Here is a 144,179-nt window from a genome sequence, read left to right on the forward strand (position 1 = left end):
AAAAAAAAAAAAACAACCAACTACAAAGCCTGTAATGAGAGGGGTCTCAAGACATTTTTATTTGTGTGTTTGTTTTGTATTGTCCCATTTATTTAAGAATCATGCTGGAAACTAGAAAGAGACTGGCTGTAATAATATCTGTCTCAAGAATTTAATTCTCTGGGTGTTTTCAACTCAGTTTAATGGGGTTGAACGGTTGTTCTCACTGTCATGTTTCAATGTCCTGATCAGGAATGTTACCATGACCTGTGCTCCTTAACTATGTCCATTATCTCTGAAACTTGCTAGGCATCTAAACACAAATTTTTTATTTTTGTTAATGTTTGTCTCACAAAACAAATGTGATATGAACAATTTATACATTACCTTCATTCATTGTCTTTTTTTTTTTTTTTTTTTTTTTTTTTTTTTTTTTTTTTTTGGTTTTTTGAGACAGGGTTTCTCTGTGTAGCCCTGGCTCTCCTGGAACTCACTCAGTAGACCAGGCTGGCCTCGAACTCAGAAATCCACCTTCCTCTGCCTCCCAAGTGCTGGGATTAAAGGCTTGGGCCACCACCACCCAGCCATTCATTGTCTTTATGTCTTAAAAGTCTTTTACTTTTATCATACATTCCAAGGTACTACATCAAAATCTTCAGTGATTTTATCCTAAAGTAGGATAACCATTCTACAATTATGTCTGTTGCAATTAGATACAAGAATGAATGAAAGTGCAACTTTTTACATATGTTCTTAGGAGCCAAACTGAGAAAATGATTTTCTAGTTCCCAAAGTATTTGTTATCTGGTTGGATAAGGTATTATATAACTTCCTCTGCAGGACATTTCATTCATGGTCCTCCTTACTTCTCTCCTATTGCGAATAGCAGTACTTGGCTTTATGATAGTTTTCATGGCATGTCTATTATCTGTTCTTTTGAGAGAAATCATCAGAGCTTTTACAGATGTTAAAGCAGAGTTACATAAATTCAAAGTCCAATGTCTTCCATAGCAAAAGTTGGTAGGCAATGATGGGTAAGATAATCTTGAAAACTTTCTCAACCTAAAACAGGCTATAAATACAAGATTGTTTGTGTGGAAATGACAGCTAAGAGCTGTGTTTGTGGATAGTACCCTAAGATAGGCATAACTTTCTGCTCTGTGACTGATAAAGTATCTTTCAGAGGTAGAGAGACTGTCATAGCCTGAAGGAAAGGGCCTTAGTTAAACATACTGTAACATAAACTTGCCATGTTAGCATTTGTGGTCATTGTTTTTCTTCCTGGAATTGCTCCTGCTTTATGTTGCTTGTCTTTAAACCATACTGAGAAAGCAAACATGCTTAATGGCATGGTATTAACCTGAAGCCCTCCCATATCTGTCTCTTGCATCTTCTTTTTGCCTTTTTGATAATCATCCTCACTCACCCAGCCATAGTTTACACATTGTCTAACCAGCTTGTTCTAGCAAGTTCTTATAGACATGGCAAATTAGGGTAGAAAAGTTTTATGTATACGTAGGTATCCTTTTCTTTCCATTCTGGGTTCTTCCTGGCTACAGCAAGGGACCTCGTCAGGTTCCACATCCCTACTACTGTGTGAATCAGCTAAGGTCACCCTCATTGACTCCTGGAACTCTCCCCACCCCAGGTTTTAAGCAAGTCCCTGAGCTTCCCCCATTCCCTCACTCACCAGCCATAGATCTGCATTCTATCTTCTGGCATTGTGGCTCTCTCTCCTGTCCTTCACTATACCTGACCCTGCCCCCTCCACTCATTCTGCTCCTTATCCCCTCCTCCATCAAGTTCCCTGGCTCCAACTGTCCCCTATGACTAGGATACTCCCCCTACTAAGCATCTACATCGAGACTAATCTCATACTATCTACAAGAACAGCAAGCGCTTTAACCCTTGACCTTAGATATAGTTCTGAAATCTTCATTTAAGAAAGCTAAAAACAAGGAAAGCCCAAGAAAGGATGTTCAGAATAACTTCAGTACATAGAGTGTCAGGAATCCCAAGCTTCGATTACTATATAAAAAATACTGTGAGTGAGATGCCTGCTGTGGTTTGCTTGAATTTGAATACTTGGGGCCTATTAATTTGCTTTGTTCAGAATTAGGAGGTGAGGCCTTGTTTGAAGAAGCATGTCTCAGGGGTCAGACTTTGAAGTCTCTGAAGACTTAGATCATTTTGGATGCTCTGTCTTAACTTTGAGCATTTTATTTGAGAGAAAACTTCCAGCTGTTCCTGCCACTATGTTTATTACTTGCTCCCATGCTACCTTCTATGACATTGATGGATGTCTATCACTCTGGAATCATAAGCTCTAAATAAACTCTTATTTCTATAAGTTTCCATGGCCATTGAATTTTGTCATAGCTATAGCAATACTCTGCAGAAATTCTGCTAAATTCAGTTAATTTCCCACCACAAATTTAATATATATACAAGCATGCCACAGCATGTGTATAGAGATTAGAATGACACTTGCCAGAGGTGTTTTGTCCTACCATGATTGGACTATGGACACTGAACTCAGATTGACAGGCAGGCATTATGAGGCCTTATACTTAGAATCATACACAGATTCATACACATATTCAGAGAAGTTGTGTTTACAAGATAGGAAATGAGGAAAGCTAGAAAACTGACAGGTAAAATTTTCTGGGGAACCATGGGGCCACAAAAGGACAAGGAAAGAGACAGAATACATACAATAAAAACATATATGAAATTACATCATGTTTACTAAACTTATGTTTACTAAACTTTAAACTAAAACTTTCACATGTATATTATACTATAGTATAGACTATATATAATATATATTAGACTATTTATAAACATATATAAACACATATAGTATTAGATTATATATATAAACTATGTAAATATATTTATACATATATACTTATATAAACATATCTAGACATACATATATACATATATATAAGTATATGTATATACATATATATGTGTGTGTATGTGTGTAAACACACACATACATGTGTGAGTACTTAAATTTTCAGTTGCAATAGTTGAGATAAAAATACTCCACTCCAAGAGAACATAGACCATCAACCAAAGCTCCTATGCCAAGCATAAGAAACTTTATTTTAGGTTGTGAATTAAAGAACTTCAAGAGAACACAAAAAAGTAGGTTATTCCTGTTTCTTTGTGGTTCTAGAAAAGGAAAATAATATCATATTGCTGAAGACACTATACACTTTGGAGAAAGGACTCATAGAAATTCTTTTGGATTTGACCTAGAAGGCTTCTCATTAAGAGCTAGCAGTCACAGTATCAGAAGCAACTATGTAACTATTAAGGATATGGAAGTAGTCAAGTGTCCTACCCAGCTGCATCCAGTCCTACCTACTGACTATATCAGTAACCAAAATATCAGTAAATAAACATAAGGACAAAAGCTTGATTTGATATTATGTGCTGAAATTGTAATACTTTGGAAACTGAAATCAGATATGCTCCAATTTAAAGTAAATCTGCACTACATAAATATGATCTTGTCATTTAAAACACACATGTGTTAAAAATAGACAATGCACATGAATATATAAGTAGATTCATAGATAGATCATATATATGATGTACATATCTATGTATATATACATATATAGATAGAGATATGTATATATGTATACATATCTATATGTATACATATATCTATATATACATGTATCTATAGATATAAATGTGTATATACACACACACACACACACACACACACACACATATATATATATATATATATATATATATATATATATTAGGATATCAACTATTTTTGGAATTGCTTAGGTCTTGTTTATGCAGCCATATTATTAATATTTCATAGGTATATACGAAGAAGACACACTCTTACAGTAAACTTCATAGGCTTCAGGCTCTTACAATCCTTGATCTATTTTTTTCTAAATTAGGCTTGTATCCTAGATACAGAAGTTGTGTTTCAGGCATGTAAGTAACGTTTTGCCTTTCTACTAGGTACAGATTTTGGAATGGTCCCCTATTGCTGCAAAGAAAAACTGCCCTTATGAGTTATGCAAGGTCTACTTATCTATGTTTGCAGGGAGAAGTATATCAAATGCAGATTGGTATTATGCTGGTTTGGGGACATTGCAGTAGTAGGTTCTTCTTTGAGATCTTTATTTTCACTAGCCATATGTTTGATTGGTTAGTGTGGTTGGATAGGTATAAAGATCAGAGTTTCTGTTCTGTTAAGTTGGCTTTAAATCCATTTATACAGCTAAAATTTACTCACTAGGAAGCACACATACTGGGGGATCCCTTGGTAGGGTACCATTCCCCCTTTTTAATTTTTTCAAATTGACATTTAATGGTTTGGTGTGCCCTTTCTACTATACCTTGGCCCTGTGGATTATATGGAATACCCGTTTTATGTAGTATTCCCAATTTTTCACAAAATTGGTGGGAACTGGAGCTTGTATAACTTGGGCCATTGTCAGTTTTTATCTGTTTAGGCACACCCAATACAGCGATTGTAGCAAGCATATGAGCAATCACATGCTTGCTTGCTTCTCCAGTTTGTAATGTTGCATAAATGAAACTACTGTATGTGTCTACACATACATGTATATATTTTTGCTTGCCAAATTCATTATAATGAGTAACATCCATTTGCCAGATACTGTTTGGTATCAGTCCCTTTGGATTTACACCCAAATGAGGAACTGGTAAAAGTTTAACACATGATTGACATTGTTTGACAATTTGTCTAGCTTGTTCTCTGGTAATTTTAAGCATACCTTTTTAAGTTTTAGAATTAAGGTGATGTAACTCATGAGCCTTTATGGCCTTATCTAAGTTAGATTGCGAATCTGATAAAGTAACTGCAGCTATTCGAGTAGCTAGGTCTGCCTTGGTATTTCCTTCAGAGAGAGGACCTGGTAGCCCAGTGTGGGCTCTCAGGTGTCCTATAAAGAATTTACACTTTCTCCTCAGAATTAATTGTTGGCACTGTAAAAACAAATCAGCTGCTTCTGAGGAATGCTTTATTTGTGCAGCAGTTTCTAGCAGAGGGATAGACTGAGCTATATATGAGCTATCTGTATAAATATTAATAGTTTGATTTGGAAATGCTTGAAACACCGCAATAACAGCATGTAATTCAACCAATTGAGCTGATACAGATGATGTAGTAAAAGAGATTACTTGATCTTTAAAGGCATAAGCAGCTGTTCCTGATGAGGAACCATCAGTGAAAACTAGCAATGCTGCCTTGATAGGTTCATGTGCAGTACGAGATGGAAAAACAAATTCATGATGATTACAAAACTGAACCAATTTATCTGGTGGATAATGGTTATCTATCTGACCAGCAAATGAAGCACATGCAATAGGCCAGACTTCAGAATTCTGCATAAGCCAATCAACCTGATGCCTTGTATAGGGCTGTACTATGATATCAGGATCTTTTCCAAAATATTTTTGACTGTTATCTCTGCCTAACATAATTATATCTGCTATAGCTACATAGTATGGATTAAGAACTTTCTTGGGGGATGAGGGAAGATGAACCCATAATATGGGTGCAGTTTGCCAAAAAACTGCAGTAGGAGTTAATTTTGTGTTAAAAATAAGAAAATATAAAGGCTTAGAATAATTAATATGAGTTACAAATTGAGATGAAATAGCATCCTCTACCTTCTGTAAGGCTTTTCTACCCTCCTCTGTTAGAGCCCTGCCAGATTTAGGGTCAGGATCTCCCTTGAGAATATCAAATAGAGGCTTCAATTCTCCTGTTGTAAGTTTTAAATATGGTCTTAGCCAATTAATGTCTCCCAGTAGTTTTTGAAAATCATTAAGTGTCTTAAGGGAATCAGTCCTCAGTGTGGCTTTACTATTAATAATACGTGGACCATTAATCTGAAATCCTAAATAGGTATATGGGTCTTGTAATTGCACCTTTTCTGGTGCTATTTGTAACCCTGCAGTCTGTAAAGCTGTTCTAAGATCATCAAAGCACTGGAGTACCTGTTTTCCATCTTTTCCAGCTATCAAAATATCATCCATGAAATGAATCATGTAAATTTGCTTCCACATGTTTCTAACACCCTCTATGGCAGAAGCCACAAACTTTTGGCACAAGGTAGGACTGTTAGCCATACCCTGAGGCAAGACCTTCCATTTATATCTTTTCATAGGTTCCCTAAAGTTTATAGAGGGAACACTGAAAGCAAAACGTTTTCTATCATTAGGATGCAAGGGGATAGTAAAAAAAACAGTCTTTTAAATCTATAACTATTTTATAATAACCTAAAGATATGGCCACCGGTGTGGGCAGCCCAGGTTGTAAGGCTCCCATTTTAATCATGGTTGCATTAACAGCCCTCAAGTCTTGCAACAATCTCCACTTTCCTGACTTTTTCCTAATGACAAATATTGGGGTGTTCCAGGGAGAGTTACTCTCTTCTAAATGTCCTGCCTGTAATTGCTCCTGTACTAGCAACTGGGCAGCTTGTAATTTTTCGGTGTTTAGGGACCACTGATCCACCCAGACGGGCGAGTCCCCTTTCCAGGTGATGGGATCTGCACAATGTCCTAGGGGTGCAGCTGAATCAGTAGCCCCCATCAAAAATACCCCAAGCCTTTTCTTTCATTGTTACCATAAACCTCAGTAGGGTGAATAATTTCATCTTCACCTTTTCCTAATCCTTTGTCTGGGGAAAGCTCAGAGTTTAACATTTGAGCCATGATTATTTCATTAGGGCTGCACATAATCAATCCCAACTGGGATAACAGATCTCTGCCCCAGAGATTAATGGGAAGGCCTGAGATGACATAGGGTTGTATATTTCCTGTATTTCCTTCTTTAATCTTTCCACGTTAGCACCTTAGAGCTTTGTAGTGGATTTTGACTTTGGCCAATACCCCTTAAATTGGTTAAGGTTGGGGTCAGAGGCCAGGTAGCAGGCCAATCACCTTGTTTTAGGATAGTCACATCAGCTCCTGTGTCAACCAAGCCTTGAAATGCCTTTCCATCTAGCCAAATTGTCATCATAGGTTTTTGTTTAACTATAGGCTGTACCCAGTATGCATCAGAGGAACCAAAACCTTGATCCCCTCTTTAGGATTCTTATATTTGTGATTAGTAGGGTACAATGGAAGTAACAATAGTTGAGCTATCCTCTTTCCTGTAGGAATGGTGACTATGTTCTGAATTACCTGTGCCATTACCTTAATCTCACCCTGATAATCATTATCTATAACTCCAGGAAAAATTTGTAGTCCCTGCATAGTAGTACTGCTTCTTCCCACTATCAGGCCAAACACATTTGGGTAAAGCGGTCCAAACAGTCCAGTGGGTAAGGCCTGAGGTCCCATTTCTGGGGTTAATACTGTGTGGGTGGCAGAACTGAGGTCTAGTCCTGCGCTTCCTGGTGTTGCTCGACTAAGTTCAGAAAGGGATTGGTGTTCGCTGGTAGGACACTGACTGCTCCATAAGCCTGTTTTGGCTTGCGTCGGTTCGGGGCCTGGAGCTGGCCCCTGTTCCTGTTTCCCTGATTATGGGAAAGGGTATTACCTTGTGCGTCTTGTTTAGACCTACAATCAATAGCCCAATGCCTTCCATGTTTGCAAATTGGGCAGAGCCCAGGCTATTTTCTGGGCTGTCTCTGGCTTAACTCATTTTCTACTTTGCAATCTCTTGCAAAGTGTCCAGGCTTACCACATTTAAAACATGCCTTTCTGTCTTTACTTGCCAAAAAATCTCTTACTGATTTTCCTTGCATAGCAGCCATCATAGCTAAGCCCTGTTGGTAAGAGGGACCTATGTCAGAACAAAGTCTGATGTACCCCGTAAGGTCTGTCTTTTTCCTATAAGGTCTAATGGCTGCTTGGCAGGCAGGATTAGCATTTTCATATGCAAGTTGTTTCACATAATCTACACCTGCCTCTGCATTACCAAAAATCCTTCCTTCTGTTGTCATTAATCTATGAACAAAGTCAGAAAGTCGCTCATCAGGCCCTTGCCTGACTGTTTTTAAAGATACACCAGGGTCTCCCTTTACTGGAAGTTTATGCCAAGCCTTCATGGCTGCATTTTGAATTTGAGCAAATAAACCTGGGTCATATTGCATCTGGTTATCACTAGAAGCAAATTGCCCTTCTCCTACTAAGGCATCAAAGGACCAACCATTACCTGCCTGAATATTTCTCCTAGCTGTTTCTTTGCAATTCTCATGATACTCTGATTTCCAAATTAAATAGTCTCCACCAGTAAGAACTGCTCTCGCTAACGTATTCCAATCACTAGGAGTTAGCCACTTCTCTGCGGCAGAGTCTAAAATTGCAAGAGTAAAAGGAGCAGTGGCAACCATATTGAGATACTGCATTTTTTAATTCCTTAATAATTTGAAAATTAAAACCTGTGTGATGTCTCCAAGCAACTCCTTGATTGTCTCTAGTCTCAGATACAGGGAAAGCCTCAGCCTTTCTCCCCTCTGGCTGATCTGTGGCTAATCTTAAACTAGGTGATAGGGACTGCCTTTGGATTCCTGGTTGAGGAATGCAAGGAGCCAGGGGATTTTTACAGTTTACCTCTTGAGACATCTTTCCTGTCTTTAATTTTTGTAGCTGATTAATTAAGTCCTGATACTCTTTTTCTAGCTCTATTTGTTGTTTAAGAACAGATATTTTTTCCTGTAACTCCCTTATGGGATCTATAACCACCATCTCCATTGGGGGAGCACTTGGAGGTGGAGGTGCATAGGGAGGGGGCATTTCAGCGTCATAAAATTTGACTTCCTCTTCCTCAGCACAATCTGGCTCTGACAAATTGTCATCAACCTTTGGTTGTATTTTGGATTCTAACTTACGCTTCCTTTTATTTTGAACAAAAAAGACAGCATTCAAGAACAAAAGCAGAAAATTAACACATGTGAGCAGCAAACAACAAAACCAAAACAGAGAGCTGAATTCAGGCTGACTAATTTCTTGTCCCATTTTCATTACCTTTCTCGAAGCAAACCAAAACAGAGAGTTGGATTCAGGTTGACTAATTTCTTGTCCCATTTCCTTACCTTTCTAGACGAGGCAGATTCCTGCGACAATCAACAGATCCTTCTTCCAGTAAGGTCCTTCACTGGGTCTCTCGTTCTTGCTGCCCCACGTTCAGGCACCAAAATAATGTTGGGGACCACACTAGCCCCAAGTTAGGGCAGCCAAAATAAATGTTGCAGCCCAGGCAAAATGTTGAGGCCCGGGCGGACCCACGTTAGGGCGGCCACTGTATCCTGGCCCAAGCTGCTGCTCAGGTCTGCAGGTTGGGGTTCAGCAAGAGCGAGGGTGAGGGCAGATTCTACCTAATGTCTGATGTGTATGAATCTCTCTCTCTCTGCTCTGATGTCTGGTTCTGTCTTCTATAGTCTGATTCTAAGCCACGCCTCTAAGTTACACCTTTAATCATGCCCTTAGGTCTTGTCTCTAACTCTGATCTCTATACTTCTAAGTCACACACCTTTAATCTCACACACCTTTAATCTTACACACCTTTAATCTCAAGGTATCTAAACCAAGATTATCGGAGTGTTCTCATCTGTTGTAGGCTATTGTAATTCAAGTCTCATGTCAGGATATATGGCTCAAGATAGCTGCAAAGCTGATAGCCGCTTTCTGCTAAAAGTCGGCCCCCAACATTTATTCCTCCAAGTCCAGTATCCGAATAATGTGTTTTGCAATAGAGCCTTAATTGCAAGTTTCTGAAGGCAAACAATGGCAATAGTGACATCTTACATTGTCTTGATAATCTCTTGGAACACCTGATAAACAGCTGGATGAGAAGCTTCCCATGCCTGTCACTATTTTGTTACAAAGTTTTGGGTATTCTAGAGAGTACTTTCACCCAGGTGGTACTACTCCACTAAACTGCACTAAATTTTCCTTTTCCTCACTTTTGACCCTATCTCTCTTTCTGTCTCTCTCCCTCTTTCTATCTCCATCTCTGTCACACACTCTCTCTCACACACACACATACAAACATAAACATACAGTCATACACACCCAATGTACTTTTTAAGAATATTTATAAAATAAAATAAATTAAATAAAAATGTTTATAAGGCATTATAAAATTTCCTTAGTTTTATCTTAGTATTATTTATCCCTTTATCCTCTATATATCATTCTTCCTCCCTATTCCATAGTTAAGACCCCAGTATTATATTATTAACTTTGCTCCCTTTAAGCATCCTTTCTCTCTCTCTCTGTCTCTCTGTCTCTCTGTCTCTCTCTCTCTCTATATATATATATATATATATATATATGTATATATATACATATATACATATATATATATATAGAGAGAGAGAGAGACATATATATACATATATATATACATACATATATATATGTATATATATATATATATATATATATATATAGAGAGAGAGAGAGATAGAGAGAGAGAGAGAGAAAGAGAGAGAGAGAGACAGAGAAAGAAAGAGGGATAGATGAAATACCATGGGACTCTATCAAAAAAAAATCCATGGGCAAGTAAAGACTGATGAGAGAGGTAGAAATCGTTTTTCCCAGTGATAATCCACATAAATGGTTATCTAACTTTGCGTAATCAACATTTAAAAATGTGTACTCACAACCACCACCGAATAGACAAGCTGGTTGTATTTATATATTTATGCTCATATATATGTATATGTATATAAAAATAGTAATTAAAGAGAAAGGCCAAGAATGTGAAAAAGAGGGAAGGGTCACTCTATAAAGGTAAATTATGTAATTATAATTAAATAAATAAGAAAGACAAACATTAAGTATTATAAACAATTTAGAAATTAATTGAAAAAGTACTTAATTAGAAGAAACTTAAATTGTGATGTAAATGTTATTTAAGATACATAATTGTCTACATTTATGATGAGTTATATTTTTGAAGTTCACAGGCATGTGCTCTCAGTTGACACGAGAACATTCATAGTATTGAGTTTTGTAGTGAAGGTATAAGCTAGAACTGGGAGAATTGGAGACTGAATATGAGCAAGATAATTCTGTTGAATCTAAAATAATAAAATTATTTAAAAAGATATTCATGTAAACAAACTGATACATGATCTAAAGCTTTAGAATGTTATGAAAATATTTTATCATAAAGACTATCTTTCAGAGGGTTTGTGGCCCCCATGGGGAGAGCAAAAATACCAACCAACCATAGCTCCCAGGGTCTAAATCACCAGCCTGATAGCACAAAGGGAGGGACCCATGGCTCCAGATGTATAAGTAGGTGAGGATGGCCTTGTCAGGCAAAGGAGGGAGAGGAGGTGCTTGGTCCCATGAAGACTGGATGCCCCAGTGTGGAGGCATTCCAGGGTGGGGAGGTGGGAGTGGGTGGATGGGTGGGGGCATATCTTCATAGATGCAAAAGGAGGGGTATGGGATGGGGTTCTTGGGGGGGATGGGGAAAGGGGATAACATCTGAAATTTAAATAAAATATCCAGTAAAAAAAAAGACCATCTTTCAGAAACTCATTATTTGCCAGATTTTTCTAGCAAATATATAATCATTTAATCTCTGGTTATAAGTTTAGTCTTTCCTTGACATATTTTCTTTACCATACTACCATTTTTTTTATGTCTAGAAAAATCTTTTCTAATTTCTGTTATCCTTAATGACACAATACTCCAAATTTAAATTAGTATATTCCTTTGAGTAAGACCTTATAACAATTCTCTTTAAACTATTCCACAAAATAGAAACAGAAGGAATAGTACCCAATTTGTCCTATGAAGCTACAATCACACTCATACCTAAACCTCACAAAGACCCAACAAAGAAAGAGAACTTCAGACAAATCTCCCTTATGGATATCAATGCAAAAATACTCAATAAAATTTTTGCAGAAAGAATCCAAGAACACATCAAAACAATCATCTATCATGATTAAGTAGGCATTATCCCAGGAAATCAGGGATGGTTCAATATTCAGAAATCCACCAATGTAATCCACTATATAAACAAACTCAAAGAAAAAAAAAAAACACATGTTCATCTCACTAGATGCTGAGAAAGCATTTTACAAAATACAACATGTCTTCATGTTAAAAGTCTTGCAAAGATAAGGAATTCAAGGCCCATACCTAAACATAGTAAAAGCAATATACAGCAAGCCAGTAGCCAACATCAAACTAGATGGAGAGAAACTTGAAGCCATCCCACTAAAATCAGGGACTAGACAAGGCTGCCCACTCTCTCTCTACCTATTCAATATAGTACTGGAGGTCCCAGCCAGAGCAATTAGACAACAAAAAGAAGTCAAAGAATACAAATAGGAAAAGAAGAAGTCAAAATATCACTATTTTCAGATGATATGATAGTATGCTTAAGTGACCCCAAACTTCCACCAGAGAACTCCTAAATCTGATAAAAACAAAAACAACAACAACAACAAAAAAAACAACCTTCAGTAAAGTGGCTGGTTATAAAATCAACTCAAACAAATCAGTAGCCTTCCTCTACTTGAAAGATAAACAGGTTGAGAATAAAATTAGGGAAATGACACCCTTCACAATAGTCACAGACAATGTAAACTATCTTGGTGTGACTCTATCCAAGCAAGGGAAAGATCTTTATGTCAAGAACTTCCAGTCTCTGAAGAAAGAAATTGAAGAAGGTCTCAGAAGATGCAAAGATTCCCCATGCTCATGGATTGGCAGGTTAATATAGTAAAAATGGCCATCTTGCCAAAAGCAATCTACAGATTCAATGCAATCCCCATCAAAATTCCAACACAATTCTTCAGAGTTAGAAAAAGAAATTCTCAAATTCACTTGAAATAACAAAATACCCAGGATAGCAAAAACTGTCTTAAAAAATAAAAGAACTTCTGGAGGAATCACCATACTGACCTCAAGCTGTACTACAGAGCAATAGTGATGAAAACTGCATGGTGTTGGTTCAAAGACAGGGAGAAAGATCAATGAAATAGAATTGAAGAAGCAGAAATGAACCCACATACTTATGGTCACTTGATCTTTGACAAAGGAGCTAAAACTGTCCACTGGAAAAAGGATAGCATTTTCAACAAATGGTGCTGGTTCAACTGGAGGACAACATGTAGAAGAATGCAAATAGATCCATTCTTTTCTCCTTGTACAAAGTTCAAGTCCCTGAGGATAAAGGACCTCCACATAAAAACAGATACCCTGAAACAAATACAAGAGAAGGTGGGAAAGAACCTGGAATACTTGGGCACAGGGGAAAAGTTCCTGAACAGAACACCAATGACTTATGCTCTAAGATCAAGAATTGACAAATGGGACCTCATAAAATTGCAAAGTTTCTGTAAGGCAAATGACACTGTTAATAGGACCAAATGGGAACCAATAGATTGGGAAAAGATCTTTACCAATCTCACATTTGATAGAGGGCTAATATCCAATATATACAAAGAACTCAAGAAATTAAACTCCAGACAACCAAATAACCCTAATTAAAAATGGGGTAGAGAGCTAAACAAAAAATTCTCAACTGAGGAAACTCGAATGGCCGAGAAGCACCTAAAAAATTGTTCCCCATTCTTAGTCATCAGAGAAATGCAAATCAAAACAATTCTGAGATTCCACCTTATTCCAGTCAGAATGGCTAAGATCAAAAACTCAGGTGATAGTAGATGCTGGCAAGGATGTGGAGAAAGAGGAACACTTCTCCATTGTTGGTGGGATGCAAGATGGTGCAACCACTTTGGAAATCAGTTCTGGCAGTTCCTCAGAAAATTGGACATAGCATTATCTGAGGACCCTGCTATACCACTTCTGGGCATATACCCAAAAGATGTTTTAACATATAACAAGGACATATGCTCCACTAAGTTCATAGCAGCTTTTTATATATAATGGCCAGAAGCTTGAAAGAACCCAGATGTCCTTCAACAGAGGAATGGATACAAAAAATGTGGTATATTTACACAATGGAGTATTACTCAGCTATTAAAAACAATGAATTTGAGAAAATCTTAGGTAAATGGATGGAACGAGAAACTCTCATCCTGAGTTAGGTAACCCAATCACAAAAGAACACTCATTGTATTTACTTACTCATAAGCAGATATTAGCCCAGAAGCTTGAAATACCTAAGATTCATTTTACAGGCCACATGAAGCTCATGAAGAAGGAAGACCAAGCGTGGGTGCTTCAGTCCTTAGAAGGAGTAACAAAATACTCAAGGAAGGAAATATGGAGACATAGTATAGGACAGAAACTGAAGGATAGTCCAACTGGTGTCTATTCTACCTGGGTATCCATCCCATGTGCAGTCATCAATGGTAAAAGCTGATTTGGAAGTCAGAAAGTGCATGCTGACAGGAGCCTAATATAGCTGTTTCCTTAGAGGTCTGCCAGAGTGTGACATATTAAGAAGCAGATGCTCACAGCTAACCATTGAATTTATAAAGGGGTTCCCAATGGAAGATTTAAAGTGAAGACTGAAGGAGCTGAAAGCGTTTGTGGCCTCATGAGGAGAGCAACAATACCAACCAACCAGAGCTCCCAGAGTCTAAACCACCAGCCTGGGAGCACTTAGGGAGAGACCCATGGCTCCAGCTGCATATGTAAGGGAGTATGGCCCTGTTGGGCATATGTGTGAGAGGAGATCCTTGATCCCATGAAGGCTGGAAGTAGTGTGTGTGGAATTCAAGGATGGGGAAGTGGGAGTGTCGGGGTAGGTAGTGGCACATGTTCATTGAAGCAGGAGGAGGGGCAATGGAATAGGGGGTCCTTGGGCAAGGGGGCATGGGGAAAGTGGATAAGATCTGAATTGTAAATAAAATATCCAATAAAAAATAAATTAATTAAAATAGTGTTAAAAAAGTAAATCAATTAGTATATTACTTGTATTACAAGACTGTAGTCTGTCTTTTTGCTTCTTATTTCTAGGTCAGATTATAAGCATAAATGCATTAATATTTTAGTTCAAGTATATCATCCTTAAAACATTCTATAACTTCATTCTTGTTGTGATGAAATACACTCTTAAAAGCAATATGGGAGAGAGGACCCTGACCTGTGCTTTAGAGCAAGGTGTGCTTTCAGGGAAGATGCAATTCTGACTCCTATCACCCACCATCAGAAAGTACCCAGCTGCTTATAACTTCAGCTATGAGAGATCTGGTATCTTCTAGATTCTGCTAGCACTTTTACTCCCACATACTCATATCACTGCACATACACATAATTAAAAATAATATGTCATTTAAAACATAAAAAAGAAACATCAAAAATTAGTTAATTCAACTTGTAATTACAAATTACAGTCTATCATTGAATAGAAGTCAATACGAGAACTTAAAGGTCTAATCATGACTCATCTACAGTCAAGAGAAGAGAGAGTGAGCACCCATGTTCCCTGTTATCTTTGTTATCAGTAGCTACCTTTGTTTGCTTATGCAGTTCAAGAACACTTGTACAGGGCTTGGTGTGACCCACATTGTGTTAGGACTTTCCACATCAAATAGACCAAGACCAGGCCACACAGACATAACCAGAGACCAACTTTATTTTCATAAATTTTATTAGTCATTTTATTTTATTTATTTATATTTGAAAGGTTATCCTTCTTCCCCCTTTCCCTCAGCAAACACCCTATCTCATCCTACCTACCACCTCAATGAGGTTGTTCCCCCACCCACTCATTCCACCTTTCCGCACTAACATTCCTTTACACTGGAGCATTGAGCCTTCACTGGACCAAGGGTCTCTCCTCCCACTGATGCCAGATAAGACAATTATCTGCTACAGTTGCAGCTGGAGCCATGGGTCCCTCCATGTGTACTCTTTGGTTGGTGGTTTAGACCCTGGTAGCTCTGGGGATTGGGGATGAGTTGGTTGATTGGTATTGCTGTTCTTCTTATGGGATTGCAAACTCCTTCAGCTCCTGCAGTCTTTCCCCTAACTCCTCCACTGGGGTCCCCATTCCCCATGATGGTTGGCTGTGAACCTCTTCATCATTTATTGGTCAGGCTCTGGTGGAGCCAGTCAGAGGACAGGATACTCTCAGTGTTTCTTGGCATAAGCAATAGTGTCTGGGTTTAGTGATATTCTTTCAATTGGGGATCTTTCCATGACTTCCTGGGCGTGGCAAGTTGAAATTTAAAACTATTCACCAGAGGTGGCTTCTCACTGAGATGACAATTATAGCTGGAAAGACTAGAAAACAGTGAGGATTGGTTGATGACTGTGATGTGAGTTTAATCTTTGGCATTTATTGGCTGACTCATTTGTTAACTCACTGCTTTGAGGATATAATGTTATGACTTTTTATGCCTTTCAATCTCATAGAAAAACTATAAGGCTCAGAGTTCCTTCCTCTAAAAGCAAATTAAGAATTGATAAATTGATGTTATATTTATATGCATACTTGCTGATATATCAATAGCAAATTATATTTGACAAAGAGCTTTAATATATACATACACATTAAGACCTGCTTTTATATATAAGATATTAAAGTATTAAATATTCTACATTTTTATTAAAACTGGCTAAATTTAATTATCTATGATACCATAAACTATAATAATAATTAGATCTTATTATTTGAATGGTATATTATCATTAGAAATAACTCAGTCTCTAATACCTTTAGAATACTTTTATGAGAAGGCAAACAGTTGTTTGAACATAACATTTACTTGCATGCTTGTTGTCTAGTATGTTAGTGCAAGCAAATTGTAAATGAAGCTAAAATAGAAAATTCTAGTATTAATGTAAGAAATCTATGGTATAGCCTCTATTTAGTCATTTGCAAGACATAAGTTAAGTTTGTTACAGTTGCCCTTATCTGTCTGTCTCTGTAGAGAGATTCTCTCAAAAGAATGAAGAAACAACTTACCTTTGGGTATTTTCTGTTCTAAATTCCACGTGATCTTGACCAAACATCTTTCATTGTCCATGTGATAGCAACAGTTATCAAAATATGGCCAGATTTTTTTTTCTGAAAGATTTTGCTTAGTTTGTTGTAAAATGTGTGTTTGTAGCTCAGGATAGTTACATGTCTATCCAAACATCAGTAATAATGGAAAGTTAGCAGAATGACAGCAAACATCAGTTTTGTATTTTTAAGGCTACTGTCAGTAACTTTATTACAAAGAGACTTCTTGAATGACCGAGTCTGATTTTGTCCCCCAAGCAGCCAGTCTTTTCTGTAATAAGTTAATATGTATTTTGCAACCTTTTATGAGTTTGAGAAATAACAATTCATTAATGACAGATAAAACCTAAAGAGTAAGTCACTTGGCCTCTCTTATATGAATTATATCTTCAATAGAATTGTTGAAAAGATTACTATAGCCACGGTCCCTTAAAGGCTGAAAGTGAATTCTCTATAAATCTTTTTTCAGAGTTTCTATTTCATTGCTGCTGCACATACTTGAAGAAAATATTTATGTTCAGGTCTGCAAGTGTTTTCCTACTTTTAGCTTATGCCATAAATCCCAACTTGTACATCTGGCTTTATCAGTTAGTGACATAAAGCAATATTCATTGTAACTTCAGGAATTTGCCCTTCTCCCCCAGAACTTCATATTTACTTTCATATCGAAACATATTGAACTTTGCTCATAGTACTTCAGGTTTCTTGATAGATGGATATTTCTGTGAAGCTTAACATGAAAGGTGGCTTAGTTAAATCAAGACCCATACTATTTTCTTCAAAATATCTAACACATCACTTGTCCAATAAATATTGGCCTGACTTCAAAGTCTAGAGTTGCTGATCTACTTCCATTTTATCATTGATGCTTTTTGTCACACTCAAAACTTAAGATATTTCCTTGCTTCACTGAGCAGCTTGAATACTTTCAGTTGGATTGCTGTGTGGCCTTGCTTATTTTAGAGATCAGTAAGTGTGCTAATGGAAAGCTTACCTTATTGCTTTTAGTAAATTTTTAAAACTTCTTTTAAAAAAGAGAGATTTAAAAATTGCAGGGGCTGTTATTTCTAAAGAAGAAAATAGTATCAGAGTGAGAATAAATATAAATTGTGAACACCCAGTTACTATCATGATACTCTGACTGCTGGTTGCCACATTTAGTCTCTAGAGAAGACACCAAAGGAAATCTTCATTAACTTGATACAAATTTAAGCAAAAATAATCTCTTTTGTTCAAAGTAGACAGCATATTTTCTACATGTATCTCTAAAGAAAAATGAGAGGAATGCACAAGCCCTCAATATGATGAAATGTTATAGAAATGTAAAATTCACTTAATTGTAAAATTATTAGCAAAAAATTAGACACTGTAATTTATTCACTATGAATGTAAAATTTGGAGAATATAAGAAAAGGCATGGTATGAATTTTAAAGATGCATTGCCTTTAGACTTTGGGACCACATGGTGCATAAGCATCCCTCCTCCATAAAAATACATCATATATATTTCTAGATTGATCTTTTTTCTCTTTATTCTCTAAATAATTATTTTTTATTCACTTTACACCTGGATCACAGCCCTCTCCCACCTATCTTCCAACTCTACAGATCTCTCTGCCTATTGATCCCCCTCTTTCTTCTCAAAGAAGGGGATCCCCGCCTTGGCTAGCCCCCATGTAGTCCCAGCAGGACTAAGCACATCATCTCCTACTGAGGACAGACCAGGTAGTTCAGGTTGTGGCAAGTGAATCCAATGGCAAAGAACAGAAATCAAGACAGCCCCTCTTCCACTTTAAGGGCACCCACCTAAAGATTAAGTTGTATATTTGCCACAAATCTGTTGCGTGTCTAGATCCGTCATGCTCCTTGGTTGGTAGCCTAGGCTGTGTGAGCCCCCAACCTGGTTGGTTGATTCTGTAAGCTTTCTTGTGCTGTCCTTGACACCTCTGGCTTGCTCACCTCTATCATCAATGCATCTATAAGACTCTTGAGCTCTGTCTGATGTTTGACTATGCATCTCTGCCTCTGTTTCAACCTGATTCTAGATAAAGCATCTCTAGGATTCTCTCTCCAAGTATAACAGAGTATAGTATCATTAATAGTGTTAGTGATTGGCTTTCTCACATGTGATGGGTCTCAATTTAGGGTAGTCACTGGTTGGCTGTTTCCTTTAGTCTCTGCTCCATCTTTATCTGTGCACATCTTTTGTGCAAGACAAATTTTGGGCTGAGGGTTTTTTAGGTGGAATATCCCCTTTCCTCCTTTGAAAGTCCTACTTGGCTACAGGAGGTAGCTTACTCAGTCTCTATATTCTAGTTGTTAGGAGTTGTTGAGTATATTCTTCTTTTAAAATACAATATATGACAAAATAAAAACTAACACATCAGAAGAGAACAAAATACATAAACACAAGAAAACTCATTTAACAGAAGGCATTAGAAGCAGAGACCCACTTGTTCACATAATATGATAATCCCACAAAAACATTAAACTGGAAGTTATAATTTGCATTCAAAAACACAAGAGTTAAAAAAGAATCTTAAGTCAAATCATACACTGATTAGTTACTTCCACAATCTTTGTGCCATCATATTTTCAAGCAAGATAAATGGAAGGTCAAAGGTTTCATGGCCAAGTAGGTATTTATTCTTCTCTTTGGTAGCCTGCAAAATACACTTCCTTACCCAAAGACACTTGAATACTATCCTGAAGGTTCTATGCAAACATCAGTTCACTCTTTCCACATTTAATGAGTTGTGATTGTTTCATCCTCAGCAATGGGATTGTGCAGTCAGTTTGTGAATAACAACATGGTATCTTAACAATTTGAGACTTTTGTTTGGGACTTCTCATGGGACCCTCTCTGGCAAGAAACTCAATTAGATATAACCAAAATCTAGAATAGGAGGTTTCACTTGATGAGAAGAGATGGCCTGTTCTGGTTCTATCTTTTCAAATATTTGATGATTTTACTTTTTGCCTACAAATATGTTTATATTTTAGGAAATTTCTTCTGCAATAACTTATTATTCCTCAAATGACTCTTAGTTTTACCTATCTCTCAAAGTACTTGCTCCATAATTCCATTTGTCCTTCCTCTCTCCTTGATCATTCCATTCTAGTTCTCTATCGTTGATCAATTTATACCTTTTTTCCTTCTATTTCTTTAATTGGAGTTTTTCTTTTACTTAATTCCTTTTTTATTGGAATATTATCTTATATTTTATTAATTATTAAATTAATTATTATTAAATATTAAATATTATTAAATATTAAATATTAAATATTATTCCCTTTCCCAGTTTCCTTTTCAGAAACCCTCATCTCTTCCCCCCTCCCCCTGCTTCTATGAGGGTGTTTCCCCACCCACTCACTTGTACCTCCCCACCCTGGCATTCACCTACATTGGGGCATTGAAACTTCACAGGACCAAAGGTCTCTCATACCACTGATGTCTGACAAGGCAATCCTCTGCTACATATGCAGCACCAACCATGGGTCACTCCATGTATACTCTTTGATGTTTATTTTTTACTTTTTGGATATTTTATTTATTTGCATTTCAGATGCCATCTCCTTTCACCATTTTCCATCTACAGAAACCCCCTATGTCATCCCCTGTTTTGCTTTTATACCATATTAATTACATGTAAGTATTAAGGTCAGTTCTAATTTGAGGAACTGGCAAGACAATAAATGCAAATCGTCAAGAAACAAGCAAGACAATAAAAAAAATCCATGAACACTTTTATGATCACCATTTCTAAGGTTTATCAGGATAACCAAAATATCCTGCCTGAAATTCCTTCTTTGTTCTAGCCTAATGTCAGATTCCTGCCTGAAGCCCACTTCCTTGTCCTTCACTCATGTCAGATTCATGCCAAGCATCCCCCAAAGCTCTTCACCTCACCCCCTTTTTCATTTCATAAACAAGACTGAGCCTGTCTTAGGTCATTTTGACAAGAATGCTTTCCTTACCCATTATGGAATATGCATTAGCAAAAGCAATGCACTTCTGGCTTAGATTGGTAAGGTTCTATACAAAATCTTACCTGTCCTTGGCCCTGGTTTCTACTCTGAAACTACCTATCCCATCCCCCCTTACCATGCTTCTGAGGGTGTTCTGCCACCTACCTACCCACTTCTACCTCACCACTCTAGCATTCCTCTACACTGGGATATCAAGACTTAACAAGAACAAGGGCCACCCTTCCCGTTGATACCAGATAGGGACCCATCAGCTCCTTTACTTCTTCCCCTAAATCCTGCATTGGGGCCCCTGTGCTCAGTCCCATGGATGGCTGTGAGCATCTGCATTTGTGTTGGTCAGTATCTTATAGAGCCTCTTAGGAGACTCTTATATCAGACTCCTGTCAGCAAGCACTTCTTGGCATCCACAATACTGTGTGGGTTTGGTGTCTGCATGTGGGATGGATCTCCAAGTAAGGCAGTCTTTGGATGGCCTTATCATCATTCTCTGCTCCACTTTTCATCTATTTCCTTTAGACAGGAGCATTTCTGGGTTAAAATATTGGAGATGGGTAGGTAGTCCCATCCCTGACTTGGGGGGTGGGGGGCATGCCTAACATCTGGATAAGTCTTGACAGGGATCTCCCTCTTATTTGCAGGATATTCCAACTAATGTCATCCCCATGGGGTCCTGGGAGAGTCTTGTTGTCCTGGCATCTGGGACTTTCTGTTTGCTATGCCAGTTGCTCGACCCTCATTGTAACAAATCTCTGTTCAGTTTTCTGACCTTCTGTATGTCTCCTCCATTTCCTTCCATATCTGATTCTTCCCTTCTTTTCCCCCTCCCCTTTTTCTCCCTTCCACGTTCCTCCCACCCTCTACTTCCCTTGACAATTTTGTTTCCCCTTCTAAGTAAGACTGAATCATTCACTCTTTAGTCTTCTTTCCTCTTGAGCTTTAGAGGGTCTATGAGTTGTATTGTGGGTATTCTACATTCTTTGCTTAATATCGACTTATCAGTGAGTATGTACCATGTATATTCTTTTGTGAATGAGGTATTTAGCTTTGTTCCTCATTTTTAATAGGATTATTTGGTTCTCTGAGGTCTAACTTCTTGAGTTCTTTGTATATATTGGCTATTAGCCCTCTATTGGTTGTAGGATTGGTAAAGATCTTTCTCTAATCTGTGGGTTGCTGTTTTGTCCTATTGACAATGTCCTTTGCCTTATAGAAGCTTTGCAATTTTATGAGGTTCCATTTGTTAATTTTTGATTTTAGAGCATAAGCCATTGTTATTCTGTTCAGGAAACTTTCCCCTATGCAAGTGTGTTTTAGGCTTTCCCCACTTTCTTTTCTAATAGATTCAGTGTATCTGGTTTGTATGGTGGTCCTTGATTTCTTGGACTTGCTCTTTGTACAAGGAGATAAGAATTGGTTGATTTATATTCTACTATATGCTGACCTCCAGTTGAACTAGCTCCATTTGTTGAAAATGTTGTCTTTTTTTCCACTGGATGGTTTTAGCTTCTTTATCAAATATCAAGTGACCACATCTGTGTGTGTTTATTTCTGGATCATCAATTCTATTCTGTTGCTCTACCTGCATGTCACTTTACAAATACCATGAAGCTTGGAAAGATCAGCTTCTAAAGCCCATACCTAAACATAGTAAAAACAATATACAGAAAACCAGTAGACAACATCAAATTAAATGGAAAGATACTTGAAGCAATCACACTAAAATCAGGGACTAGACAAGGCTGCCCACTCTCTCCCTAGCTAGTCAATATAGTAGTTGAAGTTCTAGCTAGAGCAATTAGACAATAAAAGGAGGTTAAAAGGTTGCAGATTGGAAAGGAAGAGGTCAAAATTTCACTATTTGCAGATGATAGGATAGTATACCTAAGTGACCTCAAAAATTCTACCAGAGAACTTCTAAACCTAATAATCAACTTCAGAAAAGTAGCACTGGATGTAAAATTAACTCAAACATATCAGTAGCCTTTCTCTACTCAAGGGATAAACAGTCTGAAGAAAGAAATTAGGAAAGCAAAAGCCTTCACAACGTCACAAATAGTATATAACAACTTAGTATGAATTGAACCAAGCAAGTAAAAAATCTGTATGACAAGAAGTTCAAGTCTCTGAAGAAAGAAATTGAAGAAGACTTAAAAAGATAGAAAGATCTCCCATGCTCATGGATTGGTAGGATTAATATAGTAAAAAAGGTCATCTTGCTGAAAGCAATTATAGATTCAATGCCATCTCCACCAAAATTCCAACTCAATTCTTCATAGATTTAGAAAAAAGCAATTCTCCAATTCATTTGGAATAACAAAGAACCCAGTGTAGCAAAATTCTCAACAATAAAGAAACATCTGGGGGAATCACCAACCATGACCACAAGATGTACTACAAAGCAATAGTGATAAAAACTATATGGTACACTTTCTGTTTCTATTTCTTATGGAGGTCTATCTGCTGCCATGGCACTCATATCCTAGCTCTATAGCTAACCTTTTATTCTAGGGATTATATTTTAGATATCATTGAATTAACAGCTAAAATCCACAAATAACCCAATGCACACTGTATTTTTCTTCCTCTGTCTCACTCATCTCACTCTGAATTATATTTTCTACTGTTTTCAACTTATCTCAAAATTTCATCATTTTATTTATTAAGTGGCTGAGTAAAATTCCATTGAGTAAATGTGTCACATTTTTGTTATCCATTCTTCTGTTGAGGGGTATTTTGAGACTTTTTTTTTCTAAATTTCAGGTTCTTATAAATAGCACATCACTGAAAATAATTAAGGAATTATCTCAGATATGTAATGAAGCATTCTTTTGTTATATGCCTAAAATTGGTATAACTAGTCTCTAACATAGATTGATTTTCATTTTAAGGCACTACCCCACTCCCTATAGATATGGAATATCCAAATGAACAAAGTTAAATATGGGAAGTGGACATAACAAGAGACAGAGAGGAAATAAAGAGAATATAAGAACTTATTTTAAAAACATGTACTCTACCATATTGGAAAATCTTAAAGAAATGAGGAAAAATTATTAACACCTATTAATTAACAATGTTAATTGAGATCAGATTAACCACGTAAACAGACTTGTAATCCCTAGTGAAATAGAAGCAGTGACTAAACCATTTCCCAATCAACAAAACAATGGGCTTGATGGTTTTAATGCAAAATTCTGCCAGAGTTTCAAAGAAGAGTTAATGTCTATTTACCTCAACTTATTCCATACATAGAAAACTAGAAGGAACAATTCATTTTATGAGGCCCCAGGTACAATGATTCCCAAACCACATAAGAACTCAGTAAAGATAAAGAAATATAGATCAATTTCTTTTATAAATATAGATACAAACATTCTCAATCAAAACAAATCCAAGAACACACCCAAAAGACAATTCAATGAGATATAGAAGAATTCATCTCAGAGATTTTTGTTTGGTTAAAAATAAATAAATTGAGCATGTTTATCTACTATATAAACAAACTGAAAAAAAAAAAAAAAAACATGGTCATCTCATTAGGTGCATAAAATGCCCTGAAAAATCCAACATCATGTCATGATTAAAGTTCTGAAAATATTAAGGATGTAATAGACATACCTAAATATAACAACAGCAAGTTAACAGCAAACCCTAACCAATATCAACTTTAATGGAGAGAAGTACAAGACAATTTCACTAAAATCAGAAACAGGACAAGGAAGTCTAATTGTTCCTTTCTTATTTAATATAGTTCTTGAATTTTTAACTAGCACAGCAAGACAACTGAAATAAAATACAAATTAGAAAGGGAAAAGTTAAAATATTTCTAGCTTCAGATAATGTTAGTATATATGTGACCCTAAAGGTCCACTGGGAACCACTTACAGCTGATAAATAATTTTAGCAAACAAGCTGCTACAAGATTAGTTTCATGAAACTCAGCATCTCAAATCATATTATATACAAATGACAGACTGAAAGAACTCAGGGATCCAACACATTTTGCAATATCAAATAAAATAATATGTATAATTTTCAGTTAACTGTAATCAAGCAAATGAAAATGTATTTTTCAAACTGTAGAGCTTCAAACTGAAGAGTTCTTAAATGTCTTAACCTCTTTTGGTTACCACCAAACATAGGTAGTGAAAAGCAATGGTCAAGAGGGCAAAGAAAGATATGGTTCTGTTTAGAAATAATTCTCTGTAGTGAATCTAATCTGCATTGTCAGGATATAGGTAGTTCAATCATATGAATCAACAGCAACATTTCAATCTACTCACAAACACCATTTATAAATCAACAATGGCAGTTGATCCAGAAGAAACTGTGAGGCTCTGTCAATCAACCAGCAAAAGCCTCAGAAATCCATTGAAATACCAGCAGAAGTTCTTTGGTGCATTTCTCTGTATGAAGTTACAACAAACAATAAACAGCAAAGAATGGCACGGTGAATGAATACCATACAGCCTTGTCAGTAAAGACCAGTGTCAGCAAAGTACAATGATGACTAAAAAATAATCGTGGTGTGTACTAATATCACAGAGAATCATCCATAGCCTGTAGGGTTATATTTATACTCTTTCGAACCTTCACATGTTCTCTCAAGAGTCTACTCTACCAAAAATTTCATGCCTTTTTTTCTTGGCTGCTTCGAAAAACACGTTGTGTGTTTTTTCTCAGCAAAACATCTCCTATGTGTCTACTTCAGCAAAAACATCCTGTCAGAAGACATTTTCTAGAACAAATATCACATGATATAACCGAGTCCCCAAAGAAACGAGAAATTTACACTTTGGGAAAGACTTTAGGGCATTAAAAAAATTGAAGAAGATATAAGATAGAAAAACCTTTAATGATCATGGATTCAATTAAATTTTATTGATTCAATTAAATCAATAAAAATGACCATGATATCTGAAACAATCTAAAGATTCAATGTAATCCACATCAAAATTGCAGCCAATTCTTCAAAAATCCTGAAAGGACAATGTGCAGCTTCATATGGAAACACATAAAACCCAGGATAAATAAAATAATCTTGAATAGCAAGACAACTGCACTAAGAATGACCACCCATATCTCAAATTGTGCTATAGAGTTATAAAAATATAAACAGCATGGTGTTATCACAAAACAATAAGCAAATAAACAAAAACAATAAACAAACAGCCACCCAAATCAATGGCATAAAATTGAAAACTAGACCTGAATCTACACATCTGAATTTTGATAACGAACAAGAAACAGCTTTAACAAAAGTTGTTGGCAAAATTTGCAGTTGCATGTAAAAGAAAAACAAATCTATCCATCCTAATAACTCTGCACAGAACATAGATCGTATATACTGAATTTCAGTGTAGTAACACATGTCTTTAATCCTAGCACTCAGAATGCCGAGACAGATGGATCTCTGAGTTCCAGGACAGACTGGTCTATTGATGAAGGGCCAGGACAGCCAGGGCTGCATAGAAAAACTATATGTCAAAACAAATACAAAAGCATAACAGGAGTAAAACAATTAAAAAAAAAAAAACAAAGAAAAAAACCCTGATACACTGAACTTGATAGAAAGGTGGGAAATATTTTGAACACTGTGGAAAAGAAGACTTTAGAACAGCGTTAGCACAGGCACTAAGATAAAAAACAAATAAATGTGACCTTATGAAGTTGAAAAGCTTATGCATTCCAAAGGATACTCTATATAGGACAAAGCATCATCAGCTCACAGAATGAAAAAACATTTTTTCCAAGTATATATCTAATGGAGGGATACTATTTAAAATATATAAAGAACAGAAACTGGATATCAAGATAAAATAACACAATTAAAAATAGGATAGAGAGTGAGCAAAGAATTCCCAAGAGAGAAAACTCAAATGATAAACACTTAAAGAAATGTTCAATATCCTTAGTCATCAGGCATATACAAACTAAAACTGCTTTGAGATTTCATCTTATACCTTTCAGAATCACTAAAATTGAAAACAAAACAAAACAAAAAAGAATTAGTCATGCGGTCAAGAATGCAGAATAATATGAATACTCCTCTTAATTCAAATGTTATATATTTTTATTATGGTTCAAGGAGCTTGTTTTCCATTCATTTGTATCTACCTTTCTGGCTGTCTATTTTTTTGTTAGTCTACCTTATCTATCATCTATCTAAAATGTATGTGTGTGTATGTATGTATGTATTATGTATGTATCTATCTATCTATCTATCTATCTATCTATCTATCTATCTATCTATCTATCTATCCATCAATCTATTCTCTGTTCATCTAGATTGTCATCTATTTCCCTATTACCATCAATCAATTTACCAACTACCATCTATCTATCTATCTATCTATCTATCTATCTATCTACTTATTATCTATCTACCTATCACCATCTATTTATTATCAATCAATTTACCTCTCTATATATAGAAAGAGATTATATATATACATATATGTATACTACTCTCGTGTGTGTGTGTTTGTGTGTGTGTGTGTGTGTATTCAATTGAATTTTATACATATATATTCAATTTAATGCAACTCATATGTAAATATGTTTAAGGGTGAGGTTACTACTTGGGATCATATAACCTATTAGGGGGCTCAATTCCAAGAACTCTAATTTCCCCTCACTTTGTAACTATTAATCATCTATAGGTCTAGTTCTGGTGGTAAGGCCCTTTGAGGATTCTCCATGCACATTGACACATCAACTGGTTTGCCATTCTGAAAGTCTTGTGAGATTTACAGATTTTTGGGACTTCATAAGTGTATGTGTAGAAGACAGAATATCTTCTGGTTCTCTGCCTCCCTCGATCAATCTGCCCCACCTTCCATATGTTGCCAGAGACTTAGACATAGTGTATTAGTTATAGATCTATCAATTGGGATGGAAAACCTCAGTGATTTGTTTTCTGTATTTGAAACAGTCTAGTGTGGATTTCTTTAGCAGTCTTGTCTGCTACAGAAAGAACCTTTCTTGATATTGGATGAGAGCTACACATCTTTGTGAATAATCATGTTTTTTTTTTTTTTTTTTTTTTTTTTTTTTTTTTTTTTTTTTTTTTTTTTTTTTAGAATTGAGTCAAGAAAATAAAATAGGAGCTTTTCTTTAAGGTCTATGACCTCATTATACACGAGTAGCAGGTTAGGATTTTAGCACAAAGTGTCAATTTACTCCTATTGATCATGTGTTAAGTCTTATTTGACAGCAGTGATTATTTCCAAGATATAAATGCCACTGTTTACCCATAAGAGATATCTTGGCAGCCTGGCTATCAGTATGCTACACCGGCTTTAATGTTGAGCAGAATAAAAACTTTTATATAGAACTTACATGTTATCTTATTTTGAATGTTTGTTGTTACTTCTTTGGTTTTGATTGCTTGTTTATTTTAGGTAAGTGGTTTCACTTTGTAGTCATGATTGGATGGGAACTGACTGTGCAACCAGGATTGGAGATGAAATCATTCCAGTCATTTTGTCTCACCCTTATGAATGGAGTAACAACATACTGCACCATTTCAGATCATGTTTTATTTCAACACTTTTGGCAGTGACTGTGTGTCTTTCATGGTAAAATATACTTAGAGACTACCTCTGGATAAATTTTCCCATACATACTTTTCCTATTTGTCATGATTAAAATCACCAAGTAATGCCATTTTTTTTAAGGCTGGCAGTACATTGAATGAAGCTTTGTTTTCAGAAACAGATAAAGGAAGAAAGAAAAGGAAGGCTATACCATGTCATACCTGTCAATGAACATATTGTTAGTAGAATTATAAAAAAGCAGAACACGGCAGAAGTATAGTAGGTGATACAAAGGCTTTATGCAAGAAATTAGATACTAAGAGATAATGCATATAAACAAAGTCTAGAGTCATTTATTAATGTTAAAATTCATGAATTTTGGCATTACTAGCACCAAGGTATATCAATTCATGAAGATGTCAATTTATCAAATTTTCATAATTTCTTAAAATATTGATTTCAAAATGTTTCAAGTTCCGGTTTAAGAAAAGGAAATGTTGTTGCTGTTTTTTGTCTCTCTCCTTTTCTTTTTGATGTTTTTAAACAATCTTGATTCTTTTATATGTGAGGACTATATTTATAGTTTTTCATTTCATACACATTTAATTCCTCTTATGTCTGATCCATTGCTTCTTGCTTTTGTCTTTAATAATGACTGCTGTATAAACACACACACACACACACACACACAGAGAGAGAGAGAGAGAGAGAGAGGTATATGTATATGTAGTGTAGTACCTGAGTATATTTAGTGTTGTAGATATATGTATGTGCTTAAGGCTGACACCTTTGTACCAAATATTCTAAAATAGAGCTTATCCCTTGAGACTACTGATTGTTCCCATCTCATAATGATTGACTGATTATAATTTTAATGTAGGGTTGAGGCCTTGTGAAATTTTCACCATCTATATATTGGTATGTTGGTCAGTGCTGTCATTCTGAAGGAATTGTTTAGAAAACATATTGCTGATATTTCATGGCTGCAGCTTCCCTGTCATGCCTAGGAGATATTGGCTAACAGCAGGCAGCTTGGTCATCTGTCTCATGCAGTCTTTCTGTTTCATCTTTTGTATTGTTCCCTAAATTTTAGGTTCAGAGGTTTGGTTTCACATGTAAAAATTAAGCTTGTTTTCCACAGTGAATTATTTTCTGAGTTTTGACCAGTTACATTTTTATATGATGGTTTGTATCTGACATATAATGAAGATTCTTTGATGATGGGAAAGAGCAGCATGTATGTTGGTAAATGTTTACTATATACCAGAAATTACATTGGTTTAGGAAAATGGTAGTAGTAGGTTTTCCTTTAGAATGGACTTCCTTTCCAGCTTTACAGTTTCATGGGTTAAAGCATCAGGTATGAGTTACCTCACATGGAATGGGGTTTAGTTAATTCCAGTTAGATAGCTGTTGGTTGACCCCAGTGTACACATGTCACTATTGTACCATTAGGGATACATTACCAGGCCATTCATTGATGTGATTCATAGGCTTTATAGATGGGCATAATTGATAGTTTTTTTTTTACTTTGACACCTTGCATAGCATCTTCTGATACTATGAGAACTAGTTCTCAACAAGAGACTTCTAGGTCTTGTCCAATTTGGTTCCTTCAAGTCCAGGGTCTCAGGTGTATAATTTATTTAGCATTAAAGTATTATCTTCAAATTTTGGAATGCAACCAAGGTCAACTATGAAACCCTATATAGGTTTGAGAGTCTTTTGGAATACCTGATAAAAACATTGAATTGAGGCCACCATGTATGGTGGATCTTAGGAATAGTTGTATCACCCATATGGTCTAATACTCATATGGTCTAAATTCATGCACATGCCTGCTTCACACACACACACACACACACACACACACACACACACACACAAACACAAACACAATTTATTTAAGTTAGCTTATAAAATATTTTCCTTTATTTTTAAACATTCTAAGTATTATTTATCTCTTCTTTTTCTATAACATTATGTATTAGCTCCACTATCCCTATTCTAATTAAAGCTTCCTACTCATTTATTCAGTTTCCTCCTTCAGTTCTTGTATGTCCTATTTTTAGGTGTCAGTGTGTGTGTGTGTGTGTGTATGTTTCTGTGTATGTATGTGCATATGTATATATATGTGTGTGTGTGTGTTTGTGTGTATGTATGTGCATATGTGTGCATATGTGTGTATGTATGCATGTGTGAGTGCCTGTGTGTATGTTTGTGCATATGTAATGCCTCTGGCTCCAAACACATGAGATTATAAGCACATGACTCACATTCTGCTATTGTCCTAAAGTTGGTTGATTAAAAAATGACTACATTCTCATTGACTAATTACTTGAATAATAAATTAAGCAAATATTTATATTGGCTTAATTAATAATTGCATGAATTACATCAGTATAAATCAATCATGTGTGATCTCTATTATTGTGATCACAGAAATTCAATATATACATATACCAAGTAAGATTACACCATAATTGGGAAAAACTGGCATTTTCTACTTGCAATACAATCATGGCAATGATTATTTTGTATATAATTGTATTCCTAGATAGAATAGCAGTAACTCCCAAAGAAGATTAATCATAAAACAAACAATATTTGAGTAACATTCACTTATGTTTTTTTATTGTAAGTATTTTCCTAATTCTTTCCACATGTAAAATTTCTTCAAGTGTTTGAGACATGTGAATGTCTTAATATCATTCTCAAACCTCTCATATTTTTCAATTTTTAACTCAGTATCTTTCTTTACTCAGTATACCCTAATGCATATAGTGCTCAGTTGAACGCCAGGCCTATAATGCCAGCATTTGTGGGGTTGAGACTAAAGATTGCCTTGAGTTTGAAATCAGCCTTAGTTACACTGTACTACATTTTGTATTATAAAGAACATATTGGAAATATTTGTTTTTATCATTTCAAAAAATTTTGTTGATTAATTCTGAATTTTAGTGATTATGGAGCAAAAATTCCTTTGAGTTGTAAAGCCTAATTAAGGCAAAATCAAATTTGAATATTTATATTTTATAATTGCAGATTAAAGCATTTCAAGTATATTTATCTAGTATAAAAATGTACATCTATTATAAAACTCGAGATTTGATTTTTGAATAGCTCATTCTGTTCTAGTGATTAATGAAAAATCTAATAGTTCTTGATGAAGATATCAAGTGAATTATTCAGAGCACAGCATTAATTAAATTTTGGTATTTTGTAAACTCAGAATATTGAGTTTCATAGAATGTGTTTTCACTGAAAATATTAACTATTTTTATCAATATAACAAACATTATTTAATACAGGAACTTAGAGATTGGGACAAAAATGATCAAGACATAGGCTTAGCAAGTAGGCTAAAACATTTTATATTAAGCATAAAGCACCACATTAAGTGGTAAGGGAAATAATAAGAAGCCCAAAAGAATTTTCAACCTAGATGTAAAAAGAAATGTGAAAGTGTTTTACTTGATGCAGATGATAAAGGAATGTGTACAATATAGAAGGCAAAAAAGGAATAAAGAAATCTGTGAGAGCAAAAAAAGTAAGGTTTTAATCCCCACACAGTTTCATATATTCCAGGGTATATCCTGAGAACAGATTAATTTTTTTTCTCCTTCAAAGCATTTTGGAGGAACAATGACTTTATGATAGATAAGCCTTTCCCCAGATCTACTACATTCCAGGAGACTGACAAGAAACATTACATCAAAGATAGGAACTCTGATTTTTTTCCCCACCATAAAGAAAAGTATTATTACCTCAAAGTACAGAGAGCTCTAGTGAGCTCTAAATCTCTATAGTTGATTTCTCTTAAATATATAAAAATGTTTTATTTATTTAAAATTTTTATATATTCCTTTACTTTTTAAGTAGGGTCTCAAGTTTTATTTCAGACTGTACTGAACTTCACAATACATTTCTGACTGATTTCAAAATCATAACAATCCTCCTGTCTCAGCTACAGATGTGTTGTATTTAGAGGCATGAATCACCACACACTAGGTTCAAAGCACATTTTCAAACTACTTCAAACTCTAGCCACTTAATTTTATTTTTTCAAAGCTTTATGTCTTTGTCCATCCACAAAGTTACTTTTGTTTTCAATCCAAAACCATAAATTTTGAACAATTATTTTCTCAACTTTCTTTTCTTTCATAATTATACATTGATACTTTACGTTCATTCTTTCAAAGTCCTCTAATGGAATTCCTTTTATGAATATATTGCACTACTTTCAACTCTACTGTTTGTATAAACTTGAATGAGTCATTCTATTAGCCTTAGTATTTTTCTTAATATTTTATTTGAATTAAAATGTTTACCTTCATATCTTTTCCCTTTCAAACTCCTAACCCAGTCCTCCCTCTCCATACCCTGACCTGGTCCTGTTCTAGATATATATCACTGTCTGAGTAATTATTTTAAAACAGCCCCCAGTCAATCTGACTGTCTAGGCTGTGGAGGCTCTGGCTAAATCAGATGCAATGTTCAGTGGCCGGAGGCCACGTGGGTGCTGTAGCTAAAAACAGCCAGTCAGAAACACCAGCCCTGCCACCCATGAGATGCCAGCATGGGAGATGGCTCTTCCAATCTTCGACGCTGTCTCTGAAAGGCTGGACATTGCCCAGACCATCCCTCCATCCATGCCGGCCTTGTAGAAAAATGAGACTATAATGCTTAAAGATTAATCAAAGGCTTATATATTTGGTAATGATCAATAACAAGATGCCCTCACAATTAGAAGTGTGACCCAATACCCAACCTACATATATCAACTACCTTTGACTGACGGAGTCACTTGAACATCCACTTCCATGTTTGCCTCTCTATCCTCTCCACCTTAGCTCCTCCTCCTCTCTTTTCTCCTCCTCTTCCTCTCCTTACTCCTCCCACCTTAGCTCCTCCTACATATCACCTTATATAAATATATCACCTTTATCACCATTACTCAGTCTCAAATGGATAACATTTTTCTTATTATTGTTATAAATACTTATATATGTATAAATATGAAAATATATTTAACCAGTTGTTTCAAGTTAGCATAGCTTATATGTATATGATTTGGGGGTTAACTACCAGATATTATATAATTCATTAATTTGTTCACCTATGGAGAATGCTAATTCTCTCATTCTAGGCTGCCAATTATAGCCTGTTGTTCTTTATCTAAAGGTGTGTCCTCTTGAGATGAACATGTCTATTAGTATTATCATTGTCTGGGAATTGTCTAAGCTGATGTAGTGACAAGATACTTTGATTATAGGCTCCCTGTCATTTCTAGAAGATGTGATCTCACATTAGACTTCCTGGATATCTGACATTTAAAATCTTTCTAACTTGTCTGAAACCTATGTACCACAATAATGAGTCGAAGGTCTAGATAGTACTAAAGGTACAGTAGTGGGTCTCATATTTTTGGATTAACCAACAATTGTCTAACTGAGAATGAGATCATTCAACAGGATGAAACTCATGCTTTTTACTAGGCACCTTAGCAGAGACCTAGGTCTAATGAGGTCATGGATTTTGTAGAAGAACCTACTACCTTCACTTTACTAAAACACCACAATTGTGGGTTATATGTTCAATGTTTACCTTAACAGATAAATGTATCTGGGACCTTTTATTTATAGCAGATGGAGACAGTCAAAGAAAATCACAACTGTTTAAAATACACAGAACAATTATTCATGTAATCAATATAGTGTTATACTTATTTGAATGAAGTATTTGAAGAACTATGACATCACTCTTTTCTAAAATACTTTATAAATGTGAAACTGTTTTGTAATTATATGGAGTCATGAGCATACTACTATTACATTTCACTTGCATGTTTGTCTCATGGTAGCACCAAATTTGGAAAGTTCCTCACTCAATTTATCCACAATTTATACCTACAGTTGCAGTATTGGATTAAATTAGAAGATCAGACATGTATACATCAATATCATTTTTCTATTGTAGGAAATTACGTGAAATATTTCAAAATTTCTGATCATAATACTATGAGGCCACTTGATTTTTAAACATAACTTGAACATACCAAATTTTTTTTGGCAATTACAAATCAAAGAAACAAATATATAATTCATATGCAAATATTATGGCATATTGGTCCATGATACTTCTTAAAGGTCTCATAAATTTCTACCTTTATTTATACACATCATTTACTCTATTTTAATAACAGCATGAATTAATTTTCATATCTTGATGTTATACTTATCTGATGATTGTTTTTATCATAATGCATTTAGTATTTATTTTTGTTTATTTGGGTCAGTACTGGTGATTTATCTAAGTGCATTGTGCTTCCTATGTAATACTCTATAAGAAAGTTGTATTCCCAACCCAAAATGTTTATGTGAAAATTTGAGTAATGTAATATACATTAAGTTTCTCATTTAAAGTATAAAACATTATCTTAACAGAACAATAATATAATATAAATAAATGTATATTTCTTTTATTGAAATACATAACAAATAACATGTAAGCTTTTTCCACTTTATCTAGTTTTTATATCTATATTAACTGTATTTAAAATTATGCCCATTGTACTAAATACACTTGATACATTATTCTCCATATATAGGTATAACAAAACGATATATATCAAAATTGCTCTATCTAAAAAATTAATAGGATGCAGATTTAAAGAAGGAAAATCAAGTGTACTTATTTGAGAGAAATTATTTTTCAAAACTGAAAACAAAATTTAAACTTAAAATATGTATTTTCATTCATAAACAAGGTAATTTCTAACACAAGTTTTTTTCTTCATCCTTGGATAGAAAGAGAATTTATGTAGAAAGAGAATTTATGTAGCTAACCTTCACATTTGTGACAGGTGTTCACATTGTCATGTCACTAATCTGTGAATATAAGGATTAATCATTTCTTCCAGTGTCACAGTATGTTTCTGTCAAGTCGAATTCTCTTTAAAAGAAAATCCACTAGCCTGAACAGTCAAGATAACAAGAAAATCAACATGAATTTGTTAAATTTTCTAATACCACAGGTAAATATATCTTATTGATATGTTTTAAATTATTTAAACCTGATGTAAAATGGAATAAAATGTGGCCTGAAATTATGTATGGTCTGTAATACTAATAATTAACTTATGCAAGTTTTTAAACAGTTTGAACCCCTTAATCTAATATGATATTATGCAACCAATTATCTGAATTAAAATGGTATCTTGGTATAACTGACAGATAATTAAATGGCTCTGATTTTGACACATATAATAATCATTCTTTTTTTTTTTTGGAAAATATCTCCTGGAAAAATAACAATTTACACCAAGTTTTATTGCTAGGCCTTACAGATCCACTTCTATTTACCTAGATTTGGAACTTTACTTTTATATATGAAATAGTAAATATGAGTTTTTTAGATTATATTGAATAAAGGATCTTACTGTTCATTAAATCTTTTATGTAGCATGCTTGTGACTGATATGTATTCTCTGTCATGCTGGATAAAGTGAGGATACTTTGAATTTAAAAAAAAATCAATCTCCCCTCAGTTATTAGGTATGAATATGTTAGTAATAGAAAGAAAGTATTAGTCTTGGTAATAATTTTTGGTATAAATTGTTATTTTTTCAGAAATATTTTACAGTCAAATATTTGAATGATTATTACATGAGTCAAAATAAGAGTCATTTAGCTATTCTGTTATACTAATATAGCATTTTAATTCCCATGATTGTTTGTACAGTATAAGATTAAGGTGTTCCATTTAGAAAGATGCAAATGGTAATTATTTGTGTTACAAACCATATAGAATTTAGGACCACACTTCATTTCATTTTACATCAGGCTTAAATAATTTAAAACATGTCAGTAAGGCATAATTACCTTCAGTATTAGAAGAATTGTGCTATCAAAATTTTAATCCAGAGCAATGCCATTCATAAGCTTTGCATATGTTTGTAACATATCATAATTTTCTCTTTAATTTAATTGTAGACTTAAGAGCATAGTAATAGTGACCATGGAGAATTTATAGTAGAGACCATTATATTTGAAAGTCATCTAATATAAATGAAAACAGTTTAAAATATGTGATTTTCATGAATTAAAGCTGTGCATACTTTCTTTCACATAAGCATTTGATCACCAACATATGTCCATGCTATATAAACCATATGTTTTCATTTTCTGTAAAACATATGGAATAATTTTATAGTAAGTACATCATTACGAACATGATAGGATGAAAAAAAATGTTTTTCAATAAATAAGAAATCACCCTGAGGAGGACCTGTATAACAGATAAGAATGTAAAATATGTAGAAATTCTGGATGGCTCAAATTAATTAAATGTTTAAGAAGGATTGAGGGTGTCATTGTTGATATGTCAAAACATTTGAGATTGTGTATACACATATGCATGTTAAGGTATGAGCATGTATGGAATGTGGTAAGCTAGTGGGCTGTCTGTAAAATTCTAGTCATTAAGTGTACAGCTTTGCTCTAGGTCTATAGACTATCTACTTTGGGGATTTTGATTACCTAAGCAGGGTCAGGTGATTTTTGTTTCTGTTCAATCACTTGCATAGGTGTGGTGACAGGCAATGGGGACCTAGTGTCATTTTATGGAGAGCAGCCTACTTTCTTAGCAATAGCATGGTCTTTTGGGGTATTTCTTTGAGATACACTTGGATAACAACTTAATTAAATGCAACCCAGTTCCAGTATTGGAAGCCTCATTTGGTGACTAGAGGTGGCCATTTAGAACTATATCTTCCATTATTAGTGGAACTCATTAAGATTACCTCCATATATAGGCCCTTATGCCCATGTGTTTGAGCCTTTTCCCCACTTTCTCGTCAATTCGTTTCTGTGTATCTGGTTTTCTATGAGGGTCCTTGATCCACATGGACTTGAGCTTTGTACAAGGAGATAAGAATCAATCAATTTACATTCTTCTACATGCTGACCTCCAGTTGAACCAGCACCATTTGTTGAAAATGCTGTCTTTTTTTTCATTGAATGGTTTTAGGTCCTTTGTCAAAGATCAAGTGACCATAAGTGTGTGGGTTCATTTTTGTGTCTTCAGTTCTATTCCATTGATCTACCTGTCTGTCACTGTACCAATACCATGAAGTTTTTTATCACTATTGCCCTGTAATACAGCTTGAGGTCATAGATGGGGATTCCCGCCAAAGTTCTTTTATTGTTGAGAATAGTTTTCACAATCCTGGGGTTTTTTTTTTATTCCAAATGAATTTGAGAATTGCTCTTTTTAACTCTATGAAGAATTGATTTGGAATTTTGATGGGGATTGCATTGAAACTGTAGATTGCTTTCAGCAAAATGGCCATTTTCACTATATTAATCCTGCCAATACACAAGCATGAAAGATCTTTCTACCTTCTGAAATCTTCTTCAATTACTTTCTTCAGAGACTTGAAGTTTTTGTCATACAGATCTCTCACTTGTTTGGTTAGAGTCACACCGAGATAGTTTACATTGTCTGTGACTATTGTGAAGGGTGTCATTTACCTAATTTCTTTGTCGGCCAGTTTATCCTTTGAGTATAGAAAGGCTACTGATTTTTTTGAGTTAATTATTTTTCAATTTTATTATTTGTAGTAGGAGTGAGACAAAGAAGAGAGATCTTCTTTACCTGTGCCTTGGGCAGATACTTTAAGCACTGTTAAAGTACATATTAGTATTAATTTACACTCAGTGTTAATGCTTTATGTTCTTATTATAAGCATTTTTAAAGTTTGTTTTCTTGTAAAAAGAAAAAGACAATGGGAAATCAATATTTGACTCAATTATCAGCTTTTGAAATCTGCTTTGCTGTTCTGTTTGCCTTGAGCCCAAGGATGCTCAAATGCTAGCTAATCATTTCACCAAAACCAACTATCAGAAAAATCCTACGGTGTCCCTGAGAAAACACTAGCATGGCTAGAGCTGGTAGCCTAACCCCTGAAGATGCAGCCAAACTCAGATCTACTTTATTTATTTTTGTTGTATATTTTATTTATTTACATTTCAAGTATCTTCCATCTCAATTTACTCTCTGCAAACCCTATTCCATCCCCCCTCCTCCCTGCTTCTGTGAGAGTGCTCATCCACCTACCCACTCCCGCTTCACCACCCTTGCATTTTTCTATCCTGGGAATCAAGACTCCACATTACCAAGGACCTCCCCTCCCACTGATTCAAGAGAAGACAATCCTCTGAAACATATGCAGTCGGAGCCATGAGTCCCTCCTTGTGTACTTTTAGGTTGGTGGTTTAGTCCCTGGGAGCTCTGGGATGTCTGGTTGGTTAATATTATTGTTTTCAGATTCTTCTGTCCTTCCCCTAACTCATCCATTAGAGTCCCCAAGCTCAGTCTGATGGTTCTCTGCAAGCATCCACATCTGTATTGGTCAGGCTCTGACATAGCCTCTTAGAAGACAGCTATATCAGGTTCTTGTCAGCAAGCGTTTCTTGGCATCAGCAATAGCATCTGGGTTTAGTGTCTGTAGATGGGATGGATCCTTAGGTGTGGAAGTCTCTGGATGGCCTTTCCTTCAGTCTCTGCTCTACTCTTTGTCCCTGCATCCTACAATTGCTTATGGGAGCAATTCTGGTTGAATATTTTTAATACAGGTGGGTGTCCCCATCCTTCAACCAGGGGCCATGCCTAACCACTGGATTTGGTCTCTACAGGTTTTATTTCCCCTTTGTTGGGCATTTCTCTGCTAATTTTATTCCTATTAGGTACTGGGAACCTTATGCTTTCCTGGTATCTGTGACATTCAAGTAGCTACCCACAGTTCACTGAGGAATTTTGAATGGGCAAGAAGCACCTCGAGAAATGTTCAACATCCTTAGTTATCAGGAAAATGCAAATTAAATCAGCCTTGGGATTCCACCTCACACCAGTCAAAATGGATAAAATAAAAGCTCAGGAGACAGCAGATACTGGTGAGGATGTGAAGAAAGCAGAATACTCCTCTATTGCTGGTGCATTGCAAGCTGATACAACTACTCTGGAAATCAGTTTGGTAGTTTTTCAGATAATTGGAGATAGTTCTACCTTAGGATCCAGTTATCCCACTCCTGAGCATATACCCAAATGAAACTCCAGCTCTACTTTATGAAGGTTAAAACCAATATTTATTATGAAAGAACTAGAGGTGAACCTCAAGCAATTTTTAACTTGTCCACATGGTAAAACCCTTGTCATAGATTAACAGCCAACCTTCAAGGCTGATGAAGAGGTAAGGCTATGATTGGTCCAAACACAAGGCTCCACTGCTATTACTTTTGCTAAAGATACAGGTATTAGTAGTTCAAGACACCAATTTTATTGGCTGCAATTAGTTCAAAATAGATGACCATGATTGGTTCAAACATTCTTTTTTAGATTGAGCAGTATGGCTGTGAGATACCACCCTTTGCAGTGTTAGGCCCAATTAATGGTTCTACCAGTCAGTTGCAACACAGGTAAGTTAAAGGTCAGATAGCAAACTGATGGTAATTTTAGATTATGATTTAATTATAGTAAGATGTTTTCTATATTAGTCAAATAGTAAATAGCTAAGAGTAGTCAAAGTTTAACAGTTCTGATATAGCTTTTGACAGTATCTCCATCCTACTTCAAGGAAGATATTGAGCACCATTACCTCCAATTGGAGTCATTTCAATTGTGACAAGCTAGTCACTGGGTAAGAAATACCTTAATTTCATTCTGCAGACAATTACTGTCCAAAAAAGGAAACATGAATGTGGGATAGTTGACTGCTAAGCAATCCCAAGTAAGTGTAAGCTAGTCCATCATAATTATTGTTTCACTTAAGGTCTGTTAGATACTTCTCGGCCAGAAGACTAAAGACAAATGCTATAAGAATATTAGGAAGTGCCTAGGCAGTCAGCTGTATCTATAAATTATACAAGAAGCTGTGTCTTTGTTCTTCTTATATATTCAGGTAATATTTAATTCCTTCTCAGATCTCTGATGGGATTGAAGACTAGTTAGAATCTCATAATTTAACTTTTGTTTAGCATTGAAGATGATATCTAGAATTAAAAAGATGGTTTCCAGTCGGTAATACAAGTTAATATTGAACCTAATTGAGGTACAGAATTGTGAACTCTTTAAGTTAGGTTAGATGATAGAATACTTTATCTAAATTGTCAAATATGATGGACTGGGTATTATAAATGTAAACATACCTTACAATTTACATATTTGTTATAACTATGTTCAATGTATATCTGAGAGAAAAGAGCCTTGTTAATTGGACAAAAAAGGGGGAAATGTAGCTGCTGGTTTTACAAATGCTAATCAAGCTCCCCAAAAACTCTTTTTATGACAGTGCAGGCACATATCTTCTAGGAACCTGCCCCCCACTTGTTTCTGATTGGTAAATAAAGATGCTAGCATCCAATGACTGGGCAGAGCAGATAGAGGCAGAACTTGAGAATTTCTGGGCTTGGGACAGAGAGAGAGGAGGAAGAAGGAGGTTTACCATGTTCAGAGAAGAAGAAAAAGACACCATGCTTGAAAAGAGTGCAGAAGCAGGAAAGGTATGGCTGCCAAGTAATGGAGCCAGGAATTTGCAGCCTAGATGATGGCTTAGTTAGACAATCCTCTGGGTCCAGAGCATCCTAAATAGTTTACACAGTTTAGTAGGTAATAACTCAGGATTATCATTGGGAGGTGTATTAAATGTGTGGAGGTTAGGAAGTGGCCCAGCTACTGATAAACACATATCGAAATATAAACACTGTGTGTTTTGTCAACCATTTGGAAACATAATAACAAGATCACTTGCTGCCAGGATTTATTTAATTCAACATATCTACTGTGAAGGAAGGAATCCTGGGACAAGATAGATAACTCAACAGGTAGAAGCACTTGCTTCTCTTATAGATGATATAGGTTAGTATTTTTTAGTATTCATATTAAATCTCACAATTTTCTCTGAATGCAGGTTATATTATATGATAGCATCTGAGAGTACAATGAATATAAATGATCCACATATATTCATTCTGACAAGATACTTGTACACACAATATAAAAATAAAATAATAAGTATTTTTAATTAAATAGGGCACCCCAGTTTCTTTGGCTTAGCCAAAAGCTTTATAATCCTGATACCCATTTTCCCTGGAAGGTGCAGGCATTGGTTAAGGGTTTCAGCTTCATAGGTCTAAACATATACACACACAGGCTTGCATGCATACACACACACACACACACACACACACACAAACACACAACTTCTAAGTGCAGTGTTTCTACATCAAAAACAGGTAAGAGCCCTGTAACAATATAAGGAACCAGTTGAGGATGCAACTAGCTCAAACTCCCATCTCACCTAATGCCTGGTTCACAGCTGTCAAGCTCTCAGGTAGATAAAAGTTTTCAGACCATGGCACTCAAAAACATAGACTTTGCTACTGAGCACTTGCTTATCCATATAGAAAAAGAACTCTCCTGTTGAGCCAACTCTTGATAATAAGAGGAACATGATACTATCTAATTCATAAAATGTGTGTTAAATATGACAAAATTATGTGTAAGAATTAAAAATAATGTTTGGCTCATGGCAAGTGTTTAAGATGTTTGTATGAATTTGTCTTATTCAGACATTAATATATGCTTACATAAATCAAATAAAGTAAATTTTTCTGTTATATTTGAATATGAATATATTTGTCTTTATAAGTTTGACATATAAAAATGATTATTCTTGTCATTTTAATTGTATACAACTTTTGTTCAAGTGTTAGTGTATGGCTATTCCCTGAGAAGTTCTCCCAGTACCTGACCAATATAGATGCAGATACTCACAGCCAATCATCTGACTGAGCCTAGGAACCTCAATACAAGAGCTAGGGGAAGGATTGAAGGTCCTGAGGGGATTGCAACATCATAGGAATAACAGTATCAACTAAATGGACCACCCAGAACTCTCAGAGACTAATCCCCCAACCAAAGAATATACATGGAGGGATCCATGGCACAAGATACATATGTAGCAGAAGATAGACTTGTCTGGCTTCAATGAGAGGGGAGGCCCTTGGTCCTGTGGAGGCTCCGTTTCCCCAGCATAAGAGAGATGCTAGAACAGTGAAGTAGAAATAGGTTAGTGGGTGGAGGAGCTCCCTTATAGAATCAATGGGGAGAGTGGAGAGGGAATTGGGGTGGGAGGTTTGTGGACAGATAACTGAGTAGAGGAATATCATTTGAAATTTAAATGAATAAAATGATTAATAAAAAACAAGTTATTGTGTTTTCATTTGAAAACTTCTATTTGTATTTATCAGTGAGATTGTTCATTGTCATATCTCAGACCCTTTTATTAAAATTTTAATAAATATTAATCATTCCAATTATGACCATAGTGACAGCAAACTATAAAGTATCATTTTATACACAGAATATTATTCTATCAAATTACGAATTTCTCAGAATTCAAAAAGAACTACACAGTTTTATCCCTCAGTTGTCTCATCCCAAATTTCAAAACATATTTTCTCTTATATAATTTCAGCCTATAAATGTTTTATACAAACATAATCACAAACTATGGCAATTTAAATTGTTTTAATGCTGTATTATCATTAGCACTGTATAATAATAATACTGTATTATCATTAGAATGTCCTGAAAATTTTTGAGAATTTGAGGCTACACTTAATAGTCTTACACAGAATCTATTTTTCTATCTATGAATGAGAAAACCAGAATATAAATGGTGTCTTTAGAGATCAATTAGCCAAATAAAATTTCTGTGCTTTGGAGAGATTCAAATGATTCAGTTCTAACATTCTAATTACATTATCTTGGGCTAGCCCTCTATAAAAGCCATCTTTGAGCCCTTGTGTCAGAACTAACACTTTTTAGAATCTATTGACTTATACTAGTATCATTAACCAATCCAAAAGCTAATAGTGCTGTCAGGGAGCATTGTGAGCCTATAAATCACCCATCTCAGTATACCTGTACCTCTGATGCATCTACCAATATCTTTTGAATTGGCTTTGTTTTGTGATTTTCTTTATTCTATAAAACTATAAAAATTTCATGAAAGTACTTTAGTCTTGGAAATGGAATTTGGGGTAATCTAAATCTGTGATACTATGTCAGGGTCTCTCAATATGTCTCTGAAATAAAGACCTATCTCTTATGCCTTTAAGAAGAGAATTATGGTTTCTATGGGTTGCTCCCCTCTCCCTCTTTTCTGCATTGGCACATGCACAAGGTTTTTCTTTCAGTAATATAAGTGGGTTGAATCCCATTATATAAAAATGTAATTTATAAATTTTTTATTCTATCTTTGGTTCTACATAATTTGGCAGAAGTCATCAAAATGTAACTACACCAATTTCTATTGTATTTCTTCTATTCCCTGGTCACACTTGGCCATGAATGCATTATGAGTATAAAGGCTGTGATATTTAGTTCATAAATATTTGTAGTCTCTCCTCATTGTCAATTGCAAATGTCATCTCATTAAATTTTCCTTAGTTACTCACTTTCATACTATTTATCTAATTCTATCAATAATAATGGTGGTATTTCAGTTTTCTTTGTGCTTTCTCTTATTTTTCTTATTCTCATGTTATCATATTTTACTTTTAAATATAACCCAGTGTATGAAAAAAAATGAAATCAAGCATGCAAAAAAATGAAATGAAAAAAAAACATTATTTTTGAAATTAAAAGTATGTCTAGTACTTGTTTGAGCTCTTTTTCTCCAGGACCTGAGTATTAACTCAACATCCTATTCATATTAAGAATTAGTCAAAGTGACTAAATAAAGTGGGTAGATATAATAGATATCTCCCAGTCACATATTTACCTGATATAATAGTGTTTGCACATTTAGAAGCCCTTTACTTTCTTAATGCTGCCATAAATAAAAATGATCTTAATAATTTGAAAATGTTGCTGTGAATTTATCCACAAAATGTAAAATTTTTAAATTCAGTTATACAAATCATCAATATATGCTAAAAAATTTTCAGAAGTCACAAAATTATCTAAGATAAGGTATAAAATAATGAAATATAAATTGAGAACAATCTCATTCTGTTATGTTTTTTTATTTTAATTATGGACTCTAATACATTTTTTCTATTTTGTTAAAAAAAAAAAGAACAGCAATATTGAAGTTATACCCCTATAGATTTATTTGAAAAATAATTAAAATTTAGAAATAATCAAATTCTGAATCAGTAGTCAAATATAGAATTGCATTGCATGGACATAAAAATTGACCTTAATAATTGAGTTTAATAATTCAGTGAATTCACTTAAACAGTATAGTCTATTATTTTAATATTTATTATGAAATTAGGTATAGTTTTAAAATTCACAATATTATCTTTTTACTGAAACCTGTATTCAATAATAATTTCACAAAATATGGAAAGCAAAAAATAAATTACACACAAATCAAATTTCAGGACTTAGATTCATAGATTGTTCTCTTTAATTTTAATTCCTATATCAGATTGAATTAAATAATATTATTATAAACAAGCAGTCTTTTAGAAAGCTTAATGTTCACAGTCACACATTTACCTACACTTATATTTTTAATAAGTAACATATGACCGAATTTCTAGGTAGTATCTTTTATGTTAAGATACGTGCTTATTTGTATATAATGTATGGTTTAAGAATGATTCAAAAATGTAAAGGCTAGCATAACAACTTAATTAAATAGAGACCTCAATCCCAATTTTAAAAGCGCTTGTTTAGTACATTTTAATAGAAATTGGATTGCCATTTACACATTCCTCATTAGCTTTCGTGGCACCAGATCAAACTTTCCTGTCTGTGTACTGTTGTGAGAAAAGTAGGGGTGAACCTTTATTCATTCTCCATGTGTATGCTCAGTGGTAAAACCTATTTACATTTACGTCTAGTGGCAATCTCTAGCTTACACTTTTAGTGCCTGTAAGAAACCTGGGAGAATTTTAATAGCACTAAAACAAAATGGGAATGAGAAAATACCTATATCCACTTAATTCTGTGATACATGAGTTTATTGTGTTCCTTCCTTATAACAATGAAAATCCTCAGTGTAAGCAGAAAGACAAGAACAAACTGTAACTAATACCCATCTAAATAAATATGCTTCATAATATATTTTGTAAACTATACACCTTTTATTTTAGTGAAGACTTTTCATATTTCTTTTGAAATATTATTGCTTGTCTACAAGGTGTAGACCAATTTTAACTTTATAGAACTTTTATTTTTGTATGTGTATTCAACTTTTTCCTGGATAAATGAAAATTTTTTGAATTATAAAAGTACAATTTAGCTACTATATATAGAAATTGTATTATATTGGTCAAAGTTAACTAGATACATCTTATTAGAATTAAGTTCCTATAAATTTTAAACTTAACATTCAATTCAGATTTTATTAAAAATCATGCATTTGCCTGACAATTTGGTCTCATGGTCTTTGACAGGAAGTTTTTTAAATTATGTTTACTATAAAAAATGAATACTTCTAGGAATTCAGCTGGAAAATAGAAGACACAGCAAGAATAGGTATGAGCATAAAACAGTGGTTTTTTGGCCTCTGGGCATTGCTAGAACCTATTTTGTACATACTAAACAAATTGAATGGGCCTATTCAAAAATCATTGTTATCTGGAACTGATTCTGGTAAATATCATTACTTCAATACTGTAACTTGAATGCCAGTCAGACACTCAAAGAATAGCTTCAGGGATACAGAACTGAAAGTTGCTGGAAAAGTTTTAGAATTTTAGATGTAAGAGATTGACAAATCCCATTTTAACAAATCAAAAATAACTTGTAAGGAAAGGGGAAACAAATCAATATTCTTCACACTCTTGGATATTTTCTCAATTCTCTTGATGTTACAAAATGAAAATAAATAAAATAAATTCTTTTAACACAAAATATCACCCTGACTCAGGTGAATGCTTTAATCCTGCAGGCTGGAGGTTGAGACAGGAGCACAGCTTTATCTAAGATGTGATGCTGTATGAAACACAAAACTGTGTTGTTTCCCCTTTCCTCATATCTCTGTCTTCACCTTTTCCCATTCACCTACTTTGCCTCCTCTCTTCCCCTCTCATTGCTTGATGGGTGCTCTTGTTAAGTACCAAAATAATATTGACTGTGTAAAGATAGACTAGCCTCGTTTTCGACCTCCTGCTCCTCCTTCCCCTAATCCCTTTCATCCAACTTCTTCTATGGAGATTTTAGGAATCTATGGAGCCACACCCTAGACATCTGATATTCACCTGTTGTCTACAATATTCATTCTTCTGATAATTGTTATTTGTTATTTTGCAGTTTTGAAGTTCTTGTATTTGAACCTTCTTTGAAACCTGGAGATTCATAGTTATATATTTTTCATTATTATGCATAGTTCCTCTTAAAAAAATAAATTTTCCATCACCTGTAAACACATATGCCCTCAGAATCTTAATATCTTTCTCGCTCCTTTTCTATGATACTTCCTGAGTCTTGGGAGAAAAAATGTGATATATATCTATATATCATATCTATATCTATATCTATATCTATATCTATATCTATATCTATATCTATATCTATATCTATACAGTTTAATGCCAAACACTTACTATCTTAGTTCTGAGTCTATATATAAGTTACTATTTACTGCAAATAAAAATTTTACTATGAAAATAAAGAGATTATATATATATGATATATATATATATATATATATATATATATCTCACATATATAATGATAGACATCCTAACACACACACACATATATATGTATATATACATATATACATATATATGTATATGTACATATATATATGTATATATATATAAATCATTAGGAGAAAGTTTAATACTATGTCCATTTAGCATGATAGTAGTAGATTCTTGTCAAGCCCTACCTAAAACTTATTTAGCCCCTAGTCCTTAGCCCTCCATGACCAGTATTTCTTCCAACTGTAGAGCAGGGCCTGAGTTCAATTATGAAGTTGTTGGTTACTCCTATAACATTTGTACAATTATTGTACTAACATATTCATCTAGATGCTTACTGTAGTTTACTGAATTCACATCTAGGAAAAAATGGATGATTACTCCTTTTTTCTCTAGTAATGTACAAATTGTCTTCTAGTACTATAGAATCTACCCAATAAGAATAAAGTTTGTAGGTTCATACCACTTTGACTTATGCCTTTTACATGACACATGTTAATAAAGCTGGAATTTGTCATTCTTGGAGAGGTAAACCAGATGCAGAAAAACAAATATTACATTTTCTCTCTCTTTTGTGAATGCCATATTGAACCTTTGGATATATAAATCTAAATAGATGTAACCTGAGACTTTAGAAAACTGTAAGAGGAGCATGCATAAAAGTATAGGATGAGGAGATAGAATGTAGATGGTGTGAAGAAGTATAGGAAAACAATTGTGCAGTAATGATTGGATAGAATAGGCCATATTCAGGCAGGGTAGAGGTGAATAGTGGTGAGAAATAAGTAACACTAAAATTCCAGACACTTTCTAAAATATATACACGGATAAAAAGAAATTCAATATATGTATATCCATCATAGGACACTTATAAGCTATCAAAGAAAAATCCCAGTTTCCCAGTACTAGAAAATAGTCCCTGCTATTAATTGGCAATAAAGAAAACACAAACTCAGAAAATCTTGGGGATAGAAAAACTAGGGAAGAGAGCAAAAACAACAGACATAAGCATCACCAACAGAATACAGGAGATGTAAAATAAAATTTCAGGAATACACAATACAATAGAAGAAATTGATAAATCATTCAAGAAAAATGTTTTAGCTAAAAACTTCCTGACAAAAAAAATCCAAGAAATCTTATATACCATAAAAAGCCCTAACCTAAGAATAATAGGAATAAAATAATGTGAAGAGGTACAGCTGCAAGGCCCAGAAAATATTCTCAACAAAATTAAAGAAGAAAATGTTCCTAACCTAGAGAGAGAGAGAGAGAGAGAGAGAGAGAGAGAGAGAGAGAGCTATAAACATACATGAAGCTTACACATAATAATAGTGGAAGACTTCAATACCCAACTCTCACCAACTGATAGGACATCCAGAAAAAACTAACACCAAGAAACAATGAAACAAAGACATTACAAATCAAATGGACCTAACAGAGACCTTTAGAATATTTTACCCAAACACAAAACAATATCACATCCTGTTAGCACCTTCTGGATCTTTCCCCAAAATCAACCTTATAATCGATCATAAAACAAGCCTCAACAGATATAAGAAAATTGAAATAATGTCCTGTATTTTATTAGACCACAGTTGATTATTAATACTGGACTTCAACAACCATAGAAACACTGGAAAGCCTACACACTCATAGAAATTGATCAACTCTCTAATCAATGATCTTTGGATCAGGATAGAAAAAAATCTTAAAGACTTTCTAGAATTCAATAAAAATGAAGGCACAACAGACTCATATTTGTGAGACACAATGAAAGCAGTGCTAAGAGAGGAAGTTCATAGCAATAAATGCCTCCATAAAAAAATAGAAAATTCTCATATCAGCAATATAAAGGCACACCTGAAAGCTCTACAAAAGAAAAAGAAAAGAAAAAAAAGAGAGGAGGAGAGAAAAAGAAGGAAAAAAAAAGAAAGCACACCAGAGAAAAGTAGAAGGCAGGAAATAATAAAAAACAGGGCTAAAAATCAAAACAATTAGAAAACAAAACAAAAACACTACAGAGAATCAATGAAAGCAAGAGCTGTTTCTTTTACAGAATCAAAAAGATAAACACTTACCAAACTAACCAAAAGTCAGAAATGCAGTATCCAAATCTAATCAGTAATGAAAGGGCAGACATAACAACTGATACTAAGGAAATTTAAAGGATAATTAGGTCTTATTTCAATAATCTGTACTCCACAGAATTGGAAAATTTTAATGAATCAGACAATTTTCTAGACAGATACCACTTAACAAAGTTAAATCAAGATCAAGTAAATTATAACATCCCCATTATAGTAAACTATATAAACCCCTAAAAAAACAGATGCAGTCAATAAAATTCTCCCAACCAAGGTTTTAGTGCAGTATTCTACCCAACTTTCAAAGCAGAGTTAATGACAATACTCCTCAAACTATTCCACAAAATAGAAACAATTGAAATCCTCCCAAACCCATTCTGTGAGGCTATAGTCACCCTGATATATAAACCACACTAAGACTCAACAAAAAAAAAGGGGGTGGGAGAGAATTTCAGACCAATTTCTCTTATGAGGAGTGATAAAAATTATTCAATTAAGGAAATGTAAACCTAATCCAGAAAGATATTATCCATCAAGATCAAGAAGGCTTTTTCCCTGGGATGCAAGAATGTTTCAATGTACAAAAATATAGCAATGTAATCCACCATATACACAAACTGAAAGAAAAAAAATCACATGATTATCTCACTAGATACCAAAAGAACCATAAATACAATCTAAATCCCTTTCATATTAAAGTTCTTAGAGAAATCAAGGATATACATCCCATAAGTAAACATAATCAAAACCATATACAGCAAGCCAATAGCCAATGTCAAACTAAATGGAGAGAAACTTAAAGCATTTCCACTAAAGCTGGGGACAAGAAAGGGGTGAAGTTTCCACTTTCCTCTTATCTATTTAATATAGTAATTGAAAGTCTAGCCAGAGCAATAAGAAAACAAAAGAAGATCAAAGAGATACATATTGGAACGAAAGAAGTCATAGTAACACTATTTATAAATAATATGATAGTATACATAGGCAACCCAAAGAATTCTACCAGAGAACTTCTACAAGTGATAAACACCTTTATCAAAGTGGCTGGATACAAAATTAACTCAAAGAACTCATTAGCCATCAGTTATATAAATGATAAACAGGTCAAGAAAGAAATTAGGAAACAACACTCTTTATATAGCTACTAATAATATAAAACGTCTTGGTATAAGTCTCAGTAAGCAAGTAAAAGATCTGTATCACAAGATCTTCAAACTTTTAAAGAGAGAAAGTGAAGAAAATATAAGATAAAAAGATTTGCCATGATCATGGATAGGTAGAATTAACACAGTGAAAATGGCCATGTTACCTTAAGAAATCTACAGATTCAATGCAGTCTCTATCAAAAACCCAACACATTTTTAATAGAACTTGAAAAAACTATTCTCAACTTTATGTGGAAAAACAAACAAACAAAAATCATGATAGCCAAAACAATTTTGAACAATAAAATATATTTAGGAGGAGTCACTATCCCTCACCAAAAGCTGTACTAAAGAGTAATAGTGCCAAAAATTGCATGGTATTGGTACAGAAAAAGATATGTTGATCAATAGAATCAAATTGAAGACCCAGAATAAACTAAAGAACCTATAGACACTTTTCAAACACTGGAAAAAATGAAAGTATCTTCAAAAAATGCTGCTGGATTAATGGGATGGCTACATGTAAAACAATCAAACTAGATTCACACTTATTCCCTACACAAAACTCAAGTCCCAGTGGATCAATGACCACAACACAAAACCAAATATACAAAATCTCATAGAATAGAAAGTGGTTATTTCCCTTGAATGCATTGGTACAGGAGACAAGTTCCTGATCAGAACACAAGTGGCTCAGGCTATAGGATCAACAATTGAATAAATGGGACCTCATGAAACTACAAAGCTTTTTTAATGCAAAAAGACACTGCCAATAGGACAAATGATTGGCAATGGATTGTCACCAACCCAACATCTGGCAGAGGGTTAATATCTAAAATTTCCAAATAACTCAAGTTGGACACCAAAACCAAAAATAACCCAACAAAATATCGGGTACAGAGTTAAACAGAATTCTCAACAGAGGGCTGTCCAGTAGCCAAGAATCACTTAAAGAAATGCTCAAAGTCCTTAGTCAACAGGGAAATGCAAATCAAAACAACTCTGAGACTCCATTCTATACATGTCTGAATAGCTAAGATAAAAAACTCAAGTAATAGAACCTGCTGGCAAGGAAGTGTAGCAAGGTGAACACTCCTCCATTATTGGTGGAAATACAAACTTGTACAAGCACTTTGAAAATCAATTTGATAGTTTCTCAGAAAACTGGGAATAGATCTACCTCAAGACCCAGCTATAGCACTTCTGGGCATATACCCAAAAGATGACCCACTATACTACAGGGATACTTTTTCAATTATGTTCATAGCAGCTTTATTCCTTTACTCCAGCCAGAAACAGGAAACCACCTAGATGCCCCTCAATTGAAGAATAGATTTAAAAAAAATGTAGTACAGCTGCCCAATGAAATACTATTAGCTATTAAAAATCAAGACATTGTGAATTTTGCAAGTAAATGATTGGAACTTGAGAATATCATCCTAAATGAAGTAACCAAGCCCCCCCCCCCAAAAAAATGTATGGTATGTATGCAAGTATAACTGGATGTTAGCCATAAAATACAGATACCATATTACCCTTTCCAGACCCAAAGAAGTTAAACAAAAGAAAATCCCCAAAGAGGAAAGTTGAATTTCATATAGAAGGGATAATAAAATAGTCATGAGAGGCAGATGGAGGGAGTAAATTGGGAGGAAATGGAGACAAAAAGGGAATGGGGGTTCAGGTTCAGGTGTGGGATTAGGACAAGAGAGGTGACTAGATGGTGTGAAAATGAATGGAAATCTGCAACTGACAGAGTTAAGGCAGTAGGATGCATCTTCAGGACTAGACAGAAACTTTGCCCAAGAATCTATGGAGGTGGCTCACTACATTAGAGATATGGAACCTGAAGATTTCTCCTCCTGTAGCCAGTCAGGAACCCCAGTGGAGCAATAGAGACACCAACCCACCCACAAAGCAGTCAACCCCAAATTTATCTTATTTACAATTAATGGAGCCATAGGGGTGGGAGAAGAGACTGAGAGAATGACCAAAGAATGACCAGCCCAAGTTGAGATCCATTCCATGGGCAAGCACCAATCCCTAACACTATTGATGATACTCTTGTCATACTTGCAGACAGGAGCATGCTGTTCTCTGAGAGGATAAATCCATCAGCTGACATAGACTGACACTAATACCAAGATACCAACAGCCAATCATGGATGGAGGTTAGGGATTCTGATTGAAGAATAGGAGAAAGGATTGCAGACCCTGAAGGAGGTAGGGACTCCACAGGGATATCGAGAGAGTCAACTCACCTGGAACCTTGTTACTTTCAGAGTATGAAACACCAAACAAAGAACACACATTGGCTGGACCTAGGCATCCCTGATAATATGTAACAGATGTGCACCTTGACCTCCTTGTGGGTCCTGAACAACTAGAAAGGATGCTGTTGCTATACATGGGATATGTTTGACTACCTGGGCTGCTTTGTCTGGTCTCAGTGGTAGATAAAGTACCTAGCCTCACAGTTATTTGAAGTGACAGGATGAGTGGCATACCTAGGAGGGCCCCAGCCACTCAGAGGAGAAGTGGAGGGGTAATTGGGGAAAGACTGTAGGAGAATGGGTGACTGGGAGGGGGCCAGTAAGCATGATGTAAACTAACTAGATATATATGTAAAATGATAAAACATGATTTATATCAATAATATAATTTGATATGTTTATTTACCTATTAAGACAAATACAAATTTCTAAGCATGTCATATAACTTTGGAGAGTAAAATATTTTGAGTTACAAAGAATCTTTCTTACAAAATATTTTGAGTTACAAAGATACAAGGAAAAGCTTAGGCTAGAGCCATTATATTCTTTTCATGGATTATGAAATATAGATTTTGTTCTAAAATCAAAGTAAGAGGAATAAAATTTTAATTGTCTTATTGATCTGTGAGACTATCATCCATCTCAGTTAAAGTTATTATGCAATATTTAAAAATTATGATGGGAAACTTAAATAATCCATGGTATTTTGAATACTTGCAGGCTGCCTTGAAGCATGGAGAATGACCACAGTTGATTTCTCATAAATACCATCTAAGTTTATAGATGATTAAGTACTAAACTAAGCTTTTTTTGTTTTTAGAATTTCTTAAATAATAAATTAAAATATAATTACATCAATTTTCTTTTCATTTTCTCTCTCAAATAACCTTATTTATCTCACTTCCTTTACCTAATTAGTGCCAGACTGAACTGGCACTGTTCATCCTGCATAATGTTACTTGCATGTATGTAAGTCTGGGACAGGCCATATCATACTGTCAGTTTGATACAGTCTAGAGGCAAATGAGTGGAAAATCTAATTTGAGAGATTGCTGGTATAAGATTGGCCTATAGGCATGTCTTTGTGTGCTTGACTTATTTGCTGGAGAGCCAAGCACCTTTCTAAGGAGGTTGTTCTTAGTTATATAAGAAAGCTAGGTCAGCATGAGCTTATGAGCTGATGGGTAAACCTCAACATCATAGGAAGCAAACTAGAGTGATTATTCTCTGAAAAAGAATTTCTCAAAAGACAAAGCCTACAGAAATGACCCCAAAAGGTTTAAGGCTGACAGTGTGAACATTCTGGACAAATTTTAAAGTAATTAAGGTTATCTAGAAATCAATGTGATGTTAGTGGAACATGAGTAAAGATTCTAAAGGAATACTGTTCATTGGATTTTATTTTACAAGTTTTCTCTTCTGAGGTTTCATTCTTAGGCAGTAAGTGACAGCTCTTGCTTACCAAAGCATGGGATGTTGTTCACTAACAGAAACATAGAAACATATAATTTTAAGTTAATGTGTGAATGTCAACAAAGTTGTCCAGATAATGACATTTTCTTCCTGTGAACTAACATGCTTGTGAGAAGCCAAACCTATTCTATCTTGGAACAGGTCTCTGTCTTAAGATCTTAAGAAAAAAAGCCAGAGACCTTAATCTGTGCTAAGCCCAAGTACCCCAAGACTTGTCCCTGGCCAGAGTTACTCCTTAGCTATTTCCTAGCAACAGTTATTCAAAGATTAGTGTGATTGTTTTCAGATGTACTTTCAGACTGTTTGTGATTGTATACAGTCTTGCTTCAGAGCACCCACATGTTCGTTTATAATAGTCATTCAATTAGATGCTTGCCAGAATAGATACTTCTTCACTTACTCCCATTTTTTATTATACCTTGTCCTGATGAGAGTTCAGAGTTACTCTTCTAAATCATCATGTAGGCTGGCAGTGAGTAAGCCCAAACTCGAGTTTGTAATAAAGAGACCTTACTTTGATTCCATTTGAGTTGGCTCATTGGTGGTCTTTTGGGGTTCATGAATGCTTCCTGGCACAACATTAAATGCATGGGCCAGGAACTGCAACGCCAGTAGGACCCAACTCAGGTCTCAATACTGGTTATGTCTGTCTGAGTCTGTGAGTCTGTCCATGTGTTTATGTATTATAATTCCTGTGTGTGTTTTCCTGTGTGCCTGTGCAGTGCCACAATAACTCTGTTTTGAATAATTTTGTTTTGAAGAGACCTAAAAATCTACATTTCCTGGAAAGAAACAACTAAAGTGCTCAGGAAATCCCACTGTAGCAGGCACTCTGGAAGGCCATAGCCATGGAGATTTGGAAGATGTTTCAGAGCCCCTGGGAGACAGAGTGTCTCTGGTGTTAATTTCTGGGAAGAATAGAGCAGACATGGAACCCTGCTATAGTTCTTCCTGTTTATTTTCTCTGCTCTCTAGCTTTTACCATCTCTAGCTTTTGCCATCTGTTCTCTGTGTATATCCCTTTAAGAAACTGTTGAGCATTCTATTTCTTATTACAGGGCCTAAGAGTTATGAGCTCTGATATTCAATGTTATCTGATATTATGAGGCTCAGATATTCGCAGCTCCAGCAAAAAAGTGCACAGGGCCATGGGTGGTGGGAGGTTGAGTGCAGAGTGGGCAATGATAAAGTTTCTTCAAAGAAACTCTGGGTGCACGGGAAAACAGGAATTAAAACATGCTCATGGACTACCTGAAGAATAGTGGTGGACTTAGGAGTGGGCAAGGAAAGCCACTCATTCTTTCTTGTACAGACTGTCTAGAACCTCTACTGGGGAGATATTTGCTGACAAAAGGGAGAACATGACTACATTTCTCCAAAAAAAAGGAGCCAAACTATTAGATTCAGAGAAGCCTTTTCATGTCCTGATCACTACTCTAGCTGAAGAATACTGGTTGTTTGAGCCTCTTTCTATCTCAGAGGATGAAATTACAATTTGACTAGATTGCTTCACTAATGCTTGGTCAAAGACAGAAGGAGACTGGATGACTAAACATTGGATGTCAATTTAGACTGAGTTCAAGCCAGGGCCTGTGCCTATATGGTTTCATGAGCCTATACAGTATACCATGCCCCTGACTGCCAGAGAAGATATACTTCATATTAGGGGGGTATCAAATGTAGAGAATCTGAGAATATGTCAATTAGCCTGGAACACCTACCTCCTGCCTGTCAAGAAGCCCTGATCTAATGATTATAGATTCAAAGATTTATGAGAGGTAAACAAATGGGTTATAGATATCCACCCAACACTCATTAATCACTACACCCTCTTGAGTGCTGTTCCTACAAAGTGCCATTGCTAGATGGTGCTAGATTTAAAAGATGCTCTCTTTCTACCTTGGCACCTAAGAACCAAGTCCTCTTTGCCTTTAAATGACATGATCTAGAGCTGTCAACAAACCTGGATCTGTCTGCCTGGAGGATTTAAGAATGCACTATCTTTGAGGAGACCCTTCATGAAGTTCTGAGTGAATACAGCATCTAACTCTAATCTGACTCTTTTACAGTATATAGATGACCTCATGTTGGCCGTGGAGATGAAGCAAGAAGACCTTTGGAGGCCCTGGGAAATTTGCACTACAGACAACTCTCTGCTAAGAAAGCTCAACTCTGCCAACCACAGGTGGCCTATCTAAAATAAATATTTTTAAGAGGTCAAATATGGTTCTCTGAGTCCAGAAAGAAATTGTCTTATCTCAATATTTAAGACTTCCCAACAGGTAAAGGAACTCTTGAACTCTCCTGGTTTCTGCAGAATTTAGATACCAGGCTTTGCAGAAATAGCTAAGCCACTATATGAGGCAACCAAATTGTCTCCTAAGAGCTTTGTTTGGGTGGAGGGACATCAGAAAGCCTTCAATGCATTAAAGTAAGCCTTAATTTCTGTACCTGTCTTGGTTTTGTGAGATGTGACTAAGCCCTTATAACTCTTCTTGGACAAAAGGTACGGGGTAGCAAAATGGGCATTGACTCAGACTTATGTCTTAAAGAAATGAGACCCAGTTGCCAGAGGCTGCTGCCCCTCTGCTTATACATCTTTCCTAAAAACAACCCTTCTGGCCAAGCATACCAACATGCTGTCTTTAGGCAAGAATTGGACTATCACCACAACTCTAATAACCACAGTAGTCTATTGAGAAATGGATTCTACAGATATAAAACCAGAAAACTTTAGATACAGTTATTTACTGCTGTTTATAGATATATTTTCAGGGTGGACTGAGGCTTTTCCCACTAAGTATGAGACTGCTCAGAGGATAGCAAAGAAACTACTAAAAAAATCCAAAATATGGTTTTCCAAAGATTATAGGGTCAGACAATGAATTTACATTTGTGTCTGAGACCTGCTCCCAGAACAACGTCAAAAGTGTGCCTGCCAGCTTATGGCTGCAACACTTGTTTGGTGCTAAGGGAGAATAAATATCAATCTTTTTACATTTTCCTGATAGCAATGACAAACAGAACAAATACAAAGCCCTGAGATGATCTTCTTTGCAACCTGGGGTCAATGATTCATGAGATGGTTACACTAGAAGCCTCTCCCACCCTCCTAATAAGGACCTTATTATCATGACTAGGTTCAATACCTGGGCCTGTGGGGAAAAATATAATCTTTTTATTATTAGATTCACAGATGATGGCAGAAAGGCTAACGAAAGGTAAGACTTGGGGACTGAGACATGTTACTGATAAAGATTCTAGTGTCCTGTTCACCATGTGACTCTATGTTCAGACACTCCAAATTGATCTCAGCCCTAAAATTCTGGTGGCTAAACCCCTGCCTACACCACCTCTGTGGGCTTGAACTCCAATCATACACCAATGCACATGTCTATCTTCCCCTAATAAAGGCCCCAACCCAAGCCACCAGGAAATGCAAAGGTTGAGTAATGATGGCCCTGACATCCTCTGGAATATCATGGTCCAGTTTTTTCAGATCACCAATGTCTACAGATCTGACTTAACTGAGTCATGCTGACTGTGCTATGAGATGAGGCTACCCTACTTTGAAGATGTATCCCTGATTGGAAACTTTACTGAAACCGAGAACCCCAATGAGTATAGATGACAAGCTGAGTATAGTGATAGTCCAGATATATCCACATAATGATAAATGCATACTACTAATCACTAATGCCTCGTAGGCATGTACTGCAGGGCTATATTATATCAGGACAAAGAATCCTGTATACTTGTTCAGTTGTTACCTAGGATCATCTATCACACAGAAGACCAAGTTCTAAATTTCCTAGACAGAACCTCGGGTTTAGTTCCTACAAGAGCCAAGTGACAACCAATTTTGGCTGTAACTCTGTAGGTTCTCATAAGATTGACTATGGCTGGCACAGGAACTGGGGTACCTTTCTTAGTGTTACAAACAAACAAACAAACAAACAAACAAACATTATAATGGTTTAAGGGAAGCCATAGATACTGATAAAAAGATTTTTTTTTTAATAAAAATGTCTCTCATCTCCATGATTCTCTAGGGTCTCCAATAGAAGTACTGCTCCAAAATATGATGGGGCTGGATCTCCCATTTATGCAACAAGAAGGGCTATATACAGCTCTCAAAGAAGAATTCTGTTGTTGTGTTGATCACTCTAAGTGGTCAGAATTAATGGCCAAAGTTAGAGAGACCCTGGTCAAGAGGAAAAACAAACAAACAGCAATAACTACAACAAAAACAAACACAAGGCTAGTTCAAATCACGATTCAACAGCTCCCTGTGTTTGACCACCCTGATAACTACCCTCCTGGGTCCCCTGATCATTTTACTTCTGTTCCTCACCTTTGGCCCATAGATTTTAAACAAATTAGTCCAGTACAGGAAAGAAAAACTTAAGACTATTAAACTTATGGTGATAAAAAGTCCATACCAGTCCCTCCATAATGTAGTCTATGAACTTAAGGAAGTTCCATTTTTTTGGACCTTCTAGTTACCAGAGAAAGGTGGGAGTAAGAGGCTAAAACTACTTTATCTAGGAACTGGCCTTCACATAAAAGGGGGGCAAAGCTTGAGAATTTGACATGCAGCTAAATCCAGGTACCAGGAATAACCCTACAACTGGTTCTTGTACAGTTACTCCCTAGATGCTTCCTTGAAATGAAAGATTCATCTGATTGTTTCATGTGTACTCTTTGGTTGGTGGTTTAGTCCCTGGGAGCTATGGAGTGTCTGGATGGTTGATATTGTTGTTCTTCCTATGTAGGACTGTGACAGGAAAGCATGGTTTCTGGTTGAGCACTGGCTAGAAATCACTGGACACCCCAGGTCATCCTAAGGGCACATGCATTTCACCATGCTCCCAGACTCCAAGCTCCTGACTTGAGGCCAAAGACCTCCATAGAGTAGGGTCCTCTAGTCACATAGGACAATGCCCACTAGCCCTTGCACAGGTAGAAGGTGTGACTACAGGTCACAGAGCCTGAAGACAGATCTCCATATTAATGAGATATTAAAGAACAGAGGGACATAGCCAATTAAACATTCCTTCCCAGACCCTCCTCCTTGCAAAAGGTATTTAACCTCAGACCCTCCCTGAAAACACAGGGGTATAGTTTTCATCCATTTTTCTCATGAAAATAAATATGTTAAGATCATGGACTGTTTCTCTTCTTTGGGACCCACAGTGGGAAACAGTGGAGAAGGTTGTCAACTACTGAGCTGCTGCCTAGTCTCCTGGAGACCAACTCAAGCAAGCAAGCCAAGCCAGCTCTAACCCATCCTAGAGAATCACTGTGTCCAAGAACACTCATTCCTGTAGGACCTCAGACTGTGCTCCCTACCCCTGAGCAGAGTCCGCAGATTCACATAGCCAGATGTCTGCCCAGTGCCAGTATGAAGTGAACACAGTCAAATTCCCGTGCATCTGTCCCTAGCCAGGTGGTGAGACAGAGGGAGGACCCACACATCAACCAAACAGGTGCCACATGCACACTACAACACAACATTCCTGTGGGGTTGCAAACCCTATTTGATTACTCTAAGAGAGTAATGAGAATGAAAGGTTAGGCAGAACATTGCAGTAGAGGCACAGATCAGCTACCATGTTTATCACCATAGGGATCATGGCTTTTGCTCTATTTGTGTGAGATTTATGAACTAATTCGTAGTTCTGAGAACAAAATCTTTAGCTTTATACATGCTGGACAAACATTTTGTCCAGTTCTTGATTGATTTAGATATGCCTGTTTTATGTCCTTTATTTTCTTTTACTTATTGCATTCTGAACATTTAGCAAAGAAGTACAAAATAAAATCTGAGTTTATGCCAGAATGAAAAATAAAATCCACAATTTATGTTAGAAACTGAGACTATTATCAAGTTTAGGTATAATGATTGTGATATATCATGTACATTATGAGAGTCTACAAATTATTGTTAACTTGTAATTGCAAGGAATAACCTAAGGCACTTCAAGATTATAGACAAATCAGACAAGATTCTGAAAAATATATTTAGTAAAGTATGCTCATAACATATAAGATAATAATATTTTAATAATTCTTTCATTTCCCTTTACTTCTGGTCTGGAAAATAAATAAATATATGAATATTTACCTGGATAACTTGTGTTATTCTTAGAGATGCTTAAACAATAAGATAATGATATATTGCAGTAATATACAACTCTCCTTTTATTACTTCTAGTTACTCTGGTGGTACTTCATCAGGGAAAATGCTGGCTTCATAAAAAGAAGTATTCAAGAACTTAGGAACTCTTAAAAACTTACTAAAGATTCCAATAAATCCTAGAAAATGTTACTCAAAGACAAAAGAAGTGTTTTAATTACTGTATCCCAGGATTTCAAATGTCTTTACACAGAAGATATTGGCCAGCTGTTCTTAATCTCATAGAGAAGGAAAAAACAGAAGTTGGCAGTGATGGCAGCAATAAACAGAGCAGTAAGGGGGCTACAGAAATCCAGAAGAAAAGGGTTTTAGGTGGTGTTAAAAAATCTTCTCTGGAACTCATTTAACTTGGATGGATTCTTGTGTGCTTGGAACCATGAGCCTGAAGCCAAGGATATACTCCCTGTTCTTCAAGGTCTGTAGCTGCTTTTAAAACTTGTGATGTATTTCAAACATATGAAAATTAATTTGTGCAATGTACATATGTGTATATATGTATATATACACACACATATATATATATGAAAATATTTAATGACATTTAGGAGAAAAGTTCATACATATTTATTTTTAAATGTAGTTTAGTTAAAGTATTTCCTAGGTTCCTAAGCAGGTAAACAAAAAAATAGGCTGTTGAAATTATAGTAAATCTTTAATGAAAATAGATTCAAGTAAGGAGTCAAAAAGGGCAAATTAGAGAACAAAGGGGTAAAAATAAATAATAAATAAACAAACTAAACTGCAACAAAAATCTGTGTAATAACCTTTTTTTTTTAATTTTTCTTTTAGGGAGTTATTGTGCATGGAATATACCAACGAATGTGCCAATACAAAAATATCTGACATTAGGTCCTTGTACAAGATCTCTAAGTTTTGAGAACTAATAATTATTGCTAGTAAGAGAGGATCAGTGTTGCTGAGTATATTACAAGGATAAAATAGTTAAGTAATGGAAAACACTTCTAATCGTAGATCAGGTTCAGTGAATCACGAAAGCAATGCAGTTATAACAAATATCAACATAGTTGCATATCTAATACAACATAAGGTTATGATGTTCTTATTTTAATTTGTGTGCATGTATACATGATACACACAGAGAGAGAGTTTATGTATATGTGCATGAGTGTGTACACATGAATTTGAAAATTAGAGTTTGATTTTGTATGTCTATCTCTCTTACTCTCTACCTTATTTCATGAGACGTGGTCTCAATCAACCTTACACTAATAAACCTGGCAAGACTAAATAGTGAGATCCAAATACCACCTTGCACCCACACTGTTAGCTTGCCACTCCAGACTTAGGATGACAAGTGCACAAAACAACACTCTACTCTTTGCGAGGATTCTGGCAATCAAATCCAGGTCCATATACTTGTATGTCAGAAATTTTACTGACAACATTCACTGAGTGAACAACATTTTCTGTTCCTGTACAACATACTATTTTTAGCACAGTGATAGAATATTTTAATCATTATTAAATCATATTTAGATAATTTTAAATATTACTATTTGAGTTATAAATATCATAATAAAAGTGATCCCAATGCACTTTGCATGTAGAGGCATGGATATTTCATTATTTTATAATGATATACTATGACTAGAATATTATTAATGTAAATCAAAATATAAGAATATCTTAGAAATTTAAGTTATGTTCTAGAGTACTACAAGATAATAAGTAAGTTTCACAAATTTTGTCTTCCTGGGTGATGCATGTTTTTTTATAATATATTAAAGTATTTTCATGTTTGCACAGCATCACATTGGGTGAAATGAGGTATCTAGCTGAATGTTGAGGTACTTCATAGTAGACAGCACTAAGTGGCATGTGTAATCATAGCAGCTAGCAGGATGATGCATGGAGATTATGAACTTTCAGCAACAGCCTGAGCTGCATACCAAGACCTCTTTCTTAGAAAGACCTGTAAACAAAACAAACAACAAAGAAAGCAGTTGTTCTTTTGAATAAAATAAAAGGAAGAAAATTCAATGGCTGCTAAACTAAAACTATGAAAGTATGCGGCTAATAAAACGCAGGTCATAGAAGATTGAAATAGCAACCAAATGAAGTATAACATCACAGACACTTCTACTTTGTTCCAGCACGAGGAAGTGCATCACTAATGCCTAAAATTGTATTATTATTTGTCATATCTCAGCCATACCACGATGTAAATCACTACCTTGAAGGTAAAATTAAAATTACAATTTACACTTGATAGAAATTACTTGCTTATGAATATCATGTATTTTATTTTAAAATTCATAATTTTTATATGCATGTGTGTTTTGTCAGAATATATGCCTGCGCACTGTATACTTGGTGCTTCCCGAAGCCAGAAGGAGGCACTGGATTTGGTGCAATTGTGATTACCAAACTTTGGGATCCACCCAGCATAGTGACCTGTGGTTTGTGACCTGTGGTAATATGCATCCAATCCAGGGTCTTTGGAAACAAAGAGCGATGTAAATGCTGAGCTATCGATCATCTACTAACCTTTGCTAATTTTTAGTGGGCATTGAACTTTTTCTCAGACATTTTCTTCAAGTTTGTCACATGAACATCTAACAATGAAGCAGCCATAGGTATTACCGAAGTCATAATGTTTACTCAAGAACTTTTGTGGTTCTGTCTACATCTTACTTGGAGTGTAAATTCCATCCTGTTGCTCCCTGCCGTTTATAGATAATAATCCAATAACTTCAACCAATTAATAGCTTTGTTCCAAATTTGTATCCTTGGAGCATGCTCTTTTTTCATTGCAGAAATTTCTATATTTTTCTATGAGACATATTTTCCAAATTATTTTTAGTCTACCCAATGCCAGACAGTAAAATTTTCCAGCTTGTGCACCCTGTGCTTTTCCTGCTGCTATGCAATTAATTGCATTGACTAATTTTAAGTCATATTTAGTCACAATTGAGAAATTGCTCATTTTATTTTGGGATTTATCTTTCTATTATATTTATTTGTTCATTTTTTGGGTACATATAACAGTATATGTGTATGTGTGTGGACTGGCAATGTGTATGTGTTTTGTGTGTGGGCCAAAGGGTGCATATGTGTGTGTTCACCCGTGTGTGCCATAGCAAGCATAAGCTTTGGAGGCAAACTTACTGAACTTAGTTATTTCTTTCCACCATGTGAATATTAGTGATTATAGTCAGGTCACCAAGCAAGCACCATTAACTACTGAACTATTTTACTAGCCTTAAATTGGATGACAGATGTTAATATAGAATTTAAAATACTTTTCCTAAAATTGTATTTAAAACATAGAAAAGAACAATATGTCTCAAAAGAACAAATTTCCTGACTGAGTCTGCAGTGCACTTTTGCATTCAAACCACTAGTTGATTTGAAACTGTTTCTGCAAATAGAGTTCTTATTTTAGCTGATATTTTAACAGTATCTCCCAGCATGATCTTCAGAGAAATAATTAATTTCTTTCATAAAGATTAATATAAATACAAATTTGAGTAACTCATTCCAAGCAATGTCTATTTTTTCCCTTTGGAAATGAAAAAAAAAAAACTACAGTGTTAAAGAAAGCATTGGACAGAAATAGAGTTTAATTCAGCATATTTTAAAAATAAATAGATTTATTCCTTAGTTTTCAAACTGTTCTTGTCTTAGAACTAATATTTTTCTATTATTAATTTTGTAAATGTAAGTCTACAAAATTTTATAATTATGAAATAGAAAACAAAGATGTAATCATTCTTCACTTTATTCCCAGCAGGCACAAGCTTTATGGCTGGGATAGTGTCCAGGATGCAGATATCTGTTGATGTCCCTCAGCCTGTAGAACTAGAAATACAACACAAAATAGATGGGCAACCTTTGCTTGCCCTGCCTGCAGCATCTCCTCTGGCCATTTCAGACCTGGCACTGATGGGTTTCTGAGGGAATGACATTCATCTGCCCTTGGGCAGGAACACATCTTCCAGTCAGAATTGTAAAAGCACAATGCTTTTGTGTTAAGATCTCAAATATTTTCTTTAAAGTCACAGTTTAAAAGTTTTCCCCTTCCCCAAACTATTAATATGAAAATAGAGACAACTTGCTTTTAATCTATACTTCATGATCCCACATGAAAGACATTTTTAATCTTGACTGTATTAATTCTCTAGATGTAACTGATTTGAAAGTGAACATACTCAAGGCTCAATAAAAATACATTCTCTAACTTTGACTCCTACTTATTACAACCTTTATTTAAGGTCACAGAAAGTACTGCATTCTTGTATAGCATCCAATTCTATAATAGCATGTGATGCAATGAGAATTGAAAGGTTTTCCTCAGCCTCCATGACAATTTTTCATGTTCTATCAAGAACAAATTTAAGGAACTTTGCTTTTAATTTCTCTGTTTTCATAAAAGAAGAACTAATGTATTCACATACACCTAATTTTATTATCTAGAAGTAGTAAGAAAATTAAGTGAAATTTAAATAAAATTATTTGCTGATTTTTTTAACTAAATTGGAAAAGAACAAACAATATGTATTATTACTTAATTGTAAAAATATACTTCATCACCACTTTTATAGATGTTTCTTGACAACATAATTCAAAACAAAATGCTATAGAGCTGACACATCTCCCCTAGGGAAATAATTAAACTAACATGTTCAAAGTTTTCACTGAGTTCTTACTTGTAATGATCGTAGAGAAATATAATATTTGTGGTGATAGAATTGCAGGAATTTATACTACGTCCATAGTGTATATTAATGAGCACATATTTAAAGGTGGTATGCTTGGCTAGCACTGCTTGAATCCTACATGAACTACCACTCAAGTGTCTTCTCCTTTCAGTAGGTGAGAATGAAAGACCCTCAACAGAGCAATGTGAAAATATGAGGAGAAAAAATACCGTGGAGTACTCAGTCCTTTGACATGAGGATACATAATACATACATATATATATATATATATATATATATATATATATATACACTCTTAGAGAATTTCTAAAAGTCAGGTTATCCATACATCAAGTAAATGAAATGGTGTTTTCAAGAAACACAAGAGAAGTACATGTGAACCCAAAGTAATTAAGACACTATGCACAAGACCTGCATAAGCTACAGTGAGACAAAATCCTAGCATACATGCAGAAGGTGGTCATGATATCTTACCACTAACTTTAGAGTTATTAGAATTCAGCAGCTTCTGGGAGAGGGCGAGTCAGTTCTCTTTAATGATGTGAACTTTGATATGTTACCCTTACACCAGGGAAGCCCATATTCCCAAGTCTGGTTGGGCAACAACAACTAAACTTGGTGGGTAAAGAAAAAAAAAACAGAACAAAACAAAAACCTCAAAATTTGATGGGAAGAAATGGGAGTGTGGACAGGCCAATTATAGTAGACAAACATTTCCGGTATTGTTGCAGAAATTTCTCAAAAAATTAATTAAAGTATTCTTTAAAATGTGTGGTATTTTTATATACAATTTGAATAGAAAAATTATCAAATAATTTTATGTAACACTTTGCAGCCTAATAGTGTTTTTTCACATGATTGCCAGAGTTCAATTTTTTTTAAAGATTATGACATTATATACAGATAGTAAATACATTAAGTTGAAATAGGAATCTTCTTCTTTTTATTCTTACATATTCTTTAATATTTGGATATCTATATTATGGTTTTATAAAAAGTAATAAAACAGCAAAATCTAATTCAATTTATAAAACCATTAACTCTTTGAAATTAAAAATTTAATTATCAAGATTATGCATGCATTAGTTGGAGTCTATTTTGGAATTGCTTTTGCATTATTGTTTTTATTCTTTAAAATCAGAAGGACTTCAAAAATATTTAAAACAGACAAACAAACTAACAGTATTTTAATGCCTGAGTTTGTCTTATTTGTATTCTTTGATGAAGTTGCAATCGTAAATTTATCTCAGTCTTAACTTAATGTTCCATTTTCCAATTTAATGCTAGAAATATATTTATTTAGGAACATATGAGAAGACAATTGTTTGTATTTTGCAGTTAACATTATATTGAAGCATTAATGGAAATAAAGCAAAAATAATTTTAAGAGTTTTAGAAAGTATTTTTTATTTGTTACCTATAAAGTCTCCAAGGCAAAGTTGACACAGAAACTAAGAAAGCACAGGAGCTTGACAAAGTGTTTGGGGTAGTGGACACTGTCAATTGAACATCTACAGATCAAAAAACATTTTTAAATTAATTTCAACACCCCATCTTTTACATGAATACATTCCTCTCATTTATAAATAAATTTATCAATCATGAAATTCAATTCTAAAGGATAAATTAACCCTTTAAGCTTTAATATTTACATAAAGACAGTGTGAATGTTAAGCCATTGTTGGCCTATCTCAATGTTGGATAAGAAACATCTAGACCTTCTTCAGGCTCTTCATTTCAAAGCTCAGGGTAGAAGGCTCAGTGGATAAATCCCTGCTGTCCAAGTGCAAGGACCTAAGATTGTATTCCCGCATTTCAAAAAAGAAAAAAGGAAAAACAAAACAAAACAAAAAAAAAAACCCTGGGTACATTGACTTATATTTGTAATACCAGAACTGTAAGTGATAAAAACAAGTTAAAGCCCACCCCCAACCTCAGGCTTCATGGACAGTCTTGCTTACACAAAACCTCAAACTCAATGAAATACTCTCTTTTAAAAATAATAGTGGAAAACAATCAAGGAAAGATATCTGATGTTAACCTAAATTTAACCCCAATAATAACAAAGATCATTGATGTTGTTGTTGTTGTTGATGATGATGATGATGATAAAATTACATTGAAATAAGAGACTCTGGTTGGTTGGAGTCAGGGAGTGACAGAGTTCCGTGAGCAACTGGGAAGGCAGACTGGACAACAGAAAGAGGGAAAGGAGAGAACGAAGGTAGTGTAAGATTATGTTTCTCATTTAGAAATTAGAAAACTGGCTGATTCAACATTGAGCTTTCATAAATAGCTGCACCCAGGGAAGCAGTCAGATGTAATACAGATGAATATTTTATTTATTTAAAGAAAGAGTTCACCTTCCATATCCTTTTTGTCTTGAGTCTTTTTTAAATTGAAAATAGATTCTTTTCTGATATTCCTACATGTTTCCCCTCCGTCCTCATATCTCTCAGTTCACCCCACCACCATCATTCCCTTAACTCCAGATCCAAAACCCCACTTTTCAGGCCTCCAACAAACAAAGACCAGTAACCATACAAGTAAAATTATTCCTAATAATATTCTGCTGAGTTCAGTTGTCATCCAAGAGGCTTCCTCTGCCAGCAGATGGGAGCAGATGCAGTGATCCATAGCCAGGCACTGTGAAGAAAGAGTCTAAATTGTAAGTCTCCATCCAGTCTTTCACCTCAGAGCTGGGGTGAGGGGGAACCCCACATAAGAGGGAGAAAATTGTTGTACTTCCTTATAGTACCTTATTAATTTTCATTTTATTTTTAAGTTTTGGTATTCAAGATTTTTCCTTTAACAGGGTAAGGTAGGTTTCACATTATAGGGCATCTCATGTCTCAGGCTGTGATAGACACCTGTTATCTGCATGCATAAAATTTGTGATATCCCATCAGTCATGCCACAATCAAAGAGTGTTATCTATAAGAGTCCATGTTATTTGCTACAGAGATTCTAAACACATTGATATTCCCCTGTCCCAAAGGCTATTTAGGAAAGGAAGGACTGCAGAGATCATTATGTGATTCACTTTCTTCCTCATGTAATTAAAAATTATAGCTACATAAAAATGTAGTAAGATGATAGAACTATGTTTTGAAAATCACAATCCTTAAATGTGTAGTTTTTGAAAATAAAACTGCCAGTCTTTTCTATTCATACACTGTATATTAGAATTCTAAAGTTCTAAAAAAAACCAAAAATGTCTTTTGACATTTTTATATTTTGTTATCAATGTTTTAAAACTTTTTTTTATGATTACAGACTCTGTGAGTTATAAAAAATAGTGTAAGATTTGTTAAGAATCACACTGTGGATCTTTTCATCTTCCTGATCTCTTTGTCTACACATGCAAACACTTCTTCCACAGAAAATGTGGTTTCCTCATTCAGGAAATCCTAATATTTTATTCTCATTACTACTTCTCCTCTCAGTCAGTTTTAGAGGTTTTTTTTTTTTAAATTATGTTTGTAATTATTAGAACCTTGTACCATATCTTTATTTGAAAACAAACAAAAAACCTGATAGGTTTCTGTATTTGTTATTGAAATAACACCACCCACACTGCTGAGTAAAGGCTTAAAACTTTCAACAACGTTTTAGATCTTCAATATTTAGAGCCTAAATAAACACTATAAACAAGTAATTGAACAGACGGCTTTCTAGAGAAGATATCGAACAAAATATCAATAAACATAACAAAGAAGTAAATAATGTAAATTATATGCATTGACAAAGATAAGCTTAGGTAATTATGAAAATAAATAAAAGGATTTTGGAGATTTCCTTTGAGGAAAACAAAACCAGAGAGTATGCCCTCACTATATTGTTGCAACCCGAGAGGTGTATTTGAAGAGATGCTCATTCAAAATATTGAATGGTAGGAACATTTTATTGACAAAGCCTGTATTAAGATATCAAGCAGACACAAAATGACTTCTAGAAACTAAAGCGTAAATTCTCGAAAACTCTTTAGTCTTTAATGCCATAAATTAATGTAAGTTAACAGAAATAATTGTTAGTATGTGATTCTTATTGAAGTATGTATTAACATCAAACTCTACTTCCTAGTGAAAATGACAAAATTGCCCATAATTTGAAAATATTTGCAAAGTATATTTTAATATTATTGTACCCCTAAATATGTCATTTGGCTCTACGGGTTATTTTGAAGTGAAGGCTATTGAGATATAAGACACAGGAAGAGGTCTCTAGCCTCAACCTGGCAGCCACTAGGATCACAGGTGCTACTTAGTTCCAGGTACAGTGATGTTTCTCAATTTTCAGCTTTGTACCTCATTTCACTAGAAGCCATGCTATTGCATCATGAAAAGACGTCACTATATTGTAAATAAACATGGATCTTCCAGGAAGGCAACATTTGGGAAACTCATTTATTGTCTGGGAGTTCTCTGTATAGACATGCATTCTGGCAACACACACACACACACACACACATTAAAAAATTACAAATTTTAAAATAAATTGAAAGGTATTTATAGGCAAGTAGTCTGCATTAAATATAAATTTTAATTTCCACTTTAATGTATATGTATGTAATGTATATACCCTTTAATGTAATGTATATCTCTGTATATCATGAGAAATCTAAACTCTGATAAATAATAATAACACATTAAAGATTAATGATGCATTTCTTTGTACTGGGACCAAAAGTAGAAGTATCTATTACATTGTCATTCATTTGGTTGTTGCCTCAGTCTCCTACCACCTGCATTTTATTAGCTATATTATTTCATAGTTTTTTAGTTTAACAGCCACTGAACTTTCTTCCTGTTAGTTTTTGTTGTTGTTTGTTTTGTTTATAGGTTTTCATAAGACAGAGGTCTTGCAATGCAGCTCAAGCTGTTGCTGAGGTTCATGATCCTTGTAATTCCTTTATGTTTTTACTAGGGCAAAGATTTTCTCTTGGGCTAGTTTTTCCTACTTTAAAAACAAAGAGGGAGAATAACCTTCTGTAACGGAAACAGAGATGATATCATGAAGAATAGAGAAAAGAAACTTATTCACTATCATTAAAGGGACCCACATATATTCAACTTACTACAACTTTCCTTCATCCCACCATCTCTGCATACTGCATTCCCCCATTCTAAGAAAAGCCATGAACAGGATTAATGGATTATGTTGTTAATCTCTGTATTCATAAGGCTAAAACAAGAAGACTATTAAGATTTCAACTCCAACCCTGGATACAAAGTCAGTTTCCATCCAATCTTGGCTACAAAGTGAGCCAATCTAAAACAAGCATCAATCAAAACCAAGAAAATAAACACAAACATTTAAAATGGAATAACTTGTACAATCTTTGTAAAGGTTTTAGTTCTATCCAACTTGTACCATATCAGTGGCCAGTCTGCCAACATATAACTTATGGTTAAATAGTGACATTTATATCTTGAAAATAATCAACAGCTGTCAAATGAGACTTAACATATGATCCTTGGGAGTGAATTGACATTTTGTACTAAACTCTTAATCTACCATGGATGAATAATGAGGTCACAGACCTTAAGAAAAAGCTCCCATTTCCACTTTAATAATTTAATTCTAAAAACACATTCTTATTCACAAAGACGTGTTGCTCTCATCCCCCATTGAAAAGGGTTCTTCCTGCAGCTTACGAGACTATTAAAGAGGTTTGCAATGGACTGTTCATAATAGAGAAAACAACAGACACCAAGGTTTACCACAACAACTGATATACCTATAACCAATACACTATATCTAAGTCTCTAGAAACAAGTGAAAGATGGAGCAGAAATATTAAAGGAGCCAGAGAAACAGAAAATCTTCCATCTTCTCCACATACACTGAGGTAATCACAAAAAAAAAATTGTAAATTTCACAGGACTTTCAGAATGACAAACCAGTTACATGTCAATGTGCATGGAGAATCTTCAAAGGGTTCTACCACCAGAAGTAGACCTATAGCGTATTCATGGATATAGAGAGATGGAAAATTAGAGGCCCCTGATAGGTTATATTATGCCAAGTAGTCACCCTTAAACATATATATATATATACATATGTGTTACATTAAATTGAGTATATATGTATAAAAGCACATCTTATTTAATTGAAATATTAAGTTTTTACATTCTATGTAGAAAACTGTGCATAAAACTTATATTATCACAAATCAGATTTACAAGGAACAGAGTCAGAACTTATGAAGTAAGAGAAAATAAATTCTTCTTGAGAATACAACTGGATGATATAGATGGTGGCAATCTGTTCATTGACATACTGCTGCTCCAACCTGTAATGCTTGATGATATGAACTGAATTATTTATTTCATGCCCACATTTTAATTAGTAAACATGTTATTTCACAATGCAATGATACTAGGCTCTAGAGCTATATATTGCAATTATTTCATAAAGCTGGAAACTTCATGAATATAAGAACCCTTACAAGGAGAGGCAATAGTGTTAACTCCCTTCCTCACCATTGTGTATGGCTACAACAAGTTACTAGGTATGGATATACCAGGAAAATAGCCCTAAACAAGAATCCAATAACACTTTCACAATGACCTAAGTTTATTATCCTCCACCACCATGAGAAAGAAATATCTGTCTCCTTGTAAGATTTATATTCATGAAGTTTCCAGCTTTATGAAATAATTACAATATATAGCTCTAGAGTCTAGTATCATTGCATTGTGAAATAAGATGTTTACTAATTAAAATGTGGGCATGAAATCATTCAGTTTGTATCATCAAGCATTACTTATTTAAGTTGTTTAAGTTATTTAAGTTGTTCATTGTGTAATCTTATATAGCATCCCTAACTGACTGTTAAAGCTGGCAAGATAAGCATTCACAGTTGTAATTTGAACCTATACTGGTTGTGAGAGAATGGAAAAAATCTGTCTTTTCTTGTTCTTTACTACTAAGTGTAGAAAATAAGAAAACTTTGACATGCAGCATTTAAGAGTATTGCCAGTTATATTTTACTTAACTTTTTATCTTATTTTTATTTTTTATTTTTCCCAATCTACTTTTATACCATTTACATTCAACTCAAGTGAGTTTGTAGTTCTCATCAGACTAACGTGGTTGTCAGAAAACTACTCAGAGTCTAGAAGAGCCAGAATTATCTTCCATTATAATTTTTATATTGTATGCAATGAAATATTTCTATGAATTATATAGCTATCATGAGAGATTTATTTTCAATAAATGACAAATATCTGAACTGTAAACCTGAAGAAGGAAGTTAAATGACAGCCTTCTATCTATGATAGAGAAAACACTGAAGGAATTTCATCTTTAAAAAAAGACTATGCATGTTAATTCTCATTAATTTGTTAATTGTTTGAAAAGAATTAATCTGGGATGCCTATCCCAGTGTTAGATGGTAACATTCTAGGCTGATACCACTCAATATTACAGAAAATCAATAAGCAGTGTTCTTACAAAGACCATATTTACTACCTGAGCAAAGTGTGTTTGTTTACCTTGTTAACCAGTAGAAGTTAACTACTAGAACCACTAGAATGCATTGTGTATTCATAGTGAAAATGTGCTATATATTTCAGTAGTAGCCTCCAATTCTTTCCATAGATTTCCTCTTCACTTTTCCCTTAGAATAGGATGAGATTCTTAAGTTCCTTTATCATTTAATTTGAAAACACTTCTATAATGGAAGGTATTAGGGTTTGTGTGCGGAACATGTTGGAAAAGGGTGCAAACATCATTATGAATACCAAAAAGGATGCCCACAGCATTATTTTAAAACATGTCTACTTTAAATGTTCATCTTCATATCCTACAACTTTTATCCTGACAGTGAAAAATTATTTCTCTAGAACCCTGCCACAAAGCCCAATTCCTAAATCCTGCCTTTATGTTCTCTGTATATTCCTTCAGTTCACATATTCCTTCATTTTACTAGAAAATTCTCTACCAATCCAGCTGTCCATTTATCTTCCATGTTTATAGAACAAACAAACACACAGAAAGTACTTGGTCTGACCACTAGGCTTGGGCCACAGGATCACTTGCCAAAGCAGCCTGCATGGAAACAGCTTTGGCAAAACCCCTAGAGACATGGAGCCATGATTGTTTGGTTGTCCTCTAATGATACCTCCTTCCTAGTGCATTATAATTGCATCCTATCATCTCCCCATCTGCATAAGCATATTCTTTGGCAGCAAATTAGTATATGAAACATAAAATCAATGAGAGTAATGGTCAGTTGAGTTACTGTTTTCAGCAGAGTGGTTATAACCATTCTGATGTAAATTCCACCCACTCTACCACACCATCTTTTTTACACCCACTTCTATACTCCTTTTCCTTCTTGTTTCCCCTCTTTTTTTAAAAATTTTTTTTTCTCTTTCATCATTTTTCTTTCCTGTTTGGCTGACAAACATCTACCCTACTTACTTCTCCTCCTACCTCTATTTCTCCTCCTCCCACCTCTACTACCTTCAGTGGATCCTCTTTCCCCCATTCCTCCTTCTCATCAAAAACTAGAACTCTTGACCCCCATTTGAGGAACATTCACTCTAAATAACTAGAATTTGTACAGGGTTTTCCCTTCCCCTGGTGATGATCCTCATTGTCACAATTAAACTCTTTGCTTTTATATTCACTATGACTGGTCTTGCATTTTAGATGGATAAGTCCTATGAGAATATATCTATGCCTTACACTTCTCTTGATTTTTCAAGTTATCTTTAGTTACAGAGGATTCAACCACTTTTATTGAGGAGCTGTAATGGTTAGTGGTTATAAACAACTCCATTCACAGAGATCTCAATTGAGATAAGAATGCTCCTCGCCATCTCTAATTGTACTTTTGTGATATAAAATGTAAACTTGCTTCCTGCATAGACCTGCCTACCCATATGGTAACATTTGGATGAGCCAACTTCTCTGATTGGCACTAAAAAGGCTATGTTAGATGTTCTCATTCAATGCCTGCCAGTTGAATGACTAACTACTAAGTATAGAACCTTTATATGTTGTCTACAAAAATATTAATGTAGCCTAATAGTCTCCCTACGATGATATAGAGCAATATTTTTAACTTGTAATAGATTATTTTTCCTTTACCTTCTTCATTCTGCATGATCCAGATCTTTCCAGTAAAAAAGAAGGATTCTAATTTTACTACCAAAGAAACAAATACTCTAAGTATGTCTTAAATTTTATACACTAGTATCATACCAACATTCCTAATTCATTTGATGTAGAGTAAGCTATAGAAGTTGAACTTTACTTACTTTTTTATTGTATTTTTATATGATATCACAATGTATCTTTATATCTGGGGTTAGAGAAAGACAATTAAAATGCTCTTGCATCCACGAGGGTTGTCCCCAGAGCTGCATATTAGACACAAAATTGTTGACTCCATTGCCTTCACCTAGGCTCCAGGCTCAAATGCTTTTTCCACACCCTTTTTATTATATAATAATTTCATAAAATATTATATCTCTCAACTATGAAACCAACAAACTGATATGAAGAATGATAATAAATTTTTCCATCATTTTTTATGAATGTTTTCTCAGGTTTTCTTCTAGCTGCTGTGATAATAAAGTACTCTGGCATATTTGTGGAAAAAAAGGTTTAGTTTAGCTCACATTATAATAGCATAAAAATGATACTGTCAAGTGTGTCAGACATTCACATGACATCCACAATCAAGAACAAAGATCAATGAACACTAGTAATCAGTTGACTTTCTCCACTTGTGTCCAATCCAGTATGCATGCCTAAGGGATGTTCTTGCCTACAGTTAAAATGAGACACCACACAATTAAAAAAATCTCTCACCATCATTCTCAGAGGGTAACTTAATGTATATAATCTCTCACAGACTTTCTTGAATACTGTTCTCCTAGATGACTTCAGATCCTGACAACTTGACAATCAACACTGTATATTACAAAACTAATACTGCAAATATTTTTACTCTACTGATTTCGGTACTGATGGAGACTCTATTTTGAGTCTACATAATTAATCAAAATATAGAAACACTCTCAAAAACCAGGTATCCACTTAACCAACTCAGACTGTGCATGATTATGTCATAAATTCTTGACATAAAATTCTGGAAACATAATATTTTCCTAGTGTAAAATCAGATCAATCCACTGAATTTGTTGGTTTTCTATATGTCTACATGTGACGAGAAAATACATTTTCCCCATTTACACTAATTTGAGATGGCTTAGCATCCTGTCATGCAGTTGTTTCACTCTGAAATCCTCACAGATTCTTAACTTCTGATAGTTGTCAAGGCCAGAAACAACAGAGAGCTTCAAGGCTATAATAGCTTATCCATCTCTCTGGTAGCACTGCTATTACTCACTGTCCGTCCTACACCAAGGAAATTAATGGTGTATCTCCAGGAAATGATAGGTCAACAACAGCATCTCAGTAGAGAAGAAAAAGGGAATCTATTCTTTTAATATAATCTATAAGCATGAGTTTATCCAAGCCACATATTACAATCAAGAAACTGCTACAAAATCAGAAAATAGAAAAATGACAGATGGGTGCTACAAAGGGTCACACAATTATTGGATGGAAGGAACATTGGACTAAATGGGCTTCAGTTAGCATCCTGTCTTTTTGTCTCTAGGCTACAACTTTTCTCCCATCATGGAGGATACATGTGTAGACAGCAGATAGCCTAGAAAATTTTAAAAAATCAATGGGTTCTGTCCCAGTATCCATAGCACTCTGATCAAATCATTTCCAAGAGTGAGGCACAGTAACTTACCAAATTTTTTGAAGAAACTGCCTCAGGCAATCTCCACAGCTCACTACTGCATTGAAATGTTCCAAATGAGTTTTATAAATTTACCTTTACATTAAGAGAAATATTTCTTTTTAATATCATTAACCTGTTCTGTAGACAGACTGAATACTACCCAATGCCAACACAACAGTTCCTTTTTCAAAATATAAGAACAGAAATCATTTCTTTTTTTGATTTCTTTTTGTGTTCTAATTCAGACCAAGGAACTTATTTTACAACAAAAATGAACCATTTATTTGACAAACCTCTGAAATATTCATTAAAATTTCATGCTTTTTACCATCTCATCTTCAATCCTCAGGGCAAATCGAACATTAAAATCTAGACATAAAAAGAAGTTTAGGGAAAAAAAAACATTTCTAGAAACTAGATTAAATGTTCAGAAATATCAGCAGTTGTGAAACATTCAAAAACAAAACCCAATTCCATCCCCTCCAGCACACACAAAACCATCCATAATATACTAAATAAGAAATGAACTATTCAATTGTGGGTATTCCAAGGACTCCTATGATGCTGAAACCAGCTTTGTAAGCATATCCTTAGTATCCTAAAGCATGTAAGCCATAAGGAGACAATGGTTCAGCCTATGTCACTACATGTGTCTCATGGCTAGGAGGTTAAGTGTATTCAGAGATTTTCATAATGAAACAGATACCATCCCATTACTGAGAATGAGCCTTAAAAAGTTATTTACTACTTATAGTTCAATCAAGCTGTAAGTTTCCCCTAGTTTCCTTTGATAACATTCCAAGACCATCTGAAAGCTGTCTGTACAAGTGACCAGAAATTCAAGAGCAGGGACTAAATGAAATCTTCTAGAAGCAACTCATACTTCAAAGTAGGCAGGTTGTTGTCATGGTCTAAAACTGATGTTCATATTTTCCTTTAAAATCTTTCACTGGGGAGCTGAAAAAAGTTTTAATTTTTTAAAGAACATATATCTTTCCCATTTATTGTAAGCATGCTTGAAGATGTCTTTCTCAATCTATCCTATTTTTCCACTAATCTTTTAGTATATGTTATTTTATCCTTGCCCTAATATATATATTACTTTGTCCTGTTTTTATTAATCTGTGAACCAGCCAACATCAAAAATGACCAAGAGATGGCAAATGCTATTGACAATACATGATAAATGAAACTTCACTCATTCACCAAAGGGAATGAGAGATAGTATAGTTACGGAAAACACCATAGAACTTCCTCAAGAAAATAGAATTACTATTGTTGTATGTCTCAGCACTGCTAACAGTGGTTGAATTCTCAAGAAAATAAAATGGCATATAAAAAGAAAGCTGTACTCATGTGTTTATTTCAGTACCATTCACAAAATCAGGCAGTAAATTAAACTAAAATTTTTATAACAAGATGATATATCACATACACAATTGAATCTCCTCAGTAAATAAACCTGTAAAAATGTTCTCTCTTAAAAGATTTTCAAATTAATTTAATTAATGTGAGTGTGTGTGTGAGAGAGAGAGAGAAAGAGAGAGAGAGAGAGCATGCATGTGAGCGCATGTGCATGTATGTATGCATGTGTGCGTGTGCACCTGTGCATGTGCCTGTGTGTATATGTGTGGGTGCACATACGTGTGCAACTGTTGAGTATGTACATGTAAATGCAGGTGCCTGTGGAGGATCCCTAAGAACTGAAGTTACAGAAGGTTGGTTTGTGAGCAGCCTGATTTGGACCAATCTTGGGTTGTGTTGAAGAGTAGAAAGTAGGTTTAACCACAGAACCCACCTTTTTAACCCCTAAAACTGCCATTTTTGACAATATAAATAGATCTGGTAGACATTAGACTGTGAAGAAATAGGTAAGGAACAAAAAGAAAAGCATTGGCTGTGAAATTTAAAATCCACTGATATTCCAGATGATTGGTGGCTATGTTGGTTATTGGGGACAGGCAAATTGTAGGACAAGAGAGGATCATGAAAGAGAAAAATGGTGACTAAACGTGACAACTGTAGTGTTCAAAGGCACAGCATGTAAGGTAACATAAGTCATTTATCTGAAAATAATATATGGAACATATACTCACTAAAGACAAAGGATAAAATTTAAGGTTAACTTTGGATTAATAGTACCAATGAGGGAAGAGTGTGCGCATGCATGCTTGGTTTTCTATGCCCATTGGAGACAGCTTAGAGTCATTTGATCTCTCAAACACTAGAACACAAAAAAGGCAGTATACACCAGCTGCTCTGAGGCCCCCAACACATATACAGCAGAGGACTGCAGGGTCTGGTTTCAGTCAGAGAAAATGCACCTAACCCTCAAGAGACTGGAGGCCCCGGGGAGTTCAGAGTTCAGGTGGGGTTGGGGAGGGTGGTGGGGACAGCTTCATGGAGACAGGGAGTTAGAGGAATGGGATGTGGAACAGTTGGATGGTGGGCTGGAAAAATCTGAAGTGAAATAAATAAATAAATAAATAAATAAATAAATAAATAAATAAATAAATAAACAAATAAATAAGAGAAAAATTAATTGAGAAAATACTCCCACCCTGTTGGCCCATCGGCAAATAGGTGATTCATTTTCATGACTGATGATTGTTCTAGGATGACCCATTTTAATGTGGATGGTGCCACACTTAGTCAGGGAGTCGTGGGTGCTATAAGAATGATGCTGAACAGGTCATGAGGACTAAGCCAGTAGACAGCACTCCTTCGTGGCCTTTGCTTTGGCTAGTGCCTCTAAGTTCCTGCTTGACTTACTTCTATGATAAACTATAAACTGAGAGTTGTAAGCTAGAATAAATCTTTTTATCTCCAAGGTTGCTTTGTTCATATTTTTTTACAGCAATAGAACTCTAACAAAGACACTAGTGAACATATTAATTATCCTTAGATGACCAATACCCAATAGGTATGTATGTGTATGTATGTATATGTATATATATATATATATATATATATATATATGCAATTATTATCAAAATATTACATTTGTCCTAATGATAAATATCCCATTATAAATTTAAAATTAAAAAATACAGCTAAATTTATTTATATAAGAAATTATATATAATGGAGAAAAAATACTTAAACTAAAAATAACTAAAATTAAATATGTAAAAATAAACAATATACATATAAATACTGGTATATAACATAATTATAAAATATAATATTTTGTACCTATTCAATATGCACAGAGTTTGGGAAGACACATGTAAGTAGTAAGATATTAAAAAAAATCAAGGTGACACTTAAAGCTAACTGAGCTTCATGGTAAATTCTAGACCTGAGGGAGGGCAATAAAATAAAAAATTGAAAAGGTCTATCTAATGACTTGTTATCCAAAAGCAGCCACTTGACTTGCATAAGCATATTGTCTGTATAATCTTCTGGGAGAATTTTAGCCTCTTCATCAGACTACTAAATTAGAATCTCTTTTTTAAAATTGCTCTTCTGCCCATTTAAATCTGAAAGCAATAAGCTTAAATATTAATTCAGTTATTTTTTTCCTAACCTGGGTATTGCATATAATAGAGCTCATTTTATGAATATTTTACATTATGTATCTATCTTCCTTATTAGCACGACCTCAATTATATAACCGTTATTTATAAATACGTTCTCTTCAAGTTTAGAAACTATGTTGTTAGATTTAATCATTGACACCTCATTAGGCATATGCAGGAGTAGTTCCATCCTCTCTACAAGTTCTATTGTTTCAAATAACACTATAACAGTTGGTAATGAAAGCCTCTTATAGTAAAGATGTTATTGGAATGTTTTCTGAGCATAGATATTTTTATATTGCAAATAATTTGCACAGAATATAACTTTCCAATACTTCTATATTATTAACATTTTTCACAAAGTAAAATAACTTTAAAATATTTTGATTACTGGTACTTTAACCAATTGTCTGTTCTGCTATTATTGCCATGATAAAACCTTATTGGATAAATTCTTCTAATAGTTTGCTAAATGTGTTATCTTGGTCTATGCAAATATGACCCCAGTTTTAATACCTGACATAATCTATGGTCTGAGACAAAATACCTCATGATCTGATTAGGATTATATAACCTACCTTTACATTTATAGTAATATTCATTTCTTAGTTCCATGTTTCATTCTCTGTTTAAAAACTGTCTTCTTTCTTAAAACCTTTCTGGATGTCTTTCATTCGATGTGCATCTACTAATGGTATGATCATATCTCCTTTAGCACTTATGTTTGTCTTACATCATTGAGTGTATATTTTCTCTCAAAATATTAGAAAAAAAGAAGCTAACTTTTTTTTCATTTTTACAACCTCATCATCCCTCCCATGTCTTGTAAATGTTCAGTACATTCTGCATGAATTTTAGATGGCAGAACACCACAGAATTCTTACCTAATGTACAATCATAGAGTACAAAAATCAATTTTTGAACTTTGGCAGTTGGCATCCGTTTCTTTGGCATTCTCATTTTTTTTTATTTTACATAAAATAAAAAGTTACATTTTTCAATGTAAAACATTTTTTAACAAAGATTGTTTCTTCTCTTAAACCTCAGGATCTCCACCACCCCTATTTTCCTCATCTTTATATATTCATGTTAAAATATCAAGGATATAGCAGAATGCTCAAGCGATACATAATGTTTACCCAGAAATTTTACTCAAAAAGTTTTTTAACCCAGAATGATAAAACCTTCATTTGAAATGGAACACTCAAGATGCATTGTATATTTTTAGAATTTAATTTCCCCTCTTTTAATAAAAACATGACATACAATTTTGGAAGGTTTATTGCTTAGCATCAGGGTGGGTGCTATTAATGGGATTTTATGATAAGATATTGGAAACATCAATATGGAAGAATTCGGGTATATAATTTCTGTTCTTTACTTTCTTAGGACTTGCCTTTGATAAAATAGACTCACTTCATGGCCATAATCACATTAAAAGTAGTTTCTTTATGATACATTAATCACACCTTCCCATCACTTATTTTGCAGTCCCCAAAGTGCAAAACAATAACCAGGGCTGATACTCTATAAGTGGCTGTTGTTATTGTTTTTAGTTTGTCTAGATAATAACTCTCTATTTTATTAACGATGATCATATCTATGGAGTCAAGAAATTTTACACATTATACTATGCATATCTTAATATCATCATGAATTTAATATAATTGACATGAAAAAACTGTCATCTGAGTTTCTGCTGACGTTTCAAAAGTTGTGTCTATACTTAAAAAAATAATCAGCTAATAGGAGGTGTTACTGCAGTGTTGTCAGCTATCTTTCCACAGGTAAAAATTCAGGTTATATAAGGTAACTCTACAACTGGCTAATTATTCATAAATCTTATTTAATATTGAGATGTTTCTAATTACAGATTTATATTTGAAATGTCACTGTATGTTTTCAAAGATTTCTCACAAGCATTTTGATAAATCAGAAAAAAATCCTGAAATTGTGATTATTGAGTTAAAAAATTATTCACATGAGGGTCTGGAAAAAGAGGCACTTTTAGAGTTTCAGCCCTGGTGTTTCCTCTCTTCAAAGAACTGTAATTCCCTTGTTATTTTACTCTCTGATATTACACTGTCCTTAAATTTAATTTCCCTATTGGTATTTCACTTACAGCTCTCAAAAGCTTTATACAAATGTATTTTATTCATTTACTAATTTGATAAGAAAACTCTTTCATCACATGCTGGCTTCTATCCACAGAAAAGTAATAGGCATTCTAACTATGTGTTGTCTGTGCACTTTCCAGTACCCAGCACAAACTCAACCAGTGGGAAATACTCAGGAAAGAAGTCATAAAGTTCTTAAATTGTACAATGAAACTTGAAGCTCTACTTTATATGTGAGACCTCAAATATGAGAAAAAATGTCTAAGTCTTTTGAACTAACTGTTCCTTATACAATCTCTTGTACACTTCCCCTAATCACAGAACTGAATGACTCAAACCCTCAAACACACTTAGAGCTATCTCAAGTGAAGAAAGAAAGTTTTTATGAGTTTCTGAAGTCAGCCCTTTTTATTAGGAACCCTCTATCATAAAATAAAGTTGAGTTTCTATATCACTTATGCATACTTCAGAAACATAAGAAGGAGCAGTATCATCTATAAAAGCTTACAAGCATTGCCAGCTAATTCCACAAAGTCACCGTGAAGCACATTTTTTAGACCTGCCTCATCATAACAGCAGGAGTGCTGCAGAGAGAAGTATCAAAACAACAAAGTAAGAGGGTCACAGTTTTCACCACCTTAAGTGAAACTTCGAGTGTCTGGTGAGCATTTGGAGGTGTCTGAGGGCAACACGGCACACAGCTTCTTCAGCATGTTTTCATCCTCTCATTTTGAATAATTGAAAAATTACTAAGTGGATTTCCTATAAATCAATTTTGGGGATGAGCCGCATGCTTACTATTGTGAAAAGCACTATCTCTACTGAATATTTTATACTTTTATGATTTTTAACCTACTTCATAAAGTAAATTTTGCTCTGAGTGTTTGAAGAAGAAAAAGTGTATCTTTGCTGTCCATGACAACTTTAAGAAGTAAGAAAAAAAACAAAAACAAAAAACTAAAGACTTTTAGCCTGAGGCTAAATAATGGCAAATTTCCAGAAGAAAAGTGAAATATTCTTCCTTCTTAGAACATGGAAATTGAGATATAAAAGGGGATCATTTTGCAGCTGTAACTACACCTGTCACTGTACATGACAGATATAATGAGCTTGGGTCCCCCAGGTTCCAGAGAAAATGAAATAGGACCCTCAAGAGATCTTCTCATTTCTAAGAAACGTAAGAGGCTGACAGCTATTTTTTTTTTTTATCAAGAGTGGGTAGATTTTATATTCCCTACTGTGAATTTCCAGTTAGCATTGTTTCCATTTATGTCACTTCTTTTAAGCACACACAACTCTAGAGTAGTAGTATGCCATAGACAAATTTTGAGCCTTATAAACCTATCATGCATTAATTTTACATATGCTATTAATTTTATTAAAGAATTTTGAGCAGATATGACTAAGTTTAGTACTATATAATATATAATTTCATGTATTATGTTTACATTTTAATTGCTAAACAATTTATAAGATCTATGATGCATCTGTATCATTAAAAATAATATTTAAAAGTTACATGCATTTTTATTGTTATATCTCAATTCATCCAGGTGTAGGAAGTAGAGTATCATGGAAATCTGCTGAATCAAGTAGATTAGGTCAGGTTGATAAACTTGGAATAAATGACTTGAAACTATCAAAAATTTTCATTTGTGACTAGTATAATGATTCATTACTCTATGGAAAATATACTCCTGAAACTGGCTCTCCCTCTGTCTTACACACACATCTTCCAGTTCTTCTCATCTGTGATCCTGCAATGTTTACATTAATAGCATTCACTTTAACACAATGGCCTCTAAGACCTATTACATATGTATCTGAAGCAGTTACAAATTTTTAACTTTCCTGTACTTTCTAATGATCATAATATATAATGGAGATATAAAGTAAATGTGTGGGGGGGAATCATGAACTTAAATATCCTGAAATTCAACAGATTTTTGAACATTGTCAGTCTGGCAGAAGAAATTCTTACATAGCCTTCTTTCCCCACTTATATAGTTTTCACCTGATTTAAAGCTAGATGAGACCTACCCAGATCAGTGTGGTAATGCCCTATGAACATAGTCTATTGTTCAACTCTCCTAATCCATGAATGCCTTCACAGTCATACATAATGGTGGATGACATACTTTTCTATCTCCTGACTTAATTGGTATTTAAATTACCACACAGAAGTTTAAAAATTACTATTTTTTTCTCATAGAATTTCTCTTTAAAGTTTTTCATTTGAGTAGTTCCCATATGATCCACACGTGTCTGAATTTGAGTTATACATAGAAGTTCTAAAGGTTTTGAATTATTGAGAAAACAAAGACCAATTCTACTTGATATATCTACAATAACAAAAGTTATGTTAACTGATAACAGTCTCTGATTCTTTGGATTCTCCCTCCCCTCTCCTCTTCTTCCCTTCTCTTTCTTTGATTTTCTGTATTCCCTTTTCTTTTGTCAGGTTCCTGGGGTTACATGTGCAGTCCAGGCTGACATGAATTCTCCTAAGCAGTTCTGCAGTTTCAGATGCACAACTACTCATGCCTCACAAACAGATCTCCTTGCTTGAAAAATATCATCCTGAGTGAGGTAATCCAACCACAAAAGAACTCACATTGTATTTACTCACTGATATGCGGATATTAGCCCAAAAGCTTGAAATAGCCAAGATTCAATTAACTGACAACATGAAGCTCATGAAGAAGGAAGACTAAGTGTGGATGCCTCAGTCCTTCTTGGAAAAAGTGACAGAATGCTCAAGGGAGCAAATAAGGCGACAAAGCGTGGGACAGAAAGTCAAGGAAAGGCCATCGGGAGACCACTGTACCTTTACATCTGTCCCATGTGCAGTCACCAAAGATAGACGCTGATATGGATGTCAGAAAGTGCATGCTGACAGGAGCCTGATGTAGCTGTCTCCTCAGAAGTCTGCCAGAGTTTATCATATCCAGAGGCAGATGCTCACAGCTACCCATTAATCTAATCAAGGGTTCCCAATGGAGAAGTTAGAGGACTGAAGGAGCTGAAAGGGTTGGTGGCCCCAAGAGGAGAGCAACAGTGCCAGCCAACCAGAGCTCTCCAGGGTCTAAACCACCAGCCTGAGAGCACAAAGGGAGGCACCCATGACTTTAGCTGTATACCTAGGGGAGGATGGCCTTGTTGGGCATGGGCAGGAGAGGAGATCCCTGGTCCCATGAAGGCTGAACACCAAGCGGGGAGGAATTCGAGGGTGGGGAGGGGTGAGTGGGTGATAGGTGGGGGACACACTTGTGGAGGCAGGAGGGGGGATGCGATAAGGGGTTCCTGGGTAGTGGGGGGAATGGGGTGAGGGGATAAAATCTGAAATGTATTTTAAAAAAATAAATATATAAAGAGAAAAGAAAAAGCACACATGACTCAAATTAAATGATATGAAAATAATTCAAGTAATTCCACTTAATCCTATTCACAATACTTAAACAGCAAAGAGTCAACATATGATAGACAAATAATTGTTATCTGACATTATGTTACTGTGTATACATGAGAAAATTGATTATACATCAAGGGGTAGGTCTGAAAGCAACCCAAAGACTCTTTAATGGTAAGGTGACAACATCAATGAATCAACTCATAAAATAATCCTACATTTCATTGGATTACCTTTGTGTTACCTTTAAGTATATTAAAAACCAATGAGAATATCTTTAAAATATGAATGTGTTAGATTTTAAAATTAATTAAAAGAGAATATATGATTATTTTTATATATTATAAAGTTACAAATAAATGGCTATCAGAATAGTTCAGTGGGTCTTATATTCCTGTGAACATACACCATGACCAAGGCAACTCTTATAAGGATAGCATTTAATTGGGGCTGGCTTACAAGATCAGAGAGTCGGTCCATTATTATCAAGGCAGGAACATGGTTATCACAACCATATCTCCAGATTTGTCTATCAGTCATGTACATTAAAGGGTAGAGACCAGAATATCCCAGGGGCTTGCTGTCTGCTAGTCTTACTCAAATTCACTAAGACACACTGCCTTAAAGTAACTAAGTGGAAAACAATTTAAACATTTGTCTTTATACCCACAGAGAAATCTTTTTCTCAGAGTTCATTAAGGAAACTTCTCTTTGTAACAGATGGAGACCACTACAAAAAATTTACAGCTAATAACTGTACAGAGTATGGACCCCAGACCTACAGGATATACAAACAAAACACTCTCATACCTATGGGTCAGGGATCATAACAGAAAGATGGGGATGGTGCATGCAATGATTATCACAGCCAGAGTATCAGGGACTAGAGTAACATAAGCTATACTCATAAATTCTCACCACCATGATTGTCTGGATGTGAGCTGCACAAGGATGACACCAATAAACATGTCACACTGAACAAGAAAAGTTCATGAAGACTCAACCCTACACAAAAAACCAGCACCAACTGAGTGAAGCTGGGAGCAGGAGGCATGATATTTTCCAGTGAAGAATAAACCAATTGATTGCCCAGTACCAAAAGATCAGCCTTCAAAACAAATACAAGAACATTATATGGACTTATGGGGCTATATTTGAATATATGTGTGTGAGTGTATATATATATATATATATATATATATATATATATATATATATTTGAATATATATACATATATGTATAATATATATATTCAAATATACATATATGTACAAATAAATGTATGCATTTAAGAATAATTTATTTAAAACAGATTTTGAATTAGAGCGAGGGTTGGGAGGGCTTTGTGGAAGGGTTTGATGGGAAGGAAGAGAAGTGAGAAAAGTAGTAATTAAAATAACAACTAAAAAATAAAAAAATATTACATTAGTAAAATAAACAAACAATTAAAAAATAGACTAAGTTAGAGAGTGGGTAGAGCATAGTAAACAATATCATCCTTTTCTTCCTAGAGCACCTCCGCCACTATATGTATGTATATATACACACATCACATATGTATAACCCTCAAAGAAATTCACACATGCATAATACAAAGATAAAAGAATTAAAGGCTTTCTAAATATAGGTAAATTTCATATTTATGTATATTTGTTCTGATTGTTGATGTTATTTAGAAATATTTCAGATCTTGATATAGAAAGCTTCAAACTTGTATTTTTCCCAATTCCTGATCTTATATCTATATCCATATTGTGTTGACAACTTTCTCCAGAATATTTTCAACAACTTAGTGTTATTGAGGATAAACTTTAATTGGATTTCTGTAGAAATCATATGCATAAATATAATCCATACATATTCAAAACTAGGGCATTACTAATATAGTCCTAGTCACTTAGTCTCATCACTGAATACTTTGAGATGGGTTTTGTCTCTAGAAATAGATAACTTTCATATATTGGACTCTTTTAGTCTACTTATACTCAGTAGCTTAAATTCTTCCAAGGAAGAGGCAGTGATATTGAATGTGAAATCAAGAAAATTACTGCAGGGACATTGGCAGAAATCAATACTATCACAAATGATTCTTATGGGAATATTTTCAGTTTCTTAGTAAGTATGGACTAGGCTCTTTTGAGATTAATTTATTTTGGCAATACTTTGTAGTTACAAGTAGTTAATAAACTGATCAATTTCATGTATTGATGAAAGTTGTTGCCCATCAGTACTTCATCCCTGTGAAGCCTTGTAAAGGAAGTTAAAATTTTTCACTCATAAAATTAACAATAGAGTTTTAAAAGGGACAATTTAAGCTACAATATCACAAATGAGTTCAGAGTAAGCATAAAAAATACATTAAATCATAGAATATTAGTCATATTCACATGTAGAATTGAGATAGTAGACCCAACTGCACTTATTTTTAAAATCCACTGTCTATATGTGTTTAATAAATATGACTCATCTACCCAGTTTAACACGTGTGAAAGGAGTAAAAGAGTGAAGTTCAATCCAAACATTTTTTTATATCTTTGATTTTTTTTGGTTTTGTTTTAATTTTTGTAAGTTAGAGACGAAGAAAAAGCATGGGCTTAATTGGGGATGAAGTTGTAGATGATCTGGGCAGACGTTGGGGAAGGATGAAGCATAATAAGAATATGTTATATGGAAAATGTTATTCAATAAAAAACAGCATATAATATCTAAGTATTATTTCTCATTATTATTTATTTTTATATGAAACATTGACAAGGCATTGTATAAACCATCACTGTTGTAAAAATGTATAAATGCTTTTTTTTCAATCTGGGCTTATTTATAACCTAATTTTCTAAATGGAAAATATTCCTATACCATTAGGAGATATATTTAACTGGAACATTAGTCACATAGATAAAATTTATAAGCAAGAAGTCAATATTGTAGATAAACTAAATGAATCTTTTATTTGATTCCAAAACACTTTCTGTGACTGATGTCAGTTTGAACTATGGTTACTTTGATGACTTGGACAGTATCATCTTCTTAATGCAGACATTTTGCAAAAAGCATCAAAGTTAGGACATAAAGACAATGAATAACATATTTAATGACAGGGTGAGTGAAAGACAATTAACTGTTCAATAAATATGCCAAAACATAAGGATGGAGAAGTGATAGTTTAGTCTCACTGCTATGGAAATTGTTGAACATTTTCACATGTTGGCAAAGGACTGGTATCCTTATGATACCAGATGTGGATATTTGTTTACCTATTTAACTTTTCACTGAGTCTTTCTGTTGTGATTTATAGATGAAGTTCCCCTATATGTTCGTGATCTGAATGACTGTGCTTCCACTTGTGGTACTAATTTGAAGACTTATGAAACCTTTAGGATGTAGGAATTTGACAGTAAATGTATATGGCTAGTGGGGAGAACTTTATATTGGTCCAGTTTCCTATAGATATCTTTTTGTTCCCTCGTATATCACCATTAAATGGTTATTTAGTTCCCTCACTCCATGCACTATTCCCAGGAAGACAGAGCTACTCTGCTTGGCCCTTCTTTCTCTGATAGGATTGAAAGCCCTTAGATGTTATGAGCCAAAATAAATCTTTTCCTCTCATAAGTTATCTCTGTTAAAAATTTGCTAACATGAACCAAAAGTAACATGGAATTCACCACTGTGATGGGTAAAGTTGATTGTATACCTAACCAAACTTAGAATCTCATGAAGACAGGACCCTCAACATGCCTTTTGGGGGATTGTATTGGTTAAAAAATTAATGTGAGGTGATCAATCTTAAGGTGTAGAAGCAGGGCTTCTATGTGATTAAATGATTTTATTTGAGGTTATGTGAGTTTATGTGAGTAAATAATTCACCAGCATGTGGGGATGTACAGATCTCTTCTTTGGAGTCTAGATACACTGTGACCAGTTGCTTCAAGCATCTAATACTTTCACTTGCAAAGATGGAGACTGTGTGTTGAAGAATAAGTAAAAATACATCTGTCTTCCTTAAAATGATTTTTGTCACTTTTTTATTATAGTAACAGAAAAGTAACTAAATTAATCACCTATGTACATTGTTTGTCCCTGCAATTTTGCTTTAAATATTTATTGAAGGCATCACTAGTCCTAATTTTAATAGTGTGGGTTAATTTTCACATAGTATTAATTACTAAAATGTAACATGTTATTTGACTAAAGTATCTTATGACTGAATTTAGTATTTAAAACAAACACCCACATGCAGGCTTATGTGCACATACTAAAGAACTTGGAATATTCACAGGATGCCTTTCTTGATTATGTGAAAACATCAGTGTAGTTTTTTTTTTTTTTTATGGCACTCTCCTCTCCTTCTTGGTCTCTTTTTCTTCTTATTTGTAGCTCATCTTTACATGAAACCAGAATGATTCCTGTACACACTTCTGTCTTTTACCTGAGCTGATTCCTGTCATGCCATCATGGTATCTTTTATATTTTCAAAAGATCTGTTATTCAGAACACATAACTACCTCTGAACCAGTTGAATTAACATGCTGGATTTCAGTAGGTGACAATCTAAAACAGAGCCTATAGTAAGCTCTATCACCTGCAGAATATGTCCAAGTACTCTAAGCACTGTCCACCTTCTCCTGCTCCTTGCATCAAATACATGAGATACTCACATTCTTTTCCTCTCAATACACCTATGAGTCTTCTGTGGAAATTAATTTGAGTTTTGTTGACATTAATTAATATCCCTTATCTGAGCATTCTAATCAGTTATTAAGTTAAATGTTCAAGGACAACCTTTGACAAATCACATCTTTTTAATCCTTTTAACTTGTAACTGCATTATCTGTTTTAACATACCAGCTATAAAAGCCAAATTCTCTGCTCTTCTAATTTGTAGATAAATTCTATCTGAAAACTTTTATAATGTATTCATTTAATGTTGTCACAAGCTTAATATTTGCATTTTAAGTGAGTTAACATTAATCTGTTTAATTCGTTAAATGTATTATGGTGCCTCGAATCTATATATTGTGTGTACTCATTGCTTTAAGCATTCTTGAGCAACTGGATCCTCTCATTTCAATATGTAGAATCCCAAAGTAATTGTTACTTTTTGAGAATCTTATATGATTACTACGTACAAAATCTCCTACTAATCACACTATATTCTAGATATATTTTGCTCTATTTCATTTATTTTTTTCTTTGTTTACATGTTGCCACTTAAAATTAACTCAGTACCTATGTTTATTCTATATGTGCATTCTAAAATAATAGTAACACAGAAAATGTAGCCTCTTTCAAATATGGTCCAAAAATGGTCATCTAAAAATGGATGACTAAAAGATGACAATTTGGATTTAATGTGTAAGACAATTTAGGAGACGATTATGGGAAACAACAGAGAAGAATATTGTATATGTAATATAACTAGTGCCAATCACATAATGTAGGCACATTAAATGTTAGTTTTCAATATGATAGTTATGATAAAGAGAAGCATCATGGAGAGAAATTAAAAGCATGTACTCAAAATTAAATAGATTTCTGAAGTAATAAGGCATGGGTTTGGTCATTATTGGAGAAATGGGAAGAAACCACAGAGTTAAGTTGAAGAAAATGTTAACTGAAGGCATGTAGAGTGAAAAAAAATACACTATCTTTAAACAAAATTATAGAATTTCTGAAGTTTCTGCAAGTTATAGGAACCTCAAATGAGAGAGAATATGGAACATTAATTATTCTATGTCTGAATTATTTTACTTAATATTGTCTTTTCTAGTTTCACTGACTAAATGCAACTTTTATTTTATTTTTCTATTCAAATAGTGTATTACATTACATTTTCATTGCACATTTTTTAGCTAGAAAACATTGAGTTTGTTTCCGATTTCTAGTCACTGTGAATAGAGCAGCAATGATCATGGCTGAGTAAATATTTGTAGAGTACTGAATCCTTTTGTCATATGTCAAGAAGTGATACATCTGGGTTACATGGTAGATTTATTTTCAGATTTATGAGGTGTCCCTGATTCGTATTCTTATGTAGCTGACCAGTTTGTAATACCATAAAGAAGAAATGAGCATTCCATTTTTCATTGTTCAAGTGTTCACTGTCAGTTCTTTTGTTGATCTTTGTCATTTTGACTAGGGTAAGATGAAATCTCTGAATTATTTTGATTTGCATTTTCTGAGGACACCTATCTGTACCTGGACATCTCTTGTGGGGTAATGTAGCTTCCATTACTTAGATTGGGTTTTATCTAATTGAATTGTTAGTCAAAGATGTCCATTTTAATTCATAAACAACCCAAGTTGTTGCCAATATTATAGGTTGCTCTCCTCAAATAAACAGGACTCCATTGCTGAAGACAACCTACACAACTCAATGAACATAGAGAAGTTGAGTTGAGCCTACATAGAATTTTTGCCACTATTTTCTAGTGAAAGTTAATTAGCAACCTACCAAAAAATAACTATAACCATCATCCAACTACAAACAGTTTAATCTACAACCCTGTCTTGTCTATATGCTAGGTTAATGGTGGCATGTGGCTTTTGGATGTAATTAACCCATATATGATTTGGGTTAAAGCCTACTTTACAAGATAAAACCCATTCCTTTAACTATTTGAGTAACCATGAACCTGATACTAGATAACCCAGGCACTGAGGATAAAACCAATCACTACCATTATAAAATAATAAATAAATGTAGAAATAAGACACCTCATTATGACATTCTGTTCAACCTGATAGAAGAGTGCCTATATCAATTTCTTGGTTATCACCAATTATATAAGAAAACCCTCCAGCAGAAGACAGAAATTAACATGCCAGACATCATGTAGAGAGTGGCAGACATTAGAACACCCAGCACTAAATGGAGTGTCTCAGTCAAAGAATTCCCTTCAGAGATCAAGGAATCTTGAGTAGGAGAAGGGAGCAATAGTATAAAAGCCAAAGGAGATGAAGCAAACCTGGGTGGTAAGAAGAGCCTCTAAGTCAACATAACAAAAGCTCTTAGAATTCACAGAGATAGAGGCAGCATGGAGAGGACCTGCATAAGAGTGTACCAGATCATCTGTGTATGCGATGGTTTCTAGTATAAAATTTTTATAGGATTCCTGAGTGTACAAATGAGTGGGTCCGAGATTCTTGGGCCTTATCTTGGGCTCTTTTCCTTTTGTTCATGTCTTCTGCTAAATTTTGATGTGTTGTTTTTCTTTTGTTGTTTTATTTTTTGATTTGTTGTTGTCCTATGAAATTACTAGTAACAATGGACATGTTTAAGGTAATATTAGATTTTTTTCTTTTTTTGATATCTCTTTGTTCAGATCCTAGATTCCTAGATATATTTCATTGGTTATTATTTTTATATACACAAATATATGTGTGTTTTACATATACACAATATTCTAATTTTATATTGTTGTTGTTGTTGTTTGTCTGATGATTTCAGGGGTAGACAATTTCAACTGGATAACAAATAAACTGACTCATTCTAAGGAGAGAGTAATTATTCCTCTAGCAGAAGTAATTGCTGTTCTGAAATTCATTATTGAAGGTGGAGGCTTTTAGGTTAAATATATTTCAAATAAAAAAATCTATCCTAAGTGTATAGTATCATCAGCAACAGGGGCTTACATTAATCACTGAAAAGGCTCCTAAGGCCACATCAATCCTCTATGTCATTTTGAGAGTCATTTGGACCACACTAACAAACCACCCAAGAATGTCTCTGCTCATTCTTACTATTTGTGTTGATGTTAATTCATTAACATTTTAATGTGGATTCATTACCTCAAGTGGTATAACTTCCTTTAATTTATTTAAATACACATAAAAGAGTACATACTTATAAATATGGTGAATATTTGGTAAACCCCTAATATCCCCTTTATGAATGGCAGGAAACTAATTTCTGCTGGGAGAGGAATAATTATTCTCTCCTTAGAATGAACCATTTTATTGGTTATTTAGTTCAAATTGTCCACCCCTGAAAACATCAGTAGTGGCATACCTACCTAAGTGCAAAGCAATAGCTATTTCATTGGATTTAATACACATTCAATAAACAAACAAACAAACAAAAAGTCTGGATCTGGAAACCTAGCCAAATATTCAGGGCTAATGAATTCATGAAAGCATGAAAAGAACACACAATTATCACTATAATAAAGAGGCAATTACTCTTACATTCTACGAATTTATCCTGAGACCTACAAAAATGTGCAGTTGCAGCCATGATCCCAAGAAACTAATGTTTGTCACAGACAAAGACCATTACAGAAGTCAAAAACTAATAAAAAATGCAGAGAACAAGAGACTATGTTGCTCCTTTCCAACTGAAATACAAAGAATGCAGTTTTTATACCTAGGTTTCAGGAATCATTGTAAAAGATGGGGCAAAATTATTGTAAGAGGCAGAGTTGTTTCCTATAAATGTCAGACATGTAGGCCTAAAGAAGACTTAAACAATGATGTCACCAATGGAGATAGCATCATGGAAAGCAAAAAACTTGTAGCACCTCTCACACTAGATAAGGGAATATGGGCAATTCAGAAGTACTGAGAGTGGAATAAATGTTTTTTTCCAGGAAATAAACCCCCAACACAATTATTCAACACACACACATATGCACACACACCATTACAGGGAATGAAGCAATTTTATATAGTTATATAAATGCAATTATAGAAAAAAACCTGAATTTGAATGATAGTGAATATGATTCATGCTTGATGTAATAGAGAAGAAATGGAAGAAGGTAAGTGATAATATTATATCATGATTTCAATAGTAATATTGAATATTATATAATAATAATAACTTATTATAAAGATCTAGAAAAAAACTCAAACATATTTGTTCATAAGACACTCATTATTTACTGAAGTTTTCTGAAATATAACATGCCCATTTTGAAAATGGCTCTAAATATCAGTGTATAAACATTTAATGAAATCTTACAGTTCTAGAATGTGACTGGTCTCAGCTACATGAAGGAATTTTCAATCAGATCCCTCATGACTGCATGATCATCAGCAAGGCTAGAATTCTCTGCATAAATTTAATTTGTGTGTCCTTCACATCCTGATACTGTTGGGGATCTGAACCTTTTTCACAGCAGATGAATTCATAGCAAACAAGGTTACATCTGTCTGGAAATCTTGTAGAATGGCTACTGACCAATAATTAATATTAGTATATTCCTACAAAGCACAGAATTTTATAAAAAAAAAACTTTATAGAATTCTTTACCATCTCTTTTATATATACTTTATATTAATATTTGCAGTTTCTTATTTGGCAATTATTTATCTCATTTATTTTATGAGGAAGTCTTATAATTCATTCTTTCTTTTAGGCAATTATTATTTATGAGTTTTTAATCTTTTTTAATGCATTCAGCCAAAATTCAGACATCATTTCCTTCAGTCAATTTTTCTACTTTTGAGATTTTATCTTAAAGTTAATGAATAGCAAAACACAAATGAAAATTGCTTCACAATTTAAAATATACACAAGTTGTTTGAATAAAGAACAGAATTCACAAAGAATAATTACTAATGTGTACACAAAGTACGTTCCAGTAAACAGAACAAAAGATCCTGTTTGAATTAAAACTGGATTTGACAATAAATAATTAGACAAATAATTATGACTATGTTTTAAATACTTGTGTATATATTTCTGTCAGTTTTTCAATAGAATTATCTTCTAAATATTAAACAATGAATTGTATGCAGGAAGAAGAGGAGGAGGAGGAGGATGGAGAAAGAAGAGAGGGAGGAATGAGAGAAGAACACACAAAGACTGCAACCCTTGATACTTGGGGTTTATGAATTGTACATTACTATAAAATAAGTGTGTTTGCTGATGTCATTAAGGCTTTGAAATGAGGAAATTATCCTGACCTTTTCAAAACAATGGTGTTTATAAATGAAAATTAGAGAGAGTTTAGACTTGTGGTGACACAGAAAAATAGGCTATATAAAGCTGACTGGGAGGGGCATAATCTGGTCGAAGAGATGATTTAAAAATATCCACTAGTGGTTATAGAAATAACAGACCTGTAGAGAGGGGAAAAGGCAGCCTGACTTCCTCAAAACTTTGCCCTTACTCACGATGAGTGTCCCTATGAAGCTGAACCTTGCTTGATTCTTCAAAACTACAAGATGTATCATTTTTTCACTCCTTTTCTTATTCATAATAAAATTATAAAAATGCTATTTAATTCTTTACTTTTTTCCATAAATATGATTTATTTTGCAGTATTTAATTCATAAACATACAAAATATCATTGGGTCTCATTACATATTTTCCTGTACTGGATTTATACTCTTTACTCCCCAGCAATACCCATTGGGAGAAAAAACACTGTAAGCAAACAGAAATGTTTTCTGTTGGGTCTAGTTTCATCAGATGTTGTTGGATGTGATAATGACTAGCAATCATATCACATTCTCCTTTTTATAATTATTTAAACAATAAATGATCTAATTTATAGTATGTGGATGTGGGTATACATAATTGTACTCTTTTGAACTGTCATGTCATCAGTAATGTAGTAACCTCAGTTGAATAAATAACAACCTACTAACTCCAAGGAGCATATATTTCTCAGTTTGGATATTTTAAACTACAGAGAGATATTAAATGTGGTGTGTGTGTGTGTGTGTGTGTGTGTGTGTGTGTGTGTGTGATAGTTTTGTTGTTGTTGCTGCTGTTGTTTTTCTGTTTTGTTTTTCTTGGGTATTTGGTTACTTGGTTTGTTATATACCAATCTCTTTAATAAATAGAAAGAATGTAAGGTGCTGGATGGGTGGAGAGGTAAGAAATACCTGGCAAGAGATATGTAGGTGAAATTTTGATCAAAATATATTATACAAATTTTCAATAAAAATTTTACATAACGCAGTCAACTAATCTGGAAACTTGAGGGTCCCAAGAAACAGAACCATCAATCATTGAGTGAACACAGACTGGACCTATGCCGAGTGTCCATATTATAACTATTTATATATCCTGGTGGTCTGAGGTACTCTATTAACTACGATGAATGACTGAGGATATTTGGAGATGGAGTGTGGCCACAGTAAATACAGCCTTTGTAGTACTTCTTCTCCCCTTTTCTTGGAAATTAAAATACCCTTCATCTAAATGAGAATCAACAGTGTCGTTCCCATATGAATTCTCACTCATCAGCAACTCAATCCCAAAATAACAGCCCATAGCTGAGGCCTAAGAAAAATGCTATCCCATATATACATAGCTGAGGATATCAATGGCACAAAAATGAGGCTTTATACAAATATGTAGAGTGGTTGCAGTTATTAGTCTACAGAGCCTTAGATAGACCACATTACACTGCCATATGTGAAGTCCAGTCCCTTTAAGTAGTGACATTGTTTGATCTTGAGACTGTAACAAAAAGAGTCTGAAAACAACTAGCAGTCTAGACTGGAGATTTTCTTGATTTTTAAGAACCAGAGATTTGTTTTCCCTATAGAGAGGAACCAATTTCTATGTCTAGGTAACCCACAGTGACTCTTTTTGCAAATGTGCACAAGGTCCAGTGAGAGCCCTATGGTGAGAAATCAATCAAGCCAATATCCTTTACATGTGCTCTCTACTTCATGCCTTTATGCTAAATTTAACCAGAATAGGAGTTTGCCAATAACAAAACATTTTTGCAAAATATAATGGTTTTTGGGTAGTAGACAAGTGTACAAGACACAACTGAAATGATCTAAGATGCTAAAAGCTACTTCAAAATGCATCATGAAGCCATTCTTTTATTTGGCATCTGTTGGTTCTAAGGCATACTACTATACATGTTCAAATCTCTTATATAAAATGCTATGAGTTTTTATATGATGTATAAAATACTCCTTAATGTTTTAAAGCGACTCTATATTAGAGTATACAAGAAAATGCAATGACTTTGCTGAGTTGTTGTGTTGTACCTTCCAGAGAAATAAGAACACACTAGGTCTGCAGTTCTTTCATGTTAAAAAAAGTCATTACTTGTGCTTTCCAAACAATACTTAGAACAAGGGTTGTTTGATTTGATGGTTGGAGACCCTATGAATATGCTTTATCAATTATATATAAGAAAAAATAAACTTCAGATGAAATACAGTTGGTTTTATAGTTTTATAGTAACTTATTAAAGCACTTCTGTAGCAAGTAAAAGTCTCTAAATTAAAAATGTAGAATATATTAGCAAAGTCAATGATAAATATACATATACAGAGAGAGACAGAGATGCACACATACATACATACACACACAGAGATAGAATAAAGAATAATAACAAACTTTTTAAAAATATAGTGCAGAATGAAGGTTCCAAAATAATAAGTAGAAAAATGTCTTCAATAATAGAGGGAAAATTACTTGATGTAGTTATTGAACTAGAGATAAAAGTACAGAGAATTTACCAATTCATAACAAGATCACAATTTTCTTTTTTCAATGAGAATAATGATAGATATATAGTTCTTCAGATATCTATGGAACAATAACTATGTTTCTATGCTTTGTAACATAAAGGTACCTGAACATGAGGCTAAAGAAAATGGAGGAGGAACTGCATATTCAAAGATAATGGCTGACATATTCAAAAATTTTATGAGAGCCAGTGAACATAATGGAAGAATAAGCTAAAGAAATTCACACAAAATTGTGGAGATTTCATGAATACACCTCCCTCTAATAATATTACATCATTGTCAGTGAATACTTTCTATTCTTTTGGCTTTGCCAATGCTTTTTCTTTATCATCTTTAATGATATGCTAGAAGCAGTGTATGGCTGGTAAGAAAGAGAGCATCAATCTTCCCTAAGAAGTCTTAGTTGCAAGTGGTTAAGTCTAAATACATACATGTAGGAGCATCATTAAATGAATTCACCATGTTTTTACACAAACATGTACACACACACACAAACACACACATAAGAAGAAGGCATGAATATGAGATGAATAAGAATGAAAATAGAAGTGTTAAGAGAAGAGCAATGATAGAAAGGAAATGATGTAAAAATAGTAGACATGAATAACATTCTCAAAACTCAATCTAAAAATAAAAGACTGTGCCAAGACATATTGTAATTAAATATCTTAAGACTATGGTTATGGAAAAAGTTTCTTAAAATGCCCACTAAAGAAAATCCCATTGAAATCATAGATTATTATTGAAATCACAGAGGCCATAATATATAGTATGGGACACATTTTTCAAAATGGTAATGAAAACTAGTATAAATACAAATTTTATAACATTATTCTTAATGAAAGCAGAAGCAAGCATATGCAGATGCACAGAGAGATAAAGTAGAAAAACCTATGCAACTTAATCAAAATCATCTGAATCTATCTCCAATTTTATTATTTTTCACCATGATTCCTCAGGCTACAGATTTTGAAACTTTCCCATTGCAGAAGAGTTTTCTTTCTAAAAAAAAAAAAAAAAACATGTATGAGTGTAGAGTTTTGTTACTGGAGACATTTCTCCAGCAGCATCTAGAGAGAAGTTTTTCTCAGTATTCCCTGTGAGCAATTGATAAGATTCCTGGAGAGGAATCTGGTAGAAACTGAGCTCTTATGGGTTTCAAGAGCATCATGCTTTCCTGGAAGTCAAGCCTTTGGGTGTAAAACATAGTAAGCCCTTCTCCCTTCTTTTTTCTGGATTAGTATCTGGGGGTATCTGTCCCATAAAAAATGTTTGCTATTGTGGTTTTCTCCATTTTCCTATCACAGTTTTATAGGTACTTTCAGAGTGATCTATATCTCATCAATGTTTCAGGAAAATGGCCTTGGTATGTGGTTTGACCTGTTATTTTCTCATCAAAAATTAGACAGTTATTTTTCCAAGTTGGTAAGTTTCTAGTCTAGTTGGTCAGATGAATCCAGACTATTTGTTTATTATTTCTATGCATATATAATAGCAGTGAGATTTTTGCTAAAAAAGTAACTAGCAGTAGTTTATGTGAAGGAGGATCTGTTATTATGATAGAAACCCATGCATGTGCTTTTTAACAGAAGCAATTACATGTGAATATACTGCTTGCTAAGCTACTGCTAAAATATAATAGAGTTAGATTGACATTGTTTTTCAGTTTAATATACTTGTCTTATTGTGTGATTTATTGCTGTAAAGTGATGTCATGACCATGTCAATTCTTAAAAAGGAAAATGTTTAATTGGTGATGGTTTAGAGTTTTAGAGTTCAGTCCATTATCATCGTGGTGAAAGCATGGCAGCATGCAGGTAAACATGGTGCTGGAGGAGCAACTAAGAATTTAGTATATTGATCTGAAGGCAACCAGAATGAAACAATCTTTCATACTACACAGAGACTGAGAATCAGAGGAGAACTCTAAGCCCTCATCCATAGTGGCATACTTCCTTTAACAAGACCATACCTACTAACAGTGCCAGTTGCCATGGGCCAAGAATAGTCAATCTACCACAATAGTGCAAATTAGTTTTTCTCTGTAAATATCACCAACAGATTTTTTTTCAAGGAAGTATATCTTTGAAACATGAGTCTAAAGAGAATATTTATACCTGTAAAATACTGGATCAGTAAAAGCCTTCAAAATTATTCAACTTTCCTCCATTTCAAGGAGCAGAACTTAGAACTACTAGAACAAGAAATCTGGGAAGTATTTCCGGAGATGCGAAAGAAGATGTCTTCCAGAGATAGCCAAGGTTGTACCTTGTGCTGTAGTTGGACTGGTAATGTGTAAGATCACCGAGATGGTACTATTTTTGAAGGCATGAAGGCCTCAGGGAGAAAATCTGAGGCCTGGAATTGAGAGGCCAGGGAAGATCATTGATGAAGGTGCAGCCTCAGTAGTAGTTGAAGTAGTAGGATTGAAGGGGTCATGCAAAGAAGCTGAGGTTTGGCACCATGAAAACAGAATATGAGAGGCTATTGGTGAAGCCTAGTTGCACCAGAAGTCTCCACTATAGTAGAGATGCCAGTACCAGAGGATGACTACAAAAAGGAGTAGCAGTAATAAACCAGAGCCTAGAGTACTACAGAGGGATAAGCTGAGAAAGTGACAAAAACACTTTGAAGGAGAACAGAAGATCATGTCCACACATGATCCCAGACACTGAAACAAAAAGCCATGAAGTTGAAGTTTATTTGAAGTGTCCTAAGATGTTAAAAATGCCAGAGCCACAGGATACCTGCTAAGGAAAGCTTTAAGAGGGAGTGGAACCACTCCACGAGAAAGAAGTTTATTGCAGTGAACAGAAATGAGAAAACGAGTTAGAGACCTGAAGACTGCTTTGACATCAACCATGGAGATGCAAAGTGTGGAGTTTGCCCTATTAGTCTCCTATCTTGCTTTGGGGATTACAGTTAAGTGATTACATGAATGCCAAAAGAGACTTTGGACTTTTAACATTGTTGAGATTGCTATAGACTATGGGGACTTTGGAATTTGGTCTAAATTTGCTTTTTATTATGCTATGGATAGGTATGACCCCCATAGACTCATAGGTTTGAACAAGCCTCTGATGGCCAGAAGAATGTGGTGGTTTGAATATGCTTGGCCCAGGAAATGGCACTATTTCAAAATTTTGCCTTGTTGGAGTGGATGTGACCTTGTTGGAAGAAGTATGTCACTATGGTTTGGGCAATGAGACCCTCCTATGTACATGAAAGCCAGTCTTCTTCTAGCAGCCTTCAAATGAAAATGTAGAACCCTCAGTTCCTTCTGCACCATACATACCTGTACACTGCCATATTCTTGCCTTGATGATAATAGATTGAACCTTTTAACCTGTAAGCTAGCCTCAATTAAATGTTGCCCTTATAAGGGTTTCCTTGCTAATGATGTCTGTTCACAGTAGTAAAACATTAAAACAGCAGGTTACTCGACTATGGATGATACTGTTCATAAGAGGTTGGGCCCTCCTACAACAATTATCAATTATAAAATCACCTTGCAGACATGGCCACAAGCAAACCTGATAGAGTTGATTTCTCATCTAAGGTTTTCTTTTTCTGTCTGTGCCAAGTAGACAACTAAAGCTAAGTATGACATGTGTGTATGGATATGTAACAATAATAATTATAGCCAAAGAGGTCAAGAATTTGCGAGGGAATGATAGAAACACAAGAGGAATTGGTATAGGGAGAAAGACATGTGGAAATGATGGAAATGTAGTACTTTTTATATAATTCCAAAAATATATTAATAAATTAAATTAAAATAACAAATGAATAACATTTCCTTCTGCTTATTAGAATCTCAAGCCTCCACAAATATTTAATGAAATTTCAGTGTAAGTTCTATATGGGTATGAATGATAGCAATATAAATGGTACATTTTGTTCAGTTCTGATGTGCATCAAAAATGGGTTACTATCAATGTCTGCAGCATAAAAGATAATATTTAGACTTTAAGTCATGAGGATTTTAACATTTGTGGCCAGCTATGGATGTGAACACCCAAGAGAATTTACTGAAGGTGGCAGAGGTAGGGGATTACATGTTCCATGTCACTCTGGGCTACATACTTGTTTTGTCTCAGACATCACTTGGTTTTTATTACTTCACAGACTAAATTCCTTTTCTTTCTCATTAAATCCTACCATGTGAAACAACTCTGTCAATGTATTCCTGATTTTTCTAAGGCTATCTTTTACACTTTATTGATTTTTCCTTTTGTAAAGAAAAGTATATTGATTCAAATTCCACTATCTTGTAAAATTCATGATGCCCTTGTTTTTAATAGCTGAATAGTATTCAATTGTATAAATGAACCACTTTTTTAGCTGAGGGACATGTGTGTTGCTTCCAGTTTCTTGCTATTACAAATAAGGCTGTTATGAGCATAGTAGATCACAGGTCCTTAAAATATTGTGGAGTAACTTTGGGGTATATGCCCAGGAGCAGTACATCTGGGTCTTCTGGTAGAACTATTTCCATTATTCTAAGGGATAGCAAGATTGATTTCCAGAATTATTTTACCAGTTTGCAATCCCACCAACAGTGAATGGAACTAGAAAATATCATCTTAAGTTAGAAAACCCAGATCCAAGGGGTATATTTATGATGTGTACTCACTGAGGTTAGGACATTAGACAAAAAGTACAGACTATAAATGATATACCCCACAGACACTAAGAAGTTGAACAAGAAGTAAGGCCCAAGTGAGGATGCTTCAATCACACTTTAAAGGGAAAACAAAATAATCATATGAGGCGGAAGGAGGGGCCTGGGTGGGAGATGGGACGGGGTAGGTTAAGAGAGCCCAGATCAGGCATGTAGGGAGACTGAAAAGAAAACCAGAGAGCCAAGAGTTTGAATGGAAATATGCAACTTGGGGTTTGATGTGGGTGAAACCTCTAGAAAGTCCCAGAAACCAGGTATTATGGAAATCTCCCAGGACTTAATGTGGGCGACCTTTGCCGAAATGCCCAACAGGGAGGATATTGAACTTGAAGATACAACCTCCAGTATTTATACAGGGTCACCAATAGAGGGATGAGGACACCAATCCACCTTTAAAATTTTTTAGCAAAAATTGTTCCTGTCTTACAAAAATATGCAGGGATAAAAATGGAGCAGAGACTGAAAGAATGGTTGACAAACAAGCTAAACTAGGGAACCAACCCAAGGGCAGGCACTAAACGCTGATACTATTATTGGTGCTATGTTGTGCTTGCAGACAGAAACCTGGCATGGCTGTCCTTTGAGAAGTTCTACCAGTAGCTGACTGAGACAGATGCAGATACTCACAGCTAAGCATTAGACTGATGTTCTAGACTCCTATGGAAGAGTCAGAGGGAAGACTGAAGGAAGTGAAGAGGATGACAGTCACATAGGAAGACTAATGTCAACTAATCTGGGTCCCTGTAAGCCTCCAGAGACTAAGGCACCAACCAGAGAACATTCAGATGTAGGAGAGGACTGATTCGTCTGGCCTCAGAGGGATGAGTCTAATTCTGTAGAGACTTGATGCCCCAGGGAGGAAGGATGTTGGGGGAGGAAGAATCTCTCAGAGGCAAAGAGGAAGGAGGATGGGGGAAAAACTCTAAGAGAAGGAACTGCATGGAGAGCACTATTTTGGATTTAACAAATCAAATAGTTAATTAAGAATAATAAAACTACTCAGATTTTTTTAAAAAAAATTCTATCTTTAAAACATATTAAAATTCCAATTAGAAATCATTTTCTTCTTTAGAAGCATTATTCTATATCATATTATAATACTGACAAAATTTCAAAGACTATTTACTGGTTCAAAATAAACCATACTATTTTTGAAACCAGCTGTATATATAACAATATCAAAAAATTTCAATTACAAGTTTGTTTTGTAGTTTCCATTAGTTTAAATTTTCTTTTAAATTTCTATATAAAATTACTTTTAATTGAAATTTAATTGCATCAATTTCCTAACATTACCCCTTTTTTCTCTCCATTCCTCTTCCCAGCTACCCTGGGTGATATGTAAATTTTTAGTTTAATTAAAAACAATATTAAGATTATACTAGTTCTCCTTGTTTTCTCCCAAAAAAATTTCAATAAACCCATACTTTCTTTCATATTCAAAAACATTCTTTTTCAATAATTGCCATTTCATAAATTTATAAAGTAGGTCAGAGAATTGAGAGAATACATATATACACACACACACACATATATATGTTTATATTTATATATGTGTGTATGTATTGTTAAATGCATAAACATAACTTGTTTATAAAATTTTAAATATTTTATTGTGCTTTCCATTGAAAGAGGACAGTTTCATTTCCTCCCTTGCTTTCTCCCCTCTACTACCCATCCCACCCTCTTCCCAATCCTTACTACTCATCCCACCCTCTTCCCAATCTCATCATCAAAGTTGTTTCAATTTACTTAATTCTGTGACTAGAGTAACAACTAGTGTTGTTGAGCAAGTGTCTGTGGAGCAGGATGTCAAGTCCTTTGGAAGTTAAGTGTGCCAAAGAGTGGTACAGCCAGGTCATATGGTAAAATTTATAGCTTACTTAATTTAATTTATATATTGTTTATTTCATCTCTGGCTATATTACATTTTAACATGATCAGAAGAGCATTTGTCATTTTTTTTTTAGAAATTAACTGCTCAAGTAAGAAAGCTACAGTGTTTCTACAGTAATAATATAATCAATGGCTTGGAATAAATATTCTTGACTTTCATTGACCTCACTTATTTAAAGAGTAATTATTTATTAAAAAATTAGCTTCAGGCAATGTTGTGCTTATATCACTGGAAATATATCAGCTAGAAAAAAATCATAAGATTTCAATTAGTGTTGGGGTAATGGAAGTAAAATACTCATCTGGGGTATTCAGAAATAAAATTGGGCTCAAAATATCAGTTATGTTGTATATGTGGACATCATATTTTAAAAGAAAATATTTTTATGAATTATTTGAGAATTTCATACATGGAAGCAATGTATTGTTTTACTTTTTCATTTATTTTAATCCTGATTGCTGCCCTCCTGTCATCTCCTCCCACCATCCCTTTTTCCATCCCTCCTCACCTTCTGCTCTGAGAGAGTGGAGGTCACACTTTGGTTAAGTCTCTGCTGGGCTGGGCATATCCTCTCCTGCTGAGGCCAGATAAGGCAGCTCAGGTAGAAGAACATATCCCAGAGACAGGCAACAGCTTTTGGAATAGGCCTCAGTCCATTTCTTTAGAATTCACTTGAAAGATCAAGCAGTACAGCTGCTACATATATTCAGTGGGCCTAGGTGCATCCCGTTTGCTATTTGGTTGGTAGTTCAGTCTGTGAGAGTCATAATGGTCCAGGTTAATTGACTGGTAGTCTTCCTGTAGAGTTGCTATCTATTTTGGGGCATTCAGTCCTTGCCACAACTCTTCCATAAGAGTCCCCAAATTCCATCCACTGCTTGGCTATGCATCTCTGATCAGGCTTGAGGTGGAGCCTCTCAGAGTATGGGTTGGCTAGACTTCAGAATAGAAGCAAACCAGAGTATTCATACTGTCAGAGACTGGTGTTTGGTCTCTAGTTGGGCTGGTTATTTTCTGGTCATTCCCTGAATCTCTGCTTCATCTCCCAACCCTACATTTTTAAACATAGGATAAATTTGGGGTCTAAAGTTTTGAATGTGGGTTGGTGTCCATATTGTTCCACTCAGGTTCCAGCTTGGGTACAGAAAGTAGACCCTTCAGGTTTTATATCCCCAATGCTGTGATTCCCAGCTAAGATCACTCCTATTTATTCTAGGGCACTTTCCCTATCCAAAGTCTTTACTGGTATAAAAGACAACTTCTTGAACAGAACAACAGTCACACAGGCTCTGAGATCAAAAACTAATAAATTAGACCTCATGAAACTGAGAAGTTTCTATAAGGCAAAGGATACTGTCAATAGGACAAAATGACAGCCTACACATGTGGAAAGGATCTTTACCACCCTACATCTGACAGAGGGCTAATATCCAAATTGTATAAAGAACTCAAAAAGTTAGACACCAACAACACAGAGCTAAACAGAGAATTTACAATAGAGGAATTTTGAAAAGCTGAGAAACAAGAAATGTTCAATGTTCTTAGAAACCAGGAAAATGCAAATCAAAACAACTCTGACTCCATCTTACACCAGTCAGAATGGTTAAGATCAAAAATTCAAGTGGTAGCATATGTTGACAAGGATATGTAGCAAGGGGAACAATCTTCCATTGTTGGTAGAAGTTCAAATTTATATAATCACTTTGAAAATCAATTTGACAGTTTCTCAGAAAACTAGGAATACTTCTACCTCAAGACCCAGCTATACCACTTCTGGGCATATACCCAAAAGATACTCCTCTGTACAACAGGGATACTTGTTCAACTATGTTCATATACCTTTATTCATTGTAGTTGTTCAACTATTTTCATAATACATTTATTCATTGTAACCAGAAACTAGAAACAACCTTGTTCCCCTTCAACCAAAGAAAAGATTAAAACAAAACAAAACAAAACAACTATGTGGTACATCGACATAATGAAATACTATTAAGCTTCTTAAAATGAAGACATCATGAATTTTTCAGGCAGATGGATAGAACTTAAGAATATCATCATGAGCAAGGCAACCCAGACCCAAAAGTACATGCATATGATGTACTAACTTATAAGAGGACATTAGCCAGAAAATACAGAATACCCATTCTACCCTCAATAGACCCAAAGAAGCTAAATAAGACAGAAGCTCCAAGTGAGGATGCTTGAAGCTCACTTAGAAGGGTGAACAAAATATTCATAGGAGGGAGATAGAGGAAGGAACTGGATGAAAGAGGGGATTGGGTGGGAAATTAGAGGGGAGGCATGGTCAGGTGTGCGGAAAGACCGGAGAGATGGCCAGATGGCCATGGTAATGAATGAAAATCTGAAACTAGTAGAGGTGGAAAGAGAGGGGGTTGTCTTTTCAAGGGTGTTTCAAACAATGTATTTTTGATATTACTCACATCCAAACTTCTAGTTAAACTCTACAGATAAAATCCTTAGCCATATCCCTTTTCCAATATCCTTTTTTGTTGTTGTTTTCATTTGTTAACAACTTAAAAATAATTCATTGAATACAATTTGTTCATATTCTTGTGCACAAGATTATGAGTTCATTCACTTGACCATAGTGAAATTTTCTAGGGCAATACATTTAAAGAAAACCAAGTTTATCTCTCAGAAAAGACAACAGTTTTCAATAGTTTCTAAGACAGGATAAGAGGGTTGGAGCTAGTGAGCCTCTCCCAAATCTATACTGGAATGCTGACTGACTTGGTCTCATGAAATTCTTGTGAAGACAGTAACATCTTTGGGTTCAACTTCAAGAGTGTAAATAATATTAGTCATGATAGTTTTTTGCAATTTAACACTAAGTGAAACCATGGCAAAAAAAATGTCTAAAGGAGGGATGGCAAAGATCAGGTTAGTTTATTATTTCTATGGAATGTTGTCCTGAGTACACTGAGATGAGAAGTCTCACTGTGAGTCACACTGTTAGAGTTATTTGAGACATGAACTACAAAAGTGTGTAGAAGTGATGAGTACTAGTAAGCGTGGGTGAATCCATTCCTTGTTCTTGGCTCTAAATATGACTAGCTGCTTTAAGGTCATGCTGCTTTAAGTTCACTTTTCTTGTGGTAAATTATAATTTGAAATAATTATCTGGTTAAACAATTTCTCAGTTAAATTGTTCTTCTAAGTGTCCTTTATTATAGCAACAGAAATGTTATTAGGGCATTTGTTTATTAAAACAACATAGTGATAAAAACTTTATAAATTTAGGTGTGTAGAAAAATATGGACTCTTGATTTATTTCCTATGAAGTGAAATTGAACACAGAGTTTTAGGAGTTGAGTAGAGTATGTATATTTTGCATGTGTATTTTTATGTGCATGGAAAACTGTGTGTAGGTGACCTATCTGACCATTTATGTATTTGATAGAATACGTTCTGTAGAGAAGATAATACTGGAAAATAAAAGAAAGAATATAATCAGAAAGAATAACCTTTAGACATTTGGAAAAGGAAAGGTCTTAGGTTTTATCAAATGTAGGTTAAAACTTTTGATAATTACTTTAATAGATAAAAAGAAAGAGAGAATATTGACCTAATATATACATGCTTGGCAATAATGCAAAGAAATGTTTCTACATTCTTAATTAAAAGTATTAAAATAATCCTTTGAGTGTAATGGTTAAGAAAGATGAAAATATGGAAAGGAAATCCATTCTGTCACTAGTTTATAAAGAAACTGCTTAGGAAGCACAGGCTAGTCACTAGTATTTTACTAGTCCAGTCTCCATATAAGATCTCTGGGCTTTGGTCAACAACATTGTACGTTTAAGAGCTTATGCACTATTGTGTAGCAATAAAATATACTGAATTTTTGTATCTAATTTTGAACTTCAATATTTTCTCCAACAAATTATATTTCTAAAGAAATTATTTTAAAATATCAAAAAGCTTTCCATTGTTTCATTTGACGTATTAGAGAAATAAACATAGTAACCAGAACTATGTTTTAATGCACGAAACTAGTAGGTAAGGATGATGTGATACTCTGGAGTTGATAACACAGCCATTCTGTTGTTATAATGCTGGGTGAATTTAACTTAAAACACGTTACCTACTTTTCTTTATGGAAGGAAACTGAGGCTTTTCTTTGGTAACTCAATGATTTGCCAGAAAATACATTGATCCTCCCACATTTTTATTCTTCAGTTTTCGTGTGTATATAAGTACATAGTGTATGTGTATGTATGAGTGTTTGACTGTAAGAACTCACATGCCAAAGCACATGTGTTGAGGTCAGAGGAATATCTTGGGTGTCAGTCTATATCTCCCACCATCTATGTGACAGAGTCCCTTGTTCCTTCCTACATATGATGATTTTTAGTTTCGTTTAGATTAGAAAGTCTTATGTCTCTACTCTCAAACTTGTAGGTTTCTCCAGGTATGCTTTGAAGAATTTATGTACTCTGGCTTCTTATTCCCTCATGGTTTCTCTACTTCTAACTCACTATGAGATAAGACTCATTGCACCACCAACCCCTTTTCTAGCATGACTCTATTCATCATGTATAGCTGCAGAAACAATGGTACTATAACACTACACAGGTTAATGGATAAATCCATTTCCTCCTTGAGATTTTTTTTCTAGAGAAGTTGTATCATTCCAGTAAAACTGATTAAACATGTGTTAGTTTGGGTTCAGGGAATTGAACTGTGTGTTATAGTATATATGTCTTCTCAGGTATGTCAATTAACAATCTTTTTTGTAGTGTCTTCTTTTCTTTTTTGATCCAAGGAAATCTAAAAGTTAGTTCCATGTACTTCAGTGAATGATAGAGCAAACAGAGAATTTATGTCTGTATTAGTGTTACAATAGTTTGTCTAAACTTCATGTTAAAGAAAATAATAAATATAATTTTTATTACTTTAAAATTGGAATGGGGAACACAGTTATTTGTCTTTTTAGCAAGCCAACAAATGCTTAGCGTTCTATTGGTCTTACTTTATCTCATGCTCACTTTCCTTTTTAAACTTTATTTTTTTTTTGTAGACAGCATTGTGTATGAAACCATGTTGATCAACACAAAATCTCAGAGCCTGACCTTCAGTGACAAAATGGTTATTGATGTCTTTTCGTCAAATTGGTAATGCTGGTGAAGGTGCCTGATAGCTTGGCTCCAAAGAATCAAAGGGTGACACTGACTATCAAAATTTCTGAAATACTAAGCAACATTGGCCTCTCTTCAGGTCTAGTAACATGTAACTACTTGAACATTACAAAAATAATTGTGAAACATCCATAATATTTTAGCATCAAGATCCGGGCCTGAAGAGGTGACCAACCCCAAACCACATTATTCTGAGAGTTAACTAATCCCTGAAGCACCATGCCAGTTAATATACCTTTAAACTTTTATGTTTACATTTCATGTATTCAAAGATCAGCTGTCTGCTTCAGTAGGAAAACAAATCTTCCAGCTTTCTCTTCATTACCAAATAATATTTTTCATTATCCTTTCCTCTTTTAAACATTCTTTTCTTCTTCCACTCTAAACTGTGTTTGCCTTTTTGATACCTAAAGTAACTATCCAACCAAACACTTACATTTACTGTTTCTAATGTAAGTTAAAATAAATGTCCTACATGTTTATTCTTGTATTTTGTTAATTACATATAAAAATATAAATATCTTGATTTTTATAAGTAAAAACATTAGTACTTATATGATATAATTTTCATACAATATTTGACTCTATTGTAATAAATTACACACACACACACACACACACAAATATATCTTGATTTTCCAACTAAAAGTCTGCAGTACTGAGAATGACAGAGATTCATTAGGTGTAGAAGATTCAAGAGAAAGGATATATATCACTTTGTCAACACTGGCTACTGAAAATTTAGAGAAGGAGAGGGAAAATTATATTTGGCCTTGACCTATTTTAACTCCTCATTGACATCCCATTGGCACCTCATTAAGAAGATCTATTTCCCCCTTCAGGATTTTCTCAGGAAATCTATTTTCCTTCTACAATGAAAATATTTCACACAAAAATAAAGAGCTATGTGTGAAACATCTGAAAATCAGAAAATGGTTAAGGGGCATATGTGGGTTGAGAAAAGAAATATTTGATAAAGAATTTGCTCATGTGCTTGTGTTTACAAAGCTGAGATATATCAAAGGAGGGGAAATCTCCTGATCTTATCCAAGCAAGATGCCAGAGACTGGAGAGGAAAACACTTAGGAGCTTTAATAAGACTCACAGAATAGGTCAGCTAAATGCAAATTGTGAAACTCAAAGGTTGGTTTTAATCCATTCTTCCTGCTTAGAGGAGAGTTTAAGCCTCTCAAAATTCCAAGAGGCTCATATATTTAGGACTAGTTAAAATCCTATTAAGCCAGAGAGGGATTATGTAGATTAATAGAACGGGGAGGGGTGGATTTGCTCATTTTATTGTAGCATTGTCTGAATCAATTTTGATTATTGATGACTTCAGTCTGAGTCCCGTTTTTGACATTATACAATTCATAAGCATTTGTACACGGCTTTGCAGATGACAAAATGTAAGATTTAATAAAGAAAAATTTTGTTCATGGGGAAATATTTAAAATGCTTCATGTATACCTATACATGATGAAAGAACATATTCAGAATGAAACCTAAATCTGCACAGTTTAATAGATAGGGAAGTTCCTCCAGACCATTTGGATATAAGATGGAAAATTTCATAAAGTTGTGTAAAACATTTGGTTTGCTTGTACAGATTTTTCTTGTTCAGTGTATGTATGTGTTTTAATTTATTTATGTTTCTCAAAGTGTATGCATGTGACCCCATATTTCATCAGAGCTTAAATGTTAACTTATTAGGGCTTTTCTGGATATTAATTTTTTTAAAAAAATATTTTTCTCAAAAATTTCTCATCTGCTTATAATGCATTTTGATCAAATCATCCCCTTGATTCTTCACTCTCCCAGCTCACCCTTTTAAAATCAAACTTCATGTTTATAAAATCACAAGATCGTTTAGTACTCTACATAGATACAAGTATAGGACCATCGACTACATTAGGTATAGCCCCTATTTTACAGTTCAGTAACCTTGAAGAAAACCAACTCTAAATCTGTCAATAGATTCTAGCTATGACAAGGACTGTATGCATTCCAACACCACCTCTAACTTTTTATTGATTCTTTGTGAGTTTCACATCATGCACCCCAGTCCCACTCATCTTCCTGTTCTTTCATATCTGCCCTTTGCTCTTCCATCATCACTCCCAAAATAAAACACATTCAAGTGACCACCCCCCACACACATGGCATAAAAACAAATCTCATCATGGAATCTGTAGTATGTCACAGTCTGTCCCATAGTACATCCTTTTGTTCACACATCTTTACTTGCAAATGTTCATTATAATGAGTTGCCTTCAATATTTGTTCCTCACTATGACCCCTCCCTGTTATCTTGTCCTATGTCATGGAAAGCCTGCAGCTTTGGATCAGCAGGATTGCCCATTTCACATGTCCTAATTGATCATAGAGAATATAGTTTTTAGGGTAGGCCAACTCAGAGCACTGGATCTGATCTTGGGGGTGGGGGGAGCAGAACTGATCAGGATGCCAGCTTTCTGTTATTTGTACCACCAGGCAAAGCTTGCCAGCAATTGCTCTAACTATGCCACCCATGCCTCCACTGGTTGATGGCAGCTTTAGCTTTCCTGCTTTGATGTTTCTGGAGCAGCTCACCTGCTCCCATGCCTCCAACCCCAGTCCCATTGTACAACACAGTCAAGGCATAAGGTCTACTATCCCAAGTGTTGTGGCCTACAATGGGCTTGGCCATTTCTCCTGCTTTTTCACCCTCCATGCTGGTATGCCCATGCCTTTACCATCAGAGCCAGTTCCACTGTGTTTTCCAGGCTAAGTACAGAAACTGCTTTCCTGAATATTGCATCAAGTAAGGGTCAGGGCCAGATCACCTACTCTCGTGATCCCAGAACCAGCTCTCCAACTGCCACAAGTTGTGTGTGTGTGTGTGTGTGTGTGTGTGTGTGTGTGTGTGTCACTGGAAGACATCACACATGCATGACACCATCTCATTGCAGATGAATGTTATGGCCTATTCACCCACACCCTCTTGACCACTACCACTTCTATTGTGCCACCCAGATGAGGCACCACTTTCCTGAGTGATGGAGCTGGTGAGGGGCAGAGATATCTCTGCTGTGCTCAAGCCTTGGTGGGCAGTTTTCCCAAATGCAAGAGTCACTTGCATACTCACATCCTAAGGCTGGCTCACCCAGACTTCTGCCACAAGGTCTAGCTCCACTTTGTTGCTTGGGCAAGGCACCCAACCTACTTTCCAAAATGCTGCCACAGTGGAGAGGTTGTGTGGGGCGGTGGGCTATGAGAGGCAGCTGGGTACCTGGTCGAGCACAGGCCTCGAACCCCAGATACTCTAAAGAGATGGTAGGAGTTCTGTCTTGCTCCTGGGCCCTGGTTCCTTTCTCTTAGCTTCAACCATCCACAGCCCCTCCCAAAGAAAGGTTTGTGGCCTTAGGTCATGTAGCATAGGTAGACCAGGTGAAGGGTGTGACTGTAGAGTGAAAAATTATAAAGGCCATTTTATGAAATATGTGTAAATTTCTTTGCCCTTAGACCTGGGCAGAAAAATGCAGATTCCAGATCGAGGAACTGAAAATAAGATTTCAGGCCTTCACTTCCCGGAGCACATTCTGGATGGGAGGACATTATTCCCTGAATCAAGCCTCAGGCAGTAGGCCCACCTATGGGTGGAAGAGGCCCAAGGCAGGAAGACACATTCCTGACCATAAAAAATACAAGCCATCTAGGTGGGGCTGTGACTGGAGGAAATGAGAAATATTTTGTAATGACGGTATAGGGGACAGTGACTTGGTAAGACCACATTTTTGAGAAGAATGAGTGTGCAGAGTGATTTTCATGACTCTAGATCATTTGGGCTAGATTCCTCTGAAATGTTCCACTGTTCTTGGTTACCCCTCCCTCCCTTGGTCTTCCCAGTGCTATGTTCAAAATTTGTAAAATAACCAATCACGTGTAACCGCGCGAAAATACAACCAATCATGTATAACCGCGCGAAAATGCCTTCTTTTTCCCACCACATGCTATAAAAGACCCCTTAGCCCACCATTCGAGGCCAAACCTTGCTCTTGGAGCTAGAGAGCTTGTGGTTTGACTGCCAGCTAACTTCCCTAATAAAGCCTCTGCTGATTGCAGGTATGATTTCTTGTGATCTTTGGGTGGTTGTGATTTCCTGAGACTTGAGGAAGGGTCTCCCGAGTATGGGGTTCTTCAGTGACTACAGGCCACAGAGGCTCAAGAGATCTCCATATTAATGAGATATCTAAAGACCCAAGCACATAGCCAATTAAACATTCCTTCCAAGACCCTCCTCCTTACAAATGGTATTTAACCTCAGGCCCACCCTGAGAATACCGGGTACAGCTATATCCACTTTCTGCCATGACAGTAGATCTTTTAAAACCATGGACTTCCTCGTGCCATTGAGGCCTGCCATGGAGAATTGTGGAGGGGGCCTTCAACTAATGAGCCACCGCCTAATATCCTGTGGAGGGCTTCTCTACATTGTAGCAGTGGAGGCCTGCCCACTCAAGCAAACTAGCCAAGCTAGCCATGACAAGCCAAGTGAGTCTCTGTGATCAAGAGTACCACTACGTGCTGGACACCACCAGAGTTTCTCTCTCTCATCCCTTTCTTCTGTGGGCAGGTCCAGCCCATATGCCCCCTCGTCTCAGTCCTTCTGAGGCCCCCCAACGACATCTGGTTGCCCAAGGGCTGAAACCACTGGTCTCCAGTCAACCATTCTGCCCAGAAAACCCCAACCCAGGAGCTCTGCCCTCTCAGGGTCTCAGGCTGAGATCTCCCCATGCCTGGAGCAGAGCTTGGTGGCTTCTCATAGCCCAGCATCCGCACAGTGACTCTATGTGGAGTGAACTCAGTCAAATTTCCGCTTCTACCTCCCTGAGACTTGGTAGAGGTGTGGGAACCAAAACTCAGCCCAACAAGACCCACGTCCACGCATTTGGGAACTGCAGACCCACAAAATGGGGCTAACTCTCCAGAGAACCCCAGCTAGTAAGGAAAGGGACCAGTTCTGTCCAGCTTCTAACATTTGTGTGATCCCCATCTGGTTTAAGGGAATTTCAATCAGGGAATTCCTCAATTTCTCTAGTGGTAATAAGAGCCTCAGACATCAACATTAAATTCTGCTGCTGGGTAGTCATTGAGACAGACATGGCCTACAGTGGCAACTTTGGCTGGGACTTTACCCAGGTAGCAGGGCTGGCCACTTCAGCAGGGTACTCCTCTCTAGCTTCAAGTCTCTAGTTCAATCTCTATTTATAATGCTCAATTTTATTCACATATCTTTATCTCCTAACTTTCCATCAAATACTTGCACATTCTGTTGGCTCCTGCTATAGGATAATGAAGCAGCTGGCAGGGACCTGGATGACATCCTCTGTCTGCACTATATGGCATGTCAGCAAGTTGGTACAAATGGCCTGCCTGTGTTAAATGGAGAGTAGGACTGTGGATCGCATGCTGATCTGCAGGTCTCCATCTGTGTGTTGGTAGGTGGGGCTCTCTATATCTACGGCCCACCTGTGGTGTGTTAGAGGGAAGTTCTATGCATATCTTTCACAGACCACACTGTGTGGCAGAGAGATGCTACAGTTTTGAGTAATCTGATATTTGTAGGCCTTGGGCATATAGTCACAGCTACTGTGATTTAATGTCTGCAATGGTTTGGTCATGATTGGAAAATCTTTTTCGGGGGGGATGGAGATTGGAGATATCCAACAATCCAAATGTTAAACTTGTTGTCTCTTTCATCTGCAATTATCTCTTGCCTTGAGTGAATGGGAAATGAGACAAATGTAATTTAGAGCTGTGCACCCCACTGTCTTTTATTCTCTTTATTTTATAAAGTTCTTATTCTCTACTGATCACAAATTATAAATTTTTTGCAATGATAAAATAATAATAATATCTTATAAGGATTAAAAAATGTCTCATTCCATAAGTATAGTTATATGAATTTAGCAACTGTTTTATTCCTATGTGTATTCAGGAGAATAGTACAAGGTTCTCCAATGGTTTTAGGTCAAGTTAAAGAGACTAGTTATAGCTCTATCTTGTGAAGTATGCTTTTAATCCAATCAGAATGTGTTGTTTGCTGCCATAGCATTGAAGTCACTCTAATTGCCTGTATTGCCAAGGCAGTTGCCATTGTTATCTGAGTAATTGGGTTAAAATAGAATTGCTAGATATGAAGAAATTATGAATTATAAGCACTACAGCTATTTGAAAACAACATATGGAAACCTGTAGTGTAAATGCTTCCTACAAATACACATATGCATATGTAAATTAAAGTTAATGAAGTTACCCTCTGATAGAGATTTAAAGCCTCTTGGAGATAACATAGTCAGTTAAATGAATAACCCCATTCTAGGTATGGAATATCTCTTTATGAATTGTTGGGCAATGGATTTCTATGAAATGCATTTATCTTTATGGTCTATTTCTTGGATACACACAAGAACTTGATGATAAACCCAGTTGCTGAAGTTGTCATATCATTGAGTTCATAGAACATGCTGAAATCAAGTATCTTCATGGAAATTTTATTTTATTTTTTTATTAGTTTGAATAGTCCTAGAAGGTTCTACGGACACTACCAAATTTAAAAAGTATTTAATTTCCTTAAATTTTTAATTCTTAAAAACAATATGTGACTGGGCTTGCTATAAGAGAATGAGCTAATAAATTCACTCTGTACAGTTAGCTTTACTATAAGACTATATGACTTTTTTTTAAAAAAAAAAAGTAAATGAAATATAAGAGTATCTGTTCACTCTGATTAAAATAAAGAACACTACTACAATACCTTTATTTAAATACTGATGAAGAACTTGGGTGCTTGTACCATGAATACAAATACAGTCTGTCCTTCATCTTCTACAAGGTGATCATTGAATTTTTCATTCTATATAGTGAAGATAATGATTCATAGAATGTTATAGATGTACATTCAGATACTGGTGTGTAACATAGTAGCATAGACACAGAAAGCACTTTCAGTGGCATATGTGTGCAGGTGGCAGCGCAGAGTGTTGATATACTTAAGAATTTAAGTTTGCTCATGTGATGATAAGAATGTTATAGTGTGTTCCTAGATTATATAAAAAATGAGAACTTTTCTTGTTGAAATACCTTGGCAAAACCATAGTTATTTAAACTAGTGGTGTAAGACAAATTGAGAGAGAATGGAGCAAGAAAAACCTTTGAATACAGCTTTGTCATACAACATTTACTCTTAATAAATGCTTGGACATGGAACTGAGAATGCATTATATATGACAAAGGAACAGTAATTAACCCACTCCCTCTAAGCGTTCTTGGTCTACCAGTTTCAGAATAAATGGTTGAATCTGAGCAAGGGCAGTTCATATCAATTTCTCTTTCTTTAGGGTATTATTCTCTCTGAGGCTTCTGTTAAACACAGGGTTTTGTTTTTGTTTTTCACTCTACTGTCAAATGCAAAGAATTATTTCTGGTAGTCTAACCGAAGATGGCATTCAAGCTACAAAAAATTATGCTATTTCTAAAATACATTAATTAAGTTGATCATTGAACGGAAATGATTCCCAATGAGCATAAAAATTAACTCTAAATAAAGATGACAGACAAAAATCATGGTCAAAAGGAGAAATATTACATTTTGACACTGAGGAGAAAATATTCACATGTACATAAAATTTAATTATAGAAAATTACTTATAGAAGTTATTACCTGATTAAATTTGTATGTGTATATTATATGTAAATACTTTGTGATAGCTATATATGAATATTTGTGTTTGCATGTTTTACAGGATTTTAAAACAACCGAGATTTCCTTATTTTAGAAACACACGATTTCCAAACTAGATCCTTGAAAATGTTTAAACTCTTTGACATTTGCTTTATCATGAAATTCAAATTTATTTTCCATAAATATGTGTCAGTTTTCTTTTATATCATAACATACAGTTGTAAAACACACACAACCATGCATTACAACTAATACTGTCATTAAAATAACTTTCTTATTTCTCTATTTACTAAATGAGAGAAGAAAAAAGACATAGCAATAACAGCTAGACCTCATAAATTTAGTCTATACACGTATCATATTTTCATCTTAAAAATCAAAACGTTGTCTTAACTTTGTATTCCTTTTTGTGCTATATATTGGTACCTTTTTTTTCTTATAACATGTTTATAATTTACAACCTGAACATTAAATATTAATGCACGGAGGTAATATCTATATTTGTCATGAGCATAAAATTAAATATAATTGCTTTTCTTCTTGTATTATTTCATTCACTTCCAGCTTCTTCAAATCTTTCTGAAGGGCAAACATATGTACCCACTTAGTAACCTTTTTGTTGGACAGGGGAAAAAATAAAGAAGCATAGTTTTGTCCTTGTGAAACTTATGACTCAATAAGAAGGGAATATAACTAGTAATGAAATAAAGTATGGCATTAGAAATTTGTTTTTTATTTTTATTTTTTGGTTATTTTGTTTTCTTACATTTCAAATGTTATTCCTCTTCTGAGTTTCCCCTCTGCCAGCCCCCCATCATGCCCCCTCTCCTTTGATTCTATGAGGGACCTCCTACACTCACCTATCCACTCCTGCCTCAGGTCCTTAGCATTCCCCTATGCTTGGTCATCACACCTCCACAGGACCAAGGGTTTCCCCTCCCACTGATGCCAGATAAGGCCATCCTCTGCTACATATGCAGCTGGAGTCATGGTCTCCTACATGTGTACTCTTTGGTTGGTGGTTTAGTCCCTGGGCAATCCTTTATGTATACAAGAGTGAATCATTTGATATTTTTGGAGCCCTACAGCCACACACAAAATGTAAAACATGCCATTACTGAGAACCCTCCTGTGTAGCCTAAATGATAGACAACCAAAGTTCCCAAAAGATGTGTTCAATGATGTTCCCAAAGTTAGTTAAGATGTTAACAACCTCGAATATATGAAATTTTGGGTTCTATTTCTTCAATTTCTTCTTTGAATTAGAGCCCAGAAGGCAAATGTATACAAACGCAATAAAAACAAAACATTGTGTACGTAATGACCACTTTTCCTAAACAATGCCTGAAGATTGATTATGTTTCAGAATTCTAGAGCCACAGGTGAATTCATTGAAAAAGTTAATATCAATTGTTGTATTTTCTTTAATCAAATATTTTAAAATAACAGATACTAATTTTCTTCTGTTGTTAAATATATCCATTTATTTATTAAGTTCACAAGATTGTATGCAAGATTAACTTATTATTTTTAGGAAATCTCACGTATTTTACTAAGTTAAGTTTACAATTTTCTTCTTAAATAGAAAGACAAAAAATAATTATGAGATTCTTAGTGTTAAGCACAAACACGAAAATATGTAGTTAATGCTTCTCTGGTATCTAAGCTAAGCTACTTAAATATTAATAGACTCCTCATATTTTTTCAACTTCTAGTAAGTTATTTTTATATATCATCTTTGCTATATTCATCAAAAATTTTACAAATAAGTTTGTCATAAAACTTTAGAAGAGAATAGAAATTAAATATACTGACTTTTAATGGTAAATAATGTGAGATGTTGAAATGGAGTTTATTTGGAAGTCACTGTGTATAGAAACAGGTTATGTTTAATTAAGTCACGGAGTGTTTTTTCTTAGCAAACATGCGAACAGCCAGCAGAAAAGGAGTCTAGTCTTAGTATTTGTCTATACTCTAGTGGAGAACGCAATAACATTTTAAAATCCTATCATGGCACGTTTTCTACTGTACGTCATCTTTTAAGAATATAATTGTTCAAACAAATGGAATTTCAATTGTTTAAGAGTCACATAGTGAACCAAATCCCACTTTAACTGCATTTAAAAAAAAAAGTGAACACATAGGGAATTTTAATCAGTTTTTCAGTGTTAGACCCTAACAGTGACAATTATGCAGGCAGGTTTCATAAACTATTTCTGAAAGTTTAACAGATATAGCAATAACAAAACAAATATTGTGTTAATTATTTTATAAAACAGTTATATCCTTCATATAATATATAAAAACAAATTTTAAGCATATAATAACACAGAATATTATTAAATAGGATACATATATGTATTAAATATAGTTATTCAAAATGCAATTTAATCCATAATTTCCATATTCAAATAAGTGTAATAACTTATATATGTATGATTTTATATGTACAATATACTTTTTAAAATGTAATATATTTTTCTCATTTCTGTGACAAAAAAAATAAAATTTTGTCTCACTTCCTTTATGATTCTAAATGTTAGTAGGTCAGTTATATTTAGACTATTGTGAATAAAACAGATTATACATATTTCAGTAAAAATACAAAAGTTCTTATGATTCTTTTGTCTGTTTGTATGTTAATGGAGAAATGTTTACCTTGGTATTTTTGAAGAAAATATAACCATTACAAATTAAGAGTACTTTTAAAATAATAATAGAACAACTTAAGGATTTAAGAAACTATTTGTACTGGTAAATATTTTCAAAAGAATATTTTATCAAATGGAGTCCTTGATGAAAGTACATGCTAAGAGGTACTGGTGTTTTATGTTATTATCTGTAGTATAAGGTCAAAGCTTTCTAATGTATTTCTCCTTATTCATTGGATTTTTGGAATATGCAAGTATGAATCTTTATAAGCAGATTATTAAGTTGTAAGTGTTGATAAATGTCACAAAAATATGGAAATATACTCCTAAGAAGAATGGTAACTTGCAGTACTCACCTCAACTTCCTGAATGCTTAGACTTATAGACAAGAATAATGATTATGTCAAAAGTACAATTTATTATAACTATTACTGAAATTAATATTTTTTTTTACAAATCTTCCTTTGCAGGAGTCAGTTTTATTACTGCTTCTCAGTATTTCTTTCCTTTTATTTCATGAAATGGTTTGTAATAATTTCAACTCTCTTAATTTTTCATTGAAAAGTATACTTAAAACTAATAAAAATACAATATGTGAATAATCACAAATCTTATGTATCAAATTATAAAAAATATAGTGAATGTTTAAGCAGCCTAAATAAAACTTCATTCTAATCTACACAGAAATCATCACCTATATTATTAAACATATTTGCTACTAAATAGAAATTAAGGTTTTGAAAACAATACAATATACAATGATAAAGAGTGAATAAATATTTTACAGAATTGATTGAGTCTAGGAACACTTGCTTTCAATATACAAAGCAAAAAATGATGATATCAGAAAAAATAAAGATAGAAAATATAGCTCAGTAATAAAAAGAAATACCTATAGACTTGGTTAAGTTTAAACCTTGTAAGAAAGAGGGAGTAAAGTTAGCAGAGTAAATACAAATCAAAAGTAAGATATTATACACTTAACACTGGAACAGTGTTATCACTAAAAGAGTATCTGACAAATGACAATCCTGGTTAAGATTCCATAGTTTCAGGAAAATCTTTCAAAGTCCATTACTACTTGGAAGGGCTATGAACAACCAGTGTCCCAGTAAGGTATGTCTTCTGCGAAATGCTATCTAGTCTGAAATGGTCATTCCTGTAGCATATACATAAGAACTAAAATTATATAGGCACAGCTAATGGGAACTACACAACCATATACTCTATTCAGTTTGTTTTTATGTATATGTGTGTGTGTGTGTGTGTGTGTGTGTGTGTGTGTGTGTGTGTGTGTCTGTGTGTGTGTGTCTGTGTCTGTGTAATGATAATCATTTTAAAACATGATTTTGGTACCCTGGGCTTTGGCTCTCCACCCACACTCAGAGGCATCGAGACTTCCAGGAGCTCAGCTACAATGACAACCTCAGGTAGGTTACCAACGCCTGCCCCAATACCCAGTATTATTGAGATCCCCAGAACCCAGGGGAAGCAGGAATCCCTGACCACCCAAAGATACAGGTTCCTTCCAGTTTGCACCTGTGCCAGGAGCAGACCCTGGGCTCTGGCTTTCCTCCAACTCCACCCACACCCCGAGGGAGCTTGACTATCAGGAGCTCTGACACAACCAGAATGTCAGGACCACGGGATCACAGTATTACAGGATCACAGAGACAGCTGGACTTCAAGGAGGAGTTCAGACACAGCCAGTATCCCAGGCTCACAGCCTTACAGGAGGGACAGACTCTAGTCAGGGACAGCAAGCCCAATTAGCACTAGAGACAACCAGAAGGTGAGAGGCAAGCACAAAAACATAAGCAACAAAAACCAATGCTACATGACATCATCAGAACCCAGTTCTTCCACCACAGCAAGACCTAGATACTTCAACACACCTGAAAAGCAAGATTTATTTCTAAAATCCCATTTCATGAAGATGATAGAGGACTTTGAGAAGGATAGAAATAATTCCATTAAAGAAATACAGGAGAACACAGGTAAACAAGTAGAATCTTTTAAGGAGAAAACACAAATCTCCTAAAGAAATACAGAAAAACACAATAAAACAGGTGAAAGAATTGAAAAATTATCCATATTATAAAAATAGACAGAGAAACATTAAGGAAAAGATAAAGGGAGACAACCCCAATGGTAGAAAACCTAGGAAAGAGAGCAGGAGTCACAGATGCAGGCATCACCAACAGAATACAAGAGATAGAAGAAAGAATCTGAAGCATAGAACATACCATAGAAGAAATTGACACAACACTCAAAGAAAATATAAAGAGCAAAACACTCCTAACTCAAAACATTCAAGAAATCCAGAACACCATGAAAAGACCAAACTTAAGAATAATAAGTATAGCAGAAAGCAAAGATTCCAAACTGAAAGAACCAGTGAACATCTTCAACAAAATTAGATAGATAGATAGCTAGATAGATAGCTAGATAGCTAGATAGCTAGATAGATAGATAGATAGATAGATAGATAGATAGATAGATAATGTTCCTAACCTAAAGAAACAAATGCCCATAAACATACAAAAAGTCTATAGAAAACCAAACAAATTGGACCACAAAAGAAATTCCTCCCATCACATAATAATCAAACACCAAATGCACATAACAAAGAAAGAATATTAAAAGCTGTAAGGAAAAAAAAAGGTCAAGTAACATATAAAGGCAGACCTATCAGAATTACACCTGACTTCTCAACAGAGACTCTCAAAGCCAGAAGATCTTGGGCAGATGTCATACAGACCCTAAGAGAACAAGGATGTCAGCCCAGGCTATTATATCACTAATTATATTATATCAGCAAAACTATCAGTCACTACAGATGGACAAACCAAGCTATTCCATGCCAAAACCAAACTAAATAAGATCTTTCTACTACACCAGCCCTACAGAATATAATAGAAGGAAAACTCCAACACAAGGATGGAAACTACACAAAAGAAAAAGAAAGTAATCTTCTTTCAACAAACCCCAAAAAAGATAGCCACACAAACATAATTCCACCTCTAACAACAAAAAATAACAGAAAGCAACAATCACTTTTCCTTAATATCTCTCAACAGCAATGGACTCAACACCCAATAAAGAGACATAGGCTAACAGATTGGATATGTAAGCAGGACCCAGAATTTTACTGTATACAGGAAATATACCTCAGTGACAAAGACAGATTTTACCTCAGAGTAAAAGGCTAGAATTTTTTTTTCAAGCAAATGGTCCAAAGAAACAAGCTGGAGTAGCAATTCTAGTTTTCAATAAAATAGTATTTCAACCAAAAGCTATCAAGAAAGATGGAGAAGGACACTACATAAACATCAAAGAAAAAAATACACCAAGATGAACTCTTTTTTTATTATTTTATTTACATTTCAGATGCCATCCCCTTTCCCATTTCCCCTCCCTAGAAAACCCCTATCCCATGTCCCCTTTTCCTTTTATACAATTTTTTTAAGTGTTAGTCAAAGGCTTTATAGGTTTGGTAATGCTCAATCAGAAGTGTAACACAATACCCAACCTAGATATATAAACTGTCTTTGACTGGTGAAGACACATGGACATCTGCCTCCATGCCCCCTCCCCCTCTCTTTCTCTCTCTCATCATCTTGCTTCTCCTCTCCTTCACCTTCTCCTCTCCTTACTCCATCTCTTCCTCTCGGTACTCCTTCCCCCTTAAATCCTCCTACATATCACCATTCCTGTTAAAATAACACTTTTCTCTCAAAATACAATTAGAGCATAATTATTCCTATTTGTACCAGTGAGGTACAAGATAATCCTAATGCCCAGTAAATCATTTTATTGACTAACCAGAACCTCTGTCATCTCTCCTAACTAAAACACTTAGTTTTGAACCTGGCTTTTTCCTTGGCTTAGAATAAATGTCAGCTGAAAATCTTCCACTCAGATCTTTTCTCTCAAAGTAAATAGCCAGGATTGGCTATGAGACTATAGGTCTTCAACCCTGTCAGAAATCTAGAATGACTGAGTTAACTAAAATTATGGGAAGCACAAAGCATAGCTTCTAAAACTTAGCCAATTTATAGAGACCGCTGAACAACTGGAAAGCCCCTATACTACAGAACATTGGAACATCAAATATTCAGCCTTCTGGCCCAGAATTATCTGACAGACCTTAGTGATGCAGAACTATTAAGGACTGATTACTCTGTCTAGGCAGATATAATCAGTCGACTATTCTGCAAGTGTGTCCTTTTCTGGACAGTAATTTGTCTGTAGATGGAAAGAGGCAATTCTTGCCTTGTGGCTGTCTCTGCACAATTGGAGTAACTCCAAGGATGCTCAATTTCATCTTAGAATTCAAGACAGGAAGCTGTCAGGAGCAGACAGGTCTCTAATCAAAATGAACATTAATATAGAAATGTTTGTAACATCAATTCTGTGGACTTCTGACGTTTTGAAAACCAACTATCCATGTAAGATAAACTAGACTGCTGTCTGTTAACTCCTCTCAGCTATTTCTAAATAAAACATAGAGAACACCCTAACAATAAACTCCAAGCCATGAATTTGCTATAGTCCCTTAACTCACAGGCTAACCATCCCAAATCTGTTAAAAAAGTTAAAGAAGGACTGGATCTAAGCCTTGTATTCCTAAATGTGTTATACAGGCACAATGCCTATGCGAGTACCAATATTCATATCATTTTTATATCAGTAAGAAACTCGTACCAATGAGAACCTTAAATTTGAAATCAAAGTAAATTTTGTACCATTTAAGAGATTATAACTTCATCTTGATACTAATTATACAGATTTCTATCAATAGGTTGTGGCTATGCACTAAATCCTAGGTAATCTTCCCTGTTCCAACAAAACCTCTACTTTTCCCTAGAAAGACAGACCAATATTACCCACCTAAGTTCCCAAGCCCAGGGAATAGGGACGCTCACTCTTCTTTAACTTCTTCAAGCTGATTATGGGCGTTGAGATATTAGAAGATGGGTGGGGGGAGGAGAGTAAATTGATAAGTCTCTGACACTGTGTCTTCACTGCATCAAGTTGGGATTCCAGGACATCGGAGGTTTGAGAGGGTCTGCTCAGATTGCTTGATGAGTAGATACACCTAGGCTGTATATTCTGCAATATACAATTCTCAGAACAAGTTTTAGTATCAAGGAAAAAAAAACTTTTTTTTCCTAGAGAATTGACATATTTTTAAAGATGTTGGTTCTAACAACTTTTCTTTTTTTCTCTCTCTCTTTTTGATTAGTTATAATATTTGTGTTTCAAATTCTACCCCCTTATCCCATTCCCCCAATCACCCGGGAGCCCCTTATCCCATCCCCCCTCCACGTGTTTCTATGAGGGTATGATTTTCCAGTTTCTATGATGTTGTTTCCATTAACATAAACTGCCTCCTAAATTTCTAAATCCTTCCATTTGTGTTATTAAATCTCCTATTTTCTTTTTTCTTTCTTTTTTATCTTTTTTCTCCTTTTTTCCATCTCTTTTTTTTAAAAAAGTGGGTATTATATTTACCTTTCAGATTTTATGCCCTTACCCCACTTCCCACCACCCAGAAACCTCCTATCCCAACACCCTCTCATGCTTCTATGAGACAGTGCCTGTACCTACCCCCCTCTACCCCCTTCCAACCCTCACTCTCCCCCCCATTCTGTGTTCATTTTTTATAGGACCAAGAAATTCCTCTCCCACCTATGCCTGACAAGGCCATCCTCCACTACATAAACCACTGGAGTCCTGGGTCCATCCCTATGTGCTCCCAGGCTGGTGGTTTAGACCATGGGGGCTCTGGTTGTTTGGTATTGTTGCTTTCCTCCTGGGGTTGCAAACCCTTTCTGCTCCTTCAGTCTTCTCTCTAAGTTCTCCATTGGGAAACCCTTGATCATATCAGTGGTTAGCTGTGAGCATCATCCTCTGAATGTGTTAGTCTTTGGCAGACATCTAAGGAGACATCTATATCATGTTCTTGACAGCATGCACTTCCAGCCATCTACATCAGTGTCTAGCTTAGGTGACTGTACATGGGATGGATACCCAGGTGGAATGGTCTCCAGATGGCTCCTCCTTCAGTTTCTGTCCCATGTTTTGTTTTCATATTTGCTCCCTTGAGTATTTTTGTTACTCGTCCTAAGTAGAACTGAGGCTTCCACTCTTGGTCTTCTTTCTTCATGTGCTTCATGTGTTCTGCTGGTTGAATCTCTGCTATTTCAAGCTTTTGGGCTAACATTCACTTAACAGTGAGTAAATACCATGTGTGTTCTCTTGTGATTGGGTTAACTCACTCAGGATGATAATTTCTAGATCCATCCATTTGCCTATAAATTTCTCAAATTCATTATTTTTAATAGCTGAGTAATACTCCATTGTGTAGATGTACCATATTTTTTGTATCCATTCCTCTGTTGAGGGACATCTTGGTTCTTTCCAGCTTTTGGCTATTATAAATAAGGCTGCTATGAAAATAGTGGAGCATATGTCCTTATTATATGTTGGAGCATCTTCTGGGTATATGCCTAGGAGTGGTATAGCTGGATCCTTCTCATCCTCACCAGCATCTACCATCACCTGAGTTCTTGATCTTAGCCATTCTGATTGGTGTGAGGTAGTATCTCATGGTTGTTTTGGTTTGCATTTCCCTGATGACTAAGGATGTTGAGCATTTCTTAAGGTGCTTCTCAGCCATCTGAGTTTCCTCTGCTGAGAATTCTTTGTTTAGCTCTGTACCCCATTTTTAATAAGGTTATATGGTTGTCTAGAGTATAGTTTCTTGAGTTCTTTGTATATCTTGGATATTAGCCCTCTATCTGATGTAGGATTGGTTAAGATCTTTTCCCAATCTGTTGGTTACCGTTTTGTCTTATTGACAATGTCCTTTGCCTTACAGAAGCTTTGTAATTTTATGAGGCCCGTTTGTCAATTCTTGACCTTAGAGCATAAGCCATTGGTGTTCTTTCAGGAACTTTTCCCCTGTGCCTAGGTATTAGAGGGTTTTCCCCAGCTTCTCTTCTATTAGTTTCAGTGTATCTGGTTTTAAGTGAAGGTCTTTTATCCACTTGGATTTGAGCTTTGTACAAGGAGATATGAATGAATTGATTTGCATCCTTCTACATGTTGACATCCAGTTGAACCAGCACCATTTGCTGAAAATGCTGTCCTTTTTCCACTGGATGGTTTTAGCTCCTTTGTCAAAGATCAAGTGACCATAGGTATGTGGGCTCATTTCTGGATCTTCAATTCTATTCCATTGATCTTCCTACCTATCTCTGTACCAATATCATGCAGTTTTTATTACTATTGCCCTGTGGTATAGTTTGAGGTCAGGGACTGTGATTCCCCCAGAAGTTCTTTTATTGTTGAGAATAGTTCTTGCTATCCTGGGTTTTTTGGTGTTCCAAATAAATTTGCAAACTGCTTTTTCTATCTCTATGAAGAATTGATTTGGAATTTTGATGGGATTGCATTTAATCTATAGATTGCTTTTGGCAAGATGGCCATTTTTACTAAGCTAATCCTGCCAATCCAGGAGCATGGGAGATCTTTCCATCTTCTGAAATAGAAGAATAGATCTTCTTCTATTTCTTTCTTCAGAGACTTGAAGTTCTTGTCATACAGATCTTTCACTTGCTTCGTTAGAATCACTCCAAGATATTTTATATTATTTGTAACTATTGTAAAGGGTGATATTTTGCTAATTTCTTTCTCAGCCTGTTCATCTTTTGAGTATAGGAAGGCTACTGATTTGTTTGAGTTGATTTTATATCCAGCCACTTTACTGAAGTTGATTATCAGGTTTAGGAGTTCTCTGGTGGAAGTCTTAGGGTCACTTAAGTATACTATCATATCATCTGCAAATAGTGAAATTTTCACTTCTTCCTTTCCTATTTGAATCCCTTTGACTTCCTTTTGTTGTCTAATTGCTCTAGCTAGGACTTCCAGTACTATATTGAATAGGTAGGGTGAGAGTGGGCAGCATTGTCTAGTCCCTGATCTTAGTGGGATTGCTTCAAGTTTCTCTCCATTTAGTTTGATGTTGGCTACTGGCTTGCTGTATATTGCTTTTACTATGTTTAGGTATGGACCTTTAATTCCTAATTTTTCCAAGACTTTTATCATGAAGGGATGTTGAATTTTGTCAAATGCTTTCTCAGCATCTAGTGAGATGTTCATGTGATTTTTTTCTTTGAGTTTATTTATGTAGTGGATTACATTGATGAATTTCTGAATATTGAACCATCCCTGCATTCCTGGGATAAAGCGTACATGATCATGATGGATGATTGCTTTGACGTGTTGTTGAATTTGGTTTGCAATAATTTTATTGAGTGTTTTTGCATCAATATTCATAAGAGAGATTGGTCTGTATTTCTCTCTCTTTGTTGGATCTTTGTGAGACTTAGGTATGGGCATAATTGTAGCTTCATAGAATGAATTGGGTATTGTTCCTTCTGTTTCTATTCTGTGGAATAGTTTGAAGAGAATTGGTATTAGGCCTTCCTGGAAGGTCTGATAGAATTCTGCACTAAAATCATCTGGCCCTGGACTTTTTTGTGGTGGGGAGATTTTTAATGACTGCTTCTATTTCTTTAGGGGTTATGCAACTGTTTAGATTGTTTATCTTCTCCTCGTTTAACTTTGTTACTTGGTATCTATCTAAAAAATTGTCCATTTCATCTAGATTTTCCAATTTTGTTGAGTATAGGCCTTTGTAGTAGGATCTGACAATTTTTTTAATTTCCTCTATTTCTGTTGTTATGTCTCCCTTTTCAGTTCCGATTTTATTAATTTGAGTACTGTCTCTGTGCCCTTTGGTTAGTCTGGATAAAGGTTTGTCTATCTTGTTGATTTTCTCAAAGAACTAGCTCCTGGTTTTGTTGATATTTTGTATAGTTCTTTTTGTTTCGACTTGGATGATTTCAGCCCTGAGTTTGATTATTTTCTGCCTCTACTCCTCTTAGGTATATTAGCTTCTTTTTGTTCTAACACTTTCAGGTTTGCTGTCAAGTTATTAATGTATGCGCTTTCCATTTTCTTTTTGTGGGCACTTAGAGCTATGATTTTTCCTCTTAGTACTGCTTTCATGGAGTCCCACAAATTTTGATATAATGAGTCCTTATTTTCCTTTAAGTCTAAAAAGTCTTTAATTTCTTTCTTTATTTCTTCCTTGACCAAGTTATCATTGAGTAGAGCATTGTTCAGTTCCACGTGTATGTGGGCTTTTCATTGTTTTTGTCCAAGTCAAAGATGAGTCTTAGTCCATGGTGGTCTGATAGGGTACAAGGGATTATTTTAATTTTTTGTATCTGTTGAGGCCTGTTTTGTGACCAATTATATGGTCTATTTTGGATAAGGTACCATGAAGTGCTGAGAAAAAGTTATATTCTTTTGTTTTAGGATGAAATGTTCTATAGATGTCAGTTAAGTCCAATTGGTTTATAACTTCTGTTAGTTTCATTGTGTCTTGGTTTAGTTTCTGTTTCCATGATCTGTCCATAGCTGAGAGTGGCATGTTGAAATCTCCCACTATTATTGTATGAGGTGCAAAGTATGCTTTAAGCTTTAGTAAAGTTTCTTTTATGTATGTGTATTCCCTTGTATTTGGAGCATAGATGTTCAGAATTGCAAGTTCCTCTTGGTACATTTTTCCTTTCATGAATATGAAGTGTCCTTCTTTACCTATTTGATTACTTTTGGTTGAAAAACGATTTTATTTCATATTAGAATTGCTACTCCAGCTTGTTTCTTGGGGGCCATTTGCTTGGAAGATTGTTTTCCAACCTTTTACTCTGAGGTAGTATCTGTCTTTTTCACAGAAGTGCGTTTCCTGTATGCAGCAAAATGTTGGGTCCTGTTTATGTATCCAATCTGTTAGTCTATGTCTTTTTATTGGAGAATTGAGTCCATTGATATTAAGAGATATTAAGGAAAAATGAATGTTGTTTCCTGTTATTTTTGTTATTGGTGGTGGCGTTATGTTTGTATAGCTACCTTCTTTTAGGGTTGTTGGAAGATTAGTTTCTTGCTTTTTCTAGGTTGTAGTTTCCCTCCTTGTATTGGAGTTTTCCACCAATTATCCTTTGAAGGGCCGGATTTGTGGTAAGATATTGTGTAAATTTGGATTTGTCATGGAATATTTTGGTTTCTCCATCAATATTGATTGACAGTTTTGCTGGGTATAGTAGTCTCGGCTGGCATTTGTGTTCTCTTAGGGTCTGTATGATATCAGTCCAGGATCTTCTGGCTTTTATAATCTTTGGTGAGAAGTCTGGTGGAATTCTTATAGTTCTGCCTTTATATGTTACTTTACCTTTTTCCCTTACTGCTTTTACTATTTTTTTCTTTGTTTTGCACATTTGATGTTTTGATTATTATGTGACAGGAGGTATTTCTTTTCTGGTCTAGTCTATTTGGGGTTCTGTAGGCTTCTTGTATATTTAAGGACATCTCTTTCTTTAGGTTAGGGAAGTTTTCCTCTATAATTTTGTTGAAGATATTTACTGGCCCTTTAAGTTGGGAGTCTTTGCCCTCATCTATACCTATTATCCTTAGGTTTGGTCTTCTCATTGTGTCTTGGATTTCCTGGATGTTTTGGGTTAGGAGCTTTTTGCATTTTGCATTTTCTTTGACAGTTGTGTCAATGTTTTCCATGGTATCTTCTGCACATGAGATTCTATCTCTTGTATTCTGTTGGTAATGCTTGCATCTATGACCTCTGGTCTTTTTCTTAGGTTTTCTACCTCCAGATTAGTCTCCTTTTGAGATTTCTTTATTGCTTCTACTTCCAATTTTAGATCCTGGACAGTTTTGTTTAATTCCTTCATCTGTTTGGTTGTGTTTTCTTGCATTTCTTTAAGGGCTTCTACCTGTTTACCTGTGTTCTCCTCAAATTCTTTGAGAGTGTTATTTATGACCTTCTTAAAGTCCTCTAACATCATCATGAGAAGTGATTTTAATTCTGTGTCCTGTTTTTCCTGGGTGGTGTGGTGTTCAGGGCTTGCTATGGTGGGAGAACTGGGTTCTGGTGATGCCAAGTAACTTTGGTTTCTGTTGTTTACATTCCTGAGCTTGCCTTTTGCCATTTGGCTAACTCTAGTGTTACCCTCTCTCACTGGTTCTGCTGGGGACTGTCTTTCCAGTTATCTTGCTTGTGTCAGAACTCCTCAGGGTCCACATGTCTCTGTGATCCTGAGCTCCAGCTGCTCTGAGTGCAGTGTCTCCTCTAGGATGTCTCAGGGTAAGTTGTCTTCTTGAGAGCAGACCAACTAAGTGTTCGCTGCTCTGAGTGCAGTGGTTCCTCTAGAATGTCTCAGGATAAGGTGACTGCAGCGCTGGGCTCCATGGCTCCTCTAGGATGACTCTGGGTATGGTGTCACCTGCTCTGATGTCGGTGGCCTCTCTAGGATATCTCAGGATATGGTTTCCACAAGAGTGCTGGCCCATTGGGTGTCTGCCTTGCTGAGGACACTGACCTCTCTGGGCTGACTCCGGATGCAGTTTCCACAAGGGTGTAGACCCACTGGATGCCTGCACCTGCCCCTGGGATCTGGAGAGGAGCAGAGGGGGAGTGGAATTCCACAAGGTCAGGGTTTGGGTACCTGGGGGGGGGGTGACCTGAGAGCTTCCTACTCCCAGCTGTGGCTCTGGTGCATAAGGCTGTGCACAACAGGCCCGACCTGACTCCCTGAGGACACTGGCCTCTCAGTGATATCTCAGGATACAGTTTCCACAAGGGTGCAGACCATCTTCTTGTCTGCCTCCCTGAGGACACTGGCCTCCCAGGGATGTCTCAGGATGAATAATGTCTCTACCAGGGTGCAGACCCCGCTGAGTGTCTGCTCCAGCTACCTGGATGGATCCGGAGAAGGGCAGAAGGGGAGTAGAGTTCCGCAGGGGTGGGGTTGGGTATCTGTAGGGGGTTCTGTAAGCTTTCTGATACCAGCTGCGGGTCTGGGGCATAGGGAGATGCACCACTGGCCTTACCTAACTCCCTGAGGACACTGGCCTCCCAGGGATGTCTGAGGATACAGTCTCCCTAAGGGTGTAGACCCTGCTAGGTGTCTGCCTCAGCTACCTGGATGGATCCGGAGAAGGCTGGAAGGCTCTGGAGAAGGGCAGAAGGAAGATGAACTCTTAATTCTGGACATCTATCCCCCAAATATCAGGACACCCACATTAAAAAAAAAATGTTACTAAAGCTCAAAGCACACATTGAACCTCACACAATAACAGTGGGAGACTTCAAAATCTCACTCACCATTAGAAAGATCCTGTAAACAGAAACTAAACAGAGACACATTGAAACTAACAGACGTCATGAACCAAATGAACATACATCTATAGAAAATTTCACCCTAAATCTAAAGAATATAACTTCTTCTCAGCACCTCATGATACCTTCTCCAAAACTGACCATATAGTCGAACACACAACAAGCCTCAACTGATAAAAGAAGATTGAAATGATCTCATGCATCGTATTAGTTCACCAGGAACTAAGGCTGGTATTCAATAACAACAAAAAAACAACAGAAAGCCCAAATACACATGAATAACTCTTTACTCAAATCATAACTTGGTCAGGGGAGAAATAAAGAAAGAAATTAAAGATGTTTTAGAATTTAATGAAAATCAAGGCACAACATACCCTTTTGGGACACAGTGAAAGGAGAGCTAAGAGGAAAACTCATAGCTCTGAGTGCCTCCATAAAGAAATCAGAAAGAGACTATACTGACAGCTTAACAGCACATCTGAATGCTCAAGAACAAAAGTAAGCAAATACACCCAAGAAAATTAGATAGCAGGAAATAATCAAACTCACGGCTGAAATCAACCAAGTAAAAAAAAAAAAAAAAAAAAAAAAACTACAAGAAGAATCAATGCAGTAAGGAGCTTCTTTGTAAAAATGGGAAACAAAATAATCACAGGAGGTAGAGCAAGGAAGGGAGGGACTTAGGAGGGAGAGAGGAAGGGGAAAGAAAAAGGGGGTAGGAACAAGGTATTTGAATGGACAAGAGGGTCAGAAAATTGAATAGAAACATGTAGCATGGGGAACTGGGTATAGCCACTAGAAAGTCCCATACTCCAGGGAAAGAGAGGTTTTCAGGGGCCTATGGTGGTGACTTTAGCCAAAATACTCAACAAAGGGGAGAAAAGACCTGTAAAGAACATATCCAGGAGATAGGCATAGCTCCGAATGGAGGGATGTGGCCACCCAAGCATCTCAAAAATTTTAACCCAAAAATGTTCTTGTCCAGAAGAAAGATTCGGACAAAAAATGGAACAGAGACTGAAGGAAAGGCCATCCAAAGACTGTCCCACCTAGGGACCCATCCCATCTGCAGACATCAAACTTCACACTATTGCTGATGCCAAGAAGTGTTTGACAACAGAAACTGGGTATAGGAATCTCTTGAGAGGTTCTACCAGCGCTTGACCAATATAGATGCAAATACTCATTGCCAACCATCAGACTGAGCCCAGTGAAAAAGCTAAGAGAAGTACTGAAGGAGCTGAAGAGGATACAACCCCATAAAAAGAACAAGAAGAACTAGCTGTTCCACCCAGAGCTCCAAGAAACTAAACTACCAACCAAAGAGTATGCATAAAGAGAGCCAATACTCTTTATATGTATGTAGCATGGGATGGCACTATTTGACTTCAATGGGAGAAAAGGAAGGCTTGATGCCTCATTGTAGGGGAATGCTAGAGGGGGGGAGGTGAGAGTGGGTGAATGGGTGGAAGAGCACCTTTATAGAGGCAAAGGGTAGGAGGTAGAGAGACGATGATGTGAGGCAGTTGTTAGAGGGGTAACCTGGAAGGGGAATATTATTTGAAATGTAAATTAATAAAATGATTAATTTTAAAAAAATGAGGTCATGAAGTACAGAGGGGGATATGACATGGTAAGATTTGGAGGGAACATCTGAGTGGTATAAAAATATAAATACAGAACTTATATATGGAATCCTCAATAAAATAATAAATAACACAAAACTAGTATTTACACTTGGAAGAAAAACATGATAAAAACAAAAAACAAACAAACAAAACCCAGATCCTCCTTAAGAAACTGTGATAAAACAAATGTGATATACAATGTGATAAAAATAAAACAACAACAGCAACAACAACAAAAACAGATCCTCCATAAGAAAATACAATGTGATCTGTAACACATCCTTACTACTAATTTCAAACTTTGGATGGAAAACAAAAATCTCATCTTCTCAACCAAAAGCTTACTGAGTTCAGCCCCTGGTAATAAATTCATGTGATGACACCAGAATGATGACTGTACTTCTTTGATTTGTTTTGTGTGCTGTGCTCCTGGATAACAGATGCATTGGATATATACTAGTTTATGACAACTTTTACAGATATCCCTAATATTACTTGATGCTCTCAATCCTTTCAGCATAATCCAAAGGTATGTTCAATGAAATGTTTGATCACTTGTCCACTTGGAAAATTTTCTTAAAGTGATCTTTAATTTCAACCCTTTCTAGCATGTCTAATATCATAGTCTCTTCAGGGAATGTCATCTTACTGATGAGTGGGTGAATAAAGAAAGAGGTGACATTTTTTATTTTTTTATAGACAGCCTTTTTTCTTTCCTTCATATTGGTGTTTACCTTTTTCTTCACTGCTTCAGGAGAGCTATAAATGCTTTTCTTCTATAAATCTAATATAAATACCATGCTTCTTGTTAAAATTTGATTCACCTGTGACTCAGAGCAGAAGTTATAGGGCTCAACTCCCTGAATTATTTGAAGAAGTATTTAGATGATAGTTTGTCTTGGCAGCATTGATTTAAAGATGCATGGTTCCAGCCGTCTACTCCATTTCCTCTGTAATTTGGCTTTTCCACTCAGTTAACTGTTCCGTTTTTTTTTTTTGTTTTTTTTTTTTTTTTTGTTTTTGTTTTTTTTTTTTTTTTCTGCTGTTTTGTCATATTCAGTCTTAAATTACTTTTGGCATAGCAACAATGCTTCACTCTCTGGGAATTATTATGAAAACACTACTCCCTTTTCATCACCCAGGAGTGGAGGTCTACCCTAATTGTATTTGCTGAGTTACTCCAAGATAAAGTGTGCTCAGATGTTCTTCCCTCACTCTGGTTCTGTGTAGCAGCCACCAAATCGATATGAAGCTCATCCCTCATCAATAAAATATAATGTGATAAAACAAGAAAAATTATACACTACCTGGTGATTAACATTTCCCCTAATGTATTAAGGATGTTAGACCAAAATTTCCTGACTTATTAATAAATATTCAATAGTGCCACAAATATCTATTAGTGTTAGGGATATGGTATACATCTCAGGTTACCTGCCTTCAGAGTACTTGGCACATGCTTCTAACATTCTCAATAATGAAGAATGGTAATGAATTGAGTCTTTATAAGTAAATCCAGTCCATTATTGCCTCACTTAAATACAAATCTTGCACTTCCTCTTTTGCTTCTACCAAAGTAGATATAATTATATAGTTTTGTTTAGTCCAGCTTCTGAGAACAGCTCTTAATCGTTTCCTCACACTTTCCAACACATTTACTTCTTTCAGAATTTTCTCTAGTGCAAGCATGTGAATACAGTGTGCTTTGATCATAGCATATGGAATAGTATTTCATTCCTCATTCCATATACTTTCTAAATACAATGACAAGAAATAAACATTACAATTCTAAAAGGTAAAAATAAGAAATGTCACAAACAAATGAAGCAAGATCACCATCCAGGACAATGTACTTTGTGTACACACAATATATATTTGACTGAGGTTCTTTAAATATGCATTTACTTTATTTTCATCTCTAAAATGAAGATGTATAACACAATAAGACATGTGTAAATAAACATGATGTTTATAAATAAGCATGAGTATTACAAAGAATAAAAGCAAAAACAACAAAACTAACCATGATAGGTAAGTTTAAGGAAAGCTATTTTGAATGAATAAAACAGTATGCACATATAAAGTTATGTATTTTTTATATTAAAAAGAAGTGATGCTGGATTATGTCTTATGTCGCTGTCTCATACTATTTAGGAACAAACTGGAAGCCCTCTATACACACTTCCTCAAGTATACATTTTCCTAAAAGAAAAATACTTCTATGCTTAATTTGTCTTATTTGCCCAGGGGTATTGCTTATAAGATATCTTGCCAATTTTTTAATGATATAAATTATTGTGCCAGGATTGTTTTATGCCAGCTGCACAGGACTAATTATCTACTTTCCTCAAATGTCTATCTTTGAATAATTATAGTTTATTGGGAATATATAGACTCTAGACTAGGGAGAAACTAGAATCCTAACTAATCCATTTTTTTTCATTTTATAGAAAATAGATTTTATTCTCACATAATATATCCTGGTAATGATTTTCCCTTCTTCTACATTTCCAGATTCTCCAACTACACACACATTTTCAGCCATATCGTTTCTCTCTCTTTAGAAAATAAGCAGGCTTCTATGCAACAATAAAATAATAAAATATAATAAAACAAAATATAAAATGTGAACTAAAGAGAAGAAACAGAAAAATATAAATTAAGTTAAATTAAAATTAATAAGATAAGATTTTTTTTTAAAAAAAAAAAAGGATGGTCTTAGACACCACATTTTGAGACAAGGAACTCCAAAACATAGTGTTAAGGTCATTTGTGATATATTTTCAAACATTTAATGCATAATTTATCTAATTATATCTTAAGTTTTTATGTAGTCATCTGAATAATAAAAAATTTATCCTGTGTTTTAAAGAAAAGAAACCATATCTTATAGAAAATATTGTAATTTACTCCCCAGTAAATTATTCATTTGATTTATAATTGTTGCTTATCATTGCACATTATGTCATATTTTGTGTAAAACTATCTTAAGTTTAAGGGGAATTAGGTAGAGACAGTGGATAGTCTGTACATTTAGGTGCCTAAAAACATATCCCTAATCACACATGCACATACATGCCTCATAGTAAAAAACTATTGACAACTACCACACAAAATATTGGCAACTATAGAAATGAGATTGCTTCATATACTCTAAAATCCCAAACCTGTTTTTTTGTGAGACATGTTTCTCTTTAATATTTTAAAACAAGTATAATTTATAGGTTACTTTATTATGTTGAAGAATTTTTAAATATACTTTATTATAAAAAACAGAAGATGGCCTGCTGGGCCCAGGGCAAACTCACAAACCTTGAGTTCTGTTTCATCCTCTCTGTGTTCCCTCTCTACCTGCAATCTAAAACCTGTACTCCACTCCCTAACCCAATGTTCTGCCTATTTTCTAGGAGGACACATATGACAGACAACTAGTGGACTAACTGGTCAGCCAACAACAGAGATAATCAGACAGTAAAAAGTAAGCACACGAGCACAATCAACAAAAGCCAGTCAATGTAGCACTATCAAAACCCAGTTTTCCTACTACAGCAGGCCATTGATACACAAACAGACAAGAAGAGAACAATAAAAATCTTCAGTTTCAACTTCTGAAGATGATAGAGACTTTTAAAGAGAAAATAAATGAAAACCACAAAAAATATAAGAAAATACAATCAAACAGGTGAAGTAAATAAATAAAACTATTTAATACTTAAAAATAGAAATAGAAGCAATAAAGAAAATACAAAACAGAGATAATCCTGGAGATAGAAAAAGGAAAAAAGAGAACAGAAACTATAAACGCAAGGATCATTCACAGAATACAATAGACGGAAGAGAGAATCTGAAGTATACAAGATACAACAGAAGAAACTGATACATAGGTTAAAAAAAAACAATGTCAGATCATAGAAGGAAGCTTCCTTAACCTACAGAAAGGGATAGCTATAGACATACAAGAAACCTACAGAACATTAAATAGATTAGACCAGAAAAGAAATTCCTTCTACCACCTAATCATGGAAACACTAAAATACAGAACAAAGAGAAGAATATTAAAAGCTACAAGAGAAAAAGGCCAAGTAACATATAAAGACAGACTTATCAAATAACTTCTCAACAGAGACTCTAAAAGCTAGAAAGTCCAGGACAGATATTTTGCAAATGTAAAGAGACCACAGATGGCAGCCCAGACTACTATGCCCATCAAAATTTTCAATTGCAACAGATGGAGAAACTAAGACATTCTGTGATATAAAAAAACTAATTTAAATGATATCTTTCTACTAAGGATACTAAGGAGAAAACTCTAATGCAAGAAGGGTAACTTTATCCAAAAAAAAAAAAAAAAACAAAACAAAAAAAAACCATAATAAATTGACAATCTCACAGAAAAAACAAAAGAGGAAAAACATTCTTTCACACACACACACACACACACACACACACACACACAAACACTAACACCTTCAATATCAAAAAAATAGAAACTAACAATCATTGGTCTTTAATATCTGTTGACATCAATGGACACAATTTACCAATAAAAAGCCACAGGCTAACAGAATGGAGATGCATGAATACAATATATTCTTTTGTTCCACAAATAAAAGTAGAATGTGAATATAGAAACTACCTGGCTGTTCTGATACCATGAATACACCTAATCCTGAAACTTCCTAGAGCAGTTGGTAAGAACCCTACCCAACAACCTTAAGCCTTAGAGCTGCAACCCACCCAAACTCCACCCCTCCAGAATACCACTCCCGTTCCACCCCTCTCTTGGTCCTTCTGGCTGGGGCAGACACCTGGCTGGTCTGGTCCTGTGAAGACACCAAATCCTGAACCATCTTAGAGCAGTAATGTAACCACTGCACTCAGAGCAGGTGAGGAAGTAGTGCACTCAAAGCAGCAGAGGAACCACTGCACTCAGAACAGCAAGATTTCAGGATCCCAGAGGCAGCCTGAGTCACAGGAACTCTTCCACCCAGGAGCTCAGGATCACACAATCACAGAGACAACTGGACTCTGAGGACTTCTAACACAAGCAAGATAACTGGAAAGAGAGACTCCAGTCAGAGACAGTGAGTGCAGGTAGCACTAGAGATGACCAGATGGCGAAAGGCAAGCACATGAAGATAAGCAACAGAAACCAATGTTACCTGGCATAATCAGAACCCAAGTCTCCCACAATACCAAGTCCTGGACACCCCATCACATCAGAAAAGCAAGACTCAGATTTAAATTCACTTCTCATGATGATGATGGGGGACTTTAAGAAGGATATAAATAAGGACCTTAAAGAAATACAGGAGAACATAGGTAAATAGGTAGAAGCCCTTAAAGAGATAACACAAAAATTCCTTAAAGAATTGCAAGAAAACACAACCAAACAGGTGAAGAAATTAAACAAAGACATCTAGGATTTAAAAATGGAAGTAGAAACAATGAAGAAATCTCTGGAAATCTCTGGAGATAGAAAACCTAAGAAAGAGATCAGGAGTCATAGATGCAAGCATCACCAACAGAATACAAGAGATAAAAGAGAGAATCTCATGTGGAGATGAAAAAGATTGACAAAACTGTCAAAGAAAATGAAAATGCAAAAACTCCTAACCCAAAACATCTAGAAAGTCCAGGACACAATGAGAAGACCAAACCTCAGGATTTTAGGTATAGGTGAGAGTGAAAATTCCCAACTTAAAGGGCCAGTACAAGAAGCCTACAGAACTTCAAACAGACTAGACCAGAAAAGAAATTCCTCTCATCACATAATAATCATAACATCAATGCACAAAACAAAACAAAATACTAAAAGCAGTAAGGAAAAAAAGACCAAGTAACATATAAAAGCAGACCTATAAGAATTACACTAGACTTTTCAACAGAGAATAAAATGCCCAGAATATCCTGGACAGATATCATACAGACCCTAAGAGAACACAAATGCCAGCCCAGACTACTATACCCAGTAATACTCTCAATCACAATAGAAGGAGAAACCAAGATATTCCATGACAAAACCAAACTATCTTTCCATAAAATGGATTTATATACTCCAGCACTACAAAAAAATAACAGGAAAAACTCCAACACAAGAAGGGAAACTACAACCTAGAAAAAGCAATAAAATAATCTTCCAACAAACCAAAAAGGAGATAGCTACACTATAATAATTCCAACTCTAATAACAAAGATGACAGGAAGAAACTATCACTTCTCCTTAAAATCTCTTAACATCAACAGACTCAATTACCCAATAAAAAGATGTAGACTAACAGACTGAATTCATAAAAAGGACCCAGAATTTTGTCGCATACAGGAAACACATCATAGCTACAAAGACAGCACTACCTCAGAGTAAAAGAATGGAAAACAGTTTTTCAAGCAAATGGTTAGGAAACAATCTGGAGTAGTCATTCTAATTCTAAATCAACTTTCAACCAAAAGTTATCAAAAAAGATAAGGAAGGACACTTTATACTCATCAAAGAAAAAATCTACCAAGATGAACTATTGATTCTGAACATCTATGCTCCAAATGCAAGGGCACCCACATTCATAAAAGAAACTAAAGATCAAAGCACACCATGTACCTTACACAATAATAGTGGGGGATTTCAACACCCCACTCTCAGTAATAGACAGATCATGGCAACAGAAATTAAACAGAGACACAGTGAAATTAACAGATGTTATGAACCAAATGGATTTATCAGACATCTATAGAACATTTAATCTTACAACAGAAGAATGTACTTTTTTCTCAGCATCTCATGGTACCTTATTCAAAATAGACCACATGATTGGTCACAAAGCAGGCATCAACAGATAGAAAAATATTGAAATAATCACTTGCAACTTATCAGATCACCATGAACTAAGGTTCATTTTCAATAATAACAAAAACAATGAAAATCCTACATACACGTGGAAACTGAACAATGCTCTACTCAATGATGACTTGTTCTAGAACAAATAAAGAAAAAAATTAAAGACATTTTGGAATATAAAGAAAATGAAGGCTCATCATACCAAAAATTGTAGGATGCAATGACAGCAATGCTAAGGGAAAAACTCATAGCTCTAAGTGTCTAAAAATAGAAACTGGAAAGAGTATATACTAGCAACTTGACAGCACACCTGAAAGTTCTAGAACAAAAAGAAGAAAATACATCCAAGAGGTGTAGACAGCAGGAAATAATGAAACTCAGATGAAATCAACCAAGTAGAAACAAAAAGAATTATCAAAGTATCAACAAAGCCAGGAGCTGCTTCTTTGAGAAAATCAACAAGATAGATAAACCTTTAACCAGACTAACCAGAGGGCACAGAGACAGTATCCAAATTGATAAAATCAGAACTGAAAAGTGAGACATAACAACAGAAATTGAGGAAATTCAAAAAATCATCAGATCCTACTAAAAAGGCTATACTCAACAAAACTGGAAAATATGGATGAAATGGAAAATTATCTAGACAGATACCAGGTACTAAGGTAAAATCATGAGCAGGTAAACTATCTAAACAGTTCCATAACCCCTAAAGACATAGCAGCACTTCTTAACAGTGTCCCTACCAAAAAAAAAAAAAAAAGCCAGGACCAGATGGTTTTAGTATAGAATTCTATTAGACCTTTCAAGAAGACCTAATACCAATTCTCTTCAAACTATTCCACAAAATAAAAACAGAAAGAACAACCCAATTTGTTCTATGAAGCCACAATTATGCTCATACCTAAACCACACAAAGGCCCAATAAAGAAAGAAAACTTCAGACCAATCTCCCTTATAAATATGGATGCAAAAATACTCAACAAAATTCTCACAAAACAAATCCAAAACCACATCAAAACAATCATTTATCATTATGAAGTAGGCTTTATCTCAGGAATGAATTCATGGTTCATTATTCAGAAATCCATCAATGTAGTCCACTACAGACAAACTCAATGAAAAAAAAAAAAAAAAAAACCACATGATCATCTCACTAGATGCTGAGAATGTATTTGACAAAATTCAACATCTCATCATGGTAAAGGTCTTGGAAACATCAGGAATTCAAGGACCATACCTAACATAGTAAAAACAATATAAAGCAAACCAGTAGCTAACCTCAAACTAAATGGAGAGAAACTGGAAGCAATCCCACTAAAATCAGGGACTAGACAAGGCTTCCCACTCTCTCCTTACCTATTCAGTATAGTGCTAGAAGTCCTAGCCAGAGCAATTAGACAACAACGACAACAAAAAAAAAGTCAAGGAGATACAAATAGGAAAGGAAGAAGTCAAAATATCATTATTGGCAGATGATATAATAGTATACTTAAGGGAGTGATCCCAAAACTTCCACCAGAGATCTCCTAAAGCTGAAAAACAAATTCAGCAACGTGGCTGGTTATAAAATCAACTCAAACCAATCAGTAGCCTTCCTCTACTTGAAAGATAAACAGGCAGAAAAAGAAATTAGAAAAATGACACCCTTCACAATAGTCACAAATAATATAAAATACCTTAGTGTGAATCTAAGCAAGCAAGTGAAAGATCTGTATGACAAGAACTTCAAGTCTCTGAAGAACGAAATTGAAGATCTCAGATGGAAACATCTCCCATGCTCATGGATTGGCAGGATTAATATAGTAAAAATGGCCATCTTGCCAAAAGCAAAAAGGGGACATGGGATAGGGGTTTCCTAAGGGGGGTGGGGGGGAATGGGGATAGGGGATGCCATCTGAAGTGTAAATAAAATATCTAATAAAAAATGGGTTACAGAGCTAAACAAAGAATTCTCAACTCAATAAAATCAAATGGCTGAGAAGCACCTAAAGAAATGTTCAGCATCCTTAGTCATCAAGGAAATGCAAATCAAAACAATCCTGAGATTCCCCCTCACACCATTCAGAATGGCCAAGATCAAAAATTCAGGTGATAGCAGATGCTTCTTAGAATGTGGAGAAAGAGGAACATTCCTCCATTGTTGGTGGTATTGCAAGCTGGTGCAACCACTCTGGAAATCAGTCTGGCGGTTCCTCATAAAATTGGACATAGCATTACCTAAGGACCCAGCTATACCACTTCTGGGCATATACCCAGAAGATGCTCCAACATACAACAAGGACATATGCTCCACTATGATCATAACAGTCTTATTTATAATAGCCAGTAGTTGGAAAAAACCCAGATGCCTTTCAACAGATGAACAAATATAGAAAATGTTATACATTTACATAATGGAGTATTACTCAGCTATTGAAAACAATGAATTTGAGAAATTTGTAGGTAAATAAATGGAACTATAAAATATCATCCTGAGTGAGATAACCCAAATCACAAAAGAACACACATGGTATTCGCTCACTGACAATTAGATATTAGCCCAGAAGCTCACGATACCCAAGATGCAACTCACAGACCACATGAAGCTCATGAAGAAGGAAGACTAAAGTGTGGGTTCTTTGGTCCTTCATAGAAGGGGTAACAAAATACTCAAGAGAGCAAATATGGAGGCAAAGTATGGGACAGAACCTGAAGGAGGGGCTGTTGGAGACTGTTCCACCTTGTTTTCCATCCCATGGGCAGTCACCAAAGGTAGATGCTGATGTGGATGCCAGGAAGTGCATGTTGACAGGAGCCGGATATACATGTCTCCTTAGAGATCTGCCAGAGCCAGACATATACAGAGGTGGATGCTCAAGGCTAACCATTGAACTGATCATGGTGTTCCCAATGGAGGAATGAGAGAGAAGACTGAAGGAACTGAAAGGGTTTGTGGCCCCATGGGGAGAGCTATAATAGCTCTCCAACCAACCAGAGCTCTCAGGGTCTAAACCACCAGCCTGGGAACATATAGGGAGGGACCCATGGCTCCAGCTATATATGTATGGGAGGATGGCCTTGTTGGGCATAGGTAGGAGAAAAGATCCTTGGTCCCATGAAGGCTGGATGCCCTGTGTGGGAGAATTTGAGGGTGGAGAGTTGGGAGTGGGGGTATGTGGGGGGCATAATCCTCATAGAAGCAAGAGGAGTGGTGCTAGGAAGTGGGCGGGTGGGAAATGGGATAAGGGGATAACATCTGAAATGTAAATGAAATATAGAATTAAAAAAAAGAATATAGACACTACCTCAGTGTAAAAGCTTGGAAAAATATTTTCCAAGCAAACTTACCCAAGAAAGAATCTAGAGTAAGCATTCTAATATCCAATAAAATAGACCTTCAACCAAAAGTAATCAAAAGAGATGGTACTAAAATGACATCTCAATTCTGAATATTTATGCACCAAATGTAAAAGGACCCATATTTGTAAAGGAAACACTGCTATAGCTTGAATAACACACATGGTACCCCATATATTAATAGTGGGGAACTTCAATAGCCTTCTTTAACTACTGGACAGGCCATGAAAACAGAATCTAAACAGAGAAATAATAAAGCTAACAGATGTTATAAATCAAATGGATCTAAAAGATGTCTACAAAATATTTCAATGAAACACTTTTTCTCAGCACCTCATAGAATTGTCTCCAAAACAGACCATATACTCTGTCACAAAGCAAACATCAATAGATATATGAGGATTGAACTAATCCCATGCATCTTATCAGAAGACCATGTATTAAAGCTAGAATTCAACAACAGAAAAAGTAGAAAACCTATAATCTCATAATCTAAGATCAAAAATTGATAAGTGGTACCTCATAAAACTAAAAAACTTCTGTAAGGCAAAGAATACTTTCAATAGGACAAAATGGTAGATTGAAAAAGATACTTACTAATCCTACATATTATAGGTTAGATAATAACAAACAAAATAAAGTGCTAAACACATTTCTCAGTAGAGGAATCTTGAATAGCTGAACAGTACTTAAAGAAACATTTAACATCT

Source organism: Arvicanthis niloticus, chromosome 16 (genome assembly GCF_011762505.2).
Source record: "Arvicanthis niloticus isolate mArvNil1 chromosome 16, mArvNil1.pat.X, whole genome shotgun sequence".
Taxonomy (NCBI): domain Eukaryota; kingdom Metazoa; phylum Chordata; class Mammalia; order Rodentia; family Muridae; genus Arvicanthis; species Arvicanthis niloticus.